This window comes from Podarcis raffonei, chromosome Z, assembly GCF_027172205.1.
Source record: "Podarcis raffonei isolate rPodRaf1 chromosome Z, rPodRaf1.pri, whole genome shotgun sequence".
Taxonomy (NCBI): Eukaryota; Metazoa; Chordata; class Lepidosauria; order Squamata; family Lacertidae; genus Podarcis; species Podarcis raffonei.
This window is the reverse complement of record NC_070621.1, coordinates 3,431,416-3,562,903: the sequence shown is the minus strand read 5'-3', so window position 1 is coordinate 3,562,903 and position 131,488 is coordinate 3,431,416. Positions and strand designations below refer to the sequence as shown.

Genomic DNA, 131,488 nt, shown 5'->3' with positions numbered 1-131,488 from the left:
AGCCACTGTTGTATCTATACTGTGTACCTCTTCCTCTTCCCTGGAAGGGTCTACACCATTCCTGCTCCTGTGGCCACCCCTGACACCTGGAAAGGTTGAGAAAGGAACCACCAAAATTATCAAGGGTTCAGAGTAACTCCCTTATATGGAAATGTTGGGATCTTTTAGGTTAGAAGGAAGGATGCTCTCTGTCAGCCCTGGTAGTTGTATTAATTCTTAGAACCATTAGCAACCAAGTTATGCAATGCCCTCTCTGGTACAAGAGTGGTTGCAAACGGAAATGAACAGAGGAGCTTGGAACTTATCCCCAAGGGTTTAAGAAAAAGCCTGCCTGCCGGCCCCTGGGAAGAAAGATAGGGGAGACCCAACCTGACCCATCAGCTTTGCCCCTCCTCCAAATTGTCAGACATCCAGCCCTTTGAAGGGAAATCTCCAGCCCCAGCCCATCAGGGGATTAAATACATATGGAGAATCTAGGGAATATGAAAACATTGAGTCAGGGGATGAGAGGCTCCCTCCATTGACAACGGTGAGTCTGTTGCGGCTCAGTAAACCTCTCAGCTTTGACAGAGAGGGAAGGGTCTTGCCCAGCTAATGATTCTCTGATCCTAGGAGACTCAAACAATTGGTCCATCTATTGCAGTACCGTCTTCTACATTGATTGGCAGCAGGTCTCCAGAGCTTTAGGCAGGGGATGTTCCCAGCCCTGCCTAGTGATGCCCTCTCTTGAACCCATGACCTTCTGCATGCAAAGCAGGTGCTCTGTCTCTGAATTACGGCCTTTCCCTGGAATACTCTCCCCGGACGGGTTTTCCTGATGCTTCTGCTGCTGCCCTCCTTGGTGCCAGGCAAACGTGCTGTTGTACTCCTGCTGCAACCTTTAAAAGCACTGTTAAATGAAAGCATCTTGGCTTGCTCTGCCATTGACTCATAGCTGCATTTTAAATTTGTTATTCCTTGCAAATTCAGGCTTAAATGGCTTGCCTTGCATACTGTGCATCAGCTGTTTTGATTGCATTTGTGCTCAAGATACCAGGATACAACCTCGACTCTGTTAATGATGATGAAGTCAGGGCCCTCAGGTGGCAGTGGTGTGGGGGTGAAACCCCCCACCTAATATATACTTTCCACCATTTTGGGCATCCATGCTTTTTTCTCATTTCTTTGCAGCGCACAAACGGACATGCCCACCTGGACCCCTTGGTCGGCGTCCATCATCTGGGAAGGAACAGTCGGGAAGATGGTCTTGGACAACTACGACAAGCAGCAGAAAACCAAGGTGTTATTCCCCTGAGTACTGCTGGGATTATAAAATTGGCATTCCCAATTTTATAAGCGAGATAAGAAATGTCAAGTTATCCTGGATGCCAAAACAATATGAAAATAACTTATGACTCCGCAGCCCTATTGAAAATCACACCAGCAACTAAACTGATGGCAGAACTGTTTGATCATTTAAGCACAGACTCTTGTTCTCTGTGGGAAGGAGAGCAAACTTTACCAACCCTTTATCCCTGACAAAATGTTTCCTGGGGTGTTGCATAGCTGTGCCGGAGATTTTTAAAGAAGCAAGTTCCTTCCGTGTGCACCTAGAAAGAGACATCCTTCCCTCTGTGTCAAAGCTGAGAGGTTTACTGGAGCTGTTACTTCAGAGGGCTGGGTGTCTGGCAATATGGAGGGCAAAGGTGGCGGGTCAGGTAGGGTGGGACCCCTGCCACCAATGCTGGGCAGGGGTATCCAGCGGGTGGGGAGGGAAAGGTGAGAGAGGGGAGGACTTCCGGGTTGGCGCCATTGTTTAATGGCGGATTCCCTCCGAGCTCCGGAGGGAATCGGCTCCGTAGCGTCTGGGTCTGGCCGCTGCGGCGAAGCGGGGACCCTTAAAATCACAGGCGCGGATGCCTGTGAACACAGAGACTCGGCGGGCACCATTTGCGCCCCCCCAATCCGCGACGGAGCCTTTTTAAAGGCTTCGGAACGGAGGCAGGGTGAGGCGTGGTGCTGAGAGTACTCCCTCGTCTACGGAGTGAAGCCGCAAGCCATTGACAGAGAGCGCCAACTTCTTCTTTGGATCGATTGGACTTTAAAACATCAACCCATGAGTAATACGGAGATTGGAACTCTAAAAAAAAATTTTCTATTTTGGATCTGGAACGAGCGGGAAGGGGTTAAAAAGGAAGTCCACCCCCCCCTCTTTGTAAACAATTTAAAGCAAAGGACCGGGCAGCTAAGGTCGAGAGAATCTGTTTCTTGCTTTTTAATAAAAGATCTTGACTTCACGGTTTTGACATTATAAGAAGATTTACTGGAGGATAAAAAGAATTTTGGGAGCTGAAATTTCACCCCCCCCCTAGACCCGGGAACGTCCTATGAGAAAGCCTGCTGTATTGAAGAGTTTGACAGCTGTCAAGTTAGCTGTCAGTCAGCTAGTTGTCAGCTGGAAAAAGAGAACATTGTTTCTGCTGTTTTTGCTGGTCTATTCGGTATAACTTGTTGAAAATAAGGAGGGCTGATACAAAATAACTGGACTTTTGGTTTTGAGCTGAAAGGAATATTAAGGAACTAAAATCCCCCTAGAGGGGTAATAGGGACACTACATCATAAAAATGGCTGGAGCATGTAAAATTCAAGCAGAATTGGACAGAGCATTTGTTCTCCTGGGAAAGTTACAAGATGAGTACAATGCTTTGTCTACAGAGGTTTCAGTATTATACTCGACAGTAAACAACAGTCTTGAGCCTGATAAGGACTTGAAACAGGAAGCCCATTCAACTGAACAAATAAAGGAAACTGAAAGTGTAGATACGATGGAGCAATATGTTGCTTTTGAAGAAAATGAAGGAGGAGCTGGAAGTCTGCAGGAGTCAAAGGAGAGTTGCAATATGAGGCCTGACATGATGATAAAAAAGGACAATAAAAATTGGATGTGGAAAGCCTGGTCTGAATGGGAGTCTGAAAAATGGAGAGATCCCTTTTGGAGGAGATCTGAAGACCTGGGGATTACAAATTTGCTGAAGGTGAAAGTTGGAGCTTTGGGGACATGTGGATTTGAAAGAAATTTGAAACAAGATTTGGAGTACCCCATAGGCTTTGCTTTTAAGTACGGAGGACTGGCTGGAAGCAAAATGGATCCTGTTGGGCCGGAGCCTCTCCGAGACTTGGGGTTTAACATCAAGGACTATCAAAGAGACCGGCAGAAAGGAACTGAGAGAGATATAAGGGCCTCGGACGTGAGATCTCCAGGCTAAATAACATAAAGACTGATGGATATTGGTTGGGGACTGGAACCGGGAAAAGGGTGGGTGGAGGTTGGGAATCCAAAGGGTACATAAGTATAATCTGCCTTGTTTTTTTTTTATATTTTGTTAGTTGTATGGAAATTGGGAAAATCGTGGAAGGTGAAATTTTGGTCGACTTTAGGAAAAAGGTTTAAGAATAATTAATGAGGTATAAGTATTGATGTGTAATTTTGATAAGGTAAAACTGTTTTTTTTTAAATTAAATGAAAATAAGGCTGTTAAAAATAAATTGAGGAAATGGAAAAAAGAAGTAAAGTAAAATAATAGTATGTTAGAACAAATGTTCAAGCTAAGGTGAAGAAATAAGTTAAGGACTTGCTGAATTGACAATTTAAATTAGAATACAAGAAGGGGAGGTGTGAGGAGGTCTGAGAAATAAGGTTAAGGAAAATAAGTATCTGAAACTTTATGTGTTTTTTTTTTGTTTTTTTTCTGTTAAGTCTTGAATTTTATGTATTTTTGTGTGGTTTTTATTTTGTTTATTTTTTTGTTTTTGATTGTTATATGTTTGTTGAAAATACCAATAAATATTTAATAAAAAAAAAAGGAAAGGTGAGAGAGGGGTGCCCACCCATATGGACGCGAGTCAGATGTTAACGGCTTGGGGTAATCCACATGGGTGAGCAGGGAGAGGGGTGCCAGCCTCTGCCCAAACTGGGCTGCTGGCTTTGGCTGGGGAGGGGGCATCAGCCGAAAGAAGCTTTTGGAGTGTTTTTTAGGCCTTTCCTCCAGGGTTATTTTGTTGCCTCAGATGCCCCCTTTCTCCACTTTTGGGGCTTCCTTCTTGGGCTTCTTTGGGGGTTCTCTTTTGGGGGGGTTAGTATGCCTATCCCTTTTATGGCCAGGTCTCCCCTATCTTGCTTCCCACGGGTGGGTGGGCTTTGTTGGATTCCTTTAGGGATAGGTTCCAGGGTCTTCCTCCATCTCAGGCGTTCACCCAAGTCTGGAAGAAAAGAAATGGAGGCACAATTATTGTTTTCAATGCAACTACCGTATTTTTCGCCCTATAGGACGCACTTTTTCCCCTCCAAAAATGAAGGGGAAATCTGGGTGCGTCCTATGGGGCGAATGCAGGCTTTCACTGAAGCTTGGAGAGTGAGAGGGGTCGGTGCGCACTGACCCCTCTCGCTCTCCAGGCTTCAGGAAGACATCCGCAGCCTAGGCAGCCCTGCGGGAGTTCCCGCAGGGCTGTCAAGGCTGTGGATAGTAGCCTGCTTCCTGGAGCGCCGGGCACGCTGAAAGCAGAGCACCCGGCGCTTCAGGAACACATCTGCAGCCTAGGCAGCCCTGCGGGAGGTCCTGCAGGGATGTCTAGGCTGCGCATAGCAGCCTGCTTCCCGGAGCGTCGGGCGCCCTGAAAGCAGAATGCCCAGCACTTCGGGAACACCTCTGCAGCCTAGGCAGCCCTGCGGGAGTTCCCTGCAGGGCTCCCCATGCTGCGGATAGCAGCCTGCCGCCCGGTGGGTGGGGCGCCCTGAAGCAGAGCACCCCGCGTGCCGGACAGACATCCACAGTTCCCTGCAGGGCTCCCCACGCTGCGGATAGCAGCCTGCCACCCGGCCCGTGGGGCACCCTGAAGCAGAGCACCCCGCCCGCCGAACAGACATCCGCAGCGTGTGGAGCCCTGCAGGACTTCCCCGCAGGGCTCCCCATGCTGCGGATAGCAGCCTGCCGCCCGGAGGGCGAGACGTCCTGAAGCAGAGTGCCCCGCGCGCCGGACAGACATCCGCAGCGTGGGGAGCCCTGGAGGAGTTCCCCGCAGGGCTCCCCACGCTGCGGATAGACATCACACCGGGCAGACATCGGCCAGCCCCACAAGCTTGGGGGACAGCAGGGAGGCCCATTTTTTCCTTTATTTCCCCCCCAAAAAAACTAGGTGCGTCCTATGGGACGGAGTGTCCTATGGGACGAAAAATACGGTAGTTTGTCTATAATGGAGAGTCTTCTTCCTCGAGAAAAATGGGCTGAAAAAGATTTCGCAGGAAAGTAAGACAATTTTGAATCAGGAGATATCAATACAGGAAATAGAAGATGCCATTCAAAACATGACGTTGGGCAAATCACCTGGACCAGATGGACTGACTTCCAAATATTACAAAGTTTTGAAGGAAGGACTTATACAACCTTTGAAGGAAGTCTGTAATGAGATCATGAAGGGGAAAAGGGCACCCGATACGTGGAGAGAGGCCTACATTACACTTATACCAAAGACAGAGACTGAAAAGACCCAACTTAAGAACTACCGACCCATCTCCCTACTAAATGTGGATTACAAAATCTTTGCTGATGTTTTAGCAAAGAGACTGAAAAGAGTTTTGATGGAGGAGATTCATGGGGACCAAGCGGGCTTTCTCCCGAAAAGGCATTTGTCGGACAATGTAAGGAATGTAATTGACATTTTGGAGAAGTTGGAAGTGAATATAAACACTAAGGCTGTTTTGATATTTGTGGATGCCGAGAAAGCCTTTGACAACATTTCTTGGAGTTTTATGTTGAAGAACCTCCGGGGGATGGGGGTAGGCCAAGGGTTTGAAAATGGTATAGGTGCAATATATTCTGAACAGAAAGCAAAATTAATTGTAAATAATGTTGTAACAGAAGAGTTTAAGATTGAAAAAGGGACACGACAGGGGTGCCCTATTTCCCCATTACTTTTTATATCGGTCCTTGAGGTTTTGCTTAATATGATCAGGAGGGACCAGTTGGTTAAAGGCATTCAGGTCGGAGTCAAACAATACAAATTGAGAGCATTTGCAGATGACCTGGTGCTTACATTACAGGAGCCAGAAGCTAGCACGAAAAGAGTTTTGGAAATAATCCAAGAGTTTGGTCAATTGGCAGGATTTAAATTGAATAAGTTAAAGACTAAGGTATTGGAGAAAAATCTAACACAGATTGAAAAAGAAAGGTTTCAGAATGAGACGGGGTTGACTGTGGCTAAAAAAGTGAAATATTTGGGTGTGAATATGACAGCTAAGAATGTGAATTTATTTAAAGACAATTATGAAAAAACTTGGACAGAAGTGAAAAAAGATCTAGAAATATGGTCAAACTTGAAACTTTCCTTGTTAGGTCGAATTGCAGTTATAAAAATGAATGTTTTGCCAAGAATGTTGTTTTTGTTTCAAACATTACAAATAATGGATAAAATGGACTGTTTCAAGAAGTGGCAGAAAGATATATCTAAATTTGTCTGGCAGGGCAAGAAGCCCAGAATAAAATTTAAGATATTAACGGATTCAAAGGAAAGAGGGGGGTTTGCCCTGCCAGACTTTAAATTGTACTATGAAGCGGCAGCTTTCTGCTGGCTAAAAGAATGGCTGCTTCTTGAAAACACAGACATTTTGGATTTGGAAGGATTTAACAATATTTTTGGGTGGCATGCATATTTGTGGTATGACAAGGTTAAAGCGCATAAAAGTTTCAAAAACCATATTGTCAGAAAAGCACTGCTGAATGTCTGGGTTAAATATAAGGACTTGCTGGAAAATAAGACTCCAAGATGGTTATCACCAATGGAAGCTAAGGCAGTTAAAAAGCTAAATATGGAGTCGAAATGGCCAAGATATTGGGAAATCTTGGAAAAGGAAGGGGACAAACTGAGATTGCAGAGTTTTGAAAAATTAAAAGGGAAGGTGAGAGATTGGTTACATTATCACCAAATAAATGAAGTGTTTAAACTAGACAGAAAAATAGGCTTCCAGGTGGAAAAATCAAAATTAGAGACTGAACTGTTAGAATCCAGTACTAAGAATTTGTCAAAAATGTATGATCTGCTGCTGAAATGGAATACACAAGATGAAATGGTAAAATCAAGTATGATTAAATGGGCTCAGGACATTGGTCATAACATCATGTTTGCTGATTGGGAAAAGTTGTGGACCACCGGGTTGAAATTTACGGCGTGTAACGCCTTAAGAGAAAATATAATGAAAATGATTTATAGGTGGTACATAACCCCAGTCAAGCTTGCAAAGATCTATCACTCGCCTGATAATAAATGTTGGAAATGTAAAGAAAAGGAAGGTACATTCTTTCACCTCTGGTGGACGTGCCCGAAGATTAAGGCATTCTGGGAAATGATTTATAACGAACTGAAAAAGGTATTTAAATATACTTTCCCCAAGAAACCAGAGGCCTTTCTCTTGGGTATTGTCGGCCAGGGGGTGTTAAAGACAGATACAACTTTTTTCATGTATGCTACAACAGCAGCTAGAATACTTATTGCAAAGTACTGGAAGACACAGGATCTACCCACACTGGAAGAATGGCAGATGAAGGTGATGGACTATATGAGCTTGGCAGAGATGACGAGCAGAATCCGAGACCAGGGAAGAGAAGCGGCGGAAGAAGAATGGAAAAAGTTCAAGGACTATTTAAAGAAATATTATAAAATTGGAGACAGTTAGAATGATGTTGGATTAAAACAAATGGTTACTATCAGTAATGGTTATGACAAAGAGAATAAGGGTGATTAGCATAAATTTATAATAAAATAAGGCAAGATTTCGCTGAATAACTGTAAGATTTTGGAATACAGAAACGGGAAGTAAGAGGAGGTCGAGGAAGTAAGGTTTTAGAAATTGGGTTATGAAATGGTACTTGTTTTATGTTTTATTACTGTTGAATGTTTGTTCATGTATGTTTTGTTTCTGTTATATAAAAAATTGTTCAATAAAAATATTATAAAAAAAAATAATATAATGGAGAGTCTTCATTTATTCCAATGTTTTATATCCATATTTAGAGCTTTCCAAACTGTACTATAATTAAACTGATACAACTTGTTTGTTCAAGTTTTGGGTAATTTGCACCCCCAGATATCTAAAACTTTTCCTAGCTATTGGAATCTTCAACATTGCTGTAAAAGTCTACTGCATATGAATGGGGTGGTGTATGAAAAAGCATTACCTCTGCTTTCTTAAAAGTATCTTGCAATCCTGAGACCCTGGAGAAGTGTTCCAGCTCTGTACATAGATTTTTCCTGCTGTGATAGGGTCAGAGGTGCATAAAATTATATCCTCTGCAAAGAGGCCTGAATTTTGTTCATTTCTGTTTGCTGGAGGACCAGAAGCATTTCCTTGTTTGCGGCTGATAGAGTAGGGACAGAGCTCCCAATCTGGACAGAGGGGTTCCTCTGTTCCTGTGGAATGGGGGCTAAGGTTCCGCGATGGTAGAGGCCCACCCTGGCTAAAGATTTAGGCACCGGCTAAATCCTATACCTGTTAAGCTCACCTGTTTCTACAATTCGGTGAGATAGGGGTTACAACAGCAACACAGATCATCTTTCATCTAAAGAACAATTGCTATTTCAGGCTCTCACACGAGAGTGGAAACTAACCAAACTGCTTTTCATTCTGGATCAATGTGGATCATTTATGGATATTTGCGTATTTATCTACTGCTTTTCCTCCCAAACTGATGTTTTGTGTTGTTGTTCCCTTGAAACTCTTGGTTCGTAAGCTGCTTTGGACAAATGCAATGTACATTGTACTACAAAATGCAATGCAGATGGGTTGTACCACCAAAAATAAATATGTGATTTTGAAGGAGCCTCAGACTTTATTGGCACATCTTGTGAAATATATATTCAAGAGTAGGCTATTGAATGGGCCTTAGTCATGGCTTATCTAAGCCCCCTGGGGGGTACTGGGACCTTGACTAACTGGGGTGGCTTTTTCAGAGAATCTGCCTTTCTCCCTTCTCTCTTGCTGTCTATCACAGCATCCACTTGCATGTATGTTACCGTCTGGCTCCTTTGGGTGTCCCCTGGACAAGCTGAGGGAATTTGGTGCTGTAGGTGGAGAAGCCAAATTAGGGGAGGCCAATGAGGTTGAAATCTCCCTGCTGGATTGTGGCATAGAGGATTTGAGCAGAGGCCTTGCTAATTTGGAGAAAGTGGGGGACGACGACCCACAGACCTCTACTCTGAGGGATGGGGATGAATTGGGAACTGCCTTAGTTGATGTAAGAAAACAGGTTGTTAAAAAGGCGGCATGAGAAAGGAAAAAGCCTGACATCAACTCCACAGAGTCTTTACCCTCTGAGGCAAATGCCTGCAGGTCTCCAGGCACAACTGAGTTCACGTCCTGTTCTCCAGCACAAACCTTTTCAACTGGAAGTATCAAATGCCCAGTTTTTTCAGCTGACCCAGATCAAATGACCAGTCTAATGAAATCAATCATGTCCACCCAAAGCCCACTTGGGTAGACCGTAAGCCGTTGGTGAACCCTCTTTTGACTTGTGAAGAGCGGAGGCTGCAGCCAAGGAAGCCCCCCCCAGATCAAGGGGACCCTCAAGCATAGACAGTAACTACTGTCCTACTGGAAAATAGATGGTGGGTGATGGGAGTCAGACTGCCTTACGGCAGGGGTAGGCAACCAATTGCCTTCTCAGTCTGGCCCGTGGACAGTCCAGGAATCAGTGTGTTTTGACATGAGTAGAATCTGTCCTTTTACTCAAAATGCATCTCTGGGTTATTTGTGGGGCCTGCCTGGTGTTTTAACATGAGTAGAAGGTGTCCTTTTATTTACAATGCATCTCTGGGTTATTTGTGGGGCATAGGAATCTGTTCATTATTTTTTTCAAAATATTGTCCGGCCCACCACATGGTCTGAGGGACAGTGGACCGGCCCACGGCTGAAAAAGGATGCTGACCCCTGCACCACTTCCCCACCACGACCACCGAAGAACCAAGAACTCAGGGGCTGCCCAGGGTCATGAAGAAAGGAGATAGAAGCCTCGGAGGAAGGGGAAACACGGCAGTTGAGGTCAAGGTGACAGCTGCCCCTCTGCACCATCAATGTCCAGAACGTGTAGTATTTATTTATTTATTTATTTAAAGTGTCCCCAGATTCATTGAAAAAAACCTGGTAACCTTAACCTACAATTGTTAGAATTGGCTGTGGGGTTTTAAAAAAGTCATTATTACCCCCCCCACACACACACATTGTGAGGAGCTCACGACGCCTCCCTTTTCTGCTAACATCAGGGACCGGCCTCTTGAGCAATGAGGGAGAAGCCTGGCTTTAGCAAGCCACTTCCACAATCACATAGGAGGTGGGGTTGCGGGCTTCAAGCCCCTCCCCATTCTCCCGGGGGCTGGCTCCAGCCCCCACTATAGCAGAGGGAATCCCCGGCTGCATCATCACCCCGGGCCAACCAATTGGCTGGCTCCGGGGGCGGGGCCTCGGCTATTTAAACCTGCTGCAGCTGAGGTTCCTCCTCTTTCCCTTGCTGCAGCTGACCCGGCTTTCCCTCCCGCCCCACCCTCTTTAGGCTAGGTTCTCTGAACTCCGGTCGCCTCAAGGGGCCTGGTAGGAATTTCCCCAAATGGCAGATTGGCACCAGCCATTTGGTTTTCGCCTACCTCGTAGCAAACCGTCACAACTCTTTGGTATTGGCGGTTAGGCATTGGTGGGGGTACTGTCCTATTGTTATGCAAATGAAGGGGGGAAGGAGTGCCATCACCTTCCCCAAACAAGGGTAGTCTGGTAAAGGATTCTGGGGGGCGTGGCCTTGTCCTAAGCCTAAGGAGGTGTGGGCCCACTGCACGCCCCCACGTGGTGACACCGGGGGGGGGAGGGAGGGGGAGGTCCTAGTTGACGTGCCTCAGCAGGACTCCTCCCACTGATTAACTCTTCCGGCTTACAAGCCGCTTAGTAGTTAGGACCGATCCTAAGCCAATACCGCTCAATTCCTGTAATCAATAAAGTTGTGGCCTAATTTGACCCATTAACCTGAATTCTTGTGTCCTGTGTCTTTATTTCCTCGGGGGAGGCGGGAACTTGCCACGCAAACAGTTCCTCACTAGGGCCATAGAGCAGGGGTCGGCAAGGTTTACCTCGCCTGGGCTGGTTCACTCCCGCAGAGATCGCTCCGTGGGCAGGATCATGTCTGTGCATGTGCAGATGCAATTTCTGGTGCTGTGGAAGCAAGTCCCCGCTCCGCCGGTTTAGCGCAATGCATGGGGACTCACCGAGTGGGCAGCTTGGTTCAGGGGCGGCTTGTGGGCTGTTTAAACAACCCCCGTGGGCCGCTTGTGGTTGCCAGCCCGTCATAGAGTCTGTTCTGCTGACTAGCAACACGCCCCCAGCCCTGTTTAGGGAAGCTTTTAATATTTGTTGCATTACTGTATTTTAATGTTTTGTTGGAAGCCACCCAGAGTGGCTGGGGTAGCCCAGTCAGATGGGCGGGGTATAAATAATAAATTTATTTATTATTATTATTATTATCCGTCCCTCTGGCTGGACAGCAGAGCACAGCTAGGTCAGGGAGGGAGCCAGCCAGCCACTAGGTGAGAAAGGAGCTCCTTCTATAGGAGAGGAAGGCAGCTCAGTGTATAGCCTCTCTTGCGGACCTTTCTATGCCAAATGTAGCTGTTTAAGTTGCTTTTGAGCAGGCAAACATTTTAGTGATTATTTTGCACTGGCATACAGTGGTACCTCTGGTTACGAACGCTTCTGGTTACGAATGCTTCGGGTTATGAGCTCCGCTAACCCAGAAGTAGCAGCTCCTGGTTGCAAGCTTTCTCCCATGATGCGAACAGAAATCGTGTGTGGAAGATGCGCGCAGTGGGAGCCCCATTAGCGAAAGAGCACCTCAGGATAAGAACAGTTTCTGCTTAAGAATGGACCCCCAGAATGCATTAAGTTTGTAACCAGAGGTACCACTGTACTGTATATCTTGATCACCACGTTGGTGTTTTAGGAGTTGATGGTGTGTGTGTACACACACACACACGTGTGTGTTTGTCTCTGTGTGTGTCTCACCCAAAATTGCAGAGTATCATGGGAAACACTGGGACCTCTTTCTCCCCACCCAGCATGCTACTCAAGTGATAAAAGCACTGACTTCAGGGCAACCTCTGCACTGTGCTGAAATGAAGAGAGAATGGAAAAAACTTAAGTAGGGTCATGTGTGTGTTTGTATGTGAGGGAGGGAGAGAGAGTGTGCTTCAGTTCTGGTACTAACAAAAATTTCCTGGGCTAAATGTGTGCTTGCAGGCAACCTGTCCTGCAACTGTCTACCTTTCTGAGCCACTTTATCTTACCAAATTATTATTATTATTTATTAAATTTGTTAACCACCTTTCAGGGGACAATTCCAGGGAGCTTGACAACAGAAAAATATGGAACGAAGATAAAAAATACATAATGAAACAAAAACAACCCAACCCCCCCATTTAAAAAGCCGTAGAATGTTAATTAATCAGCTGAACGCCAGTTCCAGCTGGCAGACTTCAAGGGTTCTCATGAGAAGCAAAGCATATTCCCACCAGCCTAAAACCTGCCCATCCCTGCTATAAAGAACGCATCAACCACCAGTTGGTTATTATATTTTTATTAAAACAAACATTATATTCACATTTTGTTTGTCTGGTTTGTTGGGTTTTTTTGTTTTTTGCTTGCAATATACAGGCTCTTGCAAGGCCCTCGCCAACAGCCAGTTCTTCCCATGCAAACCAATTGAAGGGAAGGACTCCTGCCCGGTGAGGCACAGTACATGAAAAGGTGGCACATGTCAAGGGGCTGGGGGAGACTTGAAAGAGAAGATAGCCCAGAGTGTTAAGGCAGAGCACCGGAGAGCAAGAATCACAGGAGCGCAGACCCACCCAGGGCTGGATCCGGAGGAGTCTCTCAGTTCGCCTGCTCCTCATGGATGTGGGTGAAAGTCTCACGTTTTGCTCCAGACTTCCAAGGTGCATTCTTGGCAGAGCTCAAAAACAGAAGTTTCCAGGGATCAGGTTGTTAACCAAAAGCTGCCTGAGCTGTAGCAGCTGAAACTACTCAGGTTTTGGGAACCTGCAATAAAAGCCCCACTTCCCAACTCTCATGCATGCAGTTGGCCCCTTTCCTTGGATCTTCCTTCCCTCCTTAATCTAGCCAAGATTGTGTACACACACACACACACACTTCCACAAAACCCTAACACAAATAAATAAAAACCTTGCACTTGCTCAACATACACTAAAAATAAATTATAAAAATCAACGCCCCAAATCCTCAGATTTTTCAAAATGCAGTTTGTAAATCAACACATCCCGTGTGTCAAGTGGCTCAATTTGGCAAATTCTGCTCAGCTGCTTGGGGGGTGGGGGGGTGCAGGATAAGAAGCTGCCTTAAACCAGATCCAACTGTCCATCCATCTTCTCCAGTATTGTCTACCAGACAAAAATGAAAGGACAGTGAAATGAGACAGATGCACGTGTGTATGCGTGTGAATAATGAGTAAGGAACCAGCAAGCTGTCAGGTACCAAAGGATGGCCATCAGACTCCAACCAGAAAGACAGTGTGTGTTTGTGTGTGTGTGTATGTGTAAGAGAGTAAAGACTCACCGGGCAGCATTTGGGGGAGGAAATGAAGTGCCTTTATAGTAAAGTCAGTATAGCCCAGTGTGCTCTATTCCAGTGCTCGCCTAAACTATTAATAAAAAGAGTTTTACAGGAAGGTGTCTTATGCCATGTTATCCCTCTAGCCTAGTACTTACTCTGACCTGAAGCCCTTCAGGGTTTCAGGAACAGATGGAGCTTTCCCATCCCCTGATGTTACCTGAACCTATTTATATATATCAATCTAGAGATTTTGCTAAGGCGTCGTCTACCTGTCTTTTTTTGCTAAGGCATCTACATGTTAAAAAGACTTACCAGGTGAATTGCCAGCTGTAATAAGAGACTTTTCAGTGTTGGCCCCAGAGCAGTGGAACTCTGCCCCTTTGGGGATGCAGCAGGCCTCATTCCTTGCCATGTTCAAGAGGGCTTTGAAGCCCACTTTCAGTCTTCAAAGTCCACTGAAACATGGCGAGGGATGAGGTGGAAAATATTGCCTGCATAATTTGCTATTTCAACCCTCTTTGGTATGGTCAACCGCTATTCCAAGCCAAAATTTTAATTAAAGGGAACCTTGCACTCCCTCTGTAGGCAGGGTGCGGTGATGGTTCACTGGGCATGAATAATTCACGGAGGAGACAGGAAACAATAGCTATGAGACATGGTGGTTCAACCAAGCCCCCATGGTTGGGGCAGTCTATTTCAAATGTGCCCTTGCCTGTGAACTTTCCAGGGGCATCAGGCCAGAAATGATTGACTACAAGAAGCTGGCCAAGATAAAAAGGCCCACACTACCAGAGAGCTGGGGTGTGTGTGTGTGTGTGTGTGTGTGTGTGTGTGATTGGTTACTCAGAGAATATGCAGCACTCAGCTGGCTGGACTGCAATCCTTCAAAGGCAAACTCCAACTGATAAGTCGTGACTGTGAGAGAGGCCAGACCTGGGAGGACAGCCAGCAGCAACTCTTCCTAAACTTGCTGGTCCAACACTTCCTGCATTCTGTGCTCTATTGCCACAATGAGTGTGTAGCTCAGGTTCAGCTCAAGAGTACGTTCACTAGAGGACTCCCTACAAACCCCAAGACAAAACTGCAGGCAGAGGGGCATTTCCAGCAAAGGACCCAGGGCCCAAGTTCAGCTGAGAAGAAGCCCTCTCTCCACACCCCCAGCACTCAACTATGCAAAGCTCCACACTGGAGGTTTCTGCCTTTGAAAGCTTTAGGTGGTTTTCAGCCAGGAGGAGTAGCAGTATTAGTTGGGTGCTTCGGGCGGGTGGGTGTTGCAGAGAGCAGCACGGCAGCATCATCCATTTTGTAAAAAAACCCAGAAGAATCCAGGCCTAAGTTAGAGTGAGCAGAGACAGAGGGAGTGTGTGATCCCGTGCACACACACCCTTGATTCAACAGCATTTGCCAGCTCTGTAAGAAGCAAGTGGTGCCACCAATCCCTTTTTTTTGTCCCACGTTAAGTGACAAAGTAAGAAAGAGGGGGAAGGAGGGTCTTCCCTACAAATAAGCCCTGCAAAAAAGCAGCCCTCACAGTCCACCCAAACAGCCCTCATATTTGGAGTGCCATTCTGATGAATGAAGCTTCTCCCCTCAACAGCTAGCCCTCTTCGAAAAACATCCTTCAGAGATCCCAGAGGCAAGTTGTTTAATTAGCTGGCTGCTTCAGAGTCAGGAAACACCCCTCCATTAACGACACCCCCCATGCCAAAAAACACACACCAGAGTTCTGTCCCAATTGACAACTTCTGGGCTCAGGGGGTCTCCATCTCTTCTCCTGCTTCTGGAAAAACGCTCCCTTACGCAAGCCCTCCTGCTCTCCTTGCAGACACAACTCAGGCAGTGTGTCTTCCCACCCCCAACAACTGGGCCAGTTCCTTTTCTGCAGGTCTTGCCAGCCGCCAACACGGAACCGCCCAGAGCAAGTTGCCCAGATCAGATGCTTGTGTGGTGGGCCCCCTCACCACCTGCCTCTTGCAGTTGTCGACTACCGCTAGACAGAGGTTCGATGGAGGTTGTGGGGGAGGGCCAAGGAAGGTAGATGTCAAGGAGGGGGTGGGGGGAGGCGGAGTCCATGGTGGTTCCAAAAGCCGAGGGAGGGGGTTGCATCTTCTCCACTCCTCAGCAGAGCGTGTCGGTGTTGAAGGAGAGCTGAGCCTGTGGGGAGACAAGGAAGATATGCAAAAATAGTACGGTATGATTTGGGACATGGCACTTTCCGCAAGAACTGGTGCAAAACCCTGGGCTAGAGGGAGGGGGGGGAAAGAAAAACACAAGGGGCATCTATTGCTGACAGGTGGCCATTTATCCACCAGATGCTGCAGTCCAACTGTCTTGCCAGGTAAGAATCACAGGACCAACGGCAGCTGCCACATTCCATAAGAGATGGCTGCATTAATGCCTTCCTTTAATTCAGTGGCAGGAGAGGAAGCCAAGTGTGGTGGAAGATTCAAGGAGGACGGTGGTGCTAGCAGCAGAGGCTGCTGCCTCCTCCCCTTCTTCATCTCTCTTCTTCCCTCCTCTCTCCTCCCCTGCCAACATGGAAAGAGCGAGCAGAAATGAAAGGGAATTGATGCTCATGCTCACCCGGCTGCTTGCAGCAGCATAGCAGCACATCCAAGGGGAGAGTGCGCATTGCAGGGCAGCTGAAGGAAAACGGTGCAACCTGTTGACTGAGAGCAGCTACTACAAGCCCAAACAAGGACCACCTTTTTCTTGCTGCTGCCGCCTCAGGCTCCTGCTTTTTGCAACCCTCCTTTTAGCCACAGTTGCATGCTGGCTCTCCCCACCCTCCATCCACATTATTGTAAGATTTGGGGGTGGGGCAGCCGGCACCGCATACCATTGAGTAGCACCAGAAAAAAGCATTGAGTAGAGTATAGCATAGCATGCTGTCAATATGAAAGATGAGAAAAGAGAAAGGCTTATTTGTGTTGATGAGGAGACGAGACTTTATCTCAAATTAGACCTAATAAAAATGAGATTACCCAGCCAAAGCAAGCTCACACCTCTCACTCGGTCTGTAAAAATGTAAAGGGACCCCTGACCATTAGGTCCAGTCATGGCTGACTCTGGGGTTGTGGCGCTCATCTCGCTTTATTGGCCGAGGGAGCCGGCGTACAGCTTCTGGGTCATGTGGCCAGCAGGACTAAGCCGCTTCTGGCGAACCAGAGCAGCGCACAGAAACGCCGTTTACCTTCCCGCCGGAGCGGCACCTATTTATCTACTTTCACTTTGATGTGCTTTCAAATTGCTAGGTTGCCAGGAGCTGGGACCGAGCAACGGGAGCTCACCCCGTCGCAGGGATTTGAATCGCCAACCTTCAGATCGGCAAGTCCTAGGCTCTGTGGTTTAACCCACAGCGTCACCCTCTCACTCAGTCTGTAGACACCAGCAAATTAGGGACTCTCTCATCATACGGGGGGGGGATGCTTAATTTATCGTTTTCCTCTTTCTAATACGTTACTTGAAGTGCAATTCCTTTCTTCTTGCAAGTGTAAACTTCAAATAAGAATAAATGAAAAAGAAAATAGTATCATGGCTGCCATGAGAGCAGTCCTCTCACCCGCTCCTCTTCAAAGCTGATCAGGCCCTCGTCATCTGTTTCCAAGTCCTCGGGCTCCTCCACCACTAGGGCCCGCAGCTCAGTTGGGGCTGCACGGGGCCGCAGAAGGTTCAGGAAGCGCTGGAGAGGTGATTCCATTGAACAGGCCGGGCTGGTCTCCTGCTGCTCTAGGTTGTCACTCTGCTTCTTAGCGAAGTTCACAAACACCTGGGGATGGGGAGGAGGAGAAGAGTGATAGTCTTACTCCATATATATGATTCAGGTAGGTAGCCGTGTTGGTCTGACGCAGTCGAAAAAAATTGTCCGGTAGCACCTTAGAGACCAACTAGGTTTGTTCTGGGTATAAGAAGAAGTGTGCATGCACACGAAAGCTTATACCCAGAACAAACTTAGTTGATCTCCAAGATGCTACTGGACAATTTTTTAACCCCCCCCCCATATATATGAGACTGCCTTACCCTGTATATGCCCACTCAATCGCTTCAATCTGTACTAGTTGCAAGTGACACATAATTCTCGTTTCACACTTGGAAGAAATGGGGTTTTTAGTGAGGCAGCACCTGCACTTAGGAACTCTGTGCTTGTTGACATCAGGCACGCACCTTCACAGTACTCCTTTCAGCACCAGCTAAAAACATTTTGTTTGCTCCCCAGACATGTAGAATGTTTACATTATCAGTGATATTAATTATTATTTGAATGTTTTAGATAACTGTTTTTACTGTTTTGTTTTGCTCTTTTTCTTTATAAACTGCTTTGATGGTTTTTTGTTTCGTTTTGTCTTTTACAACAAAGAGGCCAAGGAGTCAAATGCCTGACCCCCACCCACTTATCTCCAGAATTTTGGATAGAGGTCACCTCCACCCCTGTTCCCCAAAAGCCCTTTAACCAGAAATTCCAGGGATGTAAGAAGTGCAAACTGGTCATGGCAGAGAACTCACTGAGAAGGCCAACTCAGGGCACTCAGTTCTCTGAGAAGGGCAAATTCCATGCTAGCGTATTATTAGCAAAGGGACTGAAAATACAAATGCTTGCATTGCAATGCCCCTATACATACATCTCTGGTGTGCAGCTGGATCACCTGCCCTAAGACGAAAAGATAATGAGTTTGGGCCTGTTTAGCTTAGGTAAAAAAGGGAGAGTGCAATTGCAGAAGTCTGCAACATGATGAATGGGACAGAGTGAAGTTTTCCTCCCTCTCCTCCAAACAAGAGAACCCAAGCCCCCGCTCTGCATGAAATGGATTGGCAAGGATATTCAGGAGAGAGACAACAACAGACTGACTACATGTCACAATGCCCCCCCCCCCAAATACATGTTTAAACTGGCCACTTTCATTTAAAGAAAACAGCCTTTTGGGACCCTGATCTGGAAAATGGTCCCAGTATGGCTTGGGACCCCACATTAGGCACCTTCTGAAAATCACCTCTCCTCACCCCTAATTGCTATTTGCCTCAAAGGTGCTGCTGTTACTTTTTAAGAAACCAGTTTTTCATATTATGTCCCACAACACCCCTGGGTTGAGATTGTCACGCAGTGCATAATGAATATATGAAATTTGCTGCCAAGAAGTACGATGTATCACAAGGAATTGCTTTCTATCGGGACAGCTGTCTGTCCACCTGGCTGCGACTCTCTGGGTCACTGGTCTTCCCCATCCCCTGCCAGCTCAGAAACCATGGACTGAAACTGGACCTTCTGAATGCAAAGCAGCTGCTCTTCCACTGAGAGGTGTGGAAATAGCCAACTGGCTTAGGTGGCTTCATAGAAGAAGTCAATGGAGGAGACCTTATTGATGGCTATTAAGCATGAGAGCTAAACAGAACCTCCATGGCATAACCACTTAATATCAGCCCCTTGGTTCCCCATAGCCAGGTGCTCTTGATGGCTCCACCCTCAAGAGGTCAGGGAATGGTCCCGAGAGGCTCCTGCACTCACGTTGTCCAGTGTGGTCTGACTGACGGAATAATCCTCAATGCCCAAGATGTCCACCACTTGCTCCATCTTGCTGAAGACCTGAGCCAGCGAGATCTGCTCTGACTTCAGCTGGTACTGCACCTTTGTGTGGTGCCTCTCCTTGGGAAACAGAGACAAAACATCAGCAGAGCACCAGAACGGCCTCTCCCTTTTTTGCACCCCATTCCCTTCCAAGTCTGTCTCCTGGTGGACTTTAATACCCAGTGCTATGTCCGCATGAGTGAGTAGCTCAGAAGAGTTTGCATGATGCCAAACTCCTCACATTTTTCATCTGGCACCAAGATTGTGTGCAGGGCAGTCAGGTGGGGGCTCTGCTGAATCTCCCTCTGAACGTCATTTCGTTATAGTTCTGTTTTCAATGCCACATAAACTTCTTCAGGCTCTTTTTATGTTCTCTTACTGGCAGTTTGGGTGTAGGGTCGTGGTTCCCAATGTGGGGGCAATTTGATTTTTATGGGGGGCAATTCGAGAATGAGTTATTAACAGTTAATGGCCTTTTAGGCTTCCTCCAAGTGAATAGGAATTCACTTTTTGAATAGTAACAATCATATGTCACGAGGGGGCGGGGAGGGAATCAGGATTTTAGAGATGCATTGCCAAAAAAAAGGTTGGGAAAGGTGTAGCGGAAACTAGGAACTTCCCTTACTGAATTCAGTAGCAGTTATTGGTTGCAAGGTAGCAACTTCCACAGGTGAAGTTGCTTCTTTGCACGTTCAATCAACCAATGTTATTGAATTAATTATCTTGTTATTATTGACCTCCGACAAGTGGACCTCCTAATTTCCCCCACACAGGAACAGAGATATGAAATCCCCCTTTAAAGAGAACTCTGTCATCTGCTCCCTCCCCCACAAAGGCAGCCAGGGGCCAAGCTTGCAGGAAGCAGGGCCCCTGGGCATTCTCACGCTGGAAGGAGCCTAACCTTGAGGACAGCCTCTGGGAAGTTCCTGTTGAAGAACCGCACTACCTCCTTGACATTCAGGCTGGATTTGGTCCGCACCGTGATCATGTAGCCGTCTCCAAACCTAGAGGAACAGAGGGATCAGGAAACCAACCATGCCACTCTCATTTCTCTTTCTTCATACGCCCCTCGCCAGCAAAGGTTAGCCCTGGTTTCTCACACCTTGGCTTGAAGCCATGACGCCCCTTCACAAGCAATTTTCAAAGTGATGTTTAGTGCAGTGGAAACTTACGGCACCACTTCCTGTCAGGCCCCGGGGCAAGCCAGGGCCTGATCCAGACCCTTTTCAGATCAGGTACCCATGGAAGCAGGGCCTTCTGGCTAGGCCAGATCCAGCACCCTTGGGAAGCTGCCATGGCCTCCTATGAACAGGACCAGGTGGCTGCATCCAGCCTTCCTTCAATTTCCCACAATGCCCTTCTGCTCTGCCTCTGGGGCAGTGTGGAAAGTCATGAGAGTGGCTGGTCCCATGCAGTTGAAGACCCTGCCTCTACAGGCAGGTAAGCCTGATGGCAGAGGAAGGGGAGTCGCTTTAGCCAGAACGCCTTCAACTACAGAGCCGGTCCTGTCTCGTGGGATCTGCATCCACAGCCAGCCTCACAGCAACCAGCCCAGTTCTCACGCGGATGAGCAGGGGTTGGAAGAGTGTCCCTTTGATGAACCCTTTGGCGCCCCTTGACCTTTTCCCGCTCACCTGTTCTTTAGGTGCTGGATGCTGCCCAGGCACTTCAGGCGCCCGTTCACCATGATTGCCAAGCGCGTGCAGAGGGCCTCACACTCTTCCATGCTGAGGGAGACAAAGGAGAGGGCCTCAGCACAAAGCCAGCCTGGATGGGTAGATCACGCTGGGTCTGAGTCGCCCACATGATCTTCTCCCAATACAGAGTGAGCAGGCAATCAGAAGCCCTTACTCCAGCGAACCATCCACTGCCTCAGTTCATGCCCCGCCCCCTTGCCCTGGGTCTCATGAAGCAGAAAAAGGCACCCCAAGGCCCCGCAAACCTGTGTGATGTCAAAACCACTGAGCGGCCCGTCTTGATGATGTCCAGGATAAGGTTCCACAGGAAACGCCTGGCCTTTGGATCCATGCCAGTGGTTGGTTCGTCCTGCCAGGAAAAGGGGGCAAAGGGCAGAATTAGCTGCCCACAGGGGCATCCTTAAGCCTTACCGTCCTTCGGGTTGGCTCCATGCAAGCCTACTGTCAGTTGCCATGGATTCTGAATATAAATCATCGAAGGAAGGAGGGACCCAGGAAACCCAATTTAACTTAACACACATTTCCTGCAATTTACATGGTCATCTTTTGTGTTTTGGGTTCTTTGCCAGCGTTCTGTTGCTAGGTGCTGCTAGAGGACTATAGGCTTTGATACACACACACACACACACAGAGAGAGAGACAGAGAGAGAGAGAGAGAGAGAGAGAGAGAGAGCGCACTAGCACAATAGCGGCACCTAGGGACAGAAAAAAGCATTACACAGTACTGAAGCTGTGGTTGCTCTTGAGTGCCACGCACCCTAACCCCACCTCCTCTCCTCACCAGGAAAATGAAGGCTGGGTAGCCAATAAGGGCTATGGCTGTAGATAGCTTCCTCTTGTTGCCGCCACTGTAGGTGCTGGCAGGTTTGTTAGCATATTTGGCCAACTCCAGCTTCTTTAGTGCCCACTTCACAACCTGAGAAGGCAAAGAGGAAATTGCTTGCACACAACTGGTACCCCCATGAGAAGGTAACCCCATGAGAAGAGCCCTGCTGGATCAGACCAAAGGTTCACCTAAACCAGCAGCCAGGTGCCTCCAGGCAGCTCCCTCAGCAGGGCAACGAGGCAATGGCCCTCCCAGGCTCCTCCTCCTCAGCAACTGATGCTAAAAGAGACGCACTGTATCTGGGCATGGAGGCTTCATTCTTAGCTACCCTAAGAATATCAGAATCATCCTGCAGGATTTGGTGGAAGCACCCACGTGGCCCAGCATCCTGTTTGGCCAGCCATAAGCTTCCTAGGCAAGGCGTGAAGGCTGGTTCCCACCACCCCACACTCCGCCACCAACAGCTGATGGTCAGGGCCATGGCGACAGCCATTAGCAAACCTCTCACCCCTTCTGTAAATCCCCCCAACACTCTTTTAAAGCCATCTGCACCAGTGGCTGCCACCACATCTTGTGGCTATGAGTTCCACAAGTTAATTATGCATTGTACGAAGTGGCAGCAGCTGCTTGTTTGCCCCAAATCTACTGCTGCTCAAAGCTGTGATGCACAGCTTAGCCATTGCCCCAGCCATTAGCAGTCCAGGCTGACCAGCAAACCAGCCACCCAGTAGAGGTCCATGGGAAAGAAGAGGCCAGAGTCACCCCGGCCTTTTTCCTCTCCGCTACTGCCCCCAGAGGAAGCAGCCCCTCCACAGCACTCTTGCTCACCCGCTCCTCATCCTTCCATGGGATGCCGCGCAGTCGGGTGTACAGCTCCAGGTGCTCTTGCGCCGTCAACTCATCAAAGAGAGCATCAAACTGCGGGCAGTAGCCCAAGCTCTGCTGCACCTGGAGAATGTCCTTCAAGATGCTACAGAGACAGAGAGGAACAATGGGGCAAAGCAAAGAAGTCAGTTCCTCTGAGGAGCCCTGATGTCAGGAGCGAGCAGTAAATCGTACCAAGTAAGTGGAGTCAACTCTTTATTAGAAAGACAGGAGTGTCAGGCCTAATGAGCGTAGGAACTCTTCAGTACATCTTGCCCCTAAGAAGCAGTTGCAGAGACTGAAGTTCCCTGCTCTCCAGGGCTCTGCCCAAGTTATCTGACACCCCACCTGCGTGCCTGTTTTTGCCCCTCCCACTTCATACCTCTTCTGGTTCTGGGAGACCCAGTGGGGAGAGGGCCTTGTTGCAGGATGATGGGGAGACACTTGCACCTCTCCACCAGCTGGACTAATCTCTGCCTCTTGCCCTCCCTGTTCTTCTGCATCAGCTTCTGATTCTGGACTTTTCTCTGACCTCTCCACCAGCTGGACTAATCTCTGCCTCTTGCCCTCCCTGCTCTTCTGCATCAGCTTCTGATTCTGGACTTTTCTCTGACCTCTCCACCAGCTGGACTAATCTCTGCCTCTTGCCCTCCCTGCTCTTCTGCATCAGCTTCTGATTCTGGACTTTTCTCTGCCACAGAATCTCTCTGCTCACTAAACCCTGTTACCTCTTCAGTTTCTGACATCTCCTCCTTTCAGTCTTCTCCCTCTGACCACTCATCATCATCCCATCACCAATCCCCGGGCTCTGATCCTTTTCCCCCCTGAGAGTTTTTCAGCTGGTTCCTCCCACCATTCCACTGCACTCAGCCAGTCCTTGACACCCAATTATTGCTATCATTTAATGTATTTATTTCCCACATGTCCAAGTTGTTGCTGTTAAAGGCGATTATATCCCACCTTCTTCCCTCCAAGGTGGCACAAACTTTATCCTCACAACACCCCTGTGAGGTAGGCCGAGAGGCAGTGTGGCCAGCCCAAGGTCACCCAGTGAGCTTCATAGCTGAGTGGGAATTTGAACCCGGGTCTTCCAGACCCTAGTCTGGCATTCTACCTACTTTTAAAACAATGTAATAAAACAGAAAATAATAAAACAAACTAGTTAAAAACAATAACTAAAATATGCCAGAACATGTTTAGAATCAGCAACTAGTTGTAACTTCATGGGAAGTCAAGTTTGTTTCAACTGACAAAACAGTCTCCCAGATTTTTCTTGTTTTTAATCACTCAAAGAGGGCTGGAACGTGTGAGGGCCCAGCAATAAATATGCTTGCAAGTAGAGTCATACCACGGGTTACAGACGCTTCAGGTTGCACGTTGTCGGGTTATGGACGCACCGAAACCCGGAAGTACTGGAACAGGTTACTTCCAGGTTTTGGTGCTCATGCATGTGCAGAAATACTAAATTGTGCTTTGCGCATAAGCGCCGAATCACAACCCAGGCATGCACAGACACAGCGCTGCGGGTTGCAAACATGCCTCCCGCACGTTCACAACCTGAGCATCCACTGTAAAGGGTTTATCAATACAAGTCTACCAACCCCTTTAAGTATCCCAAGGTGTCAAAGGGAACATCATATCCCATCATTTATTGAATTTCATGTAGGCTATCCTTCCAAAACACCTGCACATGCTGTCCTCCAGAACAGATGCAGGAAGTCTGCCTTAACTGAACTGAGCCCCAGCATTAATTAGTACAAGCTGGGCATATTTTACCTAATCTATCTGGGTGAGATGCAACTGAGAGGCTGCTCTGAGCAAGTTTTTCTTCTCTTTCCCCAAGAGCAGTGCTTGTTAACCTCTTGGGAATGTTCACACAAGTGTACATGAACAGGTCAGGCTTGCACAGAACCAACTGCGACTTTTTGCCTGGCTCTTACAACAGAACAGGTGGCACAGCAACCTTGTGCCAGAACCAAGCTCCACCTACCCCCCAACCACCTGCCCCATGGACGTACCTGTGTCCATTGATGAAGGCCTCGCCACCAGTTGTGCTCTCGTCCCCTGTGAGCATTTTGAAGGTGGTCGTCTTCCCGGCCCCATTGACACCCAGCAAGCCAAAACACTCTCCTGGGCGGACGCCCACACACAGTCGGTCCACGGCCAGGATGCGTCCAATCTTGCGGGATTTGTACACCTGGAACACGGTGAAGGAGTGAAGTCATCAGTAAAGGAGTGAAGTCATCAGTCCCTTGGTGTACTATTAGTAGGGCTTGCAGCAAACTGGCAAAATGGCCTGTTTTTCCTAGCTGGCAACCATAGGAAGGGAGAGTGCTCTTGACCTCAAATCCTGTTTGCTGGTATCCCACAGGCACCTGGCTGGCTACTGCAAGGTCAGGATGCTGAACTAGATGGGCCATTTGCCTGATCCAGCAGCAGCTCTCCTTGCTGGGTTTTGAACTTGTGGAGTCTCATCATCATCATCTTCTTATATCTGTATACCACCCTTCATCCAAAGATCATGAGTTGGTTCACAACAACTCAAAACTCTCTCTTCCGGTGGTTTTCAGAAGCACTACTGTCTCCAATCACAGAGACAGAACAGACACTGATAGCTTTCTGTGAATTTGCCTAATCCTCTTTTAAAGCTCTTCAGGTTGGTGACCATCACTGCTTCCTGTAGAAGCGAGCTCCACTCTGTGCTGTGTGAAGGGCTTGATTTTACAGGTGAAACTCGAAAAATTAGAATATCGTGGAAAAGGTCCTCGATTTCCGTAATTCAACTTAAAAGGTGAAACTAATATATGAGATAGACTTGTGACATGCCAAGCGAGATATGTCAAGCCTTGATTTGCTATCATTGTGATGATCATGGTGTACAGCTGATTAAAACCCCAAATTAACCATCTCAGAAAATTAGAATATTCAAAGAAATCAGCAAAACAAGGATTGCAAATCGAGCAAGATTGGACCTCTGAGAAGCAGAAGCAGATCTTGCTTGGCATGTCATGAGTCGATCTCATATATTAGTTTCACCTTTGAAGTTGAATTACTGAAATCAATAAACTTTTCCACGATATTCTAATTTTTCGAGTTTCACCTGTACTTGTCCTGAATATCCCAGCAGTCATTGTTTGCTGCTTGTGGAATTTGATCCCTTCGTGTTACGGCAACTCCTGCCCAATTAAATCCCTCTCTGATCCTGGAAGCCAATCCTCGCCACAGCCCCTGACAGGATTGGAGGAAAGGCATCCCCTACCTTGGTGAGGTTCTCGATCTTCAGCATGTCGTTGTCAGCATCTCCCCGCAAGACTCGATGGCGCTCATTTGCTACATCCACATCATCCTCAACAGGTTTGCTCGACACAGGAAGACGTCTGGATCAGAGGAAAGGGAACAGGGTGTGGAGTGAGGCTCAGAGTGTGTGGGGGGTGAACGCAGCAAAAGGTGGCTCCTTACACTTTTCAGAGAAAGAGACAGAGGAGTGAGAAAGCCACTCTTCAAGTGTGGGCTGGAATGCCTTCAGCAGCTAAAAGCAGAAACTGAGTAGAACTGTTGATAAGGCTCTTCTCATTGACCAAATCTGTGGGTATGTCAGTTGCCAGGACCACATAACACTGGTCTTGAAAGACCTACACTGGCTCCCAGTACGTTTCCAATCACAATTTAAAGTGTTGGTGTTGACCTTTAAAGCCCTAAACGGCCTCGGCCCAGTATACCTGAAGGAGCATCTCTACCCCCATCGTTCTGCCCGGACACTGAGGTCCAGCGCCAAGGGCCTTCTGGCAGTTCCCTCCCTGCGAGAAGTGAGGTTGCAGGGAACCAGGCAGAGGGCCTTCTCGGTAGTGGCACCCGCCCTGTGGAACACCCTCCCACCAGATGTCAAAGAGAAGAACAACTACCAGACTTTTAGAAGACATCTGAAGGCAGCCCTGTTTAGGGAAGCTCTTAATGTTTAATAGGTTTTTGTATTTTAATATTCTGTTGGAAGCCGCCCAGAGTGGCTGGGGAAACCCAGCCAGATGGGCGGGGTATAAATAATAAATTATTATTATTATTGCCAGTAACAATGAATTGGGTGTGTGTGTGTCCAGATGAGTATAACTTAGGAGAGGGTTCAGCTTCTTGCACCCTTATCTAGACAATTACCATATGCACTTATCCTAAAATAGACGTTTTCACCTGCAATTTGTGTAGGCCTTTCAGGTTAGAGAACTAGACCACACAGTTTTCAGAAGTGCAAATTTCAAAGGACAGGTTCATGTATTGGCTTGGGGAATAGAAATTTGATAGGGTCACATAAAAATGCAAAATTAATTAATTGATTCTATTTATATCCCATCTTTTTCTCCAAGCAGCGCAAGGCAGTGAACATGGTTTTCCCTATTCCCATTTTATCATCACAGTAACCCTGTGAGGTAGCTTAGACTGAGAGGCAGTGGCTGGCCCAAGCTCACTCACTGAGCTTCATGGCTGAGTGGGAACTAGAACCTCTGTTGCCCGGATTCTAGTCCGAAACTCTAACACATTGTTTCTCAAATTTGGGTCCCCAGCTGTTGTTGGACTACAAATCCCATCATCCCTAGCTGGCAGGACCCTACTCTAACTATTATGTCACATAAGTGTTGGGGTGAGTGTCATCCAATCATTCCCAGAAACAAGAAGTTACAGCGAGTTCGTGAAAATTCCAGAAGCTGCCAGAATGCTGAACTGTTTACTGCAGGTGCCAAAGTCAATGTTGTGAACACTGTCCTTACACACGCGCAGCTCCTGGACTGGACTGAGATATTGTTTAGTCTCATCCTGTCTCTTGAACAGGAAGGATATAAGAGAGGCAGGGAGGGCCTTGAAGCTCTCTAGGGTAAGGCTTGCAACTTCAAAGAGGACCTCTACAGGGGCTCCGGTAGAAGTTTGCATAGTTTGTAACCATTATGCTTAAAAACTGACAGTAAAAGTATTGCTGTCTGTAATGGAATTATTGCTCCATGTCTGACTTGGAAGCTCCTACATGTTTTGTTGCTGTGTTTACTCTGCTTAACTGGGTGTCTGGAAACGTGCTGGACCCAAAGACAGGATTTTTAGCTGTAAAGAAACCCAACAGGTGGTTTGCCTGCTTAGCACAAACCCAAACAGGTTATGGGTGATGTCCCATAATACCAACAATAAGAACCTTTGGCATATTGATGATGCCACCAGTGGCCCATCCACCCCCTCCATGCTTACTGTGGTTTCCGGAAGAAATTATACTGGCACATGATGGTGATGAAGAAGCCCACAAAGCCTTCAATCGTCATGGCAACCAAGCCCCTGGTCACGATGTCCCACTCGAATGGTGACTTCATTTTGTCAAATTGCCCTAAGGTGAGAGGACACACAAAAGTAGAACTAATGGATGAAGATGCACCAAAAAATTCCCTCTTGCTGGACTCTCACTGGTTTATCCCCAACTGAATTTTACTCAAGGCTTACTGAAAACAATGGTCCTAAGTTAGACACGCCCACCCAATCCAATGGGTCCACTTCTTATTCAGGATGGATAAAAGGAAAGACTTATTCCCACAGAACATAGCTAAAACTTTGGAACTTGCTCTCGGAGGAGACAGTGATGGCCACCAACCAACCTGGATGGCTTTAAAAGAGCATTGGGGGTGAAATGTAGAGAAAGCTTTCAATGGCTAGCAGCCATGATGAATGCTTCTAAATACCAGTTGCCACAGGAGGGGAGAGGGTCTTGTGCTTGGGTCCTACTTGCCCATTTCCACAAACATCTGGTTGTACTAGATAGCCAGATCCAATAGGCTTTTCCTATGTTCTTCTGAGTAACATCAGATATAGCAGTTCCTGTTTCTATTCACCCGCTCTGAAGCCAAACAACTGTTCTGGCCTGTTTAGGGCTTTGATTAGCAAAAGCCCCCTGCTTTATTCCTTAAAAAGCAATCCGTGCCAAGGATGTGCTCATAGGAAGCCCCTCTTTCGACGCTGGTTGTAGTTACTTGATTGGTGGCAGATAGACAAGACACTCTGCACCTGTTCATAAACTCTTTCCCCCTCCACTAGAGGTCCACATGTCCCAGGACTAAGTCATGGCTGTAAAAGGTGCCAAGCCATCCTTTGCCAAGTGGTGACCTCCAGGCATTTTGGGCTACAACTCCCATCACCCCACAAGGCCTGCACTGGTTTCTGGCTTTTGGAAGTTATTGTCTAAAACATCTGTAGGGCACCAGGTTAGCAAAGGCTGGACTAATCCATATAAAAAAACTAAGCAAAGGGTGCTTAAGCAGGCTGCGAAATTTACCAATCTTAGCATAGTATTCGTTGATGTATTCGTTATAGGCCATCTCCATCAGCCCATGGCCCAGGTTGTAGTTTGGGAAAATCAGGAAGCAGCTTTTTAAGTAGCTGTTCACTACTTTCAGGTCCTATGGAAAGAAGACATAAGAAGGTCCCCAGAGACGGGTCAGAACAAATGTGTATCTAATCTGTAAACAATAACCTTTAAAGTCACCCATCATGCTTTGTATATCTATTTATTCATTTCATAAAATTCACAAACAGAACAAAGGAACAAAATTATCAGTAAAAAGAGTTAAAAACAACTATTTAAAACTTTAAAAAAGTTAAATCAGCGATAAAGTGAAACCAAAACTAAAACACACATCAATCAATGTTCTACATATCTGGGTTGGCTTCCCTAAACAAAAATATTTTTAGCAGGCACTAAAGGGCACAATGAACGTGCTTGCCTGATGTCAACAGGCAGGGAGTTCCAAAGTTTGGGTGCTGCTGCATTAAAAGATCAATTTCTTACAAACGAAGAGCAAGTATGAGAGTAGATCAGAGTTTCCCTGTTCAAAATGGCTCCCCAAGGCAGCCTCATGGGAGAGCCAAGGCTATAACTTTTCCACCACCTCTCGCCCGAGTCCCGCTCACCTTGTCGTGCTCAAAAAGCTGCAGCAGGAACGTGGCCACGGTGGCAGTGATGCCAATGAACAGGTTGATGACGATTAGGAAGACGTAAGCTGAGCTGGGCACCTCAAACCAGAAGGATGCTGGGTACATGATGGGGGTGATGGACCAGCTGGAGGGGGGTGGGGCAGAGTGGAAAGAGAGAGATCATTAAGAGGCAAATTGAGAGGTGGTGCTGTTAAGGAGGCAAATTTTCACCTCTGGCAGGAGCACTGCTATATACAGCCTTTCTGGGTCCATAAAGAACTCTCTGAAATAGGAAAGTAGCTGACTGCCCTGTTTTTATTACCATCATTTAATGAATCAAAAAAGGTGATTCAATCTAAATCACGGTTGATGATTTTATTCATTGCAGACCCTCAGATAATCTGATAAACATTTGGTTCATGCAGCCAAATCTGGTCGTTATGATATTTTTGTACAATTGGAAACCATATATACAGAGGCAGAGTCTGGCCAAAAAGCTTAAGTATTTGCACTGTCCAAAGCAACTCCATCCTGCTTCCCACTGTGGCCAACCAGATGCCCCAATGGGAAGCCTGTGAGCAAGGCAGGAAGGCAATTGCCCTCCCTAGCATGTTCCCAATATCTGGTTCTCTAAGGTAGACTGCCCCTGAACATGGTAGTGTCACCAAAACAGAGGGAACAGGGATAACCCCTCATCCTCCCTCTCTCTGAAGATCATTCTGGATGCCCACAAGGACAATGCAAGGCCCCAGTTTTGCTGTTTGTGTCAACGTACCCATAAAGCAGGAAGAGGGAGAGCACAGCTGGAAAGTTGGTGGGCGAGGTGTATGCTGGCAGGTCAAAGACAAAGAGGATGATAATGCAGCAGGTTGCTGGGACCAGGTAATTCAACTGCAGGAGGGAAGAAAAGGTAAGGAAAGCATGAGAACAGAGAGTCTATAGAAGGAGAGGCTTTGCATCACCACCACAACCCCTGCTATTCAATCCTGCGTTTTCTGACATGAAAACAGCAGACAGAAAGTGGAAGGACTCTGAGTGAGAGTCAAGGAAGTGAAGATTTCCCAGGGCGAGAGGCCGGGAGGGTCTCTCATTTTCTGTGGGCAGCCAGAACCAAGAGCCACTTTTGCATAGAAAGGAGATTATGTATTTGTGCAACTGTGTTTGTATTTTAGATACCCTGCTGCTGATTTTATAATAATATAATAATAATTTATTATTTGTATCCCGCCCATCTGGCTGGGTTTCCCCAGCCACTCTGGGCGGCTTCCATAGAACCCAAAAATACACTAAAATATCACACATTAAAAACTTCCCTGAACAGGGCTGCCTTAAGATGTCTCCTGAATGTCAGGTAGTTATTTATCGCTTTGACATCTGATGGGAGGGCGTTCCACAGGGCGGGCGCCACTACCAAGAAGGCCCTCTGCCTGGTTCCCTGTAGCTTTGCTTCTTGCAATGAGGGAACCGCCAGAAGGCCCTTGGAGATGGACCTCAGTGTCCGGGCAGAACGATGGAGGTGGAGACGCTCCTTCAGGTATACTGGGCCGAGGCCGTTTAGGGCTTTAAAGGTCAGCACCAACACTTTGAATTGTCCTCGGAAACGTACTGGGAGCCAATGTAGGTCTTTCAAGACCGGTGTTATGTGGTCTCGGCGGCCGCCCCCAGTCACCAGTCTAGCTGCCGCATTCTGGATTAGTTATAGTTTTCTGGTCACCTTGAAAGGTAGCCCCATGTAGAGCGCATTGCTGCAGTCCAAGCGGGAGATAACTAGAGCATGCACCACTCTGGCGAGACTGTCCGATCCCTTAATTTTTATGCTGCTGCTTTTGAAGAGAATCTGTATTTCACTATACATTTCTTACTGCTATAAATTGTGTTTATATAATTGCCCTGGGGTTTAAGCTGCACAGATATTATGTGGCAACGTTTGTGTTGCATTTTATAAACTGGCCTCTGGCCTTCTGACAAAGGGCAGCATACAAATGAAATAACAATATTAGTCTCATTCACAGCAACTTCAAGACATACCAGGGGAAGGCTTCCCCCAACCTGGCTACACAAGATTTCTCTCCGTTGGCTCTGACGTGAGAGGCCAGCTCCTCTCCCCTGACTTGAGGCTTCCTCAGCAGGAGGAATAGGAAGCAGAAGTCTCCTTTCATCAGCTTTGACAAAAGCCCAGCTCCACCAGACACCTCTTGCTGCTGAACTGTGCCAGCTGGTCATTATAAGAACAACTATTGAAGAATTAGTGGAGGGGCCGGCAACCTAAGGCCCACGGGCCACAAGCGGCCCATGGGGGTCGTTTAACCAGCCCACGAGCTGCCCCCAAACCGAGCCACTCGCTCGGCGAGTCCCTGTGCACTGCGCTAAACCGGTGCAGCGCGGCACGGGGACTCGCTTTTGCGGCGCCGAAAACCACGTCTGCGCAGACGCCAGAAATCGGGCGTGCAATCCGGAATATGGAGGGATCTCTGCTGGAGTGAACCGGCCCAGGCGAGGTAAACCTAGCAGACCCCTGAATTAGTGTCTGAGCTTGATTTCCGCCCCCCTTCTCTCCCTGCCCCTTTCCCCTCGTGTGTTGTGCTTTCCCCTCTTTTTAAGATTGTAAGCCTGCAGGGGCAGGGACTTTCTTGTTTCAATTGATTGTATATAAGGAACTTAAAGAGCCTTTATGGCTATACAGCAGAGTAGAAATGCTACAATCAACCAACCAAACAAGTGAGAACACGAACTACTTTTCTGGATCAGATTTAAAACAACAACAACAACAATAATAATAATAAAAGCTTTGTGAAGATACCATGTCCCAGACGTAATTGGCCAGCCAGTAGATCACTGGGTCACAGCCGCTCACAAACTGGAGGTGCTTGGCTTTGGTGGACTTCTCTGCCACCAGGAAGACCACGAAGCTGGCCGGCACAAAGGACATGGCCACAATGATGAAGATGGCGATAACCACGTCGGTGCCCTGCAGGCTAAAGGAGGAGAAAGAGGCAGGGCAATAAATCCAGGTACCATTATGCAATCTGCTATAGGCTATGGGGACTATGTAGCAAGAAACACGCATTTCTAAATGAGTGTGATGGCCTCTGATCCACTTAATTGGTAGGATAAATCTAGAGTGCAAAGCCCTCCCCGTCAACTCAGGGGCAAGCCCCAAGGAGTTCCAATAAGTGTGACTGGCACTGCAGACTAAAGGTCGTTTATTTGATGAGGGGCAACCTGCTAAGCAACACCAGAAGCTGCCTTAGACCAGGCCAGACTATTTGTCCATCTATCCCATGATTATCTACTTTGGCTGGCAGCAACGGTCTAGGGCAGGGCGGTCCAACTTTTCATACCAAGTGGGCTGTAAGAATACTTTGACATAGAACCTGCAGAGGCCACACACTGAGTTAAACTTCCATATTGTAAATTAAAGTGTTCACAATATATTTAATATACACAATATATTTAATTAAATATGTATAACTAAAAACAAGTAATAGATTTAATATAATTAATTATTTAACAAATTTACTGCATAAACAGATGTATGTGCTTTGTTAACAACACATGACACAAAAAGTAAATGTTTAAGGATTTAAGATATTTTTTATAATAATAATTTATTATTTATACCCTGCCCATTTGGCTGGGTTTCCCCAGCCACTCTGGGCGGCTTCCAACAAAACACTAAAATACAATAACCTATTAAACATTAAAAGCTTCCCTAAACAGGGCTGCCTTCAGATGTCTTATAAAAGTTTGGTAGTTATTTTTCTCTTTGACATCTGGTGAGAGGGCGTTCCACAGAGTGGGTGCCACTACCGAGAAGGCCCTCTGCCTGGTTCCCTGTAACTTGGCTTCTTGCAGCGAGGGAACCGCCAGAAGGCCCTTGGCGCTGGACCTCAGTGTCCGGGCAGAACGATGGAGGTGGAGACGCTCCTTCAGGTATATTGGACCGAGGCCATTTAGGGCTTTAAAGGTCAGTACCAACACTTTGAGTTGTGCTCGGAAACGTACTGGGAGCCAGTGTAGGTTTTTCAAGACCGGTGTTATATGGTCTCAGCGGCTGCTCCCAGTCTAGCTGCCACATTCTGGATTAGTTGTAGTTTCCGGGTCACCTTCAAAGGTAGCCCCACATAGAGCACATTGCAGTAGTCTACGTGGGAGATAACTAGAGCATGTACTGCTCTGGCGAGACAGTCTGCGGGCAGGTAGGGTCTCAGCCTGCGTACCAGGTGGAGCTGGTAAACAGCTGCCCTGGACACAGAATTGACCTGCGCCTCCATGGACAGCTGTGAGTCCAGAATGACTCCCAGGCTGCACACCTGGTCCTTCAGGGGCACAGTTACCCCATTCAGGACCAGAGAGTCCTCCACACCCACCAAGAGCTGCCAAAAAAAGGCCTCATGGGTTGAACCACCCTGCTCTAAGGTCTCAGGAAGAAAGAAGAGTCTTCCTGTTGCCTGCTATTCAAGAGACTTTGCTGGCGATGGGACCCATGTCCTTCTGCAAACAAAGCATGTGTACTACTGAGCTGACCCCTTCAATCCAGCCTTTCCCAACCTAGTATCCTCCAGACGTTTTGGACCACAACGCGCATGAGCCAACATGGCCATAGGATATTTTGGCTGAGGGGACCACAGCCATGTTGACTAGGGCTGTGAGGAGCTGCAGAATAATATAAACAAAGGAGGGGATGAAGACAACTCTTCCAGCTCTTCCCCTTACCCTTTTGTTTATATCATTCTGCTGGGGAAACCCAACCAGATGGGCAGGGTATAAATGATAAAATTATTATTCTCTTTTTAAAAAGGAAAGAAAAAGCACGTAGCACACTCTCAGTTCAAAGAACCAAACCCACTCCCAATTTCTTTTTAAAATTTGAAGCAAAGGTACCGGTAAATAAATGGATACCTACAGGTAATCCAAGGAGAGGCTGGCACTGGTTTTGTTCATCGGGTGGTTGGTCAGGGTGATACCTGGAGTGTAAGAGGAGAAGAACAGGAATTGGATGAACTGCTTTGCACTCCAGAATGGCAAGAAAATGTAGCCAAAACCAGCCATTTCCAATCTGGCACTTTTCAGATGTTTTGGACTACAATTCCCATCAGCCCCAACCAGGAAATTCTGGATGGCTGATGGGATCTGTGGTCCAAAACATTGGGGGGGGGGAGCACCAGGCTGTGGAAGGCCTACAAGTAAGACACTCCTTTGACATGGTGCTCCCATTCCGCAAAATAAGAGCCATTCAAGTAAGCCCATGCAGACACAAGCTTCTTTTCCTAGAATCTTTTCTTTTCAACATCTTTCTGATCAAAGAGCATCTTCCACAGATGGACCATCCAAAACCGATGTAAGGAGCAGAGAGGCACACTTGCAAGGGGCCTCCTAAAATATTAAACAGACTTTCACCATCACAGTGTTAAGAGCAGCTAAGTGGAAATCAACAAATAAAACAAAATCTAGCTACGTCCAGAAGTTTAGATACAGTCCTGAGTATCTTCTGCCTTTCAACCCACTCCCCAATTTCAACACACAAGGGCTGACTAGCTCACCATAGGCAGCAGGGTTCCCCCTGGTCTTGGGCAGGTTGGCACGGAGGATGGCATTGTTGAGGGTGTTGAGGTACGTAGGCATGCTGTGGTAGCCCTTGTTGTTGTAATAAACCTGGGCAAAGAGAGATGTGGGGGAGAGAGATTAAATATTTCTGAGCAAAGCTGCTCTTCTGTTAACAGGAGCACAGACCGGCAGCCACATTTTATCTACGCAGCAATCCGGAGGGGTAGGTTATGCAAAATATTGTGATTGCCCTAAAGCCTCCCAATTAGCTTCATGGCTGATCTGAGATTTGAACCCAAACCATCCTGGCTCTACGATACGATATGATATCTTTATTGTCATTGTCCCATACAGAACAATGAAATTGAAAAATCTACATAAGACATTCAAAAACCCCTAAAAACTCTGAAACCCCATTTTAAAATACAATATACTATAGAGACTCCTCATACTGCGTTTAGAACCAGAATTGCATTTGGGTAGAAACTGTTTCTCAGGCAGCTAGTCCTAGTCTTTATAACCCTGTACCTTCTTCCAGAAGGCAGAAGCTGAAAGAGATCATTTCTGGGGTGTGCACTATCCTGCACTATCTCTGCAGCTTTCTTATGGCACCTGACAGCATAGATTTGATCCAAGGTGGGAAGAGTGCACCCAATTATTCTCTCTGCAGTCTTTACAACCCTGGACAGCATTGTTTTTTCCCTGGCCATGCAGCTCCCAAACCACACACACTACTACAGCCTTCTCCAACCTGATGGCCTCCTGAGCCTTTGGACTACAATTCCCATCACCCTCCAACAAGCAAAGCTGTAATATCTCCTTCAGCATGGCTGTGCTGCCTGGGAGTTGTAGTCCAAAACTTCTGGGGAGCACCAGGTTCTGGCCCAACATCCTTATCTACTATACTGAAGATGGATCTCTATTCTGATCAAAATGAAACAGAAGGACAACTATGGTCCTCCTACCTTTGGTTCCACGTTTAGCCTGCTCTGCTGGCTGCAGCTGCTTTATTTATTTCATGGTGGTGGTTGCTACTTTATCAAGTATCTGTATCGATGAAGGGCAGGCTATAGAAATATTTTTATTTTAAAAAGCGAATACCTGGGCAGCTCTCCGAACAGCAATCTTCTGCACCATGGGAGGAGCTTTGGCCCCAAAGGATGCTGGTATGGATTTCAGGAGATTGCCAAAGGTCATTGCTCCGTACCTGTGCGAGAAGAGACAGCAGAGCAGAAATGCAGAGCTCACACCAGTACAAAGGGTTTAAATTTTGCAAAACTGAGGCGCAGTGGGGCCACGTGGCCCATTGGGACTGGAAGGGTCAAAAGCGGTGAAGACAGGGCCAAAATAACCCTTTGGCTAGTTGTAAAAAGGCAGGCAGGTGAGGAGCTAGGTGAGGGCAGACTAAAGCTGGTGGACCTCACGGACCAGCCTCCACTGCTGCCTAGGCTGCCCTCAGACTGAGCAAACCAAAACAAAATGGCAGAGACAGATTACTATTATTTATTGCATTTATACCCTGCTCTTCTCCTAAGTTGGAATTCAAGGCGCCTTCTAGCATTTAAAAACATCATTGCAAAATGCAAAGCAAAAAAAGCACATTTGCCAAAACAATTACAATCGAACACATTTAAAACCAGCATTTAAATGCTGTTTGCTCTGACTGTCAACACCTTAGCCTGCCAGGTGGGAGGATAACAAGGAGGGAGCCAATCTGGCCTCCTTTGGAAGGGGATCCTGCCATATGGGAGCAGCCACAGAAAAGGCCCTGTCTTGAGACAGACAGCTGCCTCAATCCCCTCCCTCCCCAACACGCCCACCCCTACCGATGCAGCCGAAAGCGGTCTGACGTATACAGCAAGTACTCTGAGACGTTGCGCCCAGTAATGTCCACCAGAATGTCGCCTGTCACAACCTTCCTCTGTGGTGGGTGGCCCCCGACTCCGCTGGGGCAGGAAAAGCCAGTGCCCTGCATAGAGCAAGTGCATTTGATGGGCTCATGGATGATGCTGGCCAGTGATGGGGCAGAAGTGACCGTCTCTGTGAGGGGAAGAGCAAAGGAGCTGGGTTAAGCACAAGGATTATTCCTTCCTGTGCTGTGTCCCAACTGAAGAACGAAGGGACCTCCATGCATTCTGTTAAAAATTAGGTATACGGTCATACCTCATGTTACTTTGCTTCATGATACGTTTTTTCAGGTTGTGTCCTGCAGCGACCCGGAAGTACCAGAAAGGGTTACTTCCGGGTTTCACTGCTCGCGCATGTGCAGACACGCAAAATGACGTCATGCGGATGTGCAGAAGCGGCAAATCGCAACCTGTGTGTGTCCAGACGCACTGCTGCGGGTTGCGTTCTATTCACGTTGTGAATGGGCCTCCGGAACGGATCCCGTTCGCAACCAGAGGTACCACTGTATCTGTATCTATATAGTACGGTGACATCTATGAGCATGTAACTTGTGCAATTTCAACCTTGTGCGGTTGAAGGCTGTCAAAACCGTGCAAATTAAATCCATGGAAGATCTTCCCGGCACAAAAAGAGCTTTTAAGAGTTCAGCCTGGCTTACTGAGCAAGACCTTCGTGGCATGTTGGCTCTGGCATGGCCCCACAACATCTCCCAGAGCTGGCCTTGCCAGTAAGTAAGGCATTTTAGCTGCAGTTGGGAACATGCTCTGAAATCCCTTTTCTACTCCTGCTTCCAGGTACCCAAATAGTGCTACCACTCAATTTGAATTTCCAACCCAAAGCTTCAACCCAGCATGGCAGATTCCCAAACTTTACCTCTGACAGTGGAGGGGTAAGTGGTGGAGTTCCAGGCTCTCAGCAAGTCCTCGTCCAGGGAGAAGGGGTAGTCGGAAGGGGCAGGTGACGGAGGGGGCGGCACAAAATTGGAGAGGGGCAGGCCCTGGGTGAAGGAATCCACGCACATAGCATCAAAGTACTTTGCTGCCAGCATCTTCGACTCATTGCTGTTGAGGTTCAGGGACTGCACCAGCTGGTCCAATGTGCTGTTGAAAGCCGTCTTGAGCACACAGGTTGCCCCCACCCCCGAGGGACGGTAGAAGGTCTCAACCAACTGCTGGGGCTTCGCATCCGCTGACTGCTTGAACCTGCCAGAGGAGGGTATGTAGTAGTATTATTATTATTATTATTATTATTATTATTATTATTATTAGCATTATTATTATTAGCATTATACCACCCTGTACCCAGAGGTCTCAGGGCGGTTCACAGAAAAGAGTAATATCAGTTAGAAAGCAAGGTGGGTGGGAGAGAGAGCTGAGAGCTTTTAAAACAATGATTAGATGGGCACAGGATATTGGCTGCCCAATAATGATGACCAAATGGGGAAATCTTTGGAGAACAAATATGAAATTTACGGCGTATTATAACATCAAGGAAAATATGTTAAAGATGCAGCACAGATGGTACCTCACCCCCTCAAGACTATCTAAGATGTACAAAAATATCTGTTGGATATTCTGGCCTCGGAACGTGAACTGCCTTGGTGACTCCCATGTGAAATCCTACTCAGGCTTCTTTTCCCATCACAAACAAAGTTGTAGCTGGAAAAGAATTCTTCTTTCTCTGCATGCAACCTTTCAGAAAAATAAAGCGTCACCAGAGTCCCTATGGCTTCTGGGTCCAGATCTGGAAAAGGTGGCATGACAGAGCTCTCACCGGTATTCGCGCCGTTCCTCGTTGGCATATGGGATGAAGTTGCCTTTGGGTTGGGTGTAGTTGTGGTACTGGGACGGCGAGAGGATGAGAGGAGGTAGGTCTCCTGTGAAACAAACAACATTTGTTACAGCTGCTTTGAAGCTCTAAGAGATACCCCCAATTTAAGCACTAAAATGCATGGGGTGGGGATATATGAATCCTTCCCCCAATATTCTGAGGATTCCCTCCACCCCTAAACACCTCTTGGTCCCTTCCTGATCTCTTCCAGTTTTTCCACAAAGCACACCATCTTTTCATTTTTAAACTCTCAGCCTTACTGCAACATGGTCTATGTGGGGCTGCCTTTGAAGAAGGTTCAGAAACTTCAGCTGGTGTAGAATTTGGCAGCCAAGTGGTGCTCAAGGGATCCTGGACCCAAGGCTTTGCATATCAAGGGCTTTGTATATCAACACAGGAACCTTGAACCTGGCCCAGGAGCATATCGGCATCTAGGGCAGATGTTTTAACAGAAGATACACTGTGCATCCGTCCCAAAGACCTTCAAAGTAGCTTATGTAAAAGTGTTTTAAAATCCAGAGTCCAATCAACAAATATGATGACCATGCAGCTGAACTAGAACACCAGGGTAGCAATAATTCAAAGGCCCCGCTGAAACTGAAACAGATCCAAAAAGAAATCTGAACTACGGAAGTTATATTACTCCAAGGGACTGAGATCCACAGTCTAGGTGCCACTGTTAAAACAGCCCAGTGCTCTCATCTCTACAGTATACCAGGCTTAATCTTCAGCGTGGCAGCACCTACACTTTGGAACTCCCTGCCACTGTAACATTTCTGGTACCTGCTTAAAAATATTTTTGTTTAGGCAAGCCTAGTCAGAGATTTAGAATGCCGGTATGCCTATTTAAAAAACCGTTGTAATTGTTTTTACTAAAGAAACTTACTATGTTCTATTCTTTTTTTGTGTGTGTGAACTGCTTTAAGATCTTCTACAATCAAGCGGCATATAAATATTATGGAATGAAACTAAATGAAATCATTCAATTAATAATCTGGCCTTCTGTATTTTGGGGGACCGCTGGGGGCACAGCCTGCTTCAGAACGAAGTATACTTACCTATCTCGGGCACGGAGAGCGCCACTGTCATGGCTACACAGACGAAGAACGCAGGCAGCAGGATCTGGGAGAAGAGTGCCTTGGTGTTCCGCTTGGCACAGTGGAACCGCTTGACGATGAGCCCGTGGAATTGGCGCAGCTTGAGCCAAGAGCCCTCCAGTTTGAGGCTTCCCTGCCCCACCAGCGCATGTTCATCCAGGTCTGCCTCTGGGTCTGCAGCGGGAAAGAGCAGAGGGGAGACTGAGGCTTCTCTTTCTCTCTCTCATAGGGTGGGGTCCAAAAACAACAGGCTGCAGGCAGATATATGACCCCCACCTACTGAAAACAGGCAGAAGAGGAGCCCTCATTGAAGTCCCAGAGACACGGGGCCTATAGGAGTGGTACTCCATAGAGTGGCATTCATGTGGTGCTTTGAATCCTGCGCCTTCTCCTGCCCCCCCCCACCTCCTGCAGTCTTCCCCACTGGCAAAATGCTTTACTTAATAGAACTTAACACGCATTTAATTCATGCAATTTCAACTTTACGCGGTGGGCGGCTGGCCGGTCAAAATCACAAATGTTAAATGCACAGAAGGCAGAGAGCTTTAAAAGCTCTTTTTGTGCAGGGTTTTCCCAGCGAAGAAAGAGCTTTTAAGATCTACTCCTTGCTTACCAGACTATGGTGGGCTCTTGGCAGATCTCATGGGTCTATCTGAGTTTCTGCAAGAGCCTCCAAGAGCCCAGTAAGCAATGCAGGGAGCTTAAAAGCTACATGCCTTGCTGGGGAGGGTAAGACTCGTTTGGGTCACTCCAGAAGGCAAGTCTGCTTGTGTAGGGTCAGTTCCAAGTGGGTGCTTTGATATTAAACCATTTTGGCTTTAAATGCCATCCCTGAAACGTAACCCCCGCATAAGATGTGAGTTGTATTATTATTATTATTATTATTATTATTATTATTACATTTATTTATCACCCAGCATTTGCCAGCAGGCCCCATGGTGGATTACAACAATTTAAAATCCGGAATAAAAAAACACCACACACACAGTTGAAGCACTTTGCATTTACATAAACAGGGTGGATTCTGAAGAAACACATCTCAGGTGTCAAAGGCCAGGGTACAGCGGTAACCTTTAGCATTCCCCAAAAGCTGTATGGTGAGGGTGCCAGATACAACTTTCTGGGGAGGGAATTCCACAGCTTAGGGTCAGAGAAGACCCTCTCTCGGGCCACCACTCCAAACCTCTGAGGGCTGTGGAACTACCAAGAGGGCCACCACTGATGATCTCAGCACCTGGAAGGGTCTGTAGAGCACGAAGTGGTCTCTCATATATTTAGACTGGAAGCCCCTTGGGGCAGAGGTCTGGGCTTTTTATGTTTCCATAAATAACCAACACTCCCCACCTGCCCACCAGGGGGAGCAAGCAGAAGCAGCCTCACAAACCAATCTGTTAGCTTATCTTACAGATCCCTCCCTCTAAAAAAAACAGCATCAGACCCACCTCAGACTCCCTCCTTGCGCTCACCCAGCCCCCGCCTCTGACTGAGCACCAGTCAAGGGAGGAGCAGGGTGTGGAGGGTGCTCTTCACACTCTGCGCCTCGCCCTCTGCCCACTGGTTGATGGCACAGGAGGGGACAGAGCACAGAGGTTGATGGGGCACTGAGGGTGCCCTGTTCCACGCCCTGACCAATGGTGGCCTCTGTTCCCACTGGGGGGGGCGTACACCGGGTGCTGGGGGGGCGCTATACCCCTGGCTGCACCCAAGGGTACACTAAATGAGATTGCAGGTGAAATCTCAGAGCCTTTGCCTATGATCTTTGAGACTTCTTGGAGAACAGTTGAGGCCCCTGCAGACTGGAGGCAGGCAAAGGTTGCCCTCATTTTCAAAAAGGGAGAAGAAGACCTGGATAACTAACAACCAGTGAGCTTGACATCAATACCAGAAAAGGTCCTTGAACCGATAACATTTGGTCTGTGAGGACTTAGAAAATGATGCTTTTCTAAGCATGGGATGCTTTTCAACATGGGTTTATCAAAACCAAGTCATGCCAGACGATTCTCATTTCTTTTTTTGATGGAGTTACAAACTTGGTGGATCAGGGGAATGCTGTGTACATAGTGTATCTTGATTTCAAAATCTTGATTTTGACAAAGTCCCCCATTATATCTTTGCAAGGAAGCTGGTAAAATGTGGGGTGCATGAGGTAATTGTTAGGTGGATTCGTAGCTGGTTTACTGACCAAACCCAAACCACTATTAGTGGTTCCTTGAGGGAGTTGGGTTTGTTTAACCTGGAGAAGATAAGACTGGGAGGAGATATGATGGCCATCTTCAAATATCTTAAGGGCTATCAGATGGAATATGGACTGAAACAAGCTCATTTTACTGCTCTGGAGAGCAGGACTCAAACCAATGGCTTCAAGTTACAAGAAAATAGATTCTGACTAAACATCCGGAAAAACTTTCTGACAGTAAGAGGTGTTAAGACAGTGGAACGGTGTCCCTTGGGAAGTTGTGGGCTCTCCTTCCTTGCAGGTTTTTAAGCAGAGGTTGGGTGGCCATCTGTCATGGATGCTTTAGCTGAGATTCCTGCATTGCAGGGGGCTGGACTGGATGACCCCGGGGGTCCCTTCCAATGCTACAATTCTATGATTCTAAGTGCTAGTTCCACACCCTGTTAGGGTGAAAGCACTTGTAGCTGAGTCCCATCATGTTAAGTATAATGGTTTAATGGAAACTGAAATGGAAAATGCCTGTTATGTATATTGCTGAAGGTTTACCATATTTTTCACACTATAAGACGCACTTTTTCCCTCCTAAAAAGTAAGGGGAAATGTGTGTGCGTCTTATGGAGCGAATGCAGGCTGCACAGCTATCCCAGAAGCCAGAACAGCAAGAGGGATTGCTGCTTTCACTGCGCAGCGATCCCTCTTGCTGTTCTGGCTTCTGGGATTCAGAATATTTTTTCCTTGTTTTCCTCCTCCAAAAACTAGGTGCGTCTTGTGGTCTGGTGGGTCTTATAGAGCGAAAAATACAGTAGCTGGAAAATTCCATTGCTTTGGCTGAGATTCCTGCATTGGTTGGGCTGGATGACCCTTGGGGTCTCTTCTATGGTTCTATGATTCTAAGCCAACGGCCCCAAATCCTTAAGGTTTCCAGGTGAGACATTCTCCCCTCACACCTCTGCAGCCACAGTGTAGGATCTCTTCTCCACCCCCACCCCCCGCCACACCACGGTGCCCTCCTCCCGGGGTGGGGAACACGCAAGGTCTCTCACGTGTTACAAACCTTGCAGACTGGCGTTATCAGGGTCTTGCGGGTTATCAAACAACGGAGAGTAATCCCCATAGAACTCCGAATAAGCCCCACCTTCATCGCCTCTCACAGAGCCGGCTGAGGACGACGACTGCAGTGACGTCTGAGACTGGGTGAGCTGGGAGCAGGCCCGCAGGTTCCCCTGGTCTGCCTCCGGCTTCTCCAGAGTCTCTGCCCCTAGGAGGAGTTCCCCGTTAGCCTCAGCCTTGGGGCCCAGTTGGGAGTCGGGCAGAGGGAAGCTGTCCTTTTGGGACTCTTTGACATCTGTAAGGGGTGGAGAAAGAGCGAAGGTTATTTATTCAGCGCAGTCACAGAAGAATGCCCCGAGAGGCTCTCAAGACAACCACTCGCTTCCCTCACCCCCTGCCCTTAAGAGACAAAATTTGCTCTGATGGATTACCAACCAAAAAAAAAAAGCTCAGATTACAGCGGAGTAGTGGAAAATAGGGTTTGGTTTGAGCCCAACAATATGTACAAAGTCAGTTTTATGAGCTACAGTTCAGTCACCTTTTAATTTGGTTTTACAGTTTGCTCCAAATGAGCAGGTTCCTTTTTTCTTAAACCTTTCTTAAGTTCACAAAGTAATTGAAATACTTTACAACAAAATAAAGCAAAGCATCAGGTTGAGACTTGCTATGACAGGTCCACAGTATGTGTTTGGATGTGACATTGGAACATGAAGAGGTTCAGTCTAAAGCCGGATAAGAAAATAAGATTAATGTTCTCACAGTGGAACGTTCTCCCTGGGGAGGTTGTGTCCTTCCTTGGAGGTTTTTAAGCAGAGGTTTGGAGGCCATCTGTCATGGAGGCATTAGTTGAGATTTTGCATTGCAGGGGGTTGGATGAGATGACCCCCCAGGCCAGGGTCCATTCCAACTCTACAATTCTATGATTCTTACCGACATCACTGTTCTCCAGAGACTGGTCTTCCTCTGAGACCTTGAGGAAAACCTCTTCCAGGGTAGTGTCCATCAGGCCAAAACTGGTCAGGTCTAGGTCATCCAAACTGTGCTCCAGGTGCTAAAGAAACAGAATGGGAGGAAACCAGAGGGGAGTCAACACAGGTGTGTCCATCTAACCTCCACTAGACACCACGCACTGCTAACTGTCAAAATATTCTGCATCAGCCAAGAGCATCCTTCTTTGAGCACACCACCCAGGCACAAGGTTTCCGTGTCAAAGCCTCGTGGTATGATATTATTTGTGGAACACCTGTCCTGTTGGGATGGGCAAAATGAAGTTACACATTCATTTATTTAGTAGATTCGTATTCTGCTTTTCAACTAGAGTCTTCCAAAGCAGCTAACTACATTTAGGAAAAATGCAACAGATACATCAGGCACCACACTTTCACAAAGCTGCCATCAGATGCTCCTTTCCACATGCAATATGGTAGCAGTTGGCTCTGCAGAAAGAGGGGAGAGCGTGACTGGAGCAGGCCCTGATCTTGCCTTCCTCATTCTTTAGACAATGCACAACTACCTTTTGGAATTCCCAGCCACAAGACGTGCTGATAGCCACTGATTTAAAGGGTGCTGCTAGCAGTGCTTTTTCTTCTTCTGGGGGTCCTTGAGGGTACACAGTATTGGCACCCCCCATGTTAAAGGTGTGACACTCTAACAACTTCATGGTGAGAACTGGTACCTTTTTTCTATAAAAAAAGCACTGAGTGCTAAAAAAAATAATCACGGATGAGAAGGCTATCAATGGCTCCTAGTCATGATAGCTATAGAGATATTCCACATTCAGAGCCAGTCTACCTCTGAGTATCAGTTGCTGGGGAGAGTAACAGAGGGGATGAGCTATTGCCCATGACCTAATTATTGGGTTCACATAGGCAGCTCGTAAAAACAGTTCACAAAAAGAATAAAACATCTATTTGAAACATTCAAAAAATAATTAAAATCACTGATACTCTAAAAACTGCATTAAAACACATGTCAATGTTCTACATATTTGGGTAGACTCATCTAAACAAAAGATGTTAGTGAGTGCCAAAAACGAGTACAGTGGAGGAGTCTGCCTGATGTCAACAGGCAGGGAGTTCTGAAGTGTGTGGGTGCTGCCACACCAAAAGATCACTTTCTTGCAAGTGCGAAATGGATATTATGTGGGAACTGTAACTGTGCTGGTTCTGCAGATGGAAGTGGTTGAGTGGGCATGGGACAAGGCAATCTCGAAGGCAAATTTCTGTTTGCTGGAGAAAGCAGTGGAGATCACAACACAGGAATATGGAGATCAGTCACCTTCACCGTATGTACTTTTTTCGGTTCTTGCTACAAACATTCTTGTTAAAATAAGCCTACCCAGATGTTTAGAAAGTTGAGGTGAGTTTAATTCTGTTTCTAGTCTACTGTTTGAACTTTTTGAAAACTTTGGTTTATAGCAGTTACTTTTTCTCATTGATAATTTTCTTGCTTTATCTTAAATAAAATGCTTTGGGGGTGCTTTTTTTTTGCAATCAAGCGGCGTCTAGGTTTTATGCAATAAGCAAACAAGAAAACCAATGAACAATCCATTATTGTTTTGAAACATTTCTTAAGTGCCTACCAAACAACCCCCAAAGCCCTGTAATTCACATGCCCAGGCCTTTGAGGGTGTGACTACAGATCCAAAATTTAAACCAAACCCTACATGCCCCAATTTAAAGATGTCTGCAAATGGGACAGGAAGGCTGGCAACATAAATGCCCCCCCCCATATAGGAATCACTTGCAAACGACCGCAGTGCCTGGAGACAGACAATCAGGTTGTGCATCCACAGCAGTGTCCAGAGGAGGAATGACAGCTGGGAGGAACACAGAAAGAATAAACGTCCGGGTGCACCTGCAGCAGCACAACTGGATGCCTTCCTCTGCCCCAGCTGCAACAAAACGCGTCTCTCCCATATCAGTTTCCACAGCCACAGCAGGCGCTGCAACTCTTCAACTGTTTGACTTCACCCCCAAAGGTGCACTCCTCCATTGTCACATGAGACAGATGGATGCCAGCCAACTAGTCCTGTCCACCCCCCTTTTGTTTATTCACCAACTGCCTGGTACCTGGAAGAGCCTTTCGAAACAGCCCTTCTTGACTGCTTCACTGGGGAGGATGTAGGAGAGCTCTGTGTTGGTGTTAGAGATGAGGAGGCAGGAAGCAACATACTTCTTGATGAACTGTGTGACTCGTGCTTCGGAGCAAGGGCTGATAGAAGACTGGCAGGGAGAGCTGTGGGTCTGCCCAGACTCTAAATGAAGAGGAGGGGGCAGGGGAGAAGGAGAAAAAGATTATTTATTTGCTGTCACCTTATATCAGTTTACAACCAGGAACATTAACAAAAATACAAATATGCATATCATAAGCACATAAGGACATAAGAATAGCCTGTTGGATCTGGCCAGTGACACATCTAGTCCAGCATCCTGTTTTCATGGTGGTCAAGCAGATTCTTCAATGGGAAACCCACAAGCAAAACATGAGCACAAGAGCCTTCAGATTCAGAATCATTTATTGCCTCAAACCATGGAAGCAGAGCAGGGCCACTGTGGCTAGTAGTCATTCATGGCATTGCTCTCCTCCATGAATTCGTCCAATTCTCTTTTAAAGCCATCCAAGTTGGTGGCCATCACTGTCCCCTGCAGGAGGGAGGTTCTACAGTTTATAACGATGTGCTGCATGAATAAGTACTTTCTTCTGACATAAATCGTCCAACATTCAACCTCATTTGATGTCCACAAGTTCTAGTGTCATGAGGGAGGGAGAAAACTTCTCTATTCACTTTCTCTAATGAGAACGGCTGTATCAAAAAACATTGTCACTTGCACTGTGGTTGACCCTGAAGCAGAGTGACCATAAGAGACTCAGCAGAGCAGCAAGGGAGGGAGTGTTTGATGGGATGTATTAGGCCTTTCCTAGCCCCTTGACAGAAACTACAGTAGAAATGGACATGCTAGATAGAGCAGTTGTCACAAGGGCAGCAGCCATTGGGTTTTTACTGCATCTTCCATCTAATCAATTAAACCTGGCCAAAGAGGAAGGCTTCCTATATTTAGGGATCGTTAACCATCCCAAGTATGGCTTTCCATCCTTATGGGTTGGTGGGCCCAGAATAGTTGGGGAGTGTCACCCAATAAAAAACTGATGGCATATAAAACCAGGAAAGATAAAAATAAGCACTGCCTCACACAACACAGAAAAGCCTTATGGGATTTGCGTGGTCCAATAAAGACCTCCGTCTGAGGTGGCTTTAAGTGGAAACTAGACAAAGATATGGGACAGGAAGATGAGGAGGAGGAGCCTATCAACAACCACTAATGCAAACCGCTATATGGAACCTCCATGTACAGGAGCAGTCTGCACTAGAGTGTTAGAAATTGAGCACCAACAAACAAGGGGGGCTAGAGTCAAATTGCTCTTTAAACAAAGAACAGTTGTCTGGTCCTGGAGCCCCTGAAACCACGACACCCAACACTGACCAGCATTGGCTCGGGCGTCCGACTGCTTCTTAACGACGGTAAGCTTGTACCCGTCACCATAGGTGCTCTTCAGAAAGAGGGGGGACCCGCAGCACTTCAGCTTCCCATGAGAGATGATGGCGATGCGGTCACCCAGGAGGTCAGCCTCATCCATGTGGTGCGTGGACAGGAGGATAGTCCTTCCTGTGAGAAAAGGGTTAGGGTTAGGTAAAGGGGCTGTCACAGAGGCACGAAGGACAGGGCAACAGCCCCTCACAAAAGGACACATTACTCAACCACAATGTTCTGGGGAAAGACAACCTTCTGCATCATGCACTCACATTCATTGGAGGTTTTTAAGCAGAAGCTGGACGGCCATCTGTCAGGGATGTTTTAGCTGAGAGTCCTAAATTGCATGGGGTTGGACTAGGTGACCCTCAGGGTCCCTTCCAACTCGAAGATTGACTCTAAGTTCCTTATTGACACAAAGATGAACTAGTTGTCCACCCCAAGGCTCACATTCACACTGTGCATTTAAAGCAGTGCCAAGCCGCTTTGCAGTGTTGGCTCCCCACCACCGCATTCCAGAAAGGTCAGCTGAACTGACACAAGGGAAGGCAAAAGGATAATAATAATAATAATAATAATAATAATAATAATAATAATTTTATACCCCACCCTCACTGGCCAGAGCTGGGCTCAGGGTGGCTAACACCAGTAAAATTACAATAAAAACATAATGGGGGTGGGGGGTGGGAAAAAAAAACCAATTTAAAATACAGGTTAAAATGCAATTTAAAATGCAGCCTCATTTTAAAAGTAGCCCATGGATCAAAACCGTAAGGGGAGGTAAACATAAGGGTCAGACTGAGTCCAAACCAAAGGCCAGGCGGAACAGCTCTGTCTTGCAGGCCCTGCAGAAAGATGTCAAGTCCCGCAGCGCCCTGGTCTCTTGTGACAAGAGCGTTCCACCAAGTTGGGGCCAGTACTGAAAAGGCCCTGGCCCTAGTTGAGACCAATCTAACCACCTTGCAACTTGGGACCTCCAAAGTGTTGTTATTTGTGGACCTTAAGGTCCTCCACAGGGCGTACCAGGAGAGGCGGTCCCGTAGGTACGTGGCTCCTAGGCCACATAGGGCTTTAAAAGATGTGGGTGGGTAGCTGGCGCACCCCACCTGTCAAGCCCCAGCAGAGTGAGGCAGCACCCATTTATCTCGCTTACCTTGTTTGTATTTGAGGATGAGGTCCCAAATAGCTCTCCGTGCATAGGGGTCCACGCCAGCAGTGGGCTCGTCCAAGATGACAGCCCGGGACCCTCCGACAAAGGCGATGGCCACCGACAGCTTCCTCTTCATCCCTCCTGACAGCGTCTGCACCAGGGAGTGGCACTTGTGGGTCAGCTCCAGGTCTTCAATCATCCTGGAGGAACACAATGACATGGGTGGGTTGTTTAGTCTTCCAAAGTGGCCATGTCCGACCCTAGAACTTTGTGGGCTCCTCCACAAAGGGATGAGAGGAGGACAGCATTCCCTTTGCCCCTCTCCCAAATACTGGCCTCCCCTCTCTCCACCCCAAAGTATGATTAATTGAGCCTACCCCAACCTGGTTTGTGTCTCCCCGCCTCTTAACCTGGTGTTTCAGACTACAAAATTGCCACGCTAACTGGCTGGTGGGAATGGCACGCCAAAACATCTGCGTCCTCATCAAGGGCACTGGGTTGGGGCAGGCAGGATTAATGTCTTGGGTTGTACAAATAATACTATGGGAGACCTGAGGATGAGGTTAGCCATCTGTGCACCATTTCTGAATTCTGGGTGCATGTGCAGGTCTTCAACCCCAACCTACATAGCCATGGGACACTGCTCCTGCCAGCCACTGGGGTTCCCTCCCCTGCCAGGGTCAATTGCTATACACGAGATAGAATCATAGAATCGCAGAGTTGGAAGGGATCCCAAGGGTCATCTAGTCTGTTATAGGAATTCTAAGGTCTCTATATATATCCCATTACACACTCCCTCCCTTACTGCTCTGCTGAATCTCTTAGGCTCGCTCTGCTTCAATTAGCCAATCCCAGAGCAAGTGGCAATGTTTTTGGATACAGCCGTTATCATTAGACTACCCATGATTGCCATATATATATATATATATATATATATATATATATATATAATATACTGCTTAGCATTATTATCATTTTTAGTTGAATTAATGTATATTTTTCATTAAATCTATTAATTGCTATAAAATGTTATAATGGTCTGTTGACTGCAGAGGAAGTGTCGGTGCAGAGGAGAGGGATGGGCTGAGCCTGCCTACTTGTCCATCTCCTTGCGTATCTCCTCTTCTGCCATGCCTTTGAGCTGCGAGTAGAACCACAGGTGCTCCTCCACAGTCAGCTTGTCAAAAAGCACGTTGTGCTGCGGGCACATGCCCAGGTTCTTCCGGATCTCATCCATCTCCGTCCGGATGTCGTGGCCATAAATGGTAGCCGAGCCAGAGGTTGGAGGGAAGAGGCCTGTCAGGATGGACCTAAGAGGGAAGCGAGGGAGAGACATCATCAAGCCACACCCACCTACAGTCCATCAACACAGGGGCAAAGAGAAGGGGCCACAAGGTGATTCATTATTTCATTTCATTATTTCATTTCATTGTATTTGATAAATTAGGCTGGCTCTCTCCTTGCTGTCCTTCTGCTGGCAGGTGAAGACTTTTTTATTTCAACAGGCCTTTGGGAGCGGACTGGAAAGGGCTACTGCTGTTAATATTGTTGTTATTATTGGTATTTGCATGTCATGGACTGGCTGGATGCAGGAGTGGTGGAAGGAACTATTAGAGGTTACTGTCCACACACTTTCGCTGCACAGATACTCTTTTAAACTGTTTAGCAGAGCAATCTTCCTGGAAGCAGTGGACAATAACAAAAGTTGTTCTAAAGATGACTCACAAACTCTGTGAAGTCTTGGTCAAGAGATGTTATTCCCAGACCGGGTACAAGCATTATGGTAGCAAATACATTTTCGATGGTTAAAATAAACAGCAATTAACAGCACACTTTCAAACAAAAGTCTCTCTTTATCTCCCACACTTCGTAAATTACAGGAACAGTCCTTCAATAGCTTTTACAGGCAGCACTCTTTCGTCAGACATCTGCCATCAGGCGTCTGCAAAAACGAAGCCGAGTGGTCTTCTTCTTATTGGCACTTCTAGCTGACGCTAATTAGGCTCAGAGTGCCACTCCCATATGTAGAGGAAAACTCTGGAACCTTTTAGAAACTTTCTACTTGTTTCTGGCAGAATGATTCCCTAACAGGAACCAGCTGGGGAACCACCAAAGGAAGGCTTAGAGCCCAGGGATTGGTGGTAGGACAACAATGAGTGGCCACAGGGAGAAAAAAGAGGCAAGGGGAAGTATTGGAAGCTGAAGGGGTAACAGGGTTTAGTGAGAAGTGAGAGTCTGTGGCAGAGAGGAGTCCAGAATCAGAGGCAGAAGCTGAAGCAGGAGAAGAGGGAGGCCAAGAGGCAAGAGCCACGCTGGTGAAGGGTCTCTGGAGGAGAAATATAATTGGGGCAGTTTCCTTTCTCACTGGCAGAATCTGCCCAGATTTAGCAAGGTATCTGGTGGACTTTGCCCCCTCCCTGCCGCCCAGCCCCCGCCATCCTGCAGTTTTGTGATTTTGGTGCTCACCAAAACCCAAGCTGACACACTTACATGGTTGTGGTCTTGCCAGCTCCGTTGTGGCCCAGGAAAGAGACCACCTGGTTCTCGTAGAGGTAGAGGCTCAGCTTGTTCAAAGCCAACTTCTTGTCTGTCTTGTAGATCTTGGTCAGTTTGTCCACACAAACCACCAGTGGAAGGTGGGTCGGCTCCTCCTCAATCCCACGAGTCTCATCTGTATGCAAAGCCAAAACGTTGGTGTGTGTGCTGGTTACTAGCCAACATGCCGCAAAACACAGAGTGCTAAGACCACCCCAACATGAGTTGCAAGCTTGCAAATAGCAACTACTACAACAAAATACTAGCTGGTACAGTACGATCACATTTTATGTGGGGGTTATGTTTCAGGGATGATATGTATATTGAAAAACACATATACTCAAAGCCCCCTGCCCCGGAACCACCCCGTGCGAGCATCCTTACTTTTTGAAGCTTTTGAGCTCTCCACTTTGCTTATTTGGGAAAGGCCCACTCAGCACATGGGCTCTTGCAGGATCTCGCAGGATGACCGAGTTTCTGTAAAATCTTCCAGAGCTGGTGTGCTGAGAGGACCTTGCTTGGTAAGCAAGGGGTAGAGCTTAAGAGCTCTTTAGCGCCAGGTTTCCCTGGCATGGAAATGGTTTTTAAGTTAAATTGGCTTGTGCAATTTCAACTGATCGGCCTTCAACCATGCAAGTTAAATTGCATAAGCTGAGGTTGTGATTGTACTGTATTCTATGTTTCCACGCTGTCCCCAGCCATCCAATGGGGCAGTTCTGCTTCTTTGTCTCACCCAGCCTTCTGTTCTCCATGGCACAAGCTTGGTCTTCCTCCATGATGCTCAGGCGGGTGGTTCGTGACCAGGGCCATGTCCACTCCCATGTCTCTGTGCGCCCATTTCCCAACCAGTAGGATTTCTGAAAGGGGAAGTACCAGGGCCTGGGAAGTCCATACATTCCTATAGGGAAGGAAGAAGAATTGGCATGAAACTGGAGCTAGGATTGGGGCAGAAACTGTGTGCTGCAGAATGATGTGGAGATGTGACCAGAACAGGACTGGAGAAGAACCAGGTTCAAACCCCCTCTCAGCTGTGAAGCTCACTGGGTGATTTTGGGTCAGCCTAACCTACCTCACATGGGAGGGGGGGCGCTGTGGGTTAAACCACAGAGCCTGGAGCTTGCCGATCAGAAGGTCGGCGGTTCAAATCCCCGCAACGGGGTGAGCTCCCATTGCTTCATCCCAGCTCCTGCCAACCTAGCAGTTCGAAAACACGTCAAAGTCCAAATAGATAAATAGGTACTGTTCCGGCGGGAAGGTAAACGGCTTTTCTGTGTGCTGCTCTGGTTCGCCAGAAGTGGCTTAGTCCTGCTGGCCACATGACCCGGAAGCTGTACGCCGGCTCCCTCGGCCAGTAAAGCAAGATGACCGCCACAACCCCAGAGTCGGTCACGACTGGACCTAATGGTCGGGGGTCCCTTTACCTTTAACCTACCTCACAGGATTGTTGTGGGGGGGGGAATGGGAGGGCGGGGGACCATGCACACCTTTTTGAGCTCCTTGGGGGGAAATGGTGGAGGGCAAATGCAATAAAATGGGATGAACAGAGGAAGATTTGAAAGTGAGCCTGTATGTTAGCCTAAGTCAATGGCAGTAGGAGACTGACAGATCTCAACCCTCCTCTCAGCAGGAGGCTGGGCAACCCAACAAAATCAGGTCTCCCCACCCCTCACCCCTGCACATACCTGGGTGTACAGCCTCAATATACCATGTCAGCACCCCGTAGACTACGGCGTCAATGATCAACATCATCATGGAAAGGAGCAGGTTGAAGTCATCCCCCTCCACGGGCGACTGGCTGAAGGTGTGCCACTGGATGCCCACACCTGCCACCTCGTAGAGGGCGAAGTACTTAGAGCCCAGACCAAAGGCAGTGGTGGACATCAGAGACTGGAGAAGAACAGGGAAGGGAAGAGGGAGAAGAGACAAAGAGATGCCGCAGGGTTTTATTGGATTAAATATTTGCACGCTGCTTTCCCAACAACTAAATGGAGCTCATAGTAACTCACAACAATTAATGAGTTAGGAGGCATCCGCTAAGCCAGGATATATGATGTGCTAGGCTGCATCCACACTATAGTCAGAATTCTGCACCAGCACTGAAAACTGAAATGTGGAAGCCAGCATAAATCATGCACATGTCTGCATAATTAATCCTCCTCTTTATGCTTCTGGAGTGGGAGTAAAGAGGTCACTGAAGTCCACCCTGGGCTGGAATTTTTGGCAATACAGATCAGTCCCACTCTTCAGCAGGTTTCAGCAGCAGTTGCCACAGAGATTTCAATCTCACCATTGTAAGAGTTAGAAAACCAATTAAAAAGAATATGGTGGCAAAGCTGTTCTCAAGAAACAAAATTACTGGGGCCAGCATCAAAATCTGCTTGCAGGAAGGTCAGGTTTGGAAAACAGGACAGTAATTCCTTAAGAAACAAGGAAGCTGGCCAGGAACAAACAGCTGTATACTCCCCACCCCCCAAATAATTGTCTGAATTGGAAGATGTCCTGCATAGCAAACAATGGCCTGTGAATCTAGCCAGCAACTAGAAAGGCATTCTCAGAACAGATGGGGCTGTCAGGCATAAATATGTGTGCCTCACTTTCCCTTCCCCTGGTTGCCTGCCAGCAAGTTACATGACGACAGATGCTATCACCATTGCCACCACTCCTGTCTGGGAGGCTACCACATCAGCTACTCACAGCAATGCACTTCTCAAATGCGGTAATCTTGTCATGCGCCACCTCTTCCCGGATGGCGACGTACATGTAAGGGACGTAGCTGAGAAAGTAGATGATGCCGCCACAGGCCGAAGCCAGCTTGGCTTTGGAATACAGCACTGACACCAGGAAGCTGAGGGAAGAAAAAGATGGGCATCCAACACAAATCTGCATTCTCCCACTGAAGGGAAAATGGTAAGTGAACAGTCTCAGGGATGGTTCACCACCCACAGAAGCTTAGCCAAGCCATCAGAACGGGTGGCAAAGCTGTGCCGCTGTTCCAGCACCCTGCGTGGCACAGTAGAGCACCTGAGATTGCTGAGGCTGGCCTCAAAGGGAAGTGAGGCTGGGCATTTGCTGGATCTCATCATGTGTACGTTTCCGAGCAGAATTCAAAGTGTTGGTGCTGACCTTTAAAGCCCTAAACGGCCTCGGTCCAGTATACCTGAAGGAGCGTCTCCACCCCCATCATTCTGCCCGGACACTGAGGTCCAGTGCCGAGGGCCTTCTGGCGGTTCCCTCATTGCGAGAAGCAAAGCTACAGGGAACCAGGCAGAGGGCCTTCTCGGTAGTGGCGCCCGCCCTGTGGAACGCCCTTCCAGCAGATGTCAAAGAGATAAACAACTACCTGACATTCAGAAGACATCTTAAGGCAGCCCTGTTCAGGGAAGTTTTTAACGTGTGATATTTTACTGTATTTTTGGTTTTTATGGAAGCCGCCCAGAGTGGCTGGGGAGGCCCAGCCAGATGGGCGGGGTATAAATAATAAATTATTATTATTATTATTATTATTATTATTATTATTATTATTATGTGCCCCAGGGGCATAACTATGGCTTGGTCAGGTTGGTCCTGGAAAATCATGCCTCTCCCCTCTGGCTCGGTGTGGCCAGGAGTCAGCCCACCTGAATGTCCATGCACTTCCTGGGCCAATCCTCTGCTGCTCTGGGTGGGTGGGCGACACATGCAGGCCCCTCTGGCGAAGGAGGTACTGATGGTGGGGGTACTGATATATCTCCTTGCCAAGGGTGCGAGGGAGCCTAGGTACACCTCTGAGATGTCCCAAGGAAGATGCCATTGATTCTACTTTTAGAAAGGATGCGCAAGACAGCAGAAAGGGACTCTCCACCTGCATGCCCAGGTTAAGGGGCCTGACTGGAGTTGCCTAGCTGAAATCCTGGAGCTCCTGTCACCCACTTGAGGCACCAGCCCTGCCTCTCCATGGTGGCCATGCCGGGACGTAACAAACCCATGGGGTGAATTCAAGACATGGATAAATTTGTGCAATTAAAATTTAAAATTTACTTGTGCAAATTGTGTGTGTGTGTACGTACACACACACACACACACAGAGAGAGAGAGAGAGAGAGAGAGAGAGAGAGAGAGAGAGAATATATACACACACATTCACATATTATGTCAAAGGGCTGTATGAAGATCTCTGAAGCATAGTTTCTTAAACTATCAGCAGCCCTGATCAGGCTCACCAGGGTTACAGGGTTGAGAACAAGTGTGGCGTGCTGCAAGGGGCCTCGTTCTTATTGAGGTGCCTGGACCACATCACTTTTTGACTGTGCATGGGACTTTCATGCCTAAAAGCTTCTTCATACCTCATAAGAAAAACCACACCTGCCTATAGAAAATTAGCATATCACCTTCTCCCTAATCTGCTAGTTTTTAAATGCATAGGGATTTTCATTATTAAGGCCAGAAGAGTGGTAGAAGAAACACATCCAGCATCAAGTGAGGCAGAAAAACAATCTGAGCCCCCAAGGTAGGGGAGGAGCCCACATCTGGTCATTTTTCAGCCTCCTTCAAGCAAGTAGTAGAAAACGACCCGCCTGGTCATGTCCCATTGCCCACTTGAGAAACACAACTGTGAATCAGGAAGCCTCCTGTTCAAATCTATTTTTCACCCTCCGCCTCTGCTTTCCTTCCCTCCCTTAACTCACCAGAACATGATGGTGGCCACAGCATAGATGGCAAGGAAGAGCCAAATTATGAAGACGTCACTGTGCATCAGAACCTTCCCGTACTTTAGAATGGCAGTCAGCGCTGTGACTGAGATGGAAAGCTGGACAAACCCTGTGATAAACCAGGCCACCCAATGCACCGCGTTGTTCAGCCCCATCATTTTCATCACCTGTGAGGAAGAAAGGTAACAGCGTCAGCCCAAGAGGCCAGATTCCATGGCCCCTAGATAGGAGCCACGGCCACCATTTATCTTCCTTTCCTGTTTAGTGAAACACAGCATGTACTGCGCGCACACAATATGTGTGCAATACCAGAGCAGTTATTTTTTGCAATATTGGTATTTAACTGAATTTATTATAATTTGGATTTTTACTTTATTATTCTGCTTAGGCATTCTAATTCTTGCATGCCACTTTCTGCACCTTCCAGTTATGTGGCAGCAGGCATGTATATTCACCACCAGGGAGCGCTGATTCCAAATCAACCTGCATGGTGCGAGTGGTTAAAAGGGTTGGGATTAGGACATGGCAGACCAGGATTCAAATTCCTGCTTAATCTTGAAGTTTGCTGGGTGACCCTGAGCCAGTCAGTCTCTCATCAGCCTAATCTACTTCACAGAGTTGCTGTGAAGATAATATGGGGACAGAACCTTGTATGCCACCTTGAATTCCTTGGAAGAGAGTTGAGATATATCATGTAACTTACTCATTTATTACAGTTATATGTAATAAAGAGACTTAAGAAACTGAAAAACAGCAAGAAAAAGATGATATATAACTGCACAACAGATAAACACGCAACTCCCATGGTGGCTTTAAGTAGTTTTGTTTGCTTGGTTGTTTTAAAGCCTAGGAGAATAAGAAGGTTTTTGCTGGATGCCAAAGTGAGATTAGAGTAGGTGCCACATGAGAGCATTTGAAGAAGGAAGACTCTCTCTTCACGAAGGAGGCACAGCCACACTTAGGCTAGCAGCTCTGTTTAACCTCAGTCCCCCAGATAGGTAATATGGGAATAGTAATACTGACCAGGGCTGCTGCAGGAACAGACATGCAACATCTGTGAAGCAAGTGCTGAGTGCTGCTATCACCAGCGAGGCATCCCTGACTTTCTCAGCCAGGAGGAAGCAAGATTTGTAAGCCACAGCATTGCATTCGCAGCTCAGTCTTGCTCTGCCATCCCAAGGGAAATGCTGTCTAAAAATCCTAATCTAGGCCATTAACCTACCATTTGTTATACTGACCACCTGCGTCCGTGTCTGCCACCTCCCCCTTCTTGATCTCACCTAATTTTCTCTTCCAGTGGCTGAGCTCAGCAGTTCGTTAGCAGGAGACGGGATGTTCTGCTGGAGCACAGCTGAGTTGGCATTTGCCATAAAAATAGGACATATATACTGCAAAAACAAACCAGCCTTGATGGATGTTTTCACTGCCAGCCACAGAGAACCTGCTTGAACTTATTGCTCCAAGAGTTATTTGGGGGCACTGACAGTGGCTTGAAAACAGGGGTGCAGGATTTCTGAGGCCCATCAGCTGCTGTTGGGCTCCCCTCCCCACCCCCTGCATGCATGGCCAATGGTCAGGGATGAAGGAAGATGCTGAAGGACCCCTGGTACCCGCCCTCCCTGGTTCAGAAGATGAGAGTCCTGCCAAATATGCTTCTCCAGAGACAAGAGTGGGAGGAGGGCCTACACTGCAAAGAGCAATCGTTCCAAACTGCCCCTGGGAAAAGAAACAACCTACTACTGTCTCTCTGTAGACCAAGGCTTCCACAATTTCACAGGTCTCTTTAGATGGTCTATTTATTCTGCTGTCTTAAGTTGCAGGATTTCTTTTTTTCTTTCTTTTAAAAAACACATCCTTATGAGAAAACCACTTTCATGTTAACATTAAAGCTCAAAAGGCGGTTTGGACAACAGCCCAGATTGGAAGGATTAATGATTTAGGAATTTCTGCGTCATTAAACTTCAGAAACTTTAGATAACAGAGTTGGATAACAGCCCGGATTGGAATGGAGCCAGAGGAAGCTGCGCTGACAAAAAGACAGTTGAAAAAAGATATATATACAAATAAAGCTGTACTCGATGGATGAAAGGATATATGATGTCTGACATGATTGAGAATTGTAGAGCCAGAGATGGAGAACTTTAAAGCGTTAAAATCGAGATGTGGAAAATATGGAAACAACGAGGAGAGGCAGGATTGAGATTTAGAGATATGCTTCAAGGTCCAGACCATGGGAAGCCCTGAAAAATTAATAATTATAATTTGGATGATAATTTGTTTTTATTTTAGTTTTTTATTTTAATTGGATTATGATTTGATATGTTAATTGGATGTTTTTTATTGGAAAATTAATAAAAATGATTTAACAAAAAAAAAAGTACTTAACAACAGATCCTCCTTTATTAAGGAACCAGCCTAAAATTTTATGCCCTCTCCTCCTCCTCTTTCTTGCAACCTTTTAAAGTTAGGTGTTATCTAACAGGATTGGGGGTTCTTTCAAATCTTAACACTGCAGCCTGCAGGATACAGCAACTGCCCAAGAGAGTGGCATTGCTCACACCCAGGATAAGGAACGGAGAAGCTGCTTGCAGGTGGGTTTTGGCACAGGCTGCAACCTTCTTGCAGACAAGGGTCCCGGTAGAGAGGTGGGCATGGTGCTGAAGAATAGGTCAGAGAGACAGACAGAGATGCTCAGAATGATTTTAGTGCCAGGAACCAGGCCTGGAAACTCAGTCAGGGCAGCGGGAGGGAGGGCAGGGGCTTCCATTTGCTTAGTCAGCCAAGGCTGGTACTGGCTAATTTGGGAGTTGCTATCTATTCTTCCGCTTCCCTGATGGAAGCCAAAAGGAAGCAAGCCCACTTTGGCTAAAGCCAACCGAGTGGATCTGATGCAGTTTAACCCCTGTCCACACGAAAACAAGCATTTTGGGGACTGGTTTCCTTAGAAGCATCCAAAGTAATTTTGTGCCCTGTGGATTTCTCAGCCCCCAATGTGTTTATTGAATGCCTAAATAAGATTGGCTATTGATGAGAAAAATGATGAAAGCTGGACCATAAAGAAGGCTGATCGCCGAAGAATTGATGCTTTTGAATTATGGTGCTGGAGAAGACTCTTGAGAGTCCCATGGACTGCAATCTTAAGGAAATCAGCCCTGAGTGCTCACTGGAAGGACAGATCCTGAAGCTGAGACTCCAAGACTTTGGCCACCTCATGAGAAGAGAAGACTCCCTGGAAAAGACCCTGATGTTGGGAAAGATGGAGGGCACAAGGAGAAGGGGACGACAGAGGACGAGATGGTTGGACAGTGTCCTCGAAGCTACCAGTATGAGTTTGACCAAACTGCGGGAGGCAGTGGAAGACAGAAGTGCCTGGCGTGCTCTGGTCCATGGGGTCACGAAGAGTCAGACACGACTAAACGACTAAACAACAACAACAATTGATGAGAAAATAACTCATAACTTAAAAGCGACTCTGGGGTTGAAGCACTCATCTCGCTTTATTGGCCGAGGGAGCCGGCGTACAGCTTCCGGGTCATGTGGCCAGCATGACTGAGGCGCTTCTGGCGAACCAGAGCAGTGCACGGAAACACCATTTACCTTCCTGCCGGAGCGATACCTATTTATCTACTTGCACTTTGACATGCTTTCGAACTGCAAGGTTGGCAGGAACAGGGACAGAACAACAGGAACTCACCCCATCGCGGGGATTTGAACCGTCGACCTTCTGATCGGCAAGTCCTAGGCTCTGTGGTTTAACCCACAGTGCCACCCACATCCCTTTTTAAGCAATATAGTGGCCATTTATTCAATATACAAATGAAACTGTATAAACTCTCCCAAGCATCTTTGCAGAAAACGCTATCCTGAAGAGTACGTCTTGAATTATATTCTTCTCTCGGAACAAACTATCTGTGATGGATAAGGAAAAGCCTTTGTGCTGGTCCTAGGACATTATATGCTGGATATGTGGATTGGTAACAATAATTTATATGATACCTGTGGAAGGGGGTGTTATATATGTTTTTTTATATTGGAGCAGATAGGAAATAATGCAACAGCTGAGCAGGATCAGACCAAAACACTCACTGAGCCTAGCATGCAGCTTTCCACACTGGCCAGCCAGATGCCACCTGGAAGACCACAAGGAGGGAGTGAAGGCAACTGCCCGCAGCATCTGGTGGCCAAAGGTACACTGCTTCTGAACATGTAAGCTCAATATTAGCCACTACGGCTATCATTGGGGCCAGGCCCTGGCAAAGGGCACAGCCCACCCACCAGAGAAACAAACTCTTACCTCTTTCAAGCGGTGCTCCTTCTCTGCCACAATATGCTGAATCATCATTGCCACTGAGTATACCCAGGAGATGACCATGCAGAGGGGCATCATGTGCTCAATGACGAACAGAAAGCTGCAGGGAGGAAGGGGAAGGGGGAAAGTAACCTACCACAGGTTTCACCAGCTGGGTGCCTCCCAGCTTCCCTGGGGCTACTGCGAAATGCTGTCCAAAACATTTGGAGGGCACCAGGCTGGTAAAGCCTGACACATAAAAGCAGGAAAAGGGTCCTCGAGGTATCCTGTTGGTCAAGGAAATTCTGCCTCCTTCCCTACAGACCCCTCAGGCGCTAAGATTGGCAGTAAGGGCCCTCTTGGTTTTTGCACTCCCCTCTGAATTTTGAGGGTAGCAGTAGGTCAGGAGAGGGTCTTCTCTGTAGCAGTTCCTAATCTGTGGAACTCTCTCCATGGAGGTGCATCTGGAACCTTCATTGCACAGCTTCTGGAGAATGCTAAAGATGCACCTCTTTACCCTGGCGTTTGATATTTGAGGGGTGCATATTTTTAGACCCTACCTTATTTTGGTGATTGTGAGCTGTTTTAAACTGTTTATAATATTGTGTTTTAGTGTTATAACCCACCCTGGGACCTTAAGGTGAAGGGCAGTTTAATAATAATAATAATAATAATAATAATAATAATAATAATAGCAGGAAAGCTATAGTCAAGCCAGCAGAAGCAGCTTATGACTCTGCCCTCAGGGCAACACAGCCTCCTGACTCTACTCAAAGTTTCTCCCAAAGTTAGGAAGAAAGTCAGGCTGCAGTTTGACCTTGGGATAAGAGGACCTCTAGCATCACCCTTGCAACTTCATCCCAGTGCCGTAAGAAGAGAGGGACCCTCATACCCTGACAGTGAGAGTATGAGACATTTATGACATTGTTTCCAACATTATTGGTCAACCACTGGACCCAAACTTTGCTTTGGCCCTTCTGCCAATAGAGGGCGATCTGGACCATTCCCCTTGTACATACAGAACCAACTATTCAGAGATCACACACCGACACACACACCCTGCCCTGGAAAGACCAAAAGGCCATCTCTGATGGGATGGCAAGGGGGAAGTTTGAGATTTGGCTCTTTCTGAGCACCTATCACAACACAGGAGAGTTGTTAAGAGGCCAGAATAAACACAAAACAAAACAAAACGGACTTCTCTGTCTCTTTTGCTCACACACAAACACACTTCTAAGGACTCACTCATCGCGGGTGTAGCACGGGTATGGAAACATCTGCACGTAGTTTCCGGGTTCAACCACATCGTGGCCCACGAAGGTGTTGATGATGGCTCGTTCCATCATATCTAGCGAGGGAGAGAGAAAGACCCCAAATATCTGTCACCCACTTTGCTCACGACACCTCTCGGCTGTCACCTCATACCAGCCATGCTTAAGACATGGAAAAGGTCCTTGCACCCAGGGGATTCAGGCAGGGAGACCAGAGGGCTTTGCTCTGCTCTAGACCACCATTGAGGCCACTTGGCCAGGGGGCAGGAGCTGCTGGTCTGCTGGCTCTTCAGCCACACCACTGCAGATGGCTAGTGGGCAATATTGCAAGGAGGGGCTCAGTTGGTATCAAGGGGCCAATGCAGCTTCACCTGACCCTCTGCATTTGCCTCTTGAGGCTGTGGTCCAACCATCACATAAACTTGACCACATCTAAAAATTTTGTGTTGTCTGTTTTGCCATTTCCAATGTGGTTACTTCTGCTGCTGACAAAGGCAGTCTGCACTGCAGCTGGCCCAGAGAAGTGGACTGCCTCTTCAAGGTGCAGAGTACAAAGCAAAGGTTCAGTGAGCCAGTCCCTCCTGTTGGTGGTCCTGCCTCTGGGTGTTTCCAGGTTGCCAGTGATCCATGGCAGGGCCTTCTTGGTGGCGGCTCCCTATTTCTGAAATGCCCTCCCAAGTGAGTCTGTCACACTCATTATTTAGGAAAAACCTAAAAAAACTGTGTTGAGTCTGGCATTTGATGTTCAAAAGGTTTGCTCCTGGCAACCCTGAAATTATTAGTCATCCTGAACTCCCTACGAGAAAATTGTGGGCTATAAATGCAATAATAAATAAATAAGTTCTTAAGCTATATTTTATTAGTGAAGGCTTTGCTGCCCTGAGACCCCCTTTGGGAGGCAGGGCGAGATATAAATCACCACCATCACCTTGCAGTCACATGCACAGGGCATATGATCTAATGAGAAGCTGCCTTGCCTGAGGAGAGAACAGGGCATACCTGTGGCCCAAGGATGGATGGGAAATAGGGAGGCTGGTAATGTGCTCACCCTGGATCCAGACAAAGCCGTAAAGGAAGTAGAAACGGCCCCCGGTGTTTGGCCCAGGCCGCCAATACGCACGGCGGATCTCATTTGTCTTTTCTGTGAAGCTGGAATTTTGCCGGATCTTGTACATGACGTGAGGAGGGAGAGTGCCATCTTTGTTTGTTTGGAAGATCACACCTTTATTGGGGGTGGGGGGTGGGTGACAGGACAGAAAAGAATGCATAATAAGAGCCACGAAAACCAGCAGCCATACATCTGACCAGATAATAATAATAATAATAATAATAATAATAATAATAATAATATTGTATTTATACCCCGCCCTCCCCAGCCAGAGCCGGGCTCAGGGCGGCTAACACCAATAAAATCACAGTAAAAACATAATAGGGAGAAAAAAAGGGGGGGGAAACCAATTTAAAATACAGGTTAAAATGCAATTTAAAATGCAGCCTCATTTCAAAGTAGCTAATAAATCAAAACCATAAGGGGAGGGAAACATAAGGGTCAGACCGAGTCCAAACCAAAGGCCAGGAGGAACAGCTCTGTCTTGCAGGCCCTGCGGAAAGATGTCAAATCCCGCAGGGCCCTAGTCTCTTGTGACGGAGCGTTCCACCAGATCGGGGCCAGTGCTGAAAAGACTCTGGCCCTAGTCGAAACCAATCTAACCACCTTGAGGCTTGGGACCTCCAAAGTATTGTTATTTGTGGACCTTAAGGTCCTCTGCGGGGCATATCAGGAGAGGCGGTGCTGTAGGTACGTGGGTCCTAGGCTGCATGGTACATGAGATGGGCCAGGCTGCTGCATCAGACCAAAGGCCCATCTCAGACAGCAACCTGTATCTCACAGTGGCCAGCCAGATCCCCGTAGGGCATGAGTGCAACAGCCCTCTCTCCCACTGTGGTTTTCCAGCAATTGGATCAGGGTGCAAATTGCTTAGAATGTCAGGTTTCTAGTCCTAACGGCTTGAAATTCTTTGTGAATGTTGCTTCATAACAAGGGCTTGTGATCTCTGCAGGAGCCGAGGAAAAACACAGAATGTGGTGTTGGACACAGAACTTACTGTTTTTGTAAGAAAAATCAAGATTCTAGCCCTTAACCCCATAATTTTTAGTCCCAATGATAAGATGGAAACTGTGCAGGCAACGAATGGCTGTTGGGGTGGGTGAAAAATATTTGCAGTAGTTTTGGGCAGTCATCCATGTTTCACTCAGGATAGCAAAGAAGGTATAAAATATGCAAAGTCCAATTAATTTTTTTTTGCACAACTATACAAAATAAGAGTAATGTGTGCAAGAGTATACCCATACAGTTCTGGGAGCTGCCTCCAGAGTAGCAGGTCAGGCAAAAAGCAGTAGTGGTCTGAACACCAGCCTGTCAGAACAGATGCAGAGGTGATGGAAGCTTACTGGCCCAGGCCAAGACCAGCTAGCTCCTAAGAAGGAAGAAACCTCCGCCAGAGAAGAAGAAGCTTGGCAAAATAAATTATTGATATGCAGGACAAATTAGCTAATTTGAAACCCAAGAAGAAGGGGTAAAGGTTACTGCATATTCTTCAAGCTTTGTGTATAGGCTTCTACATTAGTGTAACTTTTAAAACTCCCATTTGTAAAAAGATGAATAAGGTTTAAAAATTGGCTTGTTAAGAATATAAAGTTTTATGGACGTGCATGAACAAGGATTAAATAATGGAACTATGAGGGGGAGTGGAGGGAAGTCAACCAGAAAATTATGGTTCAAAAATTGGTTTCTGGTGTTATTTTCTTTTTTTCTTTTTGTTATTTTTGGGAAATTAATAAAAAAAAATTTTTTAAAAAAGGAAGCTTACTGGCAAAAACAGTGACGTTGTCTTGGTAGGCTTGATTGAGAGTGTAGTTGACAATGCTCTCCTCATCTGGAAAGCCCTTAAAGATGTCCACGCTGACCTGGTGGTGGGGGAAAAGAGAGAGATTTCATCAGGGAAAGCAGCTTAGAACTGCAGACATCATATCATCTTAAGCCCTGCTTCTGTCATGGGTTTATTTATTTTAAAGCATTTATAAACAATATACAGTGGTACCTCAGGTTACATACACTTCAGGTTACATACGCTTCAGGTTACAGATTCCGCTAACCCAGAAATAGTACCTCGGATTAAGAACTTTGCTTCAGGATGAGAACAGAAATTGGGGAGCGGCAGTGGGAGGCCCCATTAGCTAAAGTGGTGTTTCAGGTTAAGAAGAGTTTCAGGTTAAGAACGGACCTCCAGAACGAATTAAGTACTTAACCCAAGGTACCACTGTATAAAGCATTTTTGAAAATCTCCTAGTGGCTTCTTTAATGTAGAACCTCCATTTTCCTAACAAGTGACAATCTCAGGTGTGTGGCTGCCTTGGAGAGTAGCTTGAGCAAGAGAAACTGGGGACCAGGCTACGTGGATCCAGCTTGAGGTACGTGGGATAGCTCAGTTGGTACAGCAAGACTCTCAGGGCTGTGGGTTTGATCCCCACGTTGAGCGAAAGATTCCTGCATTGCAGGGGGGTTGGACTAGATGACCCTTGTGGTACCTTCCGATTCTACATTTCTGTGGTTGACTGCCTCAGCCCCACTCTGCTGCTCTTCCAACTTTCCAGTATCTCTTCAGTTCCAGCCTGTTTGAATGCTGGCAGGAACAATGGATTTTGCAATGTTGGTAAGGAATGATATGCATGCTCCCTCACTTTGATAAAGGGGGGAAAAAAACCACTCTTCTTTTTTTAAATGGAGAAATAAATGCTCTATTTCTGGTATTTAATAGTATTAAAAAACAATTTAAGAAATATATCTGCTGAGTTTTACAGTTGCAAAAAAAGAAAAAAGTACATTTGAGTTACATGTTTAAAAGAGAAAAATGACAAATGTTCCACCCGCCGACCCTCTTGCCCAATCTGAAGGCATATTACTATTCTAAATAACGATAGTACAGTTTGTATGAGCGCTGAGGTGGAGAGAGCCTGGAATTTGCTGATGTGAAGATGTTAGCACAATAATTTATTGTGGAATGTAGCAGGTACTGTGTCTGTAGATTCTTTGTCTGTGTACTGGATAAACAGCCACCAGGTTGTTGTTTTTTAATTGTGCAATTTTGAGAAGTAAGTCTGTTAAAGTTTAAAAATGAAAAGCAAGGGAGATTTTAGTCCTAAAAATTATCTCTTGAAAGCCCCTGGTTTCTAACACTTTTAGGTACTGCTCCAGTAAAGCAGAACTTCAAGGTCCAGAGCGGAATCTGGAAGAAGTGGGTTCCATGAGCCCCCTGAGTTCCTGCCGTTTCTCTCTCTTCCCAAGAGGGCAGCAGGGACACTCACCTTGGACATGAACTGAATCCAGCCACAGGCTGCATTGTCAATGGTGTCCAGCTGCTGCAGGAGCACACTGGCGTTGGGCAAAGAAAAGTTACTGTCCAAGAAGTTGTGAAGCAGGTCACCATCTGACACGTTCAGGATTTCGGGGTGCTTGCGAAGATCTGCAGCGATCTGTGGGTAATGGACAAACATGGGAAGGAGAGGGGTGATGAGGAGCTTCCACCTCTAGGCCAGCCTTTGCCACTCTGGTCCTGTAGGGCTACAGTTCCCACCAGCCCCAAGCCAGCACTGCCAATGGGGTGATGGGAATTGTTGTCCAAGTATGATGTAGATGCAGAGCAGCATGCTTCTTAGACTTTGGTGCTTGCACATGCACACATGTGCCATTGTGGGATGACAATTTATCCTTTAGTCCTGGTGCCACTGCAGAAGAGGCCCTGCTCTTAGCAGAGGACAACCTGGTCTCTAGAAATGATAGCCCAGTGAGCAGAGCTTCACTGGTTGACCAGGGGGCTTATGAGAAGCTCTGCCATGGGCTCCACTTGCATTTTTGGCGCTCCCATTCACCCATGCTAGACTCAGAAGCACAGCATGAAGCCCAGTCCCTGTGGAGGCTCCAACAGTAGCACCTTTGGGGAGAGACTCCCTGCAGGTACTTGGAGTCCATCATCTGGTGTCTCAGAAGAGATTCTATTGGAAAAGGACTGTAGCTCAGCAGAGCAGAGCAGATGCTTGGCAAGCAGAAGGTCGCAGGTTCAATTCCTGGCTTCTCCAGTGGCAAGGACTGAGCAGCATGTTGGTGACAAAGGTCTTTCGTTTCCTGAGACCTTGAAGGGCCACTGCCAGACAAGTGTTAAAACAGGGCTAAAAAAGCAAATAGTTTGCCCTGGTTGAAAGCAGCTTCCAATGCTCCTGGCAACATAGAAGAGATTGGAATCTGCAGAAGTCAAATTAGTAGCTCAGGGTACATTCCAACATTAGTTCCACCCATTGAGTTTTACGTGTATAATTAAGATCCATCTATTTCAATGGGTCTACTCTGATTGGAACTTGGTTGGTGACAACTTTTCCTTTTAACTGCCTTAAATACAACTGAGCGCCAGAAGGTTTCCCAGATATCCCAGGACTGGATGCAGAAAGTGGGAGCAGGCTGAACAGAAACAGAAACACACACACACACACACACACAGGGTGGTGGTGGGGGACAAACCAGCCCCTTCACAGACCTGCCTGTGGCTGCAGTGATAAAACCTATGCAGACCCTGGCGGAAGCACCTTTTTCTACAAGCTGCACCAGAATCCTGGGACCGCAGCAGAGCTTGCACCACTGTTCCCTCTGAGCTGCTCTGTCCTCTCATCTGGGTCTAGCCCTTTTTAAATGTTGTTGCTCCAGCTGTGGAATGGGTACACTTCTTGCTTCTCCCACTGTCCCACCCCATACCCTCTAACAGCGTACCTGCTGCAGCCTGCTAATCCGTTGCTGCAACCTGCCCTCTTCCAGGAAACTGCGGATCTCCGCCGACATGTTCATCCACACTTGGGCATAGTGAGTCACGTTCCCGACGAAGGCAAAGGTCTCGTTGGCCTGCAGAACAACCAGAGTAAGCAAAGAGTAAGCAAAGAGTTTGGATTTGATATCCCGCCTTTCGCTCCCTTTAAGGAATCTCAAAGCGGCCAACATTCTCCTTTCCCTTCCTCCCCCACAACAAACACTCTGTGAGGTGAGTGGGGCTGAGAGACTCCAAAGAAGTGTGACTGGCCCAAGGTCACCCAGCAGCTGCATGTGGAGGAGCGGAGACGCGAAACCAGTTCCCCAGATTATGAGACTACCGCTCTTAACCACTACACCACACTGGCTCTCAGGAAAGGGAGGTGCCCCACAGCCAGGTGTTTAAAGACAACACCCCCATGAGTTCCACGTGAAAAAGTACTTTCAACAAAAGTCCCAATAAGACTTTTGTTAAGCCATGTTGGGAGGTAGGAGATCCAGGAAACTCCAGATATTTTGCCATGTAAGAACAGCCTGCTAGATCAGGAAAACGATCCAGAGTTCTCAGCACCCTGGCCAAATTCCAAATTCCCCAGGATTTTATGGGGGAAAGCCACAAGGCAGTTAAACTGGGATGCAAGTGATGCAGGCTTACAATGTAGATGAGCCCCAGGCTTCCTAACAAGGGAAGGGCAGGGGAGGAAATGAGGGACGTTCAGTAGCACACCCAATGCCAGCTTCCCTCAAAGCCTCACCTTCAGAATGACCTTGTCCACTTCTGTGCCCACGGGAGCGTAGAGGATCTTGGGGTTGCTGGTCATGAGGTGAACGAGAAGGCCCAGATTCCGCTGCTCTTTGCTGGTGAATCCCAGAGAGCTCATGTTGCCCTGTTTCAGGGCCTCTGGCTCAATGGTCCTGCACAGGGTAGAGGAAAAAGACATCGAAATTTACTCTTCCTGACAAATGTGGAGGAAAATGGAGGCAAACTATGGCAACTTTGCTGCTGTTGTCGCATTTTTATCATGCATTCACACTTTATTCCCCCAGAACTGCAAATTAAGCTGTACATGCAGGTCCCATTTTCCACACAAAATGCATTCCTCAGTGAGCGTTTGCCTAATAAGTCAACGATTTCTACTGATTCCTATCGGTGATTTCTAATCTGTGATCTCTCCCCCTCCCCTCATGGCTTATTCCAAAAGAAAAATGAAGGAAAAACAGCTTTGCCTAGTCTCTCTCCCCACTCCTTCTCTCTATGGTTGCTGAAAACGGCTGCCACTGAGCAGCAAAGCACAAACAAGTAAGGAAGTGGGCAAACTCTGGCTGTTCAGATATCTGAATCAGCCATACAGGCAGCAAGGTTTGGGTACAATTCTTTGTGTTTGGATAAGTAAATGAGTGGATAATGAGCGGATGGATGGTGAGACTTGTGTGTACTTTATTGCCTTGGGTCTGATGATTGGTTTGTACTGTACCCTAGATTTGCAAACAAGTGCTTGCGGGGTCCAACTACTGCCAGCATATAAACCTTGCTTGTGACACTTGTCCTGGCTGCCAGTTTGTTACAGACAAAGTTCACTGTGTTGTTACTAACATATAAGGCCTCAAGCCAGGCATAGGCAAACTCGACCCTCCAGATGTTTTGTCCCATCATCCCTAGCTAACAGGACCAGTGGTCAGGGGTGATGGGAGCTGTAGTCCCAAAACATCTGGAGGGCCGAGTCTGCCTATGCCTGCCCTAAACAACTCAAGTTGCTTGAGAGAGAGCCTTCTCCCTTTATACACCCAGTGAATGGCTGTGGTCTGTGGGAGAGTCTCTCCTGCAAGTTCCAAAGACCTCAGGAGCCGACTTTGCAGTAACTCGGAGCAGGGCTTTTAGTGTGGCTGCCCCCTGTCCTGTGGAATGGTGTTTCTGTTTTAGATTGTGCAGGCTAGGGTTGCCATATTTTAAAGAGTCAAAACCCAGACCCCTACCAGCACCATGCTGCATCTCCTTGCCACTGACCCCGTCCTCATGCCCCTGCTCACCCCCTCCCCTCTCCTCTCTTACCTTTGCTGACCCTGGCCGCGGAGGCCTTGCGCCCAGTGGCAACAGCGCAAGGCCTAGTGCGTCCGGCGGAAACCATGTGAGGCCTTGCGCAGCACTGGCAATCGTGCGAGGCCTAGCTTGGCACAGTGGTTACTGGAGACAATGCTAGGACTAGAGCGGCCCCTGGCAGGCCGCTCCAAGGTCCTGCTGTAGCGCTTCTGTTTCTGGGGTACAGGGCCCTCCCAAACATGCGCTGTGCCACACTAAATTTATTTTTAAAGAATTAACCCCCCCCCAACCCAGACATTTCATCTAAAATGAAAAAATCCCCCCCGGATGGGATGCTGGCCCTAAAAATGAGGACATGTCCAGGAGAACCCATAAATATGGCCACCCTACTGCAGGCACCCACTAACTGTATTTTATGGACACAGACATTTTTGTTCCAACAGGCTTTGATCCCAGCTGAATGAATGGGTCTTTATCAGGAGTGTCTGTTGTTGTTGCTGCTGCATTTTCACATATGTGCAATAACAAAGAAGCACAAACCATGTAACAAAACAGAAGTGACTGATTGTGCATTCTCTGTTGAGAATATCACAATAGGCAACCTGGTATCTCCATAGACATGTGAAAAGCAGACACAATAATAACCTTAGTTCTTAATCCAGTGGATCTCTCCATAGGTTTCTGTGAGTTTGAGGAGGCTTTCTGGTTTGGTCTTCATGCAGTGAAAATGAAATGGTTGCCATACTGCATAACAGTTTTTAATTATCTTATGTGTACAACGCCTTGAAACAGTGGTTTTGAAGGTGAATAATACATTAATTGTTGTAGTAATAATAATAATAATAATAATAATAATAATAATAGGTGTGTTTTCATCTATTATTTCAGCGGTATATCACTGCCCAGAGGGTTCCAGCAATTTAAGGGCTGTAACCAACATTAGTCCTACCCAGAGCAGAACCACTGAAATTAACAGACGTGGCTTTTAATGCTTTAAAATATCTAACTCTTTTTTAAACTGACAATGTCATTGTTTTATTCTGTTTCATGAACCACTTTGAGGTTGCTCCTTTTATAATCAAGTGGCATTTAAATTTTATGAAATGCATTTACTTACGCAATCGCAACTTTACACAGATCATCACTCACTCGATCAACAGAAAGGGGGCATGAAAACTTTGCTTACTGGCTTCTGGAGACTCCTGCAGGATCCCAGATGGCCCCATGAGATCTCGCAGAAGCCTCCAAAGGCCTTCCATAACTGTCCCAGAGCCTGGGTAAAGTAAGGCAGAGGGGCTTTAATACCTGCTTCTGTGAAGGGCTGTTCTTAAGCCCTCCAGCTTGCTTATGAGGTTCTTTGGACAGTCATCCAAAGGCTCTGGGAGGCTTTTGTGAGATCTCATGGGGCTGTCTTGAGGTCTTGCGAGACTGGGGCCGTTCAGTATAGAAGGGCTTTTCCTGGGGTTGTTCAGACTTTCCTTTACGAGCAACCCCTGGGGATATAACGTAACCCTTGCACAACTTGCAATTGCTCTTTAAATAAAATAAACAAAACAGCTGTGCTGACAGGTGGGGCTGAAGAACCGGCAAGAACAGATCCTCTAGAAGCCTGTGAAAAGTCTTGCCAGTCTCCGGGCCACTTGGCCTTACCGGTTGTTGCCGCAGAGGATGGGCTGCAGGCCGGCCCAGAGCTGGACGAAGGCCGAGCACTGCCCTTGGGGGTTCTCTGTGGGTGCCTCACTCTCCCCCTTGCCCTCCTCAGCGCTGGAATTGGTGCTGGAGGTGAAGTTCCCGGTGGAGCTGGTGCTGTTGGAGGTGGTGGTGGGTGCTTTGGAGGTGCAGGCCCCCTTGGGGAGGAGCTTGGCAAGCGCCGAGAGGATGTCCACGTCCTTCAAGACGTTCTCCATCTCCATCAGGTCCTCCAGCACAGTGTGGAGACGGTTCCTGGCTGCCGTGCTGTTCACCTCGTCAAGTTTCAACTGCGTGAGAAGGGCAAGGGAGGAGTCAGCATCGCCACGGGATTTTGGCCTTTTCACAGAGCAGATTCCTGCCCTGCTCCATCCCATAAGAGCTCAGCAGGGCTTCATGGGGCCCTCTTGAGAAGCAGACATTACCTACAGACCACCACCACTTGACAGACAGCCCATAACTAGTACTATTTTAAGCCTCTGCCAGTGCCCTAGCAATAGACTGCCTCTAAACATGGGATGTTCCACATAGCCATTGATGGGCATATCCTTCACAAATCTGTCAATGGATCGCTTTACCCCATGTATGCCCACTAGATTGCTTTGATTTATGTTAACCAGCATATTGTCACAGGTGCCACATAATACTTGTTCTGCATTTGTAAGAAATTAATCTTTTAGTGTGGCATCACCCACACCTTGGAACTCCCTGCCTGCTGACATCAGGCAAACTCTTCACTTTAACCCTTTTCAGCACTTGCCCAAGACATTTTTGTTTAGACAGGTCTTGTTGTTGTTGTTGTTTAGTTGTTTAGTAGTGTCCGACTCTTTGTGACCCCATGGACCAGAGCACGCCAGGCACTCCTGTCTTCCACTGCCTCCCACAGTTTGGTCAAACTCATGCTGGTAGGCCTACCCAGGCATATAGAATGCTGTTGTGCATTTGAATCTGTTTTAGTTTATCGCTGATTTTAATTATACAGTCATACCTTTTGTTATGTTTGATTCATGATATGTTTTTTCAGGTTGTGTCCCAAGGTGACCTGGAAGTACCAGAAAGGGTTACTTCCGGGTTTCGCCACTCGCAGACGCGCAAAAATGACATCACACGCATGCACAGAAGCGGCGAATCACAACCCGCGCGTGCGCAGACGCGGGTTGTGTTCCTTTCAGGTTGTGAATGGGGCTCCGGAACGGATCCCATTCGCAACCAGAGGTACCACTGTATTTTGAATGTTCTAAACCACGGGTGTCAGACACAAGGCCCGCAGGCCGAATCCGGCCCGCGAGACCTCGTCATGTGGCCCGTGTAGCCTGGTCTATATATATCTGTGAGGGAAGCTTGGGCTGCGGCACGCGTGCAGGGCGCCTCGGGTCCCTTCTGCACAGGCGCAGACCTCCCCCTCCTCCAGCTACCTAGCCGAGACTTATTTGACACGGCGAGGGCGGGGTTGGATATGGGAGGCTGCCGCTGCTGCTCTCAACTTCTTTTCGGGCTCGCCGGGGTGAAATAAGTCCTGGCGGGAGCGCAGCGCACCTGCGCGAGGTGGAACGCGGAGAAGGGCAGAGCCGGCTTCGCGCGCGTTGGAGAGAGGGAGACTGAGAGCGCGCTTGTGTTTCAGGAGCGCGCCCTGTGAATACTCGGGGCAGCGTGCTTTTGCTTTTCTTTTCTTTATTTCTTTCTTTAGGCGCGTTTCCGCGCTGCCCAATGAACAGCATCCTCTGCCTCTGGGGATTCGCGATTCAAAAGCAAATTCGATACGTAAATAACGTCAGGTGCGGCTTCCGCAGGGTGCGTGTTGCAAAAATTTATATATGGAAAAAAAGCTGATAAGGAATTGGTTTATATTGGTTTATATATGGGAAAAAAGCTGATAAGGAATTGGTTTATATTGGTTTATATATGGGAAAAAAGCTGATAAGGAATTGGTTTATTTCATGCAATTTTTCCCTCAATGTTATTACAGGGTCCGGCCATCAGTTCCCGCCCTCCTCAAAGGTTTAGGGTAGGTAGCAAAGGGAAAAAAATCCAAACAAATGCTCGATTAAAATTTGGGGAATGAGAAAAATTAAAACCTGCACATCTTGTGTAACTTAAACACCAAGCCAAACAGGAAACAATTTTTATATTCATATATGTATTCAAATGAAATCAAGGTGTAGTGTTCCATGAGCCAGAAGCTCTGCATTACTTAATCCAGCTGTTAAAGGTGTCATGGGCTTTGAAGACACTCGAACTCGAACCGGCCCTTTGAGGGTGACCAAACTGCTGATGCGGCCCCCGATGAATTTGAATTTGACACCCCTGTTCTAAACAGTTCTTTTTAACTGTTTTCACTGATAATTTTATCATTCAATTCTTTTTGTAAACTGCTTTGAGGTTTTTTGTTTTTTTTACAATCAAGCCATAGATACATTTTATGGTATAAGAGGATTACACAAATTAATTGAGGAGAGTTCTAGCCAGTGGTTATTAACTGTGAGAGCTAATGGGACTTCCACGTATGGTAACATTATACCTTCAAGCACCAGGTGCTGGGAACAAGGTCTGTGGCGGGGAAATTGCTGCCTCCATGCCCTGCTCATGAGTTGCCCAGGGATATTCTGCTGGATAGTGTAAAACAGGGGTGGGTGATCTGTTGCCCTCCAGATTAGCCAAATTAGACTGCAACTCCTGCAGTCCTTGCCCATTAGCCATGCTGGCCACAGTGGATAGGAGTCAAGCAGCATCTGAGAGGGATATAGTGACCCTTCTATAAAAAAAGCTTGCAGTATTTGGGAATTTTTAGTTTGAGGGAAAGAGGTGACATGATTGAAATTCATAAAATTATGCGTGGCATAGAAGAAGTGGATAGAAAAAGGGGTTTCTTCCTCTCTCATAACACTAGAAGTCATGGACATCCAATGAAACTGAATAGTGGAAAATTCACACAGTGCATAAACTATGGAACTCCCTCCCACAGGGAGGCAGCAATATTTACCTACTTGGGTGGCTTTAAAAGATAATAAGGCAAATTGCTGGAGGAGAGGGCTGTCAGTGGCTACTAGCCACAATAACCATGATCTGCCTCCATATTCAGAGGCAGCAATGCTTTTGAATACCAGTTGCTGGAAGCCACAGGAAGTGAGCGTGTTGTTGCGCTTGGTTCCTGCTTACAGGCTTCCCATTGGGGCATCTGTTTGGCCTGTGTGAAAAGAGGGTGTCAGACAAGATAGGCCACTAGCCCAATCACCACTGGCCCAATCATGCAGCACATGTTTATTTTTAAATGGAGCATTAATGCGCATGTATGAAACCTGGAGAGCCTTGAACCACAGTGCCAGTGGCTGCCAGGAACAAGAATCAAGCTAACAGATCTTAACAATTTCCCAGTGGTTTGCAGTTTAGCTTGAAGGCAACCCCCTTGACGAAACACACTGGAAATCAAGCATCTGAGCTGACAAGCAGAAAAGTTGCATGAGATGCCAAACACTGAGCACCTCATCTACGCGGGCACAGACCCATGTTGTCACTGCTGCCAGAAACCTGGGATGGTGTATGTATGAGGGTCCCTCTCCATCCTGCACCCACCTGGCTGATGATCTTGTGAGCATCCAGCTGCTCCTTCAACTCGGCAGCCAGCTGTCCAAAATACTCCTTGCGCAGGCTGGTGCTCTTATTGCAGACGGTGGCTTGGTATGCTCGCAGAAGGGGGAGCCGGCTCTCTGGAACAATCAGGATGCGCCTCAGCTCATCCTGGTTCTGCTGGCAGGTGAGGCTCTCCAGCACAGCTGCCGTGAAAAGGATGCTCTGGGAAAGGGAAGAGATGAAGGACATCTTTACCTGCAATGCTGGCAATGATTTCTGGTCTGCCCCACTTGGACATTATGCCACCTTGAGCCCTCAACACAACCTGGGCCTTGACTCCTCAGCTGAAGACAATAGTAGGATTCAGGGCTGGCCCACGTTGCTAACCTGCCAGTATACAGAAGCAGCTGAATGGCAGTGCTGGAGCCAGGACAGTGCCCTCCGTCACACCCAAAGGCAGAAATAATGCTAGCTTAGGAGATAAGGAACAGAAGATGCATGGCACGCACAAATCTAATCCTCCCAACACCTTGCAGCTGATCCCTGCCCACTCCCATGTCTATTGCCTGATACAGCTATCCCACTCTACCCAATGGGAGGGTCCGCCCTGACAGAATGTCAGTCATGTCGCAGAATGTCAGTGAAGTTTTTTAAACTTGGGGAAGGGTGAGCCAGGGAAGGCTTACAGAACAGTTGCTATGAGTCCCAGCTTGGGAGAAAGGAGGGATATTAATAAATTATTTATTGTTGTTGCTGCTGCTGCTATTTCTTGATAGCCTGGCTTTTTCTCAGAACTGGGACTCAAGGCAGGTTAAGAAAAATTAAAAGAAATGCAGATGAAACACGCAGAACTAATGACATATAAAAGATTATGGTTTAAAAAGGATTTAGATATGTAATGAAAACAATGTGAATGAATGATTAAGTAATTACATCCAGATCCTGCTTTATAAATGTTTGCTAAGTTAAAATTCACTTCTCTGAACATGATGAATTAGTATCCAAACCTCACGATACAGTACACACCACAGATTCAGATATTCAAAGAGAGAGCATTTCTTACTTCCTTGTTTGCTTTTGGCTGGCTGGCTGAGGAATGGAGGGAGGGAGGGGGAACTATCAGACAAATCAGAGAGCATTTTTTCCTGGGTTTTCCTGGGTGTGTTCTTTTGGGGCTAAAATTGTGTGGTTGGGAACGCATTAGAAATTTCCCCATTGGAATAAAAGGAAATTGTCAACTCTTTAAGCGAACGCTCATCTAACAAACCATTTCCAAGGAACACATTGTGTTGGGTAAGCAGGAATTGTGTGTATGGAAGCAGTGGATGACTACATTGCAAAGAGCCCTAGATGGGGTGGTATTCTACGAAGTTTTACTCAGAATGGACCCACTGCAATTAATGAGCATGACTATATGTAGGTCCATCACCGTATTTTGCGCCCCATAGGACGCTCCGGCCCATAGGACGCACCTAGTTTTTTGGGGGGGAAATAAAGAAAAAAATTTTTATTTCCCCCCCAGGTGCAGGGCTGGAAGAACCAGGTCGGGGAACAGCGGGAAGGCACGCTCTGCCTCCCCACTGTCCCCCGAGCTTGTGGGGCTGGCGATGGGGAGAAGTGCGCTGATCCCGGGACTGCAGGCAGCTCTGCACGGCCATCCGGAGCGGGGCGGGACTTCGCGCCCGGCTCCCGGTGGCTGCGCAGAGCTGCGCTGATCCCGGGACTGCAGGCAGCTCTGTGCCGCCATCCGGAGCGGGGTGGGACTTAGCGCGCTGCTCCCGATGGCCGCGCAGAGCTGCGCTGATCCCGGGACTGCAGGCAGCTCTGCGCCGCCATCCGGAGCGGGGTGGGACTTAGCGCGCTGCTCCCGATGGCCGCGCAGAGCCGCGCTGATCCCGGGACTGCAGGCAGCTCTGTGCCGCCATCCGGAGCGGGGTGGGACTTAGCGCGCTGCTCCCGATGGCCGCACAGAGCTGCGCTGATCCCGGGACTGCAGGCAGCTCTGCGCCGCCATCCGGAGCGGGGTGGGACTTAGCGCGCTGCTCCCGATGGCCGCGCAGAGCTGCGCTGATCCCGGGACTGCAGGCAGCTCTGTGCCGCCATCCGGAGCGGGGTGGGACTTAGCGCGCTGCTCCCGATGGCCGCGCAGAGCTGCGCTGATCCCGGGACTGCAGGCAGCTCTGCGCCGCCATCCGGAGCGGGGTGGGACTTAGCGCGCTGCTCCCGATGGCCGCGCAGAGCCGCGCTGATCCCGGGACTGCAGGCAGCTCTGCGCCGCCATCCGGAGCGGGGTGGGACTTAGCGCGCTGCTCCCGATGGCCGCGCAGAGCTGCGCTGATCCCGGGACTGCAGGCAGCTCTGCGCCGCCATCCGGAGCGGGGCGGGACTTAGCGCGCTGCTCCCGATGGCCGCGCAGAGCTGCGCTGATCCCGGGACTGCAGGCAGCTCTGCGCCGCCATCCGGAGCGGGGTGGGACTTAGCGCGCTGCTCCCGATGGCCGCGCAGAGCTGCGCTGATCCCGGGACTGCAGGCAGCTCTGCGCCGCCATCCGGAGCGGGGTGGGACTTAGCGCGCTGCTCCCGATGGCCGCGCAGAGCTGCGCTGATCCCGGGACTGCAGGCAGCTCTGTGCGGCCATCGGGAGCGGGGCGGGACTTTGCGCCCGGCTCCCGGTGGCCGCGCAGAGCTGCGCTGATCCCGGGACTGCAGGTAACTCTGCGCAACCCTCGGAGCCGGTCTCCCGAGGGTTGCGCAGAGCTTCCTGAGGCCGCCCCATAGGACGCACACACATTTCCCCTTCATTTTTGGAGGGGAAAAGTGCGTCCTATAGGGCGAAAAATACGGTAATTTCAATAAGTAAAACTTAGCTGCATACCATCCAATTAACCCCCCCCCATAAGAATCAGTTATAACAAAAATAGAGTAAAAAATATTTTATTTTTTTATTGCAGTTATTTGGCTGTCTTGTAGCATTTGCCAAATTTGGTGTTCTCTATAAGCTTTGGACTACAATTCCAATCAGGCCTGGCCTGTGCGTGAAGGTGGGAGCTGTACTCCGAAGTATCTGTAGTACAGTGGGTTGAAAAAGGTTGTTTTAAGGTGTGTCTATGGTGATGACATTTTTGCAGAGGAATCTCTTTTGTCCTTTCTGTGTATTCAAATAAAACACCACTGATTTTCAGGTTCCCTAAACGCAGGAAGCTCGAAAACAAAAACTGGTCTCACTCTGTTCTGGAGGAAGATAAATCACAACCAGTTCCAAGTTATCGGGGGTCAGATCTTTATTTCTTTCACTGTCATTTTCACTTGTTTCTCACATAAAGCTGTGCTGAGCACCTCCACATTGGGGAGCCGAAGGACAAGGTATAAATAAGGACCTCAACAAGGAAGGAAGGAAGGCCTTGCAACAGGTCCCATGCAAAAGAAAAAGCAGTTTACAAGATGTAGCTGAAACTACACTGAATTATATGGATTATGCCCCAAATAGAAACCACCAACTTGGATCCACCACTCAATTCCAGCCCATGGTAGGTTGTTGGGTTATCCTGCCCAGGAGCCCCCACCCCTGGCTACTTCCCACCAACCAACACAAAGTCCTGCCTCAGTCTCTCACCTCCATGTCCTTTACAAAGGTTTGGGGGCTGTAGGTACTGGAAGACTCTGTGGTAGGGCTAGCAAGGCCCAAGGCGTGAGAAAGGAGGTGCAGGAAGGCCTGCTTGTGGGAGCCCTTCTGAGGATGGCGCAAGGCCTGGCGGACCAGCCCATCTTCCACGGTCCTCCAGCTGCCGAGAAGACTTTCCTGATAAAGAGAAAAGAGGCGAGGGAGATTAACAAGAAGAATAAAGCCTTAAAAGCTCCCTGCCTTGCTTGTTCCTTTTCACTTGGCTGGGGAGGGAGGGTCCCAGACAGATGGACAGACGGATGGACTCCAGTTGCAAAAGCTGAGGCTGTTGGGTTATCCCAGGGACTGAATGAGGCGATTCAAGCCTCCCTATCTGGCCCCCAGGACCACACTTTTCACCGGCCTTGTTCCACAACATCCTTGAGAGCTTTTGCCTTGCTGGAATGGGCCCTTCAATTGTGAACAAGTAGCTTGTTTGCTTGGATAGAGATGGCTCTGACTTTTGCATGGCTGAAATGCAGGCTACTGAATGTGGTTAAGAGCCACATCTGTTTCTGTTTGTATTTTTGCCTCTGGCCCTGCCCATTCTTGCCTCTGGCTGCACCCAGCACTCATGCAACCACTCTGGAAGCTTGTCTGTGATGGAATGCGGGTCTTCGGCTGAAAATAGTTCCCCATCACTGAGTTAAAGGCACAGCTAGTCTGCAATGAGTGGATCTTGGCTACACGCTTCAGACACCCAGAGGGGCCCCAAAGGGCCCAGATAGCCCAACCTTCTATGTATGAACCCTGGTAGCTGGCAGGCAGAATGTGACTCATCCAAAATCAACTGGCCACCCACTGTGGTCTGTTCCTGTCTACACCAGACCACAGGGCAACCATCTCACCTCCAAGTGAAGAAGCTTCTCAGCTGTGCTGAATTGGTCCCATGGCTCATGGAAACCCTCTGCGGAGACCGGAGAGGTGCCAAAAAACAGTCGGTAAACCTGGAGTGGAGAAATAGTTAGCTGATCATTCTGGCACCTTACATTCTTGGCAGAGCTGGCATTCCAACAGGGGTAGTCTCCCCTCCTCTCTCCTCCTTTTGAATAGGTAATACCCCTCAATTTCTACATTCCATTCATGAGTTTCATTCCACCAGATTTCAGTAATGCCTATTAGGTCATATTTGTCATCCAGTACTAAGAGCTCGAATTCTTCTTGTTTGTTTCTCATATGCTGTGCATTAGTATAGAGAAAACTGAAACAATGAATACACTGCTGCTCCATACACTGCTGCCTCCCTCTCCCTCTGAAGAGAGTCACATGTCACCACCACATGTCTCTTTCTTCTCTAGGGGGTGACAGGAATTGTTCTGTACACTGCGCCTTCCACTGCTACCTCAGTGTGTTCTGGGGTTTGCAACTGCTGTTCTTGCTCCTCTGGCAGAGAATCTGTGTCCAAGATGAGAGCATGGAATCAATTTTGCAGCTCCAGAGACATGACTCTAGAGACACAGCATGGCCTCACCTACCTCACAGGGTTGTTGTGAGGGTAGAATAGAAAGGGGGGACCACAGACACCACCTTGAGCTCCTTGGAGGAAAGGTGGGATATAAATGTAGTAGTAATAAGAAAGTAAGGCTGAGCCAAAATTCCCAGGCATGGATTGGATAAAGTTAGCTTTCCCTGGAAGACAATTGTGGCAACTGCCCTTTTTCTTGTTGTTTTTCTGGCCATCCTAGAGTGAAGGTTGTTGGCCATCCTGGAGTGAAGGCAGGAAGCACCACTCTCACTTAGACGGTGTTCAGAACCAACACTCTATCATCACAGGCCCTTCCTCTGACTTCTAACATCCCTGACCATTGACTGGAGTTGCAGCTGGTTGGGGAAGGTTGCTGGGGGAGGGGGGAACTCCTGGGGGAGGAGAGAAAATAATGTCTGCCATTCCTAGCAGGGCCATAATGTAGGCAGCAGCAGCAAAGTAAGCTAAGGGGGTGGCCATAAATATACCAAATTTAGAGCCAAAAATTATCTAAAGCTCAGTCTGGCAGTCCAAGATCTTCTTATTCAGACAGGTGTTTGAAAATTAAGGTGCAGACCATGCTGACCACTGGGCTGCTGTCAGGCCAAATTCTATTTCAATTCTGCTTCCAAATGTGTTTTAATGTTTGCTTTGTTTTGTTTTTAAACAGAACGCCTTTTTTAATGTATTAAGTTTTTACATCATTGTGTATAATGTACGTAAAAGTAAAACAAATCAAACCAATGGAACAATAGCAAAACAACCAAAACAAACAAGGGTGGGGTAACAAAACTTCAAATCAAGGGATCAGAGAAAAAAGAGAGTATAAGAAAAGAAGAAATATACCCACCTAAATGTTTTAATGTATGTGTTTAATGCATTTTAACTATCGCTTTTAACCATTTTGTTTTTATTATCTTTTAAAAAATGTTCTCCAGCTGCCTTGAATCCCAACTTGGGAGAAATGTGGGACATGAACACATTGGATAATTACAACAACCAATAATTTAAGGTGCAGCTCTAACTGCCTGACCAACCCTAACATGCAGCCAAACGCTGTGTCAAGCTCTGGTTTCAGGAACTGCAACTTCCCCCCAGGTACCTCCTCCCCACCCACTGCCAAATAATAATGACATACCTCTTTGAGGTTAATTTTGGACCCTGCCAACAGCTCAGCAGTCTCGTTGGATAGAGAAAGGTTCTGCATGAGGAACCGCTGGAACTCCAGCTTGTCCTTGGCAGTCGAGTCCAGCGTGAAGCCGGGGGCTGCAGGGTCAGGGGAGGAAAAGCAAAAATGATAAAGTTGAAGGGAAGGCAGGGATTGTCACCAGTGGGTTGCCACTCAGCTGTCGGGCACCAGCATTGTATGCAGGGCATTGTGGGTTCCACCCCAAGCACCTCCCTCTAATCCGCTACTTTACCCTTTTAATGGGAGATGGTGGGGACTGAACCTGCAGATTTTTCAGGTTGTTATTTTATTATATATTATTATATTATTATATTTGTATTCTGCCCTTCATCCTTAGATCTCAGGGCAGCTCACCACAAAAAATTACAATATAAAAAACACAAAATATACAATAAAAATAAGAACAAACACAAACCAATAATCCCCATTTCCACAACACATTTAAAAGGCCATAGAACGTTAACCAGCCAAAAAAATCTACACCAGACATTCAAAAACCAACAAGCCTGCTAACCCAGCTATCCCAGCCTGGTTAACCCCCTAAAAACTCTGGTACCCCATAATTAAATACAATATACAGTGGTACCTCGGGATGCGAATGGGATCTGTTCCAGAACCCCGTTCGCATCCCGAATGGAACGTAAGACGCATCTGCACGTGTGCGGGTCCCGTTTTGCCGTTTCAACGCATGCGCGTGACGTCATTTTGACCGTTTGCGCAAGTGGCGAAACCCGTAAGTAACGCGCTCCATTACTTCTGGGTTGCCGTGGAGCGCAACCCGAAAATACTTATCCTGAAGCATATTTATCCCGAGGTATGACTGTACTCCCATAAAGACTACCTTACACTGCGTTTAAAACCAAAATCGCATTTGGATAGAAACTGTTTCTCAGGCGGCTAGTCCTAGTCTTTATAACCCTGTACCTTCTTCCAGAAGGCAGAAGCTGAAAGAGATCATTTCCAGGGAGCACACTATCCTGCGCTATCTCTGCAGCTTTCTTATGACACCTGGAAGCATAGATTTGATCTAAGGTGGGAAGAGTGCACCCAATTATTCTCTCCGCAGTCTTTACAACCCTGGACAGTGTTGTTTTTCCCCTGACCGTGCAGCTCCCAAACCACACACACAGACCATAAGTTAATACTCTCAACCGTACAATGGTAAAATGCTATCAACAGGTCCTTTGAGAGATTATTTTTTCCGGAGGATTCTCAGAAAATATTACCTCTGCTGTGCTCTCTTCATCAGATCTTTACTATTTTCTCCCCAGGTATTGTGGTCCTGAGCTCTTTAAGGCTTTACAGGTCAAAACCAGCACTTTGAATCGGGCCTGGAAAGTAACTGGAAGCCAGTGCAATCGGCCCAGGATTGGTGCAATTAGCTCAAAGCATCATGCCCCGGTGAGCATCTGGCTGCCAAATTCTGCACTAGCAGAAGTTTCCAAAATCTAATAACATATTACAGCACTCTAGGTTCAGTCATGTGCTTTGCCACTGAGCTACAGATATTCGCCCTGCAAGGTCCAGCCTTGGACCTCACCTGCCCGGTTGCTGAAATGAGTCTCCATGGTGTTGGGTTCACTGCTGCTGAGAGACTCCAGGTGGCGCCGTAAGGACTCCAGCTCCTCCTCCAGGCCAGCATGATCTGGATCAAACAGGTTACTCTTCTCCACCACTTCGTTGAGCCGCTCCAGCAACTGCGTTACTCTAAGAGAAAGGACCAACCAGCCAAGAGTTATCACAGCTGCAAAGGAGGGGGCACTGAGTGGGGAAGGAGGAAGTGTCAACACCACACCTCCAACAGGTGCACCTGGAGCAAATCAGCTGGGCTGCAACTCTTTGTGACACTGCAGTTTTCTCTAACAGAGGAATTCAGCTGGCTTGAAACTAAGAATGATAAAATTTTGTTCTGGGTGTTCAGGCCTGAACTGAGACAATGGGTTGCATGCGACTAAATTTCATTCAGAGTAGAATTGTTGTAAATAATGAGCCTTTTAGTGATGCCAATTAACTTCAGTGGGTCTACTCTGAGCAGGGCTACCGCTGGATAAAAAACACCAGTGGCTTCCTGCTGCATTATAGGCAGAGGTGTAGGAAGGGGTGTGTGGTGCGCCCCGGGTGCCATCTCTGAGGGGGGTGACAAAATCCCCCCTGGGCGGGGATCGCCACAGATCGCCTTGCTGATCACCCACATGGGCGGCCCCTGGTTGCCCGGCATGTGTGCCGCTCCAGGTGCCCGAGCTGCTGGCTACGCCGCTGATTACAGGTGCTGATCAGCTTAGCAATAATAATGTTACTTCCAAGAACTGCTGTTATGAATCATCACTGTGTTTAATTTGCATGCATTTAACCTTTCATCAAATTAGCACAGACTGTGCTGTTTACATTTTATCACCATTGCCTTTTATCATCATTTAATCCTGCCTCTTATGATTTTTCCACCTTCTGCACCCACATGTGTCAGCTTAGGAAAACAGGCCCTGCATCTGGTAGCACAAAGTCCATGCCCATGAAACCTTCTGCTGCTACCTACCAGACACTTGGCTGCTTATGTCAATACTCCTCTAAAACGCGCGTGTGTGTATGCACACAGACTTTGCATTATGCACATGGAATTTTAAATGCCCCGCCTAAAAGACCATCATTGCAGGATAACCTTATTGGCTATGTCCCCATTCAAATGTATAAATCAGTGGAACAGACACTGTTACGAGGTGACACACAATACTGTCCTGCAGTTGTAAGAAATCGAATATTTTAATGCGGCAGCACCCAAACTTTGGAACTCCCTGCCTATTGGCATCAGAGAAGGTGCATTCGCTGTATATATGAAGCCTTTCTCTCTTATTTGACCAGGCCACTGTATAATGGAGTCTTTGCCAACATGGTGCCCCCTTCAGATGGAAGACGATTCCCGCGTAGGTTAGGAAACAAAGAGGTGGACTCACGTGGAGTTGGAATATTGCAAGAAGCCAAATTCATCTCGTTGTCCATCGGGACACAGGGATTGCATCACTGGCAAGATCCCAGCAGAGGTGAGAGGGGCTGCTGTGTAGTATGCTAGAGAAGGGGAGAAGAAAGAGGAGGGGAGGCGGGAATTTATAGGGCAGGGAGACCCACAAGTAGTTCAGAGAGTAGCGCACGTGCTGGATCAGTACCAGCTAGTTAAGTTTCTTCAGTTAAGTTAAACAGTATTCAGAGAGTGCAGCTCAGAGGGCTGAAGGGTCAGAAGTCATCCTCTCCACTTTGCTCATGATATAAAGTCAACAGATAGAAGCCGATACTGAATGGCTATTTGCACCCACACCCACATACAAAACCCATGTGGTGTGACGGTGCACACTCATTACAAAGTGGGGCATAGAATCAAGACAAAATTCTCCCTTGCGTTTCAGAATTCAGTGCTTATTCAGATGCTAAGCCCATTGCTCTCCAAATTTCAAAGGTTAACATTTCTCCAAAACCTCTTTATTTCTGAGTCATAATGGAAGAGTATTTGCAGCCCCCAAATGTTTGAAATTGATGTCAAAACTGATTATTTTAAAACTTGCTGGATTATAGGCATCCACAGGGCAATTCAACTAATAGCACACAATCCTCAAACTGCCAAATGACACCAGCAAGCATGACGCAAAGGAAGAAAAGGAGGATTAAGGGATGCCATTGTGCCAATGTGCACAGATCCACTCACCAGACACCACTGACGGTGTCAAGTTTGGTAGCTCCAGTCTGCATCTACTTCTGACTGAGCGTGTTTAGGAGCTCAACACTAAGTTTACTTGCTACTCTCTAGGTTTAAAGTCAAAGAAGAAAAAGATCCCTGAAGCCTAATGAATTAAAATCCTGTTTGCTTCCGTGGAGAGTGAGGCAACCAATGACCTTCCATCCCTTTCAAAGGAGCATTACTCTCTGGCTGGCCAGTTAAAAACATCCTAGGGTGAAGGTAGGTTAGAAGGAAAGAGAAAGAAGGTTGGTGAGTAGCAAGAGACGAATAAGCACACCACAAACCACCCTATGCCTTCTATATAGCCTTTGGCCCATCACTTGTAGATCTGTATATGTATTTAGTTCCCCAAACTGCAGCTAGTCAGGAGACAAAACGAGGATTGGGAATGCAAAGCGAGGAAGGAAAGCTAAGCCACAAATGGAACTAAAAGGCTGGTGGATCTAGAGTATGGTGAGCAAAGCATATTGTGAACAGTGGGATACCATTGTTGATGGTATCCCATCAACTCAGACTTTTAAGGCTCTTTGGTATCAAACTGTTGCAAACAGATGACTGAATCTGGCTTAGCTGCAGATTAAAATCTGCAGAGATCTTTGCTCCGCTTAGGTGCACAATTTACAGCACTATGATTTCAATAGCATCCCAACAATTTAAGAAGGAAGTGGAAGGGTGAGAAAAATGAGGGTTAAATTGAGTTATATATTAGTTGCAGAAGTCCAAAGGGTTAGATGAGCTTATGCCAATCTGGTGCCATCCAGATGTTTTGAAGTACAATTTCCATCAGCCTCAGGCAGCACAGCTAGATGATGCTGATGCTGGAAGCATGGGTGTGCTTGGAGAGGCAGATAGGAGTTCTAGTCCAAAACATCTGGAGAACACCAGGTTGGTGAAAGCTGGGTTGAGTCAATATGGCCACATTTCCCCAGAATAATTTGGGCAAAGCAAAAGGAGGGGGAGGAGAGAAAAAGAAAAGGGAAACTCAACTTACAGACTAGAGGAGACACACAAAGCATATTTCAAAGATGGGGAGAAAGAAAAAATGAGGGTGGGGAGGAGAGAAAAAAAATGTATGAGATAAAGTAAAACATCCTAAAACATAAACATCACAATAATGGCTTTATGGAGATACAACTGAAAGGTGACAATGGCTGCTTAGAAACATAGATTGCAGAGCTGGAAGGTACCCCAGGGTCATCTATTCCAACCCCCTGCACTGCAAGCAATGGCTAAATAATCCCTGACAGACGGCCTCTAACCTCTGCTTACAAACCTCCAAGGAAGAAGGAAGAAGGGTCCACCACCTTCCGAGACAGACCATCCCACTCTCTAACAAACTTTCTTAACTCTAAGAAAGTTATTCTTAAAGTTTAGTCGGAATCTCCTTTCTTGTAACTTGAATCAATTTGTTCAGGTCCTACTCTCTGGGGCAGCAGAAAACAAAGTTGCTCCATCTTCCATGTGATGTGACAGCCTTTCAAACATCTGAAGATGGCTATCGTATCTCTTCTCAGTCTCCTCTTTTCCAGGCTAAACGTACCCACCTCCCTCAACTGTTCCTCCTAAGGCTTGGTTTCCAAACCCTTGGTCATCTTGGTCGCCCTCCTCTGCAGACATTCCAGCTTGTTAATATCCTTCTTAAACTGTGGTGCCCACAATGAGACACAGTACCAGGGATATTTTTCAACCGGAACTCGCTGGAACTCAGTTCCAGTACCTCTCAGGTGGGCGGCATTGCCATTATAAGAGAACACGGGAGGTGTTCATTGTGAGTTCCAGCTCCTCTTTTTCTAGAAAAACAGAATGGCACAGTACTACAAGTGTCGTCTGACCAAGGCAGAAGAGAGTGATACTATTACTTGATTGGGACACAAGATTTCTGTTGATGCAGCTTAGTTAGGATAGTATTCCTTTTTTGCTGCTGCATGACAATGTTGATTCATGTTAAGCTCATGGTCTACTAAGACCCCTTTCACACCAGTCCTCAAATCTGTTACGGTCGTATTTAACCCTGGTTCTACCTTATGAGATATTAGCTAGCCCTCCTGCTTGACCTCAGAGCATCTGCATGTGTAGCTTTCTGGCAAAGCACCTCTCCAAACAACTGAAGCATGGAAGGTAGTGCCAAAAAGATTTGTTGCAAAGCGGTTACTTAAACTCAAAGGGGCTCCTTACTCCATGTAAGGACAACCGTTACAGCTGTGGTTGCCACCATGCTGATCTTGAGACATGAAAAGATTTCTACTGGTGTGCGACTCTTTCTGGGAAGTCAGACCTCTGAGCTCTTCTGGTCCAGCATCTGATCAGTTTCAGCTGGCAAAAGCTCCAAGCTCCTCCTGATCACCTGCTATACGAGGTTCTTTTTAAGTGGAGGGCCTACACAGCTGGGCCTCTACTGCCAAGTTATGACCTTCCATGATTTGGTTTGGCTCTGGTCTCTCAAAGCAACAGACATCCTGAGGGTGTGGCAACTGCTCCAGTGCTCTGCAAACATACCAGGCGGCAAGAACCAAACATTCCTATGGATTTGTTCAATCCTTATTTAAAGTCATCCAAGCTGGTGGCCATCACAGCCTCCTGAGGGAGTGAGTTCCATAGTTTAACTATGCACTATACCAATAAGTCCTTTATTTTTTTTTAAAAAAAGTGTTCTGAATCTTCCAACATTCAGCTTCACTGGATGTCAACAATGAAGTTGTGAGAGAGGGAGAAAAACTTTTATGTATCCACTCTCTCCTTGCCTTGCATAGTTTTATAATTTCCTGCACCACAGTAGGGGAGGCCTTGTCAAGCTGCAGGGCTCTTCTCATGCCTTCTCTGTGCTCTCAGTTTCCAGTCCACTTCAAGTAGAGTGGGTGTTTCTGTTCCCTCTGTGGAATGATGAGACGTTCCACCAGCTCGACAAGCCGCTCTTGGAGAAGGCTGATCATTATGCCTCTGTGTGAGTTGCTGCCCACTCTTCTCTATTCAGTATCCAGGCCCAGGGCCGTTAACTTGTGCAGATGCATAGAGAGAGGTGCCTCATCAGTTTTAGCATTCAAGAAGAGAGATTGAGAACGCCTCTCCAACCAAAATTCAGGAACCTGCAAGCTCCCCTGTCTTCAGGCTGCTACTGACACCTCCTCTCCCCTCCTTGGGCAAACTTGGGCTTTTGCAGGCAAACACTGAACAGGTGTGAAACATTTCACAGAGGTAGCACTGTGAAAAAGTGTTTACCCCTGGAGTTTCTTTTTAAATACATTTATTGAGTTTTATGGTTGCAAGAAAACCCACGCCGCTTTGTTACATATTGAAAAAGAAAATGACCAAACAGCCCACCCTCTTGTCCAATCTGAAGGCATATTTCAGATCTAAATAATAATAATAATAATAATAAACTTCACATGGAGGGAACCTGAACATTGTTGATGTCAATATAAAGGAAGACATGACCACAACCATATATTAGGCAATGCAGCAGGTGTAGTTTGTCCTGCAGAGTCTTTGTTTGCGTGCTGGATAAGCAGCCACAAGTCAGCCGCAAAAGCTTTTCTGCCCTACAGCCGCATGAAGTTTTTGAGTCAGTTTCACATAAAGTGCTCTCTCCCAAATTACATAGTAGCATTTTATTCGTACATTTTAAGCCTCTGGTGTCCGTCCCCCCCACTAATTTCCAACCATCTGTAATCTTGCTGCCGTGAATATGTAACCCACTAAACATTTCTCATCATAAACCTTTGGCTGTTTCTACTGAATATACCTAAAGAAAGAACATATAACAAGAGTTCTTCTGGATCAGGTTTATGCCCCATCTAGTCCAGCACCCTGTTCTCGCAGTGGCCAGCCAGATGCCCATTAAGGGAAACCCACAAGCAGGACCCGAGCACAAAGGTTTGGGCTTCCAGAAACTGCTAACAATGCTATTTCGGGTGGTGGTTGTTTTTACAGCCCAGTATTTTCTGTTACTTCCTACAAATATCTCGCTCTCATAACCAGGCAACTTTGGCACAGCTCCACTGCATATGCACAAAGGAGCCATGAAGGGCACATCTCCCTCCAGCAAGCAGGTGAGAAAGGTTTATCCTGCTGATTTATCCATCGCTACATTCAAGGCAAACTGCACCTGTGGATTAAGGGATTAGCTGGATCTGAGAAAATGGAAAGGCCTCAAATTTCACTCCAAATTCATTGAGGGTGATGGGCTCCACATGGAGGTGGTTAATCTTACAAGGTTGGCATGTGTGGGTCTCTTTCCAGGTCCACAGAGCATGGGTAGGCAAACTAAGGCCCGGGGGCCAGATACGGCCCAATCGCCTTCTCAATCTTGCCCATGGATGGTCCGGGAATCAGCATGTTTTTACATGAGTAGAATGTGTGCTTTTATTTAAAATGCATCTCTGGGTTACTTGTGGGGCCTGCCTGGTGTTTTTACATGAGTAGAATGTGTGCTTTTATTTAAAATGCATCTCTGGGTTATTTGTGGGGCACAGGAATTCATTCATTTTTTTCCTTCAAAATATAGTCCCCACAAGGTCTGAGGGACAGTGGACCGGTCCCCTGCTGAAAAAGTCTGCTGACCCCAACACCAGAGGGCTGCTTACCTTCTTTCACAGGGATGGTGGGTTTCTTCTGTCGTAGCCCCAGCAGAATGAAGAAGAGGACCAAAGGGATGAAGATCTCGAAAGCCAGCACCCACTGGGGAAAGGAGGAGGAGGAGAAATAAGTCAGAGAGACCCAGAAGCAGGAGCAGCAGCACCCCAAACTTTGCCAGGGCCTTCCCCCCAACCACCACCAGCGCAAGTCTGTACAAAAGAGAGACACAGCCAAAGAGAGTCAGGTTTTTCTCCCCCCCCCCCTATATATAGCATTATAACTTTCGTTCAGTGAAACTGCCTGGAAGAAGACAAAGGAAAGCATTATTCATTAATTATTTTTAATTACTATTAATAATTAATTTATTCATTGTAGAGGGGATTTACACATAAGATGCAGTAACCGAAAACAGTTAAAAAACCCCAGAAATAGCAGATACCTATATCTCAAGTCCCATGGACTGCAAGAAGATCAAATCTACCCATTCTGAAGGAAATCAGCCCTGAGTGCTCACTGGAAGGACAGATCCTGAAGCTGAGGCTCCAAGACTTTGGCCACCTCATGAGAAGAGAAGACTCCCTGGAAAAGACCCTGATGTTGGGAAAGATGGAGGGCACAAGGAGAAGGGGACGACAGAGGACGAGATGGCTGGACAGTGTTCTCGAAGCTACAAACATGAGTTTGACCAAACTGCGGGAGGCAGTGGAAGACAGGAGTGCCTGGCGAGCTCTGGTCCAGGGGGTCACAAAGAGTCGGACACGACTAAACGACTAAACAACAACAATATCTCAAGTAAACCATTGCATTCTAGGATAAGCAACAAAACTCTCTATAGACAAAGCAAAAGGAGGGATGGGAATGCCTAACTTAATGTTATATTATGCTGCTTTTCAAATCAAATATACTTGAACCCCTCCCTCAGGAGAAGAACAGAGGACTATTGGGCCCAACTCAAAATGGTCCCTTCCACACTTTCAATAAGAGGCCACCCACTCTCACATTTGTCCTTGAATGAGGTAAGGAAAGCACACAATCTGTTTACAAGATCAATGGTTATGGCATGGAAAACATGGAGAAACACTGGTCCCTGACCCTTTACCACTGTTCCTGTTCCTGAATCATCCAGCTTTCAGACACACAGACAAATATCAGCAGTTCTAGAATTGGGAAGACATAGGCGTTCACACCATCTGTGACCCGCTTCCCAAAGGGAAAGCAATTTCCAAAGAGGAACTACAAAGTAAATTAAAAGGCACTCATACTACCTGGGTTCAGGTAGCTCAGGCTCATTCTCTTGCACAGCGTTTAGAGAGCAGGGGAGGTGGTCTAGAACACTTGCTTTGTTTGAATCCTTATGAAGCAAGTCACTTTCCTAATATAGAGCAATCTAATTGATCATGAAGCGGCGGGTGCTCATGGCCTTTGAATTGTACGGGAAACAGAATTAGGCCACCCAATTGAAGATCACAAATGGGAGGGGATCTGGACCACTCCCCTCCTCCAGTGGAGTGGTTAAGTAATATCTTTGAATATTGAATGTGTATGTCAAAGTCAATGGATAGAACAAGCTTAGAATAGCTTTGGAAGTGGATATAGGCTGTAGGGTTAGAAGTAGAAGATATGGTATTATTTGTAAGTGATAAAATGTGAAGTGTGATTAAAAAAAAAGATGGTTAGAAATTATGATATATGTAAACTGCTAAAGATGAAGTACAATGAAAATCAGATAGGTGGGACTTGGGGAAGCCCACTTAACAATGTTTAGAAAAATAAGGTTATGATAATAATTTGTTTGTATGGCTTGTCTTTTCTGTTTGTGTTTTTTATTTGTGTTATAAAATGAATAATTTTTTTGAAAAAAAATGGATAGAACAAGCATCATTAGATGTACTGCTGGATAAGTGTTTAATACAAGTGGTTTGTATTTGTTTAAAAACCAATAAAAATGTTTTTGTTTTTTTAAGTAAACCACTGAATTGCTCCACACAATGCAAACTGTTAACTTGCAAAACTCAGTGACATAAGTTATGGTGAAGGCCTTTGGCTCACAGAAATTAAACAAATTCATAGAGGGAGGGAGGAAGGATCTATCTGTGAGTATTAGGCTTGACAGCTGCATGGAGCCTTCCTTTTCAGGAGCGGTCTATCCCCTAATAGTGGATGCTGGTGAAAAGGGCTGTTGCTTCCCCTGCCCAGTTTCTGTCTTCTCCAACTCAACTGGCTGACCACTATGGGAAATGGGACATCGGGCTAGACAGACCTTTGGTGAACCCATCTGCTATCTTTACCCTTTTCCCTTAACTTTATGGTGGCTGCTATAGCAAGAAAGCCCCTCCTATGGAGAAGGGCCATAGCTGAGTGGTAGAATGTCCACTTTGCATGAAGAAGGTCACTGATTCAATCCCTGGCATCTCCAAGTAGGACTGTGAGATCCTCCTCATCTGAAACCTAGGAGAGCCACGGCCGCTCAGTGTAGACAATACTGACTTTGGCTGACCAATGCTCTGATTCAGTGTAAGGCAGCTCTCCAGGTTCCCTTGCCCCCACAGATACAGCTAAGTCCACGCACAGTACAAGGACAATCAAACCCTGGGCTCTTCTTTTTCCAAATCAGTGGTTCTGATTTCACTTCTTTTGCCATCTACCGAAGCTTCGCCAGCTAGTCCTGAGCCGCTGGGACCATCAGAAGCTCCCGCTTAAGTGCTAATTTTAATTGTGCTGTAATTAACAGATCCCATCTCAATTCCCAGCCTGAAGCTTCTGACATATCGTTTACGCAGCCCCAAAGCAAGATCAACACATTCAAAGGTAACCAATAAGATAGAAAGCTTTCATTTTTAGCTAAAATGAAAACTTTGTCAACTTTTTTTCTTTCCTTTCTTTTACTTATTGAAATTAAAATGCTTGGCAAGTGCATCGCCACAACCACTCCTAAACTCCGCCAGCAATGAATCACCCCTATTTGCATCCCACCAAGAACATGCAATGGCAAGAGTGCACAGTATGTCACCACGCCATCTCCCACCTAGTCCAGCATCCTTACTGTGGTGAACCAGATGCCCTTATACGAAGCCTGCAGGCTAGACTTGAGCACATTAGCCTTCTTCTCCCCTCCTGTGGCTTCAAGCAACTAGTATTCAGAAGCATTGCTGCCGCCAGCCATTGTGGCAGAACAGAGCCATCATGGTTAGGAGCATCAACAACCCTACCAGCGGGTGCAGAATGCCACGGCAAGGCTCCTTATGGGGTCCTTGCTGCGGGATCACATTCATCCAGTGCTTTACCAGCTGCACTGGCTCCCAGTGGAGTACAGGGTCAGGTTTAAGGTGCTGGTTTTGACCTTTAAAGCCCTATGCGGCCTAGGACCCTTGTACCTACGGGACCGCCTCTCCTGGTCTGCCCCGCGGAGGACCTTTAAAGTCCACAAATAACAACACTTTGGAGGTCCCAAGTCGCAAGGTGGTTAGATTGGTCTCAACCAGGGCCAGGGTCTTTTTAGTACTGGCCCTGACTTGGTGGAACACTCTGCCACAAGAGACCAGGGCCCTGCGGGACTTGACATCTTTCTGCAGGGCCTGCAAGACAGAGCTGTTTTGCCTGGCCTTTGATTTGGACTCAGTCTGACCCTTATGTTTCCCTCCCCTTATGGTTTTGATTTATGGGCTACTATTAAAATGAGGCTGCATTTTAAATTGTATTTTAACCCATATTTTAAATTGGTTCCTCCCCCTTCCCCCCTCCATTATGTTTTTATTGTAATTTTACTGGTGTTAGCTGGTCTGAGCCCGGCTCTGACCGGGGAGGGTGGGGTATAAATAAATAAATTTATTATTATTATCCTCATCCAAGAATCTGTTCAATCCTCTTTTAAAGCCACCCAAGTTGGTGGCCATCGCTGCCTCCTGAAGAAACCAGTTTGACAGTTCAACTCTGCACTGATTTATCTGTCCCGAATCTTCCAGCATTCTGCTTCCTTGGATGCCTGTGACTTCAGGGCTGTCTCCAGCTGTGTACAGTACTGGACAAGAAGAAACACAGCAAAAAACAAAAAAAAAAAGACCCACACTTTGGCACTGGCTATGTGGCTTTTGTGTTGCCTTTTAATCTTGGGTGGTTTTTAAATGGATGATGACAGCTACTGGTTAAGTGGGTCAGTTTTGGGGCCCTGCCCAGCCACAACAGAGAAGCTAGTGTCGCAACGGAGGGGGGAAGAATGCGTTTTTTAAATAAATAAGTAAACGAGGTGTTGTGTGTGGCACAAGCCAAATAATTCAGAGCATGTTTTGCAGAAGGCGGAGGAGGAGAATATCCTGACACATTAAAGAGCACTGCCGTGATGACTCAGCACATTTATCCAAATCACTTTGTGCTGCCAAGGCACAGCGTCAAAGAACCACCACCATATATCCAGATTGTGACAGTACTCACCAAGTAAGGAGTACCAGCGCATCATTTTTTTTCCATTTAAAAAGCAACTATATATGCCCGGGGTTCACAACAATCACCCACACCCTGGCATAGGACTGTCAACCTGATAAATTTGGGTGTTCTCCATCTCTGCACTGCAATCCAGAACACTTTCCTATTAAGGCCTACTGAGATTCAGAATTCTGATTTCTAAATGCAAGGGGTGCTGCTTTGGACAAAAGGATTCCCTGCAGAGGACACGTTTCCACTTACGGAAAGAATGTCCTCTGGCATGCAAATTTGGGGCTGCTGTTTCTGAAGAGGTATCATGAACTTTTACATGCCCCGTTCAAGCCTCCCACAACTTGCCCTTCTCAACTTGTGGGATGATCAAACAGCAATGTTCCTAAGGAACTTCTTACGTGGGTGTTGGCTATAATGAGAGAACCTCTTCACTCCATAACTGGAAAGCACTGCAGGACTTTAAAAGATCTCGGTGCAGTGCAAGAATATGTGGACTCTGATTTACTGCAGTGAAAGCAACACACAAATCATGCATTTCTAAGGGTAAGGAAGACTCGGAACATTTCTAAGCCATTTGGAGGGGTTTCTTTTCTTACACATCAAATTCAGATATACTGTACAAAACTCTCTTCCCACACTGAACGACAAAAATTTGTTTTCATTGTGTGTTTTCTACATCTACTGCTCTCTATTCATTTGAAAAATGGAGCCTCTAAATTGCACCCTCCCAAACCCAATTTCCTGCACACACACACAAAAGAAAAGAAGATTGAGACTAGGAAGAGCTTTCTAACGTAAGAGCTGTTCAGCAGTGGAACACACCACACATTGGAAGGTCATGCACTCTCCTTGGCTACAACTTTCTAAACAGAAATTGGACCACCATTTATCAGGGATTATTTAGCTGCAATTCCTACATTGCATTGCATTGGGGTAGAGGACCTTTTTGAGTACCTACCAACTCAAACGTTCTATTAATCTCATGTGACTGATAGAACATTTTCTGGTTAACGTCAGCTGGTAATGGCTTTTTGTCAATCATTATTTTTATCATAATGATTATATTAGGAGTTTTTTCTGTTACAAGTGCAAATTAAAAAATAATGGATTTAGTTTAAAGAGTGCTTGATGCACTTCAGCTGGGCACTCTGATTTTGCCGGTGTGAGTTTGAATCAAACCTGCAAAGCAGCTGCAGCTGGGAAGCGGTCTTTAGAGATTTCATCATAGCATAAACTTTCGTCTCTAAGAGTGCCACAGAATTATTTGCTGTAATTAATACAGAAAGTTCTCTGCCACCCCTCCCAATCCTGCTCCACTTCCCCTGCAGGTGGTGATTTTAAGATGCCTTCCGGAAATATGTATGTGTGTGGGGTGAAGAGACATTGGGGGATTCGCCAGGCTTGGTTGTTGGATTAACTTTGAAAGATAGCTTTCTTTTCAAGACATTGCATCCCCTCCCATACACCTACAGGTACTCTCAGGAGAGACACTGAGTCAGCCAACACGCCTCTCCCCGCTTCAGTCAAAAAGGCTTTCAGAGTGGCTTAAAGTGTAGTCAGTTAAAACAAGGCATTCCCTGCCTGTGGGTTTATAATCTAAAGCAGCACAACACACAAGGAAAAGGGAGCAGAGAAGGAAGAGGAAAAAAGCAAGCTCAGGCTCCAGTTCTTAAACAGTAGTACTTATAATGAACAGGTGGTATAAAAACAGTTCGGGGGAAAGGAGGTATCTGATGGAGCTGGTCTTTCAGCAGAGCTGAAGGAATGACTGCTGACAGGTGACAGCTATTATTATTATTATTAATAATAATAAAAAATTATACCACCTTTCACCAGAGGTTCACAGGGTGGTTTACAATATATATATAAGCAGAAAAATATGTAACCTAATAACAAATAAAAACAATAACACCCCGCCCCTAGTCCACAGACTGTTTAATCAGTCAAAGGCCTGGTTAAAGAAGAAAGTTTTCGCTTGGTGCCTAAAGGTGTACAACGGAGGCGCCAGCCGAACCTCCCTAGGGAAAGAATTCCACAAATGGGGAGCCAGTGGTGAAAAGATCCCTTCTCATGTTGCCACCCTCTGGACCTCTTAGGGAGGGGGCACACAAAGAAGGGCCTCAGAGGATGATTGCAGGATCTGGGTAGATTCACATGGAGAGAGGCAGTCCTTGTGGTACTGTGGTCCTGAGCCACTGAAGGCTTCATAGGTCAAAACCTTTGAATTGGGCCTGGAAACTAACCGGCAGCCAGTGCAGCCAGGCCAGAATCTGTGTCATACGTTCAACCCGTCTTGCCCTGGTGAGCAACCTGGCTGCCAAATCCTAGCTGAACTTTCTGAACCATCTTCAAAGGAAGCCCTATGTATAAGGTGCTGCAATAATTTGCCATCTAAGCTCCAGGAATGTGTAAACCAATAGCACACAGAGGGCGAATTCGCTTCCTATTTTCTTATCTAGCCAAGTCTCATGAGGCAGTTGAAGGGGCACTTGTTAAGATGGACAGTAAAGAAAGGCAGATGTCCAACAATATAGCCTCCCACTGATGACACAGCTGGCACAGGAAACCACATTGCCCATCCTCTGAGTCAGTACTTGTGAGGGAGTAAAGGAATTATCCGTCCTGGAAGACAACAGAAGTGCTGTGATGTCTTATCTGAGAGGACTTTGCCAGAGGCAGGAAGATAAATTACCAGAAAGCCTTGCATGCTTGTTCTGAAACATCTGCCAGATTAGCAGCTAGTGGAATCTTTGCGTGTGACTTTGTCCCTTGCCCTGACCTCGTACTCCCATGTGCAGATGCAACGCACAGGTGGAGATTTCCCTCTCCTGCCTGGAAGGGATGCATTATCTTATATGCTGCCCTCCACACTGATGCAATCATTGCGAGGTTCAGCCAGAGGGCAAGGGGAGGCAAGGGCAAGGGTAGAATGCCGCAAGAAAGCCATTCCTGATTCATCTATGAGGAAATGTTTTGTGCATCCAGGGGATTACAAAGTAGATGTGTGCATGGAGAATATATTTATAGAATAATTATAGAATATGATTATAAAGCTGGAAGGGATGCCAAAAGTAATCTAGTCCAACCCCCTCCAATGCAGGAATTGCATCTAAAGAATCCACGAGAGCTGCCCATCCAAGATCTACTTAAAAACCTCCAGTTAAGGAAAGTCTTCCAAGATAGTCTGTTCCACTGCTGAATAGCTCTTACCATCAGAGAGTTCTTCCTAATGTTTAGCTGAAATCTCCTTTCTTTTCATTTGAATCCATTGGTTTGGGTCCTACCCCGCAGAGCAACAGAAAACAAACGTGTTCCATCTTTCATGGGATTGCCCTTCAGTTTTGAAGATGGCGATCATAACCCCACTCAGTCCTCTCTTCTCCAGGCTAAACATAATCCAACTCCCTCAACCATTCCTCATAAGGCTTGGTTTCCAGACCCTTGATTATCCTGGCCTCCCTCCTCTGCACATCTTCCAGCTTGTCAGTATCCTTTTAAACTGTGGTGCCCAGAACTGGACACATGACTCCAGGTGTGGTCTGACCAGAATAGAGGGGTAGTATTACTTTCTTTGATATGGACACTATACTTTTGTTGATGCAGTCTAGAACAGCATGGTTTTTTTTTGCTACTCCATCACACTGTTGATTCATGTTAAGCTTGTGGTCCACCAAGACCCCTAGATCCTTTTCTCATGTACAACTGACAAGCCAGGTGTTCCCCCATCTTATATGCCTCTTAAGACTTTTGTCTCCAGACCCTTGATCATCTTGGTCGCCCTCCTCTGCACACCTTCCACCTTGTCAACATCCTTCTTAAATTACAGTACCCAGAACTGGACACAAGACTCCAGGTGTGGCCTGACCAAGGGAGAAGAGAGTGATACTATTCCTTCCCTTGATTTGGACACTAGACTTCTGTTGATGCAGCCTAGAATAGCATCAGCTTTTTCTGCTGCTGCATCACACTGTTGACTCAGGTCAAGACTGTGATCTATGAAGACCCCTAGATCCTTTTCACACACACACTGGTGTCAAGCTAGGTGTCCCTCATCTTGTATTTGTGCAGCCGGTTATTCCTGCCTAAATATAGAACCTTACATTTGTACCTATTGGTGTTCATTATGTTAGTTTTGGAGCAAACTGTACTCAGAAGTCATGCAGATTGGTTGGCATAATTGTTAAACTGGCCTTCATCCTAAGGGGCAAACTCCTTCCAAAGTCTCCTCCAGGGAAACAGAATCTGCTCCTCTCTGCAACCAGCCCAGCTTGGGTGTCAACCATTGTTCTTGGAGATTGCCCCTCCCCTTGTTTACTTGTTGTTGGAGGGGAGAGTTCTCTGACAATTGCCACTCTGTGCCATGAAACATTAACACCCACTTTCTTTGCCAGCTTCTGCCAGGCAGTGTCAAGTTCAGGGTGGAGTAAACTTGTTTTGCTTTGAGATTTCAGAGATGTCACTAGTATTTCTGCTCTAGCTTTTGAAAAAAGCAAGAAAGAAGGTTTTACCAAGACTAATAATGGTAACGACTTATCCACAAGCCTGTGAGGCAGACCAATATTTTACAGACAGAGAGCACAGAATAACTGGGAAAAGGTTACCCCTAGTCACCAGAACTGCAAACACCATCCTTTATAATACAGTGGCTGCATCTGTGATTAGTCACGTAAGGACAGCCTCATTCACTGACCGAAGAGGTTTTTCTTCCTACCCACTGTTATTCATTACTCATTAACAAAAGGTTCCCTGTGAAATCTTAAAACAGAAAACAAGAACAGTGCAAATAATTTTTAAAAGCCCTCAGTAAAATGTCTGGTGGGATACAAAGATCTTCACCAGGCACCCAAAAGACAACAATGTGAACACCAAGCAAGTTTCTCTGGGGAGGCCACCCTGTAACCATGGGCCACTACTGAAAAGGCCCTGCCCCACCTCCTACCTTCTTTGATTTTAAGGGTCCAGGCAGGTGTATAAGGAAGAGGAGCCAATTCACGACACAGTCACAAGATTCAGGGAGACAGGGCCAATGCAGGAGGTGCCCCATTCTTTTGTGTGGGGCTCTAGATATCCTGTCCCTTCGCCCCTCAACTTCTAAAGCAACAACAGCATGGCTTACAGGGTGGCTGGACTGCACACCACCTAAATTTGCTTTCTGGCCATGTTGGTCTGTGGTTGCTGTACACAGGAGCCTTGTAAATGCTAAGATGCCAGGCAAGACTTCCAGCTTTAACTTGTGCATAATGAACAGGTTATTGTCAACAAATTGTGGGTGGGGGAGAGGGCCCAATCCACTACAGTGTACCTAGAAAATCCTGAAAGCACCTCCCACTGAATGGTATGTGTTGGTAGCAACAAGCCAGGGTTTCTCATTTTCTTTCTCACGAAAATTCTTTCCATAAACGACTCTGCGTTTTCTTTGGCAGCGGTCGGTGTTTGTGTGTGTTATAATCAATTCGTATATAAATTTTATGGAATAAAAATAAATAGAAGCTTCAGCCGAAACTTGCACCTTCTCATATAAACTAGAATACGCCACAGGCATGTTGCTCCCATGTCTTGAAAGCACCCAGCAACACTCCCACAAGGAACCATAATCTGGACACGAAAATGATATTGGAAGGACAGAGAAAGTTTCAGTGGCCTGCAACACCCACCACCCCCAACCATTGAGCATAATGGCAGCGGTTAATGGGAGTTGTAGCCCAGTGTGGTGTAGTTGTTAAGAGTGTTGGAATAGGGCCTGGGAGAGGCCAGGGTTCGAATCCCTACTCAGCCATGAAGCTGACTGGGTAGCCTTGGGCCGGCCACCACCTCTCAGTCTAACTCACCTCACAGGGTTGTTGGGGGATTAAACAAGGATGGGGAGGACCATGTACGCCAACTTGAGCTCCTTGGAGAAAGAGGAGGGTTATAAATGCAATGAATAAATAATAAATAAACATTCATCTGGAGCGGATTATGTTGGTTGTTGCAGATGGTCACTAAAGCAATGTCCACCACTTGTTTTCGCTATCTGTATTTTAATACAGTGGTACCTTGGGTTACATATGCTTCAGGTTACAGACTCCGCTAACCCAGAAACAATACCTCGGGTTAAGAACTTTGCTTCAGGATGAGAACAGAAATCGTGCTCCAGCGGCGCGGCGGCAGCAGGAGGCCCCATTAGCTAAAGTGGTGCTTCAGGTTAAGAACAGTTCTAGATTAAGAACGGACCTCCGGAACGAATTGAGTACGTAACCAGAGGTACCACTGTAGGTTTGTGGGGGTCAGGCTTTACATTATGTTACTTTCACTGTAGCTTAATTACTTTTAAACAACCATCTTTTATATGTTTCTGGCTTTCTGTTTTTTTAGCCATGCTCGTTTTAATTCTTTGTAAGCCTCCTTGAGACCTGGTTCTTGGAAAAAGGTGGGGTATAAACAAAATCAACAAACCAACTGCACACTTCCCAGAGTGTACGAGTGTATGTGGTTACCGTCCCCATGGGGTCATCTGCCATATACTGCAACGTGGCAAGCAAGATTTGATCTGCTTCGCAAGAGTTGCAAAGCAGTATGACCTGCAAAGGCCTTGAATCTGTGTGTTTGCTGGCACAAACCCCTCTTGGGTCAGCCTCAGCTGTGATATGGGGATAATCATGGCCCCATATCACATATCTCTATTCCTTGCAACATCCTAGCAAGGAACAGAGATAACCAAGCTGAGCATTTAATAATATCAACTCAGTACTTGAAAAATTCCAGTTAGATGGAAGTGAAAAGAGAAATGAAGTGCTTAGGGCTGACATAATTTATCTGAGATTCAGAGAAGGAAAAATTTAACACATCTAGAGATTTAAAACAATTTAAGCTTTTATCTCTTAACCCCCCCCCCCCAAATACAGGAAGAAAAGAAAAATATAGATTTAAGTTTAACAATTTGCTGGATCTAACGACTATGGGGAGATTTGTTAAGCACAGGTGCATGAGCAATTTAAACAATGTTTATATGAAGCAACAGTTTATACAGAAAGCTATTTATGGTTCACATTGTCCAATATCATTTCTGTCTTCTTCACAACAACTTTATTATCTGACCCTGTCCATATATAACTAAATATATTGATACAGCATTTCCCGCTTTTACTATGTCAACCCTTTAACGAGCGCACGATAAAATTCTGCTGGCAAAGCACTAGGCACAAACAAATCTATTAAAATACAAGTAGTGGTTATGGGTAAAGTTATGTGCAGCTGGTACTTTTTATACTAGTTCCCTATGCTTTTTGGGGGGAGTGGGGGTTTGAGATGCCAGTACTCATGTATTGATAAAAGTGGTGTGGGTGCCAGCACGAAATGGCTGCCATGGGCAGTGAAAAACAAGTTGCCAAAATGGTCACAAAAGATGCCTTGCCAGCTCCAATGGCACTTTTCATATTTATGGGACCCCTCATAAAGCAATGTCTCTATGTGTCAAACAAATAAAAAGAGGGAGGAAAACATGGCTTCCACCCCAAAGGATTCTGGGAATGTAAAAGGCAACCCTGGTGATAAGGCTGCTGAGACTCTTCTGGCAGAAATCTCTCTCCCCCCCCCCCAAAAAGCTACAGTTCTCACAGAAGAAGAAATGACTATTAAATCAGTTTTAAATCTGTGGCATTCTTAATGCGGAGGATTCAGGTACGATTTTTGAAGTGGCAACCAAAACAGCAAAGAAACCACAAGGCAATATTTCCACAGGATGTGGAAACAGTGTCGCAGCTCATGAATGTGTTTAATTTCACATGATTTTTACACCTTAAAATGGATGCCTGAGGACTGGCTTATCACAACCATTGATGGGGAGAAGAAAAAAACTGAAGAGGAGCAATCGTTCCCAACCACATTCCCAACCTTGAGGCAAATCCAGCCTTCAAAAGCCATGTGGTAAAACTGGACTTGTGGATACACGCATATGTACAAATACCCACCTACCCCATAAATCTACATGGAAAGATTGCCAGTTTAGGACCCATGTTTGAAAACATGTCAATTCTCCACAAAGGCCATTTCACTGCACCAAAAGAGAAAGAGAACAAGTAGGCCACCCTCAAAATGTGTGTCAAGTTTTCATAAAGGCTGCTTTAACAAAAGAAAAACACCACATTGTGCAGTTCTTTCCATAAGTATTTTACTTCTAAAAACAAACACATAAGGTGTGTTTTTGGAATTTAGATGTGTTTGGGATCTTTGTCTGGTTGGGGGTTTGTTTGTTTGTTTGGAATTGGGCTTCTTTGACCCCCCCAAAATAAACTGCACTACAAGGACCCAAACCAGGGGGGAGGGAGAATGGAAACTTTTTCATATTTTTTTTTTAAAATGTGAAAAAGTAGAGCTTTGCATAAACCCAAAGCTAAGAATTTTCCATCATCTTATTGATTAACTTTGATAATTGCTGTCTATGTTCAATTGAAACTGTTTTGGAAGGGAATGGACACAAATTCACCTTCCAGACAAAAAAAGTGTCTGTTTCAGGTCACAGCAACTCTTGACCCTGTTTTCTTCCCCATCCCACCAGTCTCCCCCACCCCACCCGTCCCTTTTTCTTGCTGACTCCCACTGCAAAACAAGCCCCAGCCTTATAAAGAAGATATTCTTTGCTGCGTTTCCATAGCAACAGAATCCGGTTTAGAATTGCAAGCAGCACAAGCACACAACACTCATCACCAACAACACAACCACACACACGCACAAAATCACATGGTGTGTCAAGTTGGTATTAGACTACCAAAAAAATCTATAAGGCAAAAAAAGGAGGGCAGAAAAGAGAGGTGGGCACAGTTGCCAACTGACCAGGCTTGTTCTTGTGCCTGCAACAGCTGCTTGAATTGTGCAAAATCAGGTGAAGCTGTTCTTGGCACATAGAGAGATGCCACCATGCCTGGATAATGGCTGTAGATGGAGGTGCTGATTAACTACAGAGGAGCAGTGGCCAGTATAAAGTTGTCAACCCTATAGGTGGTGCAGGATGAAACCCTTCTACACAGGATTCTATTTCTGAAGACAAAACAAAAAATGAAAGGTGGGGAGGAAAATAGCAGGATTTGGGATATTTCCTCTGCCTCCCCCTCCCCTTCTGAGGCTACAGGAGGTAGGGTGGCTCTGTGGTTAAATAATAATAGTAGTACTGTAATTCACTGGAATTAAAGCAAAAGCTCATCTAGCTCTGCATTCGTCCCCCATCAAGGGCCAGACAGATCCACCTGGGGAAACTTGCAATACTGTAACTAGTGGCTCAGCACCAGAAAGATTTACCTGCAGTAGATTTAGGGCAAACCAAGAGAAAGACCTTTCCAGTCAATTCTCTTACGGAACACACTGCTTTGGCAAAGGTGCGGGACACATTCAAACCGAGGAGGAAGTCTTTATCTGTAGCGATACCTAAAAGAGCACTTTTCTCAATACCAACTGCCTTGGACCCTTCAATCAGCAGATGAGGCCTTGTTGGTGGTTACCACTGGAGGCTGCCAGGTTGTCACTGACCCATGACAGGGCCTGTTCAGTGGTGGCTCCCCTGTTGTGGAATGCCCTCTCCTAGTGAGGTCTGCGCGTCTGTCCCCATCATTATTAGCTTCCAGGAGTGGAGTGTTAAAAACACTCCCAGGCATTTGGTAGCTGAAAAAGCATGTTCCAGCCAACCCTGATTTCTGTAACTGCTTTTAGAACCTCTTGATCTGTTTTAGAATGATTTTGCTTTGTCTTTGCTTTGTAATAGTTGTGTGCCTTCAAGAGGAGCAAAGGTGAGATATAAATTCAATAAAGAATGATACAGACAAGAAAATAGCTGTGATGAGAAAATGAGACTTCCAGGTTCAGAGGTGATCTACTTCAGAATGCCAGCTGCAGAAGGGTAACAGCAAGAAAAGAGATGATGCCTTTTTGCTCTGCTTCTGGGCTCCCCAGAGGTTCAAAGATCATAGCAGTGAGAAACAAGATATGCTGGTCTCATCCAGCTGAGTGGTTTTTGTTTCCGTTTAAGTATTTTCTAGTGGATGTTACATGCATGGGAAAGGCAAATGCCTGATTTTCAATACGTCACCTCCACTCGGAGAAAGGTTGCCCTTTTGCAATATGAGCATGGCTTTTCACCCCATTTCGCTTGCAGACAGGGCTGTGATAAACATTCCCTTCCTTGTTCCTAAGCCAGTTCACGCCCAGGGAAAACCCCCTCCTATCAAAACAACATCACCTTTGCTCCCTCAACCAACGCCCAGAGTCGGCACCTGTTCCACTTTTGTTGTGAGGTGCAGAAATGGTTTCAAAACTCCCACACAGAAGGGAGGAGAAGAGATGGACATCTACTAAGTGACAGTTTTTCCCCAAACACCCTCTCACATCTCCATGGGAACAGCATGGGGAGAGTGGTGCCCACCCTAGGCCACCTGTTCCTCTGAACAAGTCAGGTAGGTGTTCAATGCCTTTTAGCTGGAACCCTGACCTAGAAACAGTTCGGGTTTTTAAAGTGCTGTATTGGCCTAGCTTATAGCCTCACTTTCCCCCCAAATTCCGACCATGGAAAGTTAAAATGCAGCTTATATTCGCAACCTTACAGTATGCAGCTAGGAGTATGGGACAAACAGCACCAGTAGTTTGGGTATTTTTTATCTTCCCCCCTCCCCACCCGCAATTTTAAAGGTGCGGCTTATATTTGGGTGTGGCTTATATTTGGGCCAATACGGTAATAAAAGTTAACGGCTCTTTTGTGCAAAAGCAGAAAGCGGTTGGCCCAAACAGTGCGAGTCCTACTCAAGAGCAAACCTCTTGAGTAATGGGCATGGCCAACTTGGATCCATTAAATTTCAATGAGCAGCACTCAGTTGACTATACTCCCCTCTGGGACCACATTCACAAAGCATTATGATACCACTTTAAACAGCCATGGTTTCTCCCAAAGAATTATGGGAACTGCAGTTTGTTAAAGGTGCTGAGAGTTGTTTGGTGACTCCAGTTCGGAAGAATAGTGTAGCTCTGGGAACAGAATAGGTGTCGCCCAAGAACTCTCAGCACTCTCAACAAACTACAGCTCCCAGAATTCTTTGGGAAAAGCCATGGCTGTTTAAAGGGGCAACATAGTGCATTATGTACATGGTGTGATTGTGGCCTGAGTCACGCCATTTCAGACTGCAGACGGGGAATGGACATCAGTGGGAAGTGCACTGCTGTCCCACTCAGGTCCTGCTTGTGGACTTGCCATTGGAACATCTGGTTAGCAACTGCGGGAACAAGATACTCATCTAGTGGCTTGATCCAGCCAGGCTCTGTTCTTAGGTAGGGGTTCACACAACGGGATACCTCTTCATATACATAAAAAAGAATGGAAACATTCAGTTGTCACATCCTCAGTTAGTCACATCCATAAACTCCAATGGGTCTACTCGGAGGACTAACACTGGACGCAATCCATTTCCCCTTAAATGCTAATTTTCTACATGCAAGGATTCTTGTGTATGTGGTGGTGGTGGTGATGCTGCATGTCCCAAGAAGAATTCAGCCTAAACAAAGGTTTTGTGAGAAGTAGACCCCGGTGGGGAAATGCAGCTTAAGGATTTTCTCTTCCAAAACAGCGCCTCCAGCTACCTGCCCAGTAACCCAAAACTTGAGCTGCAGCTCGGTGGTACAGTGGTAGAACATTTGCTTTGCATACAGGAGGTTACAGCTTCAACCCCAGTCATTTCCAGGCTGGGAGAGAACCCTGCCTGAAACCTTTTAAGAATCACTGGCAGTTGGTGCACACGGTAAACTATTGGTCAGACTTGGTATAAGGCAGCTTCCCCTACTCCAGAGCCCACAAGTCAGCCCTGTGCACTGCTTTCCAGTCTTCAAAACCATCCAGGAAATGTTCTCTAACCCCTCTAACTACCAACTTCAGCTGAACTCAAGAAGGGTGTCAATTTAATAAAGCAAGTTCAGTTGGAGCCCTAAGGGCATTTCACAGCATACAGGCCAACTATGGGGCTGAGGACAGCTCAGTCCCCCCACTATGTTGGGACAGGGTTGAGGCCCCCCCCCCAATCTTGAGGTGCCGGGCCCTGTCAGGCCTTCCCGCTGCAGCAGAGGGACTTGTTGGGCCTCACAGCCTCCTTCTGATGTGTGTGACATCACATATGTCGCACGTGTGACATCACACACATTTGCCACACAGAACTCAGTGCCTCTATTTCACAGGGACCAAGTATTGGTACAATCAACTCTCCAAGAGTTATGAATAAATTCCTTTGTTTGTTTGTTTTTAAAACTGCCTTCAACCTTCTGGCTCATTACCAGCAAGGGAAGTCAAACCATTCAGACTGCAATAGGGCCCAGCGCTGGTGTGACTTGCTCCTGCAATTGGGGAAGCGGGTTGCAGGGGGAAAGAGAGAATGAACCAGCTATCTGCCCCAGTTGTGCACTGACCAGAAATGGTTCGCCACTGTTTCCCCTGCTTCAACCCTCCCCACCACCTTTTAAATGTGGTCGTAAGGAAGTTGGCTTGTAGCGCAGTGGCAGACCACCTGTTGTGCAAGCAGACGGTCCCTGTTTCAATTCCTGGCAACTCCAGGTAAAAAGATTGGACCGGGGGGGGGGGGGAGAGAGACCCTTCTCTGCCTGTGGCCCTGGAATGTCACAGCCAGTCAGGGTACAAAATACCAGGCTAAAGAAGTGAATTGGCTTGATCTGGTTAAAGACAGCTACTGTACATATGTTAATCCAGTGCTTTCCAAAGTGGGCAGGGGAATAATTGCGGAGGGGGGGGAGTGAGGGGCTAAGAGGCAAGGTCGTACCTTGGAAGTCGAACGGAATCTGTTCCGGAAGTCCGTTCAACTTCCAAAACGTTTGGAAACCAACATGTCAGACATTCGGGTTCCAAAGAAAGTTCGCAAACCGGAACACTTGCTTCTGGGTTTGCGGCGTTCAGGAGCCAAAACGTTTGAGTCGCTAGGCGTTCGTCAACCAATGTACGACTGTATTCTGAACAACGCTTTTTATAAAGTAGGGGACATTAGGGATGAGTTCATGGAACCAAGAGGCTGATGGCCTGAAAACGTTAGGGGACCAATGAATTAATCCCATATTCATCACCCTCAGATGAAACACAACTTTGCACTTTCCCCACCTGCCCCCACCTCAAACCAGAGCTTAGATTGGATGCTCCTCAGGGCAGAGAGCTGTTTCTGATGCTCGGTGTACTGAGTTAAACACTTGGCTAGTTCAGATGACAACCTTGAGCTAGGCTGAGAACTTTGAGAACTTAAAGTCACTTGATCCAGGGCCAGTCTGCATATATATTGGCCTATTTCAACCTCTTTTTCTTAATGGTGATTGCTCCTGCTCAGGCTGCACAGAAAAAGCATTTTGGTTCCAAAAATTCATTCTGATTGTGCAGATAAAATAGAACTGATAGAATTCTACAGCATGTGCCGCTAGTGTTTGGAAACAGTCCAGATCCAATGATCCCCAGATGGTGGAGATGTCAGGCACCATCCTGACACCCAGGCATCTTCACTTTGTCGCAAATGCACCTGGCGCTGGCTAATTTCGAACACCCCTTAAATAAATAACAATTCACCAGGCAGCGACCACACAGAGGAACTCCACTTAATGGCTTCAAAGCCTCATGCTTTCGGCTTTCTGACTGGGAAGAGAGCCCACGGAACAAACACACAGTGTGCCTTTAACAACCCACACGAGCTGCCCTGGCAGAACTGGGCAGGACCCATTGCTGCAGTTACTGCTGCCTCAAGTAAAAACAAATCCTCTTTTGTCCTTGCTGCCAAGCCAACTTTAGCAAACACCCGCACACACACCTTCATAAAAACAATAACCAAGCAAAGGGACTCATTTCAAGCTGGTGAATGCTTTCAAATCTCTACCATCTTTGCTATTTATTTCTAGGGCACTTTTCAGAGGGTGCATGCAAAACAGCAACACACAAAATACATGGACGTGCAAGGGCCAAAGTGCAACATACATGGACGTATAAGGGCCAAAGTGCATTGGAAGAGCATACAATTTGCATGCAAAGGACCCCAGGTTCAATACATAAGTATGTTCAGGTAGGAAGCAAATACTTTCAAGAGAAGAAATAGTATCACCTTCTTCCACCTTGGTCAGGCCCACCTGCAGTCCTGTGTCTGGTTCTGAGCACCACAGTTTAAGGAGGATATTGACAAGCTGGAAGGTGTGCAGAGGAAGGCAACCAAGATGATCAAGGGTCTAGAGACAAAGTCTTAAGAGGAACAGTCAAGGCAGCTGGGTCTGTTTAGCCAGGAAAACGGGAAACTGAGAGGTGATGTGCTAGCCATTTCCAAATATCTGAAAGGTTGTCACATGGAAGATGGATCAAGCTAGTTTCCTGGTGCTCTGGTGGGTATGACCCGAACCAATGGATTCAAATTACAAGAAAAGAGATTCTGACTAAATGTTAGAAAGAACTTTCTGATGCTTTGAAGGTGGTGAACTCTCCCTCATTAGAAGCTTTTGAACAGAGGTTGGGTGGGCATCTGTGAGATGCTTCCAGGGTAACTAGATGCATTGCAAATGAAAAGTGATGCCCACTGAGACCTCTGGATTGCCCAGAGGAAGTCTGTAGACGTAACTAGTAGTTCTGGCTAAAAGAGTGACCGCGGGGCAGGGGGCCCAATCCACCACATACAGCATACTGGGTCCAGAAAATCCTCTTGGCATCTCATCAGAGTAAGCTCTGCTAGCCAGATCTTGGTTTTATCCCCCTCCCCAAAATTCAACCTATTTTTTAATCTAAACCAGCAAATGCACATTTTCAAAACCAATCTGTGTCATGGTCCTGGGTCCCAAGCTTATTAAACATCTAGCACCAGCTTACCAAACTCTGACTATTGGAATAAAAACAGGCTTTGTAAGAACAGAAGAAGGAGGAGGAGAACACTGAGTGGGGTGGAGGGGCTGTTTGTACCAAGACCCTGCTCTCAGCTTCCCCTATCAAAGTCAAAAGCAGATGGTGCAGAAACTCCTTAATCTTAGAGTTTGAAATACGTATCTTTTCATAGTGCCGCCCCCCACTTTAAAAGTGGGAGTGTGTGGGGCCATTGGCAAGGTCAGGGATATAGCTGATTACTATTTTTATGGAGAGAAAGGGATTTTAAGAGTCAAGAAGGCACATTTGCCATTCCTTGTAGCTCCTGTTAAAAGCTATTATTACAATTAATTTAATAATGGCTTTCTAAACTTCTCAATGTAATTAACACAGGGGTGCCCAAACTTTTTTCAAAGAGGGCCAGATTTAATGAAGTGAACATGCATGAGGGCTGACCAAAGTTCTTAAGCTTTTTTTAGGATTTTACCCCAGGAGGTAGACTGCCACGGGGGCTAGATTAAATCGACTGGCGGGCCGGATTAGGACATGCCTGAATTAACACATGGGATTATTAAAAACAGTTAAAAACACAAGAACAAATACATTTCAACCAAGGCTAAAACCATAACCAGAGGACACTCATGGTGAAGACCCATTCATGCAGCTGCGATGAAAACCTGATGGAACAAAAATCTGTCCCACTTCTTCTAGAGAGTGTAGATAGTGGGCACCTGAAGTATCTCAAACAGGAATGCCGTTCCACAGGACAGGGGCAGCCACACTAAAAGCCCTGCTCCGAGTTACTGCGGAGTCGGCTCCTGAGGTCTTTGGAGCTTACAGGAGAGACTCTCCCACAGACCACAGCCATTCACTGGGTGCATAAAGGGATAAGGCTCTCTCTCAAGCAACCTGATTTGTTTAGGGCCTTTTATGTTAGTTACAACACCTTGAACTTGGCCCGGTCGCAAATTGGCAGCCACTGAAAATCCACAAGCAATGGTTTATTATGCTGGTGATAGTACGGCCCCACAATCAACCTTGCCTCTGCATTTTGTACCAGCTGCTACAGCCTCCAGACCAAACTCAGCATAGCCCCACTTAGCTCCCTGAGCCTCCAGTCGCTCTCTGGTCTCCAGGGACACCTCTCAGCATGCCCCTGCTTTTCTGCATGTTGCTGTGAACTTCTGGAGAGTAGGAGCAGTGAGGGAGGGAAAGACTAAATTATCCACTACGGTCTGCAGATGCCCTCCTTGACTGCGCCTAAGCAGATGTCCACTGGGTGGGAAGCTGGAGAAGGGCCTTGTCTTTTGTGGCCCCTGCCACACAGAACAAACTCTGTACTGGGATTCAGCCAGCACCCACTAAAACATCCTCTATTCAGCCAGCGTTCTTCCTCTTGACCCACTACTGCAGGCTCCTAAAATCACAGAATCGTAGTGTTGGAAGGGACCCAAAGGGCCATCTAGCCCAACCCCCCTGCAATGCAGAAACCACAACTAAAGAATCCCTGGCAGATGGCCACCCAACCTTTGCCATCGCCCTTGGTGTTATTAAGACCTTTTGCTTTTATTTGAACTTTTTTGCTGCTCTAATGTAAACTTCTTTGGTATTTTCTGAAACAGCAATATAAAAATTCTTTTAAAAAATATTATTCCATTACTACTACTACTACTACAGCCTCTTCTTGCACTTAAATCAGGCGTCCTGACTCCCTGATTTCTCAGGTATAAAGAAACCCCTGAAAAGTCTCCAAGCTGAAGCTGCTGTGTGGCCTGGCTGTTGCTGCTGCAGCCTGTCCTGTCCTGATGCATTCAGTGCTGCACCTCGGTGCTGGAGGAGAGAGAGAGGACACGGCTGTCGCAGCAGGATGCGTGGCTGAATCCACTGTGGAGTGAAGCCCCAGGGTCCTTCTGGGAGAGGAGGCAGCACAAACAGTGACAGCACAGCAAGGTCACAGCCATCTCACCTCTGGGATGCGGGGCCAGGCTGGGCAAGGCCCTAGGTGCTCGCTTCAAAAGGCATCAGAAGCTCAGGCTGGACTCCCCCCCCCCCCGCTGCAACCAGGCACTCTCTCGGGGGGGCCCCCATTACATTCACCTGCTCTCAGGGCATACTGGCTCCTTTCCAGTGGTGGCTCCAGTATTCCATACAGTCGTGTAGAGTTGGATGGCACCCACAGAGTCATCTAGTCCAACCCCTTGCAATGCAAGAATTCACAGCCAAAGAATCACTGACAACCTCTAAAAACCTCCCATGAAGGCGAGGCCATTAGCTTCCAAGGGAGTCCACAGTCAAACAGCTCTTACTGTAGTAAGGTTCTTCCTACTGTTTAACCGGAATTGCCTTTCTTCTAACTTGAATCCATTGGTTCAGGTCCTACCCTCTGTAGCAAAAGAAAACAGGCTTGTTCCATCATCTATGTGACAAGTCCTTCAGGTATTTGAAGATGGCTATCCTCTCAACCTATTGGTCTCCTCTTTTCCAGGCTAAACAAAATCCAACTCCCTCAACTTCAGGCTTGGTTTCCAGACCCTTGGTTATCCTGGCCTCCCTCCTCTGCCCATATTCCAGCTTGTCAATATCCTTCTTAAACTGTGGTGCCCAGAACTGGACACAGAACTCCAGGTGTGATCTGGCCAAGGCAGAATAGAGCAGCGCTATTACTTCCCATGTCCTGGGTGCTAGACTTCTATTGATGCTGCCTTGAATAGCACTGGCTTTTTTGCTGCTGCATAATACTGTTCACTCATGCTTGGAGGACCCCTGCGAGAGGTCCCACTCCCTGGGGATCAGTGTTGTCTCTCAAGGGGTCAGTGCGCTCTTTGAAGCAGATCCCAGGGACTCTTGCAAAAAAGCCCCCCCCCCTTGCTGGGGTGTAGCTGTTACTTGGCTAGTGCCCAACCCTGCAATGCTAACTCCACCACACATGTTTGCTAGCGAAACCAACAAAAATATCTCACACAGAAATTAATTAGCACCTAAACCAAACTGCAATCACACACACACACACACACACACACACACACACTGAAACATCCAATGAAGCAACTGAATCTTGGACAGGAAAAAGAAAGGACTTCTTCACGCAGCACATAGTTAAACGATGGAACTCCCATAGGAAGCAGTGAAGGCCACCAATTCAGATGGTTGTAAGAGAGGATTGCACAATTTCACTGAGAAGGCTAGCCATGGCTTCCAGCCACAATAGCTGTGCTCTGCCTCTGAAGTCAGAGGCAGTAGCACACGGGTAGGCAAACTAAGGCCCAGGAGCCGGAGCCGGCCCAACTGCCTTCTAAATCCAGCCCGCGGACGGTCCGGGAATCAGCGTGTTTTTACATGAGTAGAATGTGTCCTTTTATTTAAAATGCATCTCTGGGTTATTTGTGGGGCGTAGGAATTCCTTCATTCCCCCCCACCAAATATAGTCCGGCCCCCCATAAGGTCTGAGGGACAGTGGACCGCCCCCCTGCTGAAAAAGTTTGCTGACCCCTGCAGTAGCGCTTCTGAATGCCAGTTCCTGGAAACGGCAGGAGGGAGGAAGAACAGAACCACAGAACTGTAGAGTTGGAAGGTACTCTGAGGGTCATCAGTTCCAACCTCCTGCAATGCAGAAATCTCAACTAGATCTTGCATGGCAGGTGGCCATCCAACCTCTGCTTAAAAACCTCCACGGAAGGAGAGCTCACCACCTCTCGCGGATGCAACAACGCACCGAGTCAGCAAACAGAATAAAAACCTACCAATAGGCAGAAAACCCAATATAGCAGTAGGCCCCTGTTGCACCCACAAAGGCAATGTGTTGCACAGGAAGGCTCAATTTCTACACTGCAGCTAACGCTGGTAAATACACCTTGCCACACACACAAAAACACACAATGTGGGCAAAAGGGCATCTTCGCATTCTACTTGTAGTTGTAGTTATGTGTTGTGTGAAGAGGAACTTCCTCTCACCTATCCTGAATTGACTGCTAATTGATTTCATGGATGCCCCAGGTAGGTTTTAATATTATCCCTCTTGGCTTTCTCCACACAACGCATCATTTTACTTACATCATGCACCTCCAACCCTCCACCGCAGGCTTACTCAACATTCTACACCCCACACCTAAACCGAAAAGCGCCAAACATTCCCCTGAATCATTTTGCTCGCTCTTTCCTGCACCTACAATCTCATTTTTTATGCAGGGCAACCAGAACTGTATGCAGCATTCCAAGTGCAATTATATAGATTTATATAATTCTGATACTGGCAGGTCTCGTTCCTGGTCAGTCACCACCAGTTCAGACCCCACAAGTGCGTATGTGAAATTAGGGATTTTTTGTGTGTCTTAATGTGCATCACTTTACACTTGCTTACAATGAATTGCATTTGCCATTCTGCTACTCATTCACCCAGTCTGGAAAGATAAGACCACCTCACAATTCCTTTTTGCTTTAACCACCACGAACTATTTGGTACCACCAGGAAACCTGGCCACTGCACTGCTCACCCCTAACTCTGGATCGTTTATGAAGAAGTCAAAAATCATAAGAAATCAGATCTCTGGGCAACAAGGCCACCAAGTATTCTTAGCTGAAGCAGCAACTGAGTCTCTTTCGGTGATAATGCCTCTTTACCTAACAACATGGGCAAGCTTGAACCATCACTGGGCAGTTATGACGACTGGTTTATTCCAAGAGAATAAATTATGGGAATAGTTCAGTCAGTAGAGCATGAGACGTAGTATCAGAGTTGTGGGTTTTTGAGCACCACACTGGACAAAAAGATTCCTGCATTGCTGTGGGTTGGAATAGATTGACCTCATGGACCCTTCCAACTCTACAATTCTATATGATCAAACCCTCCTGGAAGCCGCAGTCAGACTCACAAGCACCATTTCCACATTCTAGCCGTGTGGAGTTATTCAACGACAAAACCAAGGTACTCAGAACATGCTCAGAGGTACTTTCTCTGTACCACCCATGCCCCAGAAACAGATTCCAACCCTGAGGGCCTGGCCCCAGTCTACTTTTGTTTTGTTAACAAGCTCTCCGCAGAGTTAATCACCCCAGAAGCAAAATATTACACTGGCTACCTAGGAAGATCTGGGTTCATCCTGCAAAAGTCCTTCATTAGAATGCACATATATTAAAGGGAAGAAAGGAAAATCAATGCCCCTTGCTGCCTTGCTTCAGCAGAGGATTCCAGTGCAGTGACAAGAGAGCTGAACTAGGAAATGTGGCAATACCCCAGACTCATACAGGATGCAGGTAGAAACCACTGGAAGAAAGGCCAACACCTGAGTTTTAGAATCTCTTTTTAAATACCAAGGCTGAGCCCTGGCCTGTTATTCGAGTGCCCAGTGCAGATGCACAGAGCTCCTCTTCCTAACCCCTGAGACCCCCATACTTTGGATCAAATGGAAGGTCAGAAACTCTTCAGACAAATCCAGCCCCTTTAAAAGGCGTTGGTGGTGCCAACTCAGAGGTATCAACGTAAGTATGAAAAGTGGCAGCCTCAGCAGGCTACTTTGCCAGGGGGTGGTTTGAGAAGGGCTTTGTCCCTCGTTTCCCCCACCCCACTTCCCACAATCCCCCCTTCTCAAAACAGCCTTCCAGCAAATCTGGTTGCCGGCTAAAGTATTGTGGGACAAGATAGACCCCCCCCTTCTCAAAATGAATCCATACACTTGGTGGTGTGGCAGCAAAAGGAAGGAGGAATCTAGCAAGGGTCAGGATAAAGCCCCAATCATTTCCCACCCCTCTCTCAATCTTTCTCATATATAACATCAAGCAAAGCTGCCCCGGATGTTTTGACAAGTAGGGAAAGAAGAGACTTTAAAAAATAAATGGAAAGGGAGGGAGGGAGGGAGACAGACCTGACCCACATAAGATTGTCACAGTCAGGAAATTTGGGGGGGGGGGAGAGCAGTGGAGCAATGAGACCTGGCTGCTTGGGCAGGTTGCACGTGGGAGATGAGTCAGTTAAGAGGCACCCCAGAGCAGGGACCCGCAGCTGGTCACGGCCAGCCCGATCTGTGCAGCAACAGAAAGTATTTCTCTCCAAACAACATATGGAAGAGGATGTTGATAATCTGAGGAGGGGCACACCTGCACCATGGCTACACACAGGTGAGAGCTGCAGGAGCACCAGAACACTGCTTTTGCAAAGGTGGTGCCTACAGCAGAGACTGGGATAGATGGATGGGTGCTAGCAGCCTCCCTGCCCCCACTCTTTATCCTATATTGTTTATAAATAGACCACCTGCCAGGCTTTGGAGGCCAAGCAGCCACCAGGCCGCTGTGCTGGCAGAGGGAGGGAAACAGATCGCAGCCAAAATCTCAACCAAGGCGGCCATGGCACGCCACAGGAAAATTTCCACAGTCTTGCGCTATCCTGCTCTGTCTCGAGACTGGGCAACTGCCTAGGATCTGGGCTGGTTGTGCTTCACTTTTGGAAAGGAAACCACAGAACCTATGCCTCCATATTTTTATATTTTTAATATTTAGAAGGCCAGGCAACTCTGAGTTGTAAACGAAAGAGGGAGAATTATATATCCCTCATTAAAAAAAAAGGCACTCTTAAGCCAGATCAGCAGTCCATCTGATCGGTATTCTGCCAACAAACACTGGCCAATCAAATGCCCCAGGGAGGCTCACAAGCAAAGCATGATGGGAATATCCATCCCATGCTGCTGTTGATGCCCAGCAACTAGTAACTAGAAAATTTACTCTCTCTGGTAAAGGAGGCTGGAAGGTTATCATAACCAGCGGCTGCTGATATGACTATTCCTTTTAACCTTTATTTAAAGAGGCACATGAATTTTACAAGCAATCAAGAATTCCTGTGGCAAGGAGTTCTGCATACCAGTGAGTCTAAATATAGACCCAGTCCAGGGGGGAAACTGGATTTAAATCTCACCTTAGCCTCCATCCTCCTAAAATGACCCAAATTTTAAAGGTGTCAGTGAAGCTATCTGAATGGTGCACCCCAGTATTCTTCAAGACAATATAAGGGACCCAAAGAGCCCCATTCAGACACTGCCTAGCGTAGCCCAGACTCTTTAAGGAGGCAAAATGTTATAGGGCAGCCCTACAGCCTTCCTAAAAAATTAAAACTTATTCTCTCCACACACACAGGGGTGGCACTGCCCAAAAAATAAGAAGATTCCTAGATTTGGAAGGGATGCCAAGGATCATCTAGTCCAACCCCGTAATGTAGGAATATGCAGCTTTCCCATATGAGGATCAAACCTACAACCTTGGCATCATCCGCACCACGCTCTAACCAACTGAGCTAAGTAACTGGAATGCACCCATTAAATGCTTCTCATACCTTTTACGTAGGAGAGTGGGGTAAAAATGTTTGGATCCGATGTTTATTTTTATTTTTTAACCCACAAATATTTTAAGAGAGATATATTTTGAACTGTGCAGTTAGTAGATACCCCTCCCCAAAATAACCCCATCTATCCCTTCTTTTGAGCCACGTAAGCACCATGGGGCAAGCTGTTCCACAGGTTAACAATGTGTGGTGCAAGGAAATGCTTTCTTCAGCCCTGTTCACCTTTCTGCCTCACATTTAGGAGGTGAAAAGTGTGGGGGGGGGAGCAAGGAGAAATCACACCCCAGATGTGGATGCAATGTTGAATGACCACATTCTGAAACTGGCAGATTCAACCTCACCAACCTTTTGCAGGTTAATTTGCAACAACTGCAAGAAATTACTAAAAATTAGTGGTGGGGAGGGCAGGGTCTATTGAGGAAGCAATGAGCACCCCCCCAACACCCAAAACAGCACTGAGCTCCTAACCACCTCTCAATTAAGGGGGGGCGTCCTTCCCCTATCACTTCACCCCCTCTCATCTTAATCAAGAAAACAGGAGTGCCTTTCCTGCACCCAAAACAGAGTAGGAATGGAAGCATCATTACAAATATCCTTTCTTGTAGTCAAACCAGAAGTGGGGGGGGGGCGGCGGGGGGCGGCGGAAGGTGAGAGACCCCTGTCCCAAACACAGACTAATCAAACTAACCATTACCCCACTTGCGGCCTTAAAGGAGTTGTGGCTTTTTTTGGGGAAGGGTCTTTCCTCACCCCAGTAGAAAATTGTCTTTTTTTAAGAAAAAAGCAAACCATACTTGCTCACAGCTTCCCGGTTCCCCGGGGGCCTTGCAGCCCCGGTGCTTAAAAATAAAAGGAACGGTGTTGCGGGGGGTGAGTTCCAATCCTGCCCGCCCACTCCCACCAGCATTCCCAGTCACAGCTCTTTGAAGATAACTCTTCCCCTCCTAAAAGAAAAGAAAACCCTTCCGCCAACTCCCCCCGCGCAACCCCCCGGCCCCCCCCTCTACTAACCGGACTCCGTCGCTTGAGGGTAACATTCTTCCATAGCAAGAGATACAACTGGTGCAAAAACCCCATCTTGGCTGCTCCGGCGAGGCATCAGCTGCAAAGCATTGCGGGCGGCGGAGGCAAATCGGTGGGGAGAGAAGTTGGGGGCACAGCCCGGCCTACCGAGAGGTCTTCTGAGCCGACGCTCCCCGGCTCCCCCCGCCCGAAATTGAAATAAAAGCCGGCTTTTGATTCAGCGGCGATAGCGGCGGCCTGGCGAGCTTTCGGCTTTGTCTCCTGCAGATCAGGGGTGGGAAGGAAAGCGGATATTATCAGGCACCCTTTTTAAAAAAATGGAGCGGAGCTGGGAGGGCTGGGAATCAGCCTTTTGCAACCCGGTGCAAGGCAGCGGCAGCAGCAGCAGCAGCAACAACCCAAACAGACAACCCTGCTAACATGCAATTGAGAAACTGCCGGTCCATTTCGCTTTCCAAGGGAGCGGGGCCCCTGGCTATCTCCCCTTTTCATTACCGAGCACACATCTGCCTGCCTGTGCCTGCCAGTCTCCGGTTTTCTGCTGCTGCTGCTGCTGCTGCTGCTGCATTGCAAGCCTCTTAGCCCGCCCCTATCCCAGCGCCAGGCCCCGGCCTCTTAAAGAGGCAGCAGCAGCAGCAGCTCCGGCTCAGCTGGGCGAGGGCACGGACTCCGGGAGAGGGATAAAGGAAGATTTGCGCTCCTGGATCCCCGAATGGATTACCAGCCGGCGTCACCCCCCTCCGCCCCGACAAAGACCTGGTGGCCGGAGAGGAACAGATTGACTCTCACTCTGCAGCCCTGTTTAAAAAGCATTTCCTGCAGATACCCGCTGCTCCGCCGCCCGCTTCTCCTGAAAGATTATATGTCACAATTAATCTGCTAATTAAATAACCCATCCTGATTCTGATGGCGTGGGCTGCTGCACAAGGAAGCTTCTGCCCTAATAGGGAATGGATTCGCATTTAAGGTGCTAGAACCTTGTTAGGTGGTTGAGGTAGAACCACGGCACCTGTATAAAGTACCAGGACTCCTCATCGCCAGCCAAAGAATCTGGGAACTGTAGTTTCTCCATCCACAGAGCTACAATTCCCAACATCCTTAACGAAGCACATACAGTGGTACCTCAGGTTACAGACGCTTCAGGTTACAGACTCTGCTAACTCATAAATAGTACCTTGGGTTAAGAACTTTGCTTCAGGATGAGAACAGAAATCGTGCTCCGGCGGCACAGCAGCAGCAGCAGCAGCAGCGGCGGGAGGCCCCATTAGCTAAAGTGGTGCTTCAGGTTAAGAACAGTTTCAGGTTAAGAAGGGACCTCCAGAACAAATTAAGTTCTTAACCCGAGGTACCACTGTACAGTTTCCAGGGTTACAGTGGGGGGAGCAGAGACTTGTGCTTTCAATTTAATGTGCAGATCCATAGTTAAGCTTCTGTGCAGGTTTGGGTGTGTGGTACATGATAGTGTTGCTCAGAGTAGACCCATTGAATGGGCATGATTCACTTGGGGTTCTTATGACAAAAGAATTTCAGAAACAGACCTGAAAGAGAAGTTGCTGAATTACAACTTATCACCAAACTGAAAACTATGGAGAGACCTGGTCTGAATAGAGATATTGGATTCCTGTCTCATACGCTAGTCATCTGCATACGATCCCTTGCTTTTTCCTGTAGGCCTAATTGCAGTCCTTAACAGTCTTCAACAGGTTTACCATAACCATTGAGTCAATCACCCATCTCCCACTACCCTCCTGAGAAAAACCCCACCCCACCCTCCCACTATATAAAGGGTCTGGTGACTTCCGTTTCAGTGTATCTGAAGAAATGTGCATGCACACGAAAGCTTAGACCCAGAACAAACTTAGTTGGTCTCTAAGGTGCTACTGAATGAAGGTGAAAGAGGAGAGTGCAAAATATGGTCTGAAGCTCAACATCAAAAAAACTAAGAGCATAGCCGCTGGTCCCAACACCTCCTGGCAAATAGAATGGGAAGAAATGGAGGCAGTGAGAGATTTTACTTTCTTGGGTTCCATGGTGACAGCAGCCACAAAATTAAAAGATGCCTGCTTCTTGGGAGAAAAGCAATGACAAACCTAGACAGCATCTTAAAAAGCAGAGACATCACCTTGCCAACAAAGGTCCGTATACCGGTAGTTAAAGCTATGGTTTTCCCAGTAGTGATGTATGGAAGTGAGAGCTGGACCATAAAGAAGGCTGAATGCCGAAGAATTGATGCTTTTGAATTCTGATGCTGGAGGAGACTCTTGAGAGTCCCATGGACTGCAAGAAGATCAAACCCGCCCATTCTGAAGGAAATCAGCCCTGAGTGCTCACTGGAAGGACACATCCTGAAGCTGAGGCTCCAGTACTTTGGCCACCTCATGAGAAGAGAAGACTCCCTGGAAAAGACTCTGATGTTGGGAAAGATGGAGGGCACAAGGAGAAGGGGACGACAGAGGACGAGGTGGTTGGACAGTGTTCTTGAAGCTACCAGCATGTGTCTGACCAAACTGCAGGAGGCAGTGGAATACAGGAGGGCCTGGCGTGCTCTGGTCCAGGGGGTCACGAAGAGTCAGGCACTACTAAACGACTAAACAACAACAAGGTGCTACTGGACAATTTTTAATTTTTTTATATATATTTATTTTCAGTGGGTTTACTTTTAAATATAGCTGGGTTGCATACACAGCTCATTCTTAATGTTGCTGTACTTTTAAATTAGAATCATGTAACTGTTGAATTGAAAGGTACCCAAGGATTATCCCGTCCAAACCCCTGCAATTGTTGTTTAATTGATAAGGATGATAATTTATATTTATAATACTGGTTAATGTTTATTTTATTAGGAATTCTAAATTAATAATACTCTAAAAGGGAGTTCTTTTTCTGGGGGGCGGGAAAACCTTTTGAAAAGCTGCAGCCATTATAAATATTAATTTAAAACCGAAAGCAGAACCAAATCCCAGCCAGCATGAAAATAAATGTAGCATCCAAATGCCTGATTGCAGCCTGCTCACACTCTGCACTGGAAGAACCAGGCTAAGGGAAATGTGGGGATGTCTCTGCCAGGCCCTGGGATAACATCGCAGTGAGCATCATGCAACCCTTCCTGTCTATTAGTGCAATTCATTATTTGCTTCTCACTTGTGTCTACAGATGCTTATCCTCAACTCAGCAGAGAGGAAGAACAAAATTCAGCAATAAACATTAACAAAATAATGATGACGATGGAGGAAAAAGGTAAAACATGTTTTTTTATTTGTTCCTGATATTATTGTCATTTGGGGATTTATGGACTGCCTTGCACTTCCAAAACAGAGGCATTTGAGGCTCTTCACAGCTAAGTGACGCTGGCATCCTTTTCTAAAAGTCAAACTCTCCCCCACTGCTGCAGGGGGAGAACATTCAAGCTCTGTCTGTACTATGAAAAGCAACCTGGTATTAAACCAGATTCACTGTCACAACTCTCTCCCAGTTGAGAACTGCCAGATTTGAGATGGTTACTAGTCATGACAGCAGTGTACAGCCTCTAGTTCTGTAGCCTCCAACGTGGTACCCACTGGGTACCACAGTGACCTCACATATAGCTTTTGGGGACCCACCAAAACCCTCTGCCCAACACTATTTCTTCTTAATTGAGTAGGTTGGTGTGTGATTTGGCCTGAGTCCCTCTTTTTTTGGGGGGGGGAGGTAGGGGAGAGGAAGGTGTTATTGTTTCCCATGTGTTTGCTGCTGTCTATTTGTTTTGGGGGTGGGTGGGGGTGTTTTGCCTGCTGTAAGGGAGGCGTTCTGAGCACCATTGCATTGCATGTATATCCCACTTTCTTTTTCAACAAGCTCAAGGTGGCATACATGGTTCTCCCCCTCCTCATTTAATCCCCATAATAACCCTGTGAGGTAGGTTAGGCAGAGAGGCAATGACTGGTCCCTCAAGGTCACCCAGTAAGCTCCATGGCTGTGGGGATTTGAACCCTGGTCTCCCAGGTCATCGTCTGACACTCTAACCATTACAGCATCCTGGCCATCACCATTTTTCCTTCTGTGAAATGGGTATTTTGTGCTGCAGACAACAATTCCTTCAATCCCTTCCTTCAGTTCCTTCAAACAAGGACAGTTGTTTAGGTCTTCATGTCCATGATCAGAGGTACCGCAGAATGGATATTGTAGAGTTAGAAAAGGGTCAGAAATGGGTAAACAAAAATATCAAGAAGATGGAACGACACCCCTATGGGGAAATGAATTTGGACCTTTTTTTAGTTTAGAGGAAAGGTGAGTAAAATGTGACCTGATAGGAGTTTATATAATTAAATGTGGCATGAAGAAAGTGGACAGAAAAAAGCTTTTCTCCCTCTCAATGCTAGAAACCATGGTCAACCAATGAAGCTGAAAAGGGGAAGTTCAGGACAGATAGAAGTCCTTCTTCACACAGTGCACATTCCAACTACAGAACTTGCTCCCGCAGGTGGCAACAGTGGCCACCAACTTTGGATGGCTTTAAAAGAATATTAGACAAATTCACAGAGGAGGAGATTATCAGTGCCCACTAGCTAGCTAGTGCTATTTTTCCTAGAAAAAAGAGGTGCCAGAATTCAGCATGAAGGCCTCCCTCGTTCTCTTGTAATGGCAACAGCACCCACCTGAGAGGTGCCAGAACTGAGTTCCAGGTGAGTTCCAGCAAAAAATAAAAATAAGAAAGCCTTGCCACTAGCCATGACGGCTCTGCTCTGTCTCCACTGTTAGAGACAGCAGTGCTTCTGAATATCAGGTACCCACAGGAAGAGAGAGAAGGCTCTTGTGCCCAGGTCCTGCTTGCTGGCTTGACACTGGCCACTGTGAGGACAGGGTGCTGGACTCAGTGGGTTTTCAGCTCGATTCAGTGGGGCTCTTCCTAGGTTCTTATACAATATACCCTAAACAGCAGGTGCTAGGAGGAAAGAGCAAGGGATGGATGTCTCTGATTAATCCTTGACTAGGAACTTTCTGGACTGGAGATATCCGGCAGCAGCTGGAAACCAGGTGGATATTTGATCCAACCCAGGCGCTTCTTAAAAATAATCTTCAGGTCATACACGACCTTCACGTGTTGCCTCCAGATCTTCAGCAGCCAATTTAGGGCAGTCACAAAACATGTCCTCCCAGCTGCTATTCCCTCTGGGGGCTCAGGCGCCCGGCTGAAGTGCTGGGTCAGGTGTAAAAGATCATGTGCAGAAGAGACTTGTCCTCCAGGGAACCAGAGAGTGGGCACCCTGGGGAGTGGCCCACCTGGGCAGAGAATGATGGATATGGCCGGGATGTTGCAGCAGGCAAGGCCAGCTGTGGTGGCTTTGCGGTGGCATTTTGCTTTTCGTGCTCTGGAGGGGAGGGCTGCAGAAGGGTCAGCGTGAGCGCAGCATTTTTGTTCTCATTGGGGAATCTGATAAAGAAGAAATTGCATCCGGCAAAAATTCATCCTCATGAGATTAAACAATGGTACCAGAGGATAAGGAGGGGCACATCCCAGCAAGTTTTCAAGGGTTGCCACTGCAAAATAAGCTTTCCTCCTCCCCGCACCCCCCGGAAATGTCATTTTAAAAAATGTTGCTGTAGTGCCATCAGTGCACACAACCCTTTCAACAGAGCAAAAGGGAATAGTTCTCTGCCGCAGGAACTTACAGTTCGAAATCCAAGCGCCGTGGAAACAACAGCGCAAGGGAAATCAGGGGTAAACAAAGCAAACGAACAAATGCAGACCCAGTTTTTAGCACTCTTTGTGAAAAACAGGGAATTTCCCCCCTTCTTTCTCGCAGGTGGCGCTCTTGCCAATGAATTTGCCACTTTCGGCTTATTTTTGTTAGAGCTGAATGCCAAATTCAGGAACAAGAGCGCCTCCTGGGGGGAATGGTAGGAAATGCCAGTGACTGGCAAAAGAATCACGACATTCTACTAACTATTAAAAACCCGTCTGCTTCATCTGGACGATCTGACCAGGACCGTCATCAAGGGTCAACATTTTAAGGGCAGTTGCAGGGAGGAAATATTGCTCCAAAATGTGGAACCCGCGATTAATCTGAGGACGGTGATTCAAGTTCTCTCTCACGTCTGAAATTCATGAAACTTACTTTATTCATGGCACAGTTATATCCCACCTTTTTCTCCAACAGGTGCAAGTTGGTGTACATGATCCCCCCACAATTTAATCCCCACAGCAACCCTGTGAGGTAGGCTAGTTTGAGAGGCAGTGACTGGCCCAAGGTCATTCAGTGATATTTGTGGCCAGGTGGGGATTTGAACCCTGGTAACACAGAGCCTAGGACTTGCCGATCAGAAGTTCGGTGGTTCGAATCCCGGCGATGGGGTGAGCTCCCGTTGCTCAGTCCCTTCTCCTGCCCACCTAGCAGTTCGAAAGCACACCAGTGCAAGTAGATAAATAGGTACAGCTCCGGCAGGAAGGTAAACGGCGTTTCTGTGCGCTGCTCTGGTTCGCCAGTAGTGGCTTAGTCATGCTGGCCACATGACCTGGGAGCTGTCTCTGGACAAACGCCGGCTCCCTCGGCCTGTAGAGCAAGATGAGCGCCGCAACCCCAGAGTTGGTCACGACCGGACCTAATGGTCAGGGGTCCCTTTACCTTTAACTTTATATGGCTCTCTGACAGGGACGCAGGTGGCACTGTGGTCTAAACCACAGAGCCTAGGGCTTGCCAATTAGAAGGTCGAATCCCTGCGACGGGGTGAGCTCCCGTTGCTCGGTCCCTGCTCCTGCCAACCTAGCAGTTCGAAAGCACACCAGTGCAAGTAGATAAATAGGTACCGCTCCGGCAGGAAGGTAAACGGCATTTGCGTGCGCTGCTCTGGTTTGCCAGAAGCGGCTTAGTCATGCTGGCTACATGACCTGGAAGCTGTCTCTGGACAAACGCCGGCTCCCTCGGCCTATAGAGCGAGATGAGTGTGCAACCCCAGAATCGTCCGCAACTGGACCTAACGGTCAGGGGTACCTTTACCTCTCTGACACCTTTTAGTGTTCCCTAACTTCTCTCTTTTTCTTTTCACAGTGGCAACTTAGAGCTGGCTGGGATACAAATCTGGTGGGGAGTTTTAAGCCTCTTTTTAAAAGAAACAAAATAAAACCCTGCTTTTAAAAGCCTGCTATCCTTTTGCATGCACCTCTTCCAAACACCCTCATCATAATATTGGCATTAGTGCAGTGGTCATGAACCTTTTGAAGAGCAAGGGTGGAGCTGGAAGTCTAGAAAACTCTTGTGGACACTACAAAATACCCATTTCACAGAAGAAAGATTGGGGATGCTCAGACTCCCCTCCCAAAAGCAAGCAGAACACCTAGAACTTCAACCCTCACAAAAGCTACTCTTCCCCCACAAAAAACAAATTCCAGGGGTATTGGGCATGGTCCATGGGGTCACGAAGAGTTGGACACGACTAAATCACTAAACAACCACAATCACCGTGAGGGTCTCTTATTTTCTTTGGACAACGAGGCACAACAGAATCTGTGCTGTCTTTATGGTATATGGTTTTATTTATGCATATATACAACCTGCATCTTTGTGGAGAGAGTGCAGAGCGTTCATATCCCAAGAGGATCCTGTTCCTCTCATTGCGGCAGCCTCAGATTACAAGAGACCCCAAACATCATGTCTGGCCCTTTTTGCAGCCTAAAGCAGGCTGCCTGCCTCCTGTTCTGGCTTGCAAAAGGGACATTTCCTCCCTGCCCCCGTTCGCTTACCTCACTGCTTACTGCAATTCTAGAAACTCCCCCCCTCCTCCCCAACTCAGGGATTGCCTTTTGCTAATTACCCAGAGCTCAGGGTGGGGTCTCCCTGCTGTGTGTCTGCCTTGTTGATGGCTTTCTTGATTGGTTAATGAGTCTGCCTGTGCCAAGGCAATTCCCTGGTCAGGAAAACAAGTCCAGTCTTTATTTTTACACTGCTAAATCCATTGATTAAACTCCGACATTTACTATAACCAGGAATTATGGAGTTTTAATGAATCCAAAGATTTTAGGGGAGTCTTGTCCCCACGCCCCAAACTTTTAACAATAATAATAATGGGGTGGCTAGCATGCCTTACCAGGCCCCACAATGTGTGTGTCTGAGTGCATTCTGCAGAACCTATTGCAATAAAAAATTTAAGGTCTTATATATATAATAAATGTTCATAAATGTACCAACCAAGCACGTGCATAGGTGTGTGGACCACATGTCTGGAGCAGCACAGGAAGACCGTCCTGAAACCATTTTGACTCCCACACTGACCAAATGTTTTCTCTGCATGGAGGGAGGAGGTGAGGGAACCTTCCCATTGTCTCAGGAATTGGGAATTCACCATCTCAAAGGAATGGCCAGACTACCAGGAAAGGCAATCAGATAAGGCATTATCAGATAACCCGGCAGACAGGAAAAACAACAACATTCAGATTTCTGTTGTAGACCACCTTTTCTGTGATGTAGTTATGATGTATCTGGGGGGTGGTCTTGGGTTGCGCTCCTTCTGTGATGTATGTATTGTTATGTACTGAAGTTCTCTAGCTGTAATGATATAAAGGAATATGAAAAAAAGGATTGGATAGAAAACAAGGTGTTATTATAGGCTGTAATGCTTTAAGTTAAGGATTTGCTGAACAAATAATTTGAAATGGAATACAAGAAGGGGAGGTATGAGGAGGTCAGAGAAATATGTTATTGAAAAGTATGTATTATGAACTATATGTTTTTTTAATTTTTTTGTTTGTTTTTTGTTTGCATAAAAAATTGAAAACTTTAATAAATATCTTTAAAAAAAATAAATGAAGTTCTCACCCTGGGCCAGCAGGGGGATACTGTAGATAGTTATGCAAATAAGGGATCGAAAGTGACGTTCAGTGATTGGATAGTTTTAGAAAATTGTTACAGTTACATTGTACTGGAGCTCTATATAAGCAGGCTGACTGAATCCTTCAGTTCAGTTCTGTTCTGGCCTGTGAATAAACAAGAGCTGTTTGAAGAATCGCTGTGTTGTCTGATATGTTCACACACAACTTAACATGTATGATGTATGGAGGGGTAGTCTTGAGCTCGAGGGCAGGGAATTTAAAATGTCTATATAAGGGCAGGCACACCTTGGTTTTGGGTTCCTCCTCCTTTCCTGCATGTGAGGGGAGCACCCTGTTGCAAGAGCTTTAATAAAGATCAGGCTTACTAGCTGCTTTGCTTGTTAATATTCTCTGGTTGGCCTCTGTTATTCTCTCCTACCAATAGGGAACCTATGTAAGGATTCTATATGGGCTCTTAGATACCCCATAAGGGAAGAAGGGCAGATTTTGTTTACAACACTATGTTGGGGCCCCCAGTTCACATGTGTTCGAAGTATGGGATACTTCTATGGAATCCATAGAATCAAAGAGCTGGAAGGGACCCAGTGGGTCATCTAGTCCATGGGTAGGCAAACTAAGTCTCGGGGGCCGCATCCGGCCCAATCACCTCCTTAATCCAGCCCGCGGATGGTCCAGGAATCAGCGTGTTTTTACATGAGTAGAATGTGTGCTTTTATTTAAAATGCACCTCTGCGTTATTTGTGGGGCATAGAAATTCGGTCATTATTTTTTCAAAATACAGTGGTACCTCGGGTTAAGAACTTAATTCGTTCTGGAGGTCTGTTCTTAACTTGAAACTGTTCTTAATCTGAAGCACCACTTTAGCTAATGGGGCCTCCTGCTGCTGCCGCCGCCACGTGATTTCTGTTCTCATCCTGAGGTAAAGTTCTTAACCTGAGGTACTACTTCTGGGTTAGTGGAGTTTGTAACCTGAAGTGTCTGTAACCTGAAGCGTCTTTAACCCGAGTACCACTGTATAGTCTGGCCACCCACAAGGTCTGAGGGACAGTGGACCGGCCCCTGCTGAAAAAGTTTGCTGACCCCTGTTCTAGTCCAACCCCCTGCAGCACAGGAATCTCAGCTAGCTCATACACGACAGGTGGACATCTAATCTCTGCTTGAAAACCTTCAGAGAAGGAGAGCCCACCACCTTCCAAGGCAGCCTGTTCCATTGCAGGGGGTTGGGCCAGATGACCTTTAGGACCCCTTTGAACGCTACAATTCTGCGAATCCATGAAGTGCCTCATCTCAGCAACCTCTACATCTGGGGTAACTGATCTGGGTTCCTGGGTTCCCTTCAGAGCTTCTCTGAACGGCCCCATCCAGTTTTAAAACCCAGAGAGATGCTGTCAGCCAGAATAGACCAGGAACAGGGCACTACAGCTTCCCATATGTTTTGGGTCTGCCAAAACCTGCCCACCCCCCCAGCCAGCCTAACCAACAGGGATGGTGGGAGTCTCCTTTCATAGACTAATCTTTTGAAGAAGTTTGGGTTGAATCTTTTCTTTTGTATGTCACATAACTCTGGCATTATGAGAGAGTGGGTGGGTGCTTGAAGGGAAAATACACTAGGCGTTCTCTCACTCCACAAAATCTTGTGGTTTGATCTAGCACTGCTGCCCTCACCCTAAGTTTTCTTAATCAGACCCACTCCATCTTTGAGTGTTGCCTAAGTTCTCCCCCCCCACCGCCATGTGCTGCCATGAAAGACCAGGCACTGGTGTGGGAGGGTGTCCAACCACATGAAAATGCAATGTGAAGTTTCAGGAAACCGCTGTAGAAGCAGGGTGTGAAAGACGCCGGTGATGAAATCTTACCAAGAAAAAAAGAAGAAGGAAAGGAAAGAGATTGCGATCCCCTACTCAGCTGCTGCTTCCCTCTGCTGCTCTTCCGAAGAAAAAATGCCTCTTTAAAAAGAAAGGATCCATGAGGTTTCGAGCATCTTATGACAAGGAGGGCAACATGGTAATTAAGCTGTTGGGGGGTGAGTTATGTTGTTTGATGGGAATGCTTCTCCTGATATTTTTGTTTAGGTGCCTTGAACCCCAACCAGACAGATTGATTGATGTATTTAAAAAATCAAATCAAATCAAAATGAATTGCAATTACTTTTTAAAAAAAGAATAACACAGTTCTAAGAGACCCCTGGGGTTGTTTGGTTTTTTGCACTTGGCTAACCAAGGGCTAGCAGTTGTGTGCTACTTTTTTAAATATAAATTTAAAGTAGGACTTTACATGGCACTTGATTCACTGCTTTCTGCTGCTTTACTGTCTCTGACTTTTTGCATTTTATGTTGCTATGGCAGGGAGCTCCCTGGGAGAGGGGTAAGAATTTTATCAAGCTGCCTGTTTGCTTTTTTCTTAGGACAGTGTTGTTTTTAAATGATAAGCTGAAAAGCTGAAGGAAGGAGAAAACAAATCTCTCCATCCAACTTCAGCTAATCTTGACTCATGAGCTTGACATTCTCAGCCATTCACTGCTTCCTGAACGCCACATATACAAGCTCCCCTCCCCTCCATGTCCTCATTAGTCTACCTCTAGAATGGGCACTGTTATGTCCTGAGTTGAATAGGATCCAAACTGCAGCAGTCTGATTGGTCCTAGAACAATAGGATCCAAAAGGCAGCAGTCTGATTGGTCCTAGAACAATAGGATTCAGAATGCAGCAGTCTGATTGGTCCTAGAACAATGCAGCAGTATAATTGGTTGGCAGGAACCACCCAATCATGTTCCAGATAGAAGTGAATCCACAACCTGATTGGCTTACAGTAGAATTCTGGAATTAGCCAATCATGTGCAGCCCATTGTGTAAATAATGTATATAAAGCAGATACTTTGAGGGGACATTCATTCATTCCTCCTCACCACTATGAGCTGAATAAAGAGCATGAAATCACTTTGCGACTCTGAGTATATTTCAGGCACATTTTGCACACTTTTGAAAACTAGCATCCTTTGCCAAATTTGCAGCTAAGGCTTCAGATGGAGAAATTTTCATTTTCACATCCAATTTTGGAGAGTAATTTTTTTTTAAGGTAAGGATTAAAATATTGCCAAATCTTACACATATGGGTTACTTCCGCATTGTTGCTATTTGTGAATGAGATTCATTAACATACCAGCAAATTCAGGTTGTGCTATTATAGTTGATTTGGGGTTCTTGTGCAAAAAAACCTATTCCCCTACCCAAAAACAGCACACACCCAAACTTTCATGATAAGAAAAATGATGATGGCGAAATTGACTGGGAAAATCAGAAAACAGGAAGAGAAGAACTTTAAGAAGGAATGGGAATCATTTACAATGTATTTAAGTGAACACCGTAAACAACTAAAAACTTTGAGAGGATTTGAGTAATGCTTATAATGTACTAAAAATTATGGTAAAAATTGACTATTTAAGAAAAATAGAGAAAATAAGAGAAGCAGGTGAAAAACGGCTGGTAGTGGTCACCATGGAAGGGCGGAGGCGAGTCAAAGGATTTAAGGAATCCTAAATGATGATGTTGATGTTTAAGGTTTGAATGTAAAGTGGCAATGTAAAACTTACTAAAAAATATTTGTCAAAAAAAAGGATAAGGAAAGTGATGGGAAAATACACTGGAAAATGTGGGATAACAGTTGCTTTGTTGCAAAATCATTTTACCTCTGCATTAAAAAAAATCAGAACGGATGCTCAATAAATAGCTTAATTCAGCTGATCACTCCCTGAAAAAGAATCAGGATGAATGCTCAGTTCAGTGGTACCTCAGGTTACAGACGCTTCAGGTTACAGATGCTTCAGGTTACAGACTCTGCTAAGCCAGAAATAGTACCTCGGGTTAAGAACTTTGCTTCAGGATGAGAACAGAAATTGTGTGGTGGCAGCAGGAGGCCCCATTAGCTAAAGTGGTGCTTCAGGTTAAGAACAGTTTCAGGTTAAGAACAGACCTCCAGAACAAATTAAGTACCCAAGGTACCACTGTATACAGATAATCTGGAGATGCCCTTTAAAAAGACATTGATAATTGCATTTTTGAAAATTGTGTTAATATCGCCCCTCCCTGTGAGCCTCATGGCTGAGTGGGGATTTGAACCCTTGTCTCCCAGGTTCAGCACTCTTAAGCATGACACCAGTCTATTATCATATCTACGAGACACCTCCTACACCAAATACTCTAGGTGTCATACAAACAAAAAGAGAGTGGAAACCTAACAAGAAAAACCACAATCAGCTTGAGAGGCAACTGTCAGAAGAAACCCCAGTGTAGGCACCTCAGGTGTAAAACTTCTGAAAGTGAAAACTGATTCTTGTCCACTCAGAAATAAGTCCAACTGAGCTTAGAGGGGCTTACTCCAGGGGAAATTGCAGTCAAAACCAGAAACGTCGACAGCTGGGAATGTTATTAACAGTACAAAGGAGGATTAGAATAACTTTTGCTGTAAGGGTGTGGTTCCTTCTACTGTATATAGATTATAGCAGGTGACGGTATATTTTTGGCTGCTGCCGGTATGTTCTCATTGAGCTGTGTCAGTGTGCAATGCTCAGATTGTGCAAGCTCTGCTTTCCTCTTTAGATCTCATGCATTAAAGTGTTTATTCCGTACGATTAAGATTTTGGGTTTGTTTTTTTAAAGAGTGCCCATTAGGCAGGACACAATTATTATTATTATTTGCCAGGAAGTACGAACTAAGTAGGACCATGGCTTGATTCAGAAGATGCACCTAAACCTTCCCATTCTACACAAAGCCTTCTGCTTGTTTTATGCCAGAATCAGCCTTCACCAAACTGGTGCCCTCCAGCTGTTTTGGGGCCTCGGCACTTAATATAGCCAACGTGTTTCATTGGAACCACCACTTCCTTCCCGCCTGGCCTTCAGAAAGGCAGCGTTCACTTGAAATGTGTTAGCAGGCTTCTGTTTAAAATCTCTGATCCTCAGAGCCTTGGTTTACAATGGTGCTGATTGCTTGTTGCTCTTCCTTATTGGTTTTTAACCCAATCCTATTGTTTTAGCCTGTTTTATTATGCTTGTGAGCTACTTTGGCGACCTGTATGGATGGGAAGGGCTATAGATCAGGGAAGGTCGCCGGTTTGAGCCCCGCTAGCCTCTCCAGGTGGGGCTGAGACAGACCCCCTGCCGGAAATCCAGGAGAGCCTGGTGGACAATATTGAGCTACTGCCCATCAGGGTAAACAGTACTGAGAAGGATGAGGCCAATGGCCTGACTTGGTATAAGGCAGCTCTCTATAGTCCTAACTGGAAAGCAAATAGCTTAGTAGTAGCACACTTTGCATGCAGAAGGTCCCATTTTCAATCCTCAGCACCCCAGCATCTCTAGGTTGGGTTGGCGATGCCCCCTACCTGAAATCCCAGAGAGCAGCTGCCAGTCAGTGTAGTCAATACTGAGCTCAGATGATCAATGGTCTGATGGTATAAGGTGGCTTCTGACATTCCTATGAAGCCAATAGTTTTACAGTTGTCTTTGGAGGCCACCATTTAGAAGTCAATTAAAATGGAATTCAGTAGAGATGGAGCCTTTTCTGCAGTGGCTCCCATCCTCTGGAACTCACTTCCAAACGGTCTTATAGCTTTGTATCACATTTTTATGTACTGATACCTCTTGGGTGATACCACTACAGTCTATATACCACTTTTCAGTCCAATGAGTACCTAAATCAGGGAGGAGCAAATAATCAAGCCAAACAACCAAATGCACAAGTT

General features: G+C 46.7%; 1 protein-coding gene across 2 annotated transcripts; it reads right to left on the bottom strand.

Annotated features, from left to right (window-relative positions):
* Positions 1-12,622: 12,622 nt before the first annotated feature.
* ABCA2 (ATP binding cassette subfamily A member 2) lies at positions 12,623-117,556 on the bottom strand. 2 transcript variants are annotated; one of them, XM_053374978.1, is made up of 50 exons: positions 117,441-117,556; positions 116,934-117,206; positions 89,346-89,439; positions 83,990-84,101; positions 82,582-82,748; positions 80,991-81,118; positions 79,236-79,334; positions 78,340-78,525; positions 74,731-74,949; positions 71,122-71,450; positions 68,189-68,348; positions 67,401-67,529; positions 65,948-66,115; positions 64,453-64,549; positions 62,631-62,804; positions 61,557-61,659; positions 60,318-60,432; positions 56,000-56,190; positions 54,030-54,180; positions 53,018-53,222; positions 52,069-52,233; positions 51,291-51,471; positions 49,898-50,110; positions 48,804-49,000; positions 47,603-47,785; positions 46,190-46,374; positions 44,049-44,169; positions 43,123-43,413; positions 39,854-40,066; positions 38,739-38,841; positions 37,839-38,167; positions 36,884-37,097; positions 36,159-36,264; positions 35,054-35,165; positions 34,417-34,477; positions 32,311-32,485; positions 30,286-30,401; positions 29,508-29,655; positions 28,873-28,996; positions 27,801-27,933; positions 25,837-25,954; positions 24,596-24,774; positions 22,542-22,683; positions 21,669-21,803; positions 21,133-21,236; positions 20,825-20,917; positions 20,092-20,194; positions 19,131-19,268; positions 17,193-17,399; positions 12,623-15,784 (listed from the first exon to the last, which is right to left on the bottom strand). In XM_053374978.1, the coding sequence occupies exons 2-50, from the start codon at positions 116,997-116,999 to the stop codon at positions 15,749-15,751; spliced, it is 7,518 nt and encodes a 2,505-aa protein (XP_053230953.1). In that variant the 5' UTR covers positions 117,000-117,206; positions 117,441-117,556; the 3' UTR covers positions 12,623-15,748. The 2 variants fall into 2 exon arrangements, with proteins under 2 accessions (XP_053230953.1, XP_053230954.1); XM_053374979.1 differs by having other exon boundaries at positions 43,204-43,413.
* Between the last annotated feature and the right edge of the window lie 13,932 nt (positions 117,557-131,488).

Bases quoted from the DNA above. Each gene is read 5' to 3' on its own strand.
- ABCA2 (XM_053374978.1), bottom strand. From the start codon at position 116,999: ATGGGGTTTTTGCACCAGTTGTATCTCTTGCTATGGAAGAATGTTACC. The intron at 56,191-60,317 runs GTAAGAGTTTGT...TCTTCCTCACAG, and splicing joins AGGAGCACCGCTTGAAAGAG to GTGATGAAAATGATGGGGCT. The intron at 24,775-25,836 runs GTAGGGGATGCC...ACCGTGTTCCAG, and splicing joins AGATCGAGAACCTCACCAAG to GTGTACAAATCCCGCAAGAT.